At 38.1% G+C, this 144,179-nt stretch overlaps 2 protein-coding genes across 5 annotated transcripts; one reads left to right on the plus strand and one right to left on the minus strand.

Moving 5' to 3' along the window:
* The first annotated feature begins 14,524 nt into the window (after positions 1-14,524).
* On the plus strand, positions 14,525-73,868 carry TMPRSS15 (transmembrane serine protease 15). The gene is given in 27 exon segments (XM_063393421.1): positions 14,525-14,669; positions 24,303-24,433; positions 24,915-24,982; positions 25,672-25,704; positions 27,949-28,091; positions 29,757-29,805; positions 32,414-32,508; positions 34,372-34,491; positions 40,477-40,585; positions 43,113-43,222; positions 44,104-44,241; positions 45,293-45,442; positions 47,663-47,765; positions 48,219-48,369; positions 49,531-49,672; positions 53,405-53,494; positions 54,756-54,881; positions 55,377-55,508; positions 57,887-57,997; positions 60,916-61,048; positions 64,777-64,872; positions 68,135-68,184; positions 68,628-68,802; positions 70,453-70,634; positions 70,869-70,964; positions 71,862-72,001; positions 73,698-73,868. Coding segments are annotated over 27 exon segments (3,189 nt in total).
* A 3,776-nt stretch (positions 73,869-77,644) lies between these two features.
* Positions 77,645-103,707, minus strand: CHODL (chondrolectin). 4 transcript variants are annotated; one of them, XM_063393464.1, is made up of 8 exons: positions 103,521-103,707; positions 88,648-88,960; positions 87,812-87,969; positions 84,035-84,082; positions 83,581-83,664; positions 82,162-82,264; positions 79,680-79,758; positions 77,645-78,143 (listed from the first exon to the last, which is right to left on the minus strand). In XM_063393464.1, the coding sequence occupies exons 1-8, from the start codon at positions 103,609-103,611 to the stop codon at positions 78,141-78,143; spliced, it is 879 nt and encodes a 292-aa protein (XP_063249534.1). In that variant the 5' UTR covers positions 103,612-103,707; the 3' UTR covers positions 77,645-78,140. The 4 variants fall into 4 exon arrangements, with proteins under 4 accessions (XP_063249534.1, XP_063249533.1, XP_063249536.1 ...); XM_063393463.1 differs by lacking the exon at positions 79,680-79,758; XM_063393466.1 differs by lacking the exons at positions 79,680-79,758; positions 103,521-103,707 and adding an exon at positions 95,011-95,269.
* Between the last annotated feature and the right edge of the window lie 40,472 nt (positions 103,708-144,179).

A 144,179-nucleotide genomic window follows, 5' to 3' on the forward strand; every position in this document is an offset into this window, starting at 1 on the left:
AGTTGATGCATCAGCCTCCTTGATGTTTCCCATTGGGCAGTAGGAAATGACCAGGCAAAAGGCCAAGTCTGCATGAGATCAACACAGAGACAAAAAAGAAAAAAACCAAACAACATCAAAAACCAAACAACAACAACAAAAAAACCACCCTGGCACATCAAAAGCCAGTGTTGTTTTTTTTTTTCCCTCAACTTTTCATTTAGCTCGAATTTTTTATTGACTCACAAATAGGAAAGACTGACTTTTTCCAAAACTCCCTTTTTTTAAGAATTGAAAGCTTTTAAGAATTGAAAGCTTCAAGACCTGAAAGCTTCAGTTCTCAGCTTAAAAGCCCTCTTTAAAATTCTAGAAAAAAAATCTATAATTAATTTAGTCACTTTGCCTGCCTTACTGTCTAAGGTCAAGGAAGCAGCAAATGACTCAGGGTGTTGGCAGGGCTGGCAGCCTCTGGTTCCATATGTAGCCCACTGAACTGAGCTTGAATATAGGTTCTGAATTTGTCTCCCTTATCCATGCTGCCTAACCTATGTATCTCCTCATCAGCACCACAACCCCCTGGATCACCTGCCTGGGTTTGCTTTGATGTATTTAGGCAGCATAAAGAGGCCACATGCCATGTTCTGTGAGCAGTTCAGTGGAGTGAAGGGTCAATACTCTCTGACCCCTCTTCTGTCATGTCTGGCGTAGCTGAACCAGCTCAAGGAGCACAGTTTTAATCTGATCTAGCCCAGTAGCAAAAAAACCCTCTTCTTTAGAGAACCCAGAATCTGCTAAGAAAACATAAAAGATTGTGTGACCCAGAGAAATCTGCTAGGGGTACAGATCTATGGGCTTTGCATAAATGTGCACTTAGCCAATGGAAGGATGTCATACAGCTGGAAACAAGCTATTTCCCACTCACATTGACATAGTCTAATATTCTATTACACATTATCAGAGAATCACAATGGCCTGGGTTGGAAGGGCTCTTCCAGATCATCTGTCCCCTGCAGTGGACAGAGACACTTTCCACTAATTCAGAAACTTTCAGAAGTTCTTGAAAAAGTTCTCTTGTTGTACCAGAAGCTTAAAATCTGTGTACATTAACCACTCCTTGTGAAGGAGGACTTTTAGAAAGATATATTTTAAGGTATCTGAAAATAAACTTCTGTGCAGCAAGTCCCAAACTTATCACTACTGGTGTTTTGTTCAGTGAGCCCAGTGGATATGCTACAGTCAAATTTCTATTTCAAATTTGTAATGCTGACTTCAATGCACAGTGGAACATGACTGTGAATATTAAACAGAAGGGATGGCCAGTCTAAATCCTGTAGCACAAAGCAGAAATCCCAGCGGTTCATGCAGTAGTATAAAACCTGATCAATGAGAACTTAAAACTTGTTTTCTAACAGGGAAAAAGAAAACTATGTTTTATTTGTGAGTTAAAATAGGAACGCTGTGCAGAAAATAAAATTCAACAATAAACACGGTGGCTGCCTCCTGATATTGAATATATTGTTTCCAAAAGGGTGGCAGATCAAGCAAGGAGTGTGATTTTTAACAGTATTGGTCTGACTGTGAGTTTTGTTAATGCAGGGATTCATACTTTCTTGTACTTTTCAGAATTGAGCTGTTAAGAGTTTCCTTCCCAGGAGGTTAAGCTTCCCTATTACCTAAATAGTGATAAGTATTGGAAAAATCAACGTCACTTCTTCTTTTTTTCCTCTCTTAGTGCCACCAGCTATCCTCATTTAGTGTCACGAGCTGTCACCAATGTGCAAGTTTCATATCATGTAGACGTAGACGTAGTGGTTATCATATCTACTTAATTAATATTTATTTACTCATTAAATTGCATCATTAGATTAAATAATATTCTTTTTATCATACTGTTCCCAGTTGAGGTGGAGATAATTTTCTTCATAGCAGCCTGTATAATAATGTGTTTTGTAATCATGTCTGAAACTCTCTCATACTTTGGCTGTGGCTGAGCGGTGCCAAGGTTTTCTCTGTTTCCCATTCTGACTCCCACAGTGAGCAGGGTGGGGCTTGGCAAGCTATTAGGTTGGGAAAAAGGTCAGAGGGATATTTCATGCCATTTAACATCATGCTTAGCAATGAAAAACAGTGTAAACCCTTGTAGCTAATCTTGTCAGGGAAGTTTCGTTGAACCTTGGGAATTCCTCGCTATGGTTTGGAAGTCGCGGTGTCAATGCAAGACCGATGGCACCTCTGTAGGAGTCACGGGGTGTGTGTTTGTCCCTGTCCAGCTGTGCTGCAGGTACAGCTTCAATGTCAACAAAGTCACATTCAGGAAGGGAAATTTACAGCATCCTTTCCCAGATCCCTGCAACCAGGCTCCAGCGTTGCGGGCAAAGGCAGCGCTCTGACACGTTTGGTAGACAGATTTCTGTACAAAATTTCAGAGGTGAACGTGTTTCTCATTCTTCAGCAAGTCAGAATAAAATCATAGAATGTTAAAGGCTTGGAAGGGACCTTAGAGATCATCTTGTTCCCAACCCCTGCCAGAGGTGGGGACACTTTCCACTAGACCAGGTTGCTCAGAGCCCCATCCAACCTGGCCTTGGACACTTCTAGGGATGGGGCAGCCACAGCTTCTCTGGGAAACCTGTTCTAGGGCCTCAACATTTTCACAAGGAGGAATTTTGTCCTAATATCTAACCTAAATTTCTTCTCCTTTAATTTGTGCCCATTATCCTGTCACTACAGATCCTGATGAGATGTTCCTCCTCAACCTCCCAGTATATACTCACAGTGTCTTCCAACAGCTTAAATAGTGTTAACAGATATTTTCTTCATTGTCACATGCAAAATCTCACAATACTGTAGAGAAGATTAAACAATGAGATTAAGAAAGAAAAAAAGTAATAATAAATGCCTGAATTACTCATAGTTGACAGAATTTTTTTTCCACATGCCATAGATTAGTCTATGCATTGTGTTGTTGTCAAAATTCATTGTCTTCTCTCTCTCTCTTTTTTTTTTTGTTTTGTTTTGTTTTGTTTTGTTTTGTTTTACTTTTTCTAATATTTCTAGTATTTTTTTACCTGAATTGTATTTTTTTCTAGTTTTCTGGCATAACCTTCCAACATGTTCCCTCTCTAAGTTTCATCTTACCAAATCTAAACCTCATTTTGGACAGATTGTCTCCTAATTCTCTGTATTTTTATTTTTTTCTCTCATGATTGAGGATTTTAGTTATTAGAAATGAGGTGAAAATTCAGCTTTTTTCCTTTATTTGACAAATGGATTGTCTCAATTTCTGTAACTTCTAAATGACAAAGTATGGTTTTCTTTGTTGACTTTTCTGAGGGTGGTATAAATGCTATTAACTACCTCATCTGTTTCAAAGTGTCATGATTTTCATGTGTTTAGGGAGATGGTTTAAAAATATTTTTAAACAAAAATATCTCTAAATACTTTAATTTGTTTCACATAATTCCTGGCCAATAGAGAACATATGAAAATATACAACAGGAAGAAATTATAATTCCATTATCCTTTTACTTCTCAAGTGTTTAGACTTTGTATAATATTATTCTTTGAACAGTTGTCCTATTACACCATTTAATAAGCATTTTACCAGCCCACTTCCCCCTGAAAAGTTACCCTTTTTCTTTGTATTTGGCTGTTCATGTGTTCACGTGTTCACGTGTCACTGCAGTGAAAATCTTTCTTGTGAGAGATTATGCTTTTTCAGCCTCCACATAATCTTTTTTTTTTTTTTTTAATGCTGCAAAAATGCATGTGGCGACACAGTTTGACTTTATTATTTATGACCACCTTTTTCTCTTGGATAAACTTGATCTCAAAGATAAAATCTCGAAGATAATCAGCAAGAACAAGTATTTCTGGGGGACACAAGGAAAATGCAGAAATTTGTGACTCTAAGCTCATGGAAGAAAGTCGGATGTGCTGCAGTGCTACAATGTAGGAAAAGATTTTACTTAAGAAATAAGAAAAACACAAACACATTGAAATAAGCCTAAATTGTCATGTCTGTTCTTTTAGAAGCAGTCATCTATCATCATTATTCTTTCTTACTTCTGGAAAAGGAATAGAGGCTTAATATTTGTTATAAAATATGTGGGAATTATTCAGCATTTACAGAATCTGCATGTTATATCTGTGTTGCTCTCTCAACTTAGATCTATAAAAACTTGTTAGAATTAAAAGTCCTTATTCTTCCAGAGCAGAGACTTTCAGGCCAGTTTATGGCAGACTGTGCCAAAAGTTTTTGTCCCCAAGACAATAAGTAAACTGTAAATATATATGGATTTTTTTCAGTTGGTAGTAACAGGAAAATCTTGCAATACAATTGTACACTAAAAATGATTCCTAAAATTATATTTTCAACTCAATATAATCTTGCAATTTTAAATTCAAGTTTAGTCTTTTGTGACTGAAACAGTTTAATTTTCCATTTATAATTTGAAGAATTGACAGAGGTATGAGTGTGGGAACTGCAGCCATTTTTAGCAATAGACTTTCCAACTTGGTTCCACATCTGTAATCTTTCATCAATTCTATATGTAAATGAAAAAAAACACAAACCAAAGCTCTCAAATCCATCTGCTGGGCTTGTACTTAACAAGACATATTTTTAAACATAAATTGATTCAGAATGTGTTGTTTCTGCAAAGCTGGGAGAAAATCAGGGGATTTATGGACAATATAATATTTGCAGGGTTTTGACTTTTCTATTGAAATAATTGATAAATGTGTTAGCTGGAAATGCTAAAACTCTTGTGCAATTGTATAGTTATAGATGAATAGAAGCTAAAAGGTAGATATATTTCAAAGCTTTAAAATACTTTTTGTAGAATTGCACCGAATAATCCTGTTCCCATTGCCTGACCCTTCCTTCCTACAAGGGAAAAAAATATGTGAAATCTGAAATACTGGTCACTTCTATAAGGGTTTTGTAAGTCCTGTTTTTGGCATCATTGCATTTGATCTATTTCTAATAATTTTTATGCTTTTTCCATGTTTCAGACTGACTTAAAAGAGCAAAGCTTTGGGGTTTTTTTTCTGTTTGTTTGTTTCTTTTCCTCCAAAGCATATGAAACCTGTCAGAGTTAATTTACATTGGGATGTAAATCCTTCCACGCAGACTAGTCCTGTGTCTCAGTTGCCCAGTTATCATTGGTTTTTCAGAGGCAATTCCAATTTTTAAATGAAGAAAAATTGAGGCTGAAGACTTGTAATAGCTATAAAATTTCAAATACCATTGTTAGTATTTCCTACATGCCGCTGTGTTTGAATCAGGTATTTTTTCCCGATTTAGATAGGCACTAAAATAAAGAAGTTGTTGATAGATTCAACAACTGAGGGTTATGAAACATTTTTCCATTCAGTGTCTTGGGAACATTTAAACAGTTTTGAAATAAAAAGTGTTATCTTTGTCATACTTGCAATGGGTAATGAGGAACAACTTCAACACAATGGCCAAAATTTGAAGTGCTGTTCAAATAGATGAGCCCAGTTACTTCAGCCTCTGCAAAAATAATTACATGCTTAGTTGCTTTCAAAATCCAACAGCATTTTCCTCATCCTTCTGTGTTACATGTTGTTAAAATAATTATTGTGTTAAAAATAAAAATAAGAAACTGACTGTATATAATTTTGTTTATTTATCATCTTGTCAAACATCCAGTGTGAAAAGTTAATTTAGTGCAAGAAGTGGACTATCACAGAGGTCTGACCTGCATATCTCTCCACATGTGTCTAAGGGATATAAATTACCTTTAGTTCAGTAGTTATTTTGAGAGTCCTGTATGAGCAGAGAACAAGAAAATAAGAGTGACCAAATCATTTAGTGCTCTAGCTTGAGACCTGTGTTACCTGGTTTGGGGAATCATTAAAGATAAAGTACAGTAGTTTCCTTGTCATACCTTTTCTCCAAACCCCACACGTAATTGTTGTCTTGCTGTTATGTTAGGTGTAAAGTGAGATTTTTCAAAGGATTCTGCCCTAATATAAATCTTTTTCAAGCCAGGCTCAGCTCCTACTGAAAGCTGCATTAAAAATTTCAAAAGGAAAGGAGGAAGGCTGAGGCTGAATGTTTTTGGAAGGGCGTGTAGATAATTTTTAACATCAAAAAGATGTCATGCTGCCAATATGCTTTGGAATATGTGTATTTAGAGAGTAAGCTTATGCTTACACTTGACACACTGAGCACTAGGTAAATGCTTATCAGTTCTCTTTTACAGCTTCTCTGGCCTCAGCTTTCACCTCATTTTCTGTGCTATTTGGGAGTGAACTGCAAGGAGTTCAGATTTGCTTCTTCCTATCTTCTCCCTTTATTTGAGTAATCTGGTGCTGACCCACCTATCTGATTTTCCTTTGCTCTGCCTGTCGTGGACAACAAAAAAGTAACCACATGAGGTGGCAACAAAAGGTATAATAATGGAGAAATTTGAGGTTTTTTTCCTTGTGGTCTGCCCTTCAGAATCCCAGGCAGTTAAGAATGTTACATCTGTAACACAAATACACAGGAGAACAAATGTTTCATAAAACCAGACTGGATTTAACATACAGATTTCCAGAATCATTCCAAAGGGTCATAGACAAGCTATCTTTGTATTATTGATTATATAAGTTATCAACAGATATAATTATTGCTCCTTAGGCATTTCTTACTTCTCCTGTTATGGAGATATCTATGGTTAGGGTTTTCAAGGTCATAATAAAAAAGATCAGTTTAAATACGAGTTGGCCTAAAAGAGATGGGTATTTAGCAAGAGCACCTGGGAATTTTAAAGTACTTAAATTTCAGATGCTATTCACATTTTTAATTGTTAAAATTTAATGACCTTTTGAGTACCTGCAGCAAGCTGATCTGTAGAACAAGGCATAGCAAAGCCTATCAAGATCTGCAGTCAAGAGTGTTCATTGAACAGTTGAAATAACACTCATGAAATACAGATCTTAATGTTTTAATTATTATTTCAATATGAAATTTCCCATTTTCAGATTTTTGAGACAAAAATCACTGAATATTCATCAAGAATAACAATTTTCTAAGTACAATGGACAAACTCGGGAAAGATTGCTGGAAACTACACAACAGATGAAGATGCATTTTAATGTCAGCAAAATTTTCCCCAGATTTTTCTCCAGATTTTGCAGAGGTTATGGATATATTGAAATGGTTTACAGAGGACAGAAAGAGGCTAAACTGCTCCTGTCTCAGTCCTTGTTTCAGACTATTCCCTCTTCCATGTTTTTGTGGTCCTTTAACCTGAAACAAATATGAAGATTTTCTTTCAAACTTCTTTGGAAACAAATTTACACTGACAAAGCCCGGTGATGTATAGCACAGAAAAACCAGTTTGCATTTATTCTATCATTCTGAACAAAAGGTAAGAATGAAAGAGAACAACCATTCCCTTGCCACTTGAATTTTCTTTTCAATGCTCCCATATTAGCCTACAAGGCACAAATCTTTATGACACAGCAATGTTCCTGTGATTTGTTTTATTTATATAAACTATTACACTGTGGTAAATTTACTGCTGTTTTCAGTGACTGCTCCACACTGACTTTTACATCCATTAATCAGAGAATTCAGAGAAGCAATAATGTTGCCATTTCCTCTTGACCTTTGTCTTTTACCTGCCTATTTGGCCATGCAGTGTTATCAGCAGAGTTAAGACTCTAATTCTTTCCTGTGTGTGCCATATCTGTTCCTGATTCATCTCATTTACTTGCCACAGAGAACTTTGCATTGACATGTTTTATCCATTGCTCAGATAGTTCATGATGTTTTCTGTTTTCTTTTTGATTGCTGTCTTCACCTTGTTCCTGTGATCATTATCCCCTAATAATAACTGGAAATATAAGTATGTGCATGTAGTGGATTAAACTCAGGTAAACAATTAAATGTGCTCTATTAATTTATTTTTTGAATGCAAGACATCATGTTATTCTCATTTTATCTGGTTTTAATTTACTAAAAATTAGAAATTTATTATAAAATATTTATTTATTGTGTTTAGTCAATGCAGAAGGATTTGATTGCCTCCAGAACCAAATTCTTACTCTCGCTAAAGTCTCTAAAGTTAGGTGAAAACCTTCCTTTATTCTCAATGCCTGTTGCTGGCTCTGTGATCACTTCTGCTGAAGTCAACTGGATTTATCATAGATTTTTGTTCTGGATACTTTTAATTTGCCACACTTTTTATAATGTACTCAAATATATTTCTCTGAGCTTGGCTTAAAACAAGATTCTTTGATACTTTGAACTGCTGGGAAAAGGAAGTTGAGCTGCAGGTAACCAGTCAGTCAGGATACGGACTGACTCAGAAAAGAACCTCAGTGCTCTCCTGTGAGATCTTCCTAGATGTGCTTAAACACGGAGAGCTTTTAGTTTGCTTTAAAAAGGCTTCCTCCACACTGAGGGAAAGATAATAGATTCCATTTTTTCTTTCTGTGCAATTTTTGTTTTCCCCAAGACAGTCTGAAGAACCACTGCTAATGACAGCAGTGCATTTTTAATTACTTTCCTGATATAGATCTGTTAACATGAAGACAGATTACTCACCAGAAATTTATTTAGATCTTTTAATTAAATAGTTCAGCTTAATCCATATTTCTGAACACTTTTCAAGGGATCTATGAAGTCTTCAAGGGATTTATGCTTTTTTCCTTCCTTTTTGTAATGGTCTTACTTGAAGTCAGAATTTAAACTATGAATGCACAAAACAACACAGATATTTGCTTGTGTGATAGGAATCTAAAACTCCTCAGAACCCTTTGTCGGTTTCAATACGATCTTCCATTCAAAGCAAACGTATTGGTTACTTAATGCATTACTATATTATCCATTACCATAGTATTTTTCACATTACACGTCCCCTCTGTTTTGCAGTTAACCCTAGAAACATGTTAGGTGTGCATGTGAAAGTTCTTGGGCAATGTCTCAGAGCAAACATTCAGATGGCTCCATGAGAAGACCTTCCCTCAACAGTAAATCTTCCAATGGGATGAGGCCACCAGACATCCACTCAGAGATTTCAATAATTGCTAGCTCAATATACACTTAGACCCAGGATTTGGGGAAAGTTGAGGGAACATTTAGGGACCGAAGGCAGATATCAGGCCCAATTCCCTTCTTTATCTTCCCACCTTTGACATACCACAGCCAAAGGCAGACCTAAATAACCTAGACCTAGGGACACTTGTACCACGGCCTTGAAAGCAGGTTGGGGTTCTTTCAGTTTGGTTTTGGAGGGCTTGGGATGGTCAATTGGTTAGATTTTTAATTATCATTAACAGTATGACTTCAGGGGGAAATGGAGACACTGTTCCTTCATGCCTTTCTCTTGATTAAAATACAGGTATTCTCAAATTTGTTCAACACTTTTGTGCTCTATAGCACAGTTTGCTTACTATCTCTAATCTGATTTAAAGAGAATAACATTGCTCATTTCTGACACCTTTAATACTGCATGCACTTTTAAAATTTTGTGAGCGTCTCTAAGAAGCTCAGGATAAGAAACAGCATTCCAGAAAACAGAAGATTCAACAAGTCCTCCAAGTTGGGCTATTCTGGAAACAGATGAAAAGAGGGTGAATGCACACTATGCACTCCTCTGCTACCATGACTCCTCTGCTGAGTTATGTCATGCTGGGTCAAACATGCATGAGAAGATCTTTGAGGAGAGAATAACACATGTATATCATGTGACTTCTAGTCAGGCAGCATTTAATAATGAAATACACAAAGAATTAAATATTTTCAACTAGAAATTCTGATAACCTGTTTAGTAAATGAGGTCCATGTTTTTCCTTTCATATGAAGTTTCACAGTCGGATGAACACTACCATAGATATTTTTCATCCTTCTTTTTTTTTTTGTTTGCTTGTTTGTTTTTGTTTTGTTGTTTGTTCGTTTGTTTTTAAATATGGTGTTACTCCAATCCAGCTCTGGGGTCCCCAGCATAGGAGGAACATGGACCTGTTGGAGCACATCCAAAGAGGGGCCACCAAGTTGATCAGAGGGCTGGAGCACCTGTCCTACAAGGAAAGGCTGAGAGAATTGGGGTTGTTCAGCCTGGAAAACAGAAGGCTTTGGGGTGACCTGACTGCAGCCTTCCAGTACCTGAAGGGAGCCAACAGAAAAGATGGAGAAAGACTATTTGGAAGCATCTGGAGTGACAGAAAAAGGAGGAATCGCTTCACACTGAAAGATGGTAGGTTTAGATTAGCTATTAGGAAGAAATTCTTTACTTTGAGGGGGGTAAGGCACTAACAGGTGTTGAATGGGGCTCTGAGCAATCTCATCTAGTGGAAGGTGACCCTATCCATGGCAGGAAGGTTGGAATGAGATGATCTTTAAATTCCCTTTCAACCCAGGCCATTCTATGATTCTACAATTACTGAGAAGTTGTTCTTCCATATGATCTCCATTTTAAACTTCTCCTTTTGCTGCAGAGATGAAAATAGCTCATAGTCCATTTCTGCACTTTCACAGCAGATCTTTTGCTTTTGCTTTTGCTTTCTATCTCTCTCTCTGGCAGTCTGCACAGAGAAAGGGACAAAGCACTTTAGACATCTGAAAAGAGCTGCCATAAGAAGCTGATTTTCATTTCACTTTGATAGGGCAGGGCAAGTCTGTGGGGGTGACAAAATGTTTTCCCACAGAGAGCTAGTTATAAGTGCAATGTCAGGCTTTAAGTATGTTTGTGATAGTCTTGGAATTATCTGAGCACAACATCCCCTCTCCTCCTATGTCAACAGTCTTTTCACCCTGTGCTGGAGACTGATCCAACAAGGAAATAAAAGCAGCCCAATAAGGCCACAAAACCTGTGGAGCTGCAGATATGGATGCAGTATAAATTACCTAAATTGTGAATCTGCTAGATTTCTGGCAAGTCAATGGCCTGTTTCTTTAAAAATTACCTAACCTGATATTTCACTCGTATTTGTTATATTTACAGTAATAAGTATAAAAACCTCAATTATCAATATTAAATAAGTTGTCATCTTTCTCTGGGTTTTATCACATAAATAGAGTATTTGCCTTTATATAAAGTATTTAAAAATCATATTGTATTATTTTATCATATAGTTAACAAATAGTGTCATTAAACTAGAGTTTAGAAAATAACATGCAACTGATTTTCTTAGTTTCAACTGAGTAATCTCATTTTTTATTTTTAATTTTGTATTTTTTCCTTAGGTGATTAATTTCTTTGCTGCAGCGTGTCCATGACTTGTGAATATTCACAACTTGCAGTAGGTGGTAATAATCTGTTAGTAACAGTGGTTAATGCTTTCTTTTTTGCTGAATGGTTTATACCATTTCATCAGTTTAGTCATGTAGCAAACCAACTAAATCAAATTTTCAAGAGTCCTATCAAACCACAGAGGAAATTAAAGTGAAAAGCAAATTTTAGAATTATGTAAAAAAAAAAAAAAAATTAAAAAATGCAACTAAGACTGCAGAAGAATGAACAAGAAAAGTAATCAAATGAGGAATAAAAGTAGAAGCAAGTGAAGTCAATGTCTAGAGGGCAGTTTGCAGTCACAGGATGTACTCATCATTAAGAGGCATAGAAATGGGCTGGAATAAACTTCATAATGTTCAACCAAGGTCAACGAGTCCAAAGTCCAGCATCTGGGGTGAAATAACCCAATGTCCCAGCAGTGACTGAGGCTGTCAAGATGATAGGGGTGTCTAATTGCTGCCCTCAGATATCTAAGGGATGACTGCAGAGAAGGCAAATGGACTCTTCTCAGAATTGCAAAGGGAAAGCCCAAGAGGCAACAAACACAAATTTCAGCAGTTGATAGTCCAATGAGACACAGAGGAAGAAAATCACTGTGCAGGGACTCAATGCATAGTGTTTATCAAGTCTCCCACCTTGGAGGTATTCAGATCTTACTGGGCACAGCCTGATCTAACTTCAGTTAACCCTGTCTTGAGCAGGAGGTGGGACCAGATGCCTGTCATAGGTCTCTTCCAGCACAAACCATTCTGTTTCTGCAATTCCTGACTGATGGCAAGCAAGCACTGGTGCACTGATGAGTTCAGCTCCCCTCGTGTTGAAGGCTTATAAAATGAAAATGTGGAAACATGGGTCCTTATACTGTTTTATAACTAGCTCCTACTAGTACAGACTATAATATTTTGCAAAAAAATTAATGCAAGAACTCACTTTTAATTACTATTGACTCAGTGTTCAAGGCTTGCCTATTAATTATTGCTACCACGGCATTATTGCTAGATAAAACTCTTTAGCAAATGACTTCATTTGTAGGAGTCACAGCTCCAACTTGAGACTACCCATGCTAAATTGTGTCTTCGGCCAGACTGTAATCAATCTGTGTGAACTGTGAGTGGCCACAGTTTTTACTCCTCTGGGTTAATCTCTTCACCATTAGAGCATAAATTCAGAATTTAAAATGCAGTGGCATCTTTGGGTAATAGTGTTTGTCATTTATTAGTGATATATAGTGTCAATGATACAAATAGTGAAATTAGACAAAATATGACAGAGGCATCCAAAGTCCACCTGCACAAAATTCTTCGGATTTGTGATAAAAAATATTTGATTAGGAATAAGACAGGACTAAATTAGTGTTGTTTCAGACAGCATGGACAACTGCAATGACTTAACCTTGCCTGGCTGCCAGGTGCCCACTCAGATGATTTCGCAGTGCCCTCCTGGACAGAACAGGACAGAAATCATTTATAACCACCCCCAAGTGGTGCAGGGAAATGGGGACTGAGGGCTTGTGGTCAGTCCATAATAGCTCTCTGTCACTCCCTCCTGTTCACATTCTTACCCTGCTCCCTGTAATGGCACAACTCTGCTAGGTGTGGGAAAACCCAATACGTGTAGCTGAGCAAAGTGAATTATTTAGAGGCATCGTCAGTTGGTGTGATAGAGTCAGTATTCAGAAAGATGTAGAAAATTAAACCCCTTGAAATGAAGGATATTAAAACTATTGCTGAGAAAGCACAAAAAGTTACAAAGAACCTCCTCTGCCACAGTTCAGCAGTGCTCAGCACTACAAATATGATGTGGTCATAAGTATACATCTCTATCTACACACATTTGTATTCATATTTGTGTGTGTCTGTGATACACAATATCTACAAAAGCAATTCCTGCTCTATCCAGCATGATGACCCAGAGATCTCATCCATTTGCAAGATACAGACTCAGTTTGCTTTAGCTCTGTAGGGGCAGTATGATTAAGCTGCACTGAAGTTTGGTTTAAAAACTTTAAGTAAATAATTGTTTAATTTTAGTAAAGTGAAATATTACTATATTGCTTTCATTATGGTATGATATTGCACTAAATGGAGGATCCTATTGTCAGGCCAAGTCGTTGATTGTGGTTTAGTCCAATTATATCCAATCAGTTGTATGGCAATCCTTTCAAATACCACAGCTCTCAAAGACTGGACAGACAACACTATGTCATCCAAGAGTCTCATTTCAAGACTTTCTCATTTCTTCCCAATTTATATTATCTCCATTTCTGTCAATTAACAGATTAGATAGAGCTTCTCTCTTCCAAAGATTGACTCAGAATTTTCCCTTTCCTTTGACAGGCAGGAATATGGCTGGTGTGCTCAGATTCTCCACAAGGAAGAGTGTCATACCACAAATCTGGGTTTGGCATTCTGATTGAGAGTCAAAAAGAGTAACTCCCAGGGCACAAAACATAGAATCAGCATGACTTTACTTTTCTGAAGCTCCAAAATTTTGACAGATTAAATTTATAACCAAATTTATAAGCAAGTTTTACTGGTTGCTACACTGCCTGTTTAATTTACTCTTGCTCTACTAAGGCTGCAGCTCTGGCCATCCACAGTGCTTTAACTTTATCAAGGACTTGTATCCCATGGCACATTTATGCCTGGAAAGAAAATACAAAACAAGCATACATTTCATAATGTCTTCCCTGATTAGTTCTCCACTTCTGTGGCCAAAGAGCCATGCCTCACACAGATTAAATTTGTGCTGCTGAATTACTGTTCAGTGCTGAACACGTTTCTGAGCTATAGCACATTACGAAACAATTCATTCCCCAGAACTTCCTTTATAAATAAAATTACTTTAAAGGAAATTTTTAAGCAGAACGAGGAAAGATACAGCTTTCAGTGTTGTCCTTGTGATTGCCCCTTGTGAGGAATTAACAAAAGAGATTGTATAAGAAATGAATTTCGCATTAATATTTTATATGGTCATTTAAAAATATCAAATTACAAGAAAAAAGTGCAAATCCAGTGACTAACCTTGCATTCTGTGGGTTTGCTTGTTCTGCATGTGAGACATAATCTTCAGTGCTTCCCCTCTGAATGGATTTCTTTTCTCCTTATTTGCATATCCTGTGCATGATTATGACTGTTCAGAAATGTTGTAAAAACCTATGTCAGTGAAGTTTTATGGTGTAATTAATTTACAAGCATCTCCTATAAATATCTGTTCAGGTGGATTATTGCCCTCCTTTTCAGGCTGTGTCTTTTGTCAGTCCTTAATTCACAAAAGTTTTTGAGATAGAAATGAAGCAGAAAAACCCATCTGATAAGAAATATATTCCTCTTAATAGCTATGAGATTTTATTTGCTTCTCTGCATGCAATTTTTGTGTGTGTTTGTGTTGGACTGATTGTGCTTTCTTGGTTGGCAATCCAGGAGCTGGAACGAGGTAAGTAACCAACCTTTAGCTACAGACCTTTAGGAATTCCTTTGACTTTGAAGACAGTGCTCTTACAATCGTAATTGTATTTTTTATTTCATGCTATGCTTTTGATGCTGGGGGCAAGGGAAGTGGTGTTTTAGGGTTTATGTGTTCTTCTCCCCTGGAAATTCTTGTGAACAAAATAGGGAAAAAAACCCAAGCACTGAAATCATGCTCTGAAAAGATATATAAAATAATTTTCATGGTTAGGCTTTGGGAAAGGTCCCTGAGATGCAATCCAGCTATAAAGCTTTGGTTATCCCACCATATTAATCAACCAGTAAGTGCAATATAGAAAACGATGAAATTTTGCCTTTTTCTCCATGCCTGAGGTTTAAGTCAGAAGACAAATAATCCACTGAAAGACTAAAAGACTAATAATTTCCTAGAGTTTGTGGGGCTCATCTCTTGCAATCTATTAAATTTTTTATTAAAAATATATTTTTAATTCATTTATTGGTGTGAGAGAGCTCCTACATTAGACAGTCAGCTGACAGCCCATGTAAAGCTCAGGTAAATTCAGTCTTATTCTTTATTCAGTGCTTGGAATGTGATGGAAGAAGTTATTGATACTCAAAGCAAACTAAATTAAAATAACAATGTTTCTGAATTTCAAATGGAATTAAAATTTTGGTTAAGAAATCTTGTGGATATAAGTTAACTGGGAAGGACATACCTGGAGGACTGCATTCAGTTCAGGGCTCCAAAAATGTAGGGATATGGAGCTACTGGAAAGAGTCTCAAAGTGATTTTTGTTGTTGAAGAAATATTCTGCTCCATTGATGACTTTGCTGCTTTCATTAACCAAAAATCCATACTATTTCATTCTTTAAGACTAAATTTTCATGAAAACTAAACTTTCAGTGAATCTTATGTTAAAAAAATAAAAAACAAACACCAAAACCATTTTGTCAGAATATCATCTTTGTTCCTTCAGTTGCTATTGTTTTTATTTCCAGATTTTAAAAACTCTACCACCTACCAACCTTCTTATCTTCTTACCAGAATCTTATCACACCCCTGTAAAATAAAAAGGTGTATTATTGAATCTAGAGACAGACTTTAACTTACAAAAAACTTTGGTTTTAGATGATAAAGAGGCAAAAATTTATCCATGTACAAATATTATTATAAAATATTTTTAATCATAGTTGATAATTAAAGAAGGCTTTTGCTATTTAGAAATATTTTTAAACAGGTTTGCAGTTGTTTTAAAGACAAGCCTTTAGAGAAGCTCACAGCAGTCTGCTTTTACTAGTTGATATTAAATTGGTGTCATTATGCTGTGCCTTCCATCATAAATTGTTCATTGTGGTATTTGTTGCTTATCTGCTGTTATGATTGGGTTATTAAAATTATTAGAAATGTCTCTGCCCACACGAAGGTGCAAATGAGACCATATGCCAAAGTCAATAGCATAGGTTTTATTTAACAGTAAACAAGGGAGAGAAAAAAAAAGGGAATAAACAGGAAAGAGGGGATTAGGAGGGCAGAGTAAGGTGAAAACAGATTAAGTAGAAAATACCCATATTTAGTGGATCCCGATGGCATCATGTTGATCTTCTCCTTGGTGGTGAGGGTTTCTTGAAAACACAGAATCTAATATATGCTTGAGCCAGGTGGGAATGCCCAGGCTCCTGTTAGGAGGTGTCTTCAGGGAGGAGAGGGCTTTGGTGGTCAAAGATTCTTTATGCAGTTTTGCCATAATGGGCAAAACTCCTTCACAACAATGTTTAAGCCATGAACAACAACATTTCAGTATCTGACATCTGCTTTTGTCTTAAAACTTGCTTTGATATTATTGTCTTCAAACTGTTATAAACGCTAGGACAAATTTATTGCCAAATTCAATAGTTTGGTTTATTAACATCTAAATCACAAAATTTAGAATCAAATTATAACAATTTTAAACAATAAAAACAAAACAATACGAACCCCACGAACAGCAAACTTACTTGACTGAAGTTCTCCCGGGAAAAGTAGAGCCAAGGGTGACCCCAGAGACACAGGACCTGGCAGCCTTGTCTCTAGCTGGGTTCACAAACTTGCCCACTTAAAGACCCAACTTAAATACACTTAGTTTCCCCCTCGGCAACTTTCCTCCCATTGTTTCTCTAATCATCGACCATTAACTTTATTTACATTAATTCCCGAAAGGGTCCCCGGGCACATTCAAATGCTAATGTCCAGAGTTAGTCCTTGCTTTGAGTAACTGTCGTAGAGGTGTGTGATGACCGGTGTAAGTCCTCGCTGGCACGTCTTTGCTGGCACGTAGCGTTTGACCTGTTGCGAGTCCCAATGAGTTGAGCTGCACGTAGGCAGGGGCAAGTCGTTCTCACCTTCCATTTTTGGAACCCGGAAGATCAGGGAGGTGCTTTACAGAAATTCATACAATATATATCACAGTTCCCAATCTATAATTATTTATAAAACATGAATTAAATAACCATATTTCCCACAACTCCCCCATTTCTTTTCTTTTGTCAATAATTTTAATTCATGTTTTGTATTTAACTTAATTGTTTTCTTCTCTCGAGTTTCCCGTTCTTTGGAGAAACACTTGACCAGCGATTTTTGAACCATGTTTGCCTTTTCTGCTTTTCTTCTATCTTTCTAATTCCCATGTCCCTGACTGCCTTTGAGTGCCAGCTAGTTACTTGTGTCTTAACAGGGGTAACTTTTTGGAGGAGCCTTATGTCACACTCCCTAGAGTGATCCGCAGAGGCTTCTCTCTGTCTGGCTCAGCGTCTGTCGGGTTGCAACTGAACAACGGGGAAGTTTCTTCGCGACAGCAGGGGCTCTCTGCTCGGACCCTCGGGGTGGTTCGGACGGCACACCTCCTTTTTTAAAAATTCTCCACTGAGATTACTTTACTTGCTCTGCTACTCACGGCACTACATTAGTTCGACGGCACTCCGTGGCTAACACTTGGGCCTTTAGATCTAATTTTCCCTTTAACCCCTTTTCGTATATTGAATACCACCCGGGATAATTTGGTTCTATCAATCTTAAACGTGTGGCACAGTTTAAGAATCGCATAGTCAGAGTCTGTTTTTCTTCAGAACACCTGGGGCATAACTCTAGCGGCCCCCCCACCCCCACTTGCAGTGCACTACTCAAATTTCAAGACAATAATTGTATTTGAAATGGATATATGGATTGCAGGGGGGCATCTAGGTTCAGAGCAGCGCATGGATATTTCTTCTGCCATTTGTTTCTGATATCTTGGGGTTGGAGTTCTTTCTCTTTAAATTTTTGGAGCTCCGGATTTACCCTTCCTGATGTTCTAACACTTTCTTTCTGGTTACCCTTCCCTCTCTCAGTCCTCCTTGTCGGGTGGTTATTAAGTTTCCTTTGAGGCTCCTCTAGGCTGCAGCTTAATGTTTCCAGGGTGTTGGCATCTTCGGTGCAGCCGGACCCTCAGATCTCCGGGGGAAGAGATGACTTTCCATTCGGGGTTTTCCTTCGGGGCTGTTAGTTTCTTAACCCTGGAGGCGTGTGTCTAGCTTCTTTCAGCTGTTCGGATGGTTGTATCTGTAGTTAAAAGGACAAGAAAGGGTCCCTCCTAATGAGGGGTTAATGACACCGCTTTCTAAGCTCTGATCAGTACTTTACCTCCTGGTTGTATCTCATGAATATACATCGAAATCTTGCAACTTCTTCAGATTGAATTTACTTAATACAAAATTCTAAACTAGCCTAATACTACAAGAATATTGTATAAAGAGAATCTCTGTCATGTCTACTATTCAGAAAATCTGAATATTAGAACAAGTTATCTAATAGTACATTCACACCTTTACTATAAAAACAATTTTGTCCCTGGATCACTATGATTTTTACTTCACTATCTACTCAATGTACCATACTATCCAGAATTTTTCTCCTTTTTTGTACTGTTACAGGAAAAATCAGAAAGAAAATTTTACTTCTTATTAAACATACAAACAATTTTTTTTACATCCTACCAATACTTCTGACAGTGTCCACTGGATATATAGCGAGCAAACAATAAACACTAAGACTACTCTAAATCCCATAGTATTAACACAGGTTTTAGCTTTTTAAAGAAAAATTCAGTTTAAAAAATCATAGATGAGCACAAACAATTTGGGCTTATTTCAAGAATCAAACTCAGCACATTCAGAGTGATTTGGCATACAAACAAACATTTATAAAACCTAGTATCTTACAATGCTCGGTGACAACAGCAGTTTCTAGGACAATCAGCTGTTAAGGTTACACACATCTTCACTCAGTTTCTACAGCTTCAGTGTAATGAGTCTGCACTGCTGCTAATTAACTGAACTACAAATTTATATTCCAGACCCCTACTCAGCACATTCTCAGATACACACAGCCAAAAGAAGGACGCAACTTGAGTGAGACAATGAGACTACCTTGTCTTTATTTTCGATGTGCACCCTGCCATGGCTATTCTTACTCAGCTTCCAAGAAGCATCTGCCTTCACAACTGCTTCTCACTTTTGCTTCAGCCACCCCTAATGATCAGCAAAATTAACACAATTCTAGAAGCACTATCGGACTTTTCAGCTCTGCTGTTAGCTTGATGGCGACACTTCTTATTTTGGTTTGTAATTCTACTGCCTCGTAGCAATTGTGACTACACTCCTCAGATCCTCCCCAGGACCGAAACTGGGCGGGGTTTCAAGCAGCAGCAGTACGGAGTTCTAACTCCGGGGAATTTACCAGAATTGCCTTATATTTCAATAGCCGGGATTCAGTAAGCCATTTAAAACATACTCCACCGGTTTCCTGGCTCCTGCCCACTCCTGTGTAAGAACTCTATACGCCGTGTGATTGCTAACATCTACGAAAAGCTGGAACTCCCGGTTAATATACCGGGGCAGTTCCCATCAACTACTCGTGCAGATCTGTCTACAAACTATTTCTCACAGACAGGATCAGCTGCAGACCCCTATTTCAGCGTGGCAAGATACAATCTTGCAGCAGTAGCTGAAGTGACTTCTTCCTTTCATCAGAGAGCTAATTCAAACAGTCAGTGAGTAGTACAACTTAATAAAGGATAACTTTAAGCAAAATTTGTACAAATTAAGAGAAAAACTTAAGACTTTACCTATAATCTTGGGGGAGTATTTTAACAAGACAGAAAAAAACAAAGCACACTAAATAGAAGAAACTATTACAAAGAGCAGAACTTACTCTGTAATAAACCATACATTACTTAAATTCGGAACTTAAAACCCAGAAGTTTTCCAAAGCCAGGAGTCACTGTAAACATCAGGCCTCGGTAATCAGACAGCTTTATCTAGTACAATTATCAGAACATTAACACTACTGCTTTTTACTTCAGTCCAAAAAAACTTCACAAACTTAGCCTTTCTTAACAAACAAACTCGAGATAACTTGTGCCTAATTCTTAAAGTAAAGCTCCTGTATTTGCTATACATTCTTGCGTATTATTAAACTTAAATACACAAGCAAACACTGACTAAACTTAACACCGGTGACAAAATGCTGCCTCTCATACATCACTTACTCTCTACTAGAAAAACACAGGCACTAGGGCAACCTCAAGGTTCACATCCTCTAAATTGAGGAGCAAGTAAGAAGACATAATATCAAAGGGACAACACAAACTATCTAAAATTAAGAATCTCGGTTCTTAACTAGATAAAATACATACAGAATAGGAACTGCAAAGAATAAAGAAAAATCTTGTAACTACTAACACAGAGAATTATACCACTTTCCTAACTTAATACTAGAATCTTGACTCTAATTACTATTCTAACACTATTTCGACAGAAAGATTTAGTTTCTTGCCTCTCAACAGCTGCTTTAATTTGGACTTCACCGGCCACATGCTTCAACCTTTTGAAAGAAAAACTGAAACACACAAAACCCTTGCAGTACACTGTCTGCCAACACAAATGCTATATTCTTGCTCAAGCTGACAATCCGAATTTAAAATGTAGCAATTGTTTCAAACATAGACGAGCTACATCTACCATACTATCAACTTTTTGATTTGCACAAAATCTTCACATACAGTAGACAGACAACTAAAAGGAAGATATATTTTCAGCTTTTTAAGAACAAACACCTAGGTATTTCTTACGCATAAGTATAGCTCTCATTCTTGGTCTCTTCTCTCAATACTTTTATCTATTTTTGCTTCTTATTTCGCCTTACAGGGCGGTTTTCTGCCCCGGGCAGCCTTGTCTAATCACTTTAAAACTGCCGCTTTCCTTCGTCTCCCGGCAACTATGGACTGACTCGCCCTGCCGCTTGCGGGAAGGGGCGGGTTTCGTTCTATTCTCACGTTAGTGAAAAGAAAAAGAAAAAAAAACAACTCCGCCGATCTCGTCCAGGAGAAAAAAAACTCTTAAAGCAAAATACACAACTCTAGGGAGTCTCTAAAATGTATTCAGCTTGAAGTAAAAGATCTACTACTACTAAGGAAAAGAGTAGGCAAGATTCTTTTTAATCCCTTTTCTATCTTTTTCTCCTTTTGCAGACTCACGTGAATTTTCGCATTTTTAATTTGCACGCTTCCTAACACTACTAGTTATTCTCTAATGCATTCTAATTCACCTTTGGTAATTTCTGTTTTGCTCTACTGTCAAATTTCTTACGGGAATGCTTCTTTTCCCCCATTTTTCCTCCCGGGCTATTCTTGTTCTCACACCAACTGTCTTACCCCGAATCTCTCTCGGGCTCTTCAAGATCTCCTTCGGGGGTCCTGGTTTTAGCCAGGGCTCTAACTGGTATATACCTGTCTGGTTTATTCTTCCACCCTTCGTTTTCTTTACCCTTCTTCTCTTTTTCTCTATATTTTAGCGTCGGTGGCCGAGGTGCGGGGTCAGGACCAGAAACGGGGGCAGGATTCCCTCTCGGGAATCTCCTTGAACGGGAGGGAGGTTTCTGGAGTGGCCGCTGAGCTCGGGGCTCCGCATGGGTCTCGGATGGCAGTGTTAACTCTGCCCCTGAGAAGGCCGGGGAGGAGGAAGTGGTAGGGGTAGGGGCTGGCAGGACGGGGGCCACCGAGCCGTGAGAGAAGTTTATCTTGTAGTCCAGTTTATTCTGTGTTTCTCTTTCCTCAGAACACAGCTTTACTCGTACCTCATACCATAACAGAACATATGCCAATTCCTCAAATTCTCTCCTTTTCTTCTTCGCTACATGTTTTCACAGAGCTTTCCACGCCCATTCGTCAAAAGTACTAAACACAGGCCATATAATATTAGGTCTTATCTCTTTTCCTCCCCAAACATTCATACACAAATAAATCATCTGATCTTTAGATGCTCCTCTCCTAATTGGGCATTCTTGCCAACCTTGCAACAACTTTCTTAATGGACTTTTCTGAGGAATTTCAAGATTAGCCCTCGCTGAGGTTTCCTTTAAAGAATCTTCCCGATCTCTGCTGAGATCTGATCTCATACTCTCCGTGGCACAGAAGTTATGGGATACCAAAAATTAAATCCCGAGTTTCCGAACTCGATGCCGTTAACTTAATGATCTAGCGGATGACCGTTCCGTGGATGTTCGGTTAACGGCGGGGCTCTGTAACTGCCACCGAAAAAATTAAGCGACTCCCCTGGTCGCGGTCAAGAAGGCTTACTCGTCTCTGAACTCAAAAAGGGACGTCCTCTTTCCTTCAGGACCCCTGGTGACTTCTCCCACCCCGTCGGGTAGCACTCACACACGAAGCGAAATATCACACGTTCTAATCGCTTCCCCGTCGGTCGGCCGTGTCCCTCGCGGGAGCAGCGGAAACGCGACCTTAAGGTCTGCTCTCGCTTCGTGATAAATCACGTCTCATTCACACACACACTTACACACACATACACGTTCTCAAGCACTTGGTCACTTCTACTCAACTACGCTATACTTACGGTCTTTTTCCTGCGTGGATTCTTCGTGCACTTAGATTTTTACGAGTGAAACAATACCGCGGTTCCAGGGGAAAACCCCTGCTGAGTTCCCGAGCCCCCCCAAGCTAGCTTGTCTTAATGCCTAATCCTTTTGCTGTTGTGGGTTCTGGGTTCGTAAAGCCAGTTCGTTCTTCCGGACTTACCCGCTCTGCCAGGCCGCTTTTTACGGCGGGGCGCCCCCCGGTCAGAAGCAGGGATCTGTAGAATATTTAAAACTGGCCCCACGTTGGGCGCCAAAATTGTTATAAACGCCAGGACAAATTTATTGCCAAATTCAATAGTTTGGTTTATTAACATCCAAATCACAAAATTTAGAATCAAATTATAACAATTTCAAACAATAAAAACAAAACAATACGAACCCCACGAACAGCAAACTTACTTGACCGAAGTTCTCCCGGGAAAAGTAGAGCCAAGGGTGACCCCAGAGACACAGGACCTGGCAGCCTTGTCTCTAGCTGGGTTCACAAACTTGCCCACTTAAAGACCCAACTTAAATACACTTAGTTTCCCCCTCGGCAACTTTCCTCCCATTGTTTCTCTAATCATCGACCATTAACTTTATTTACATTAATTCCCGAAAGGGTCCCCGGGCACATTCAAATGCTAATGTCCAGAGTTAGTCCTTGCTTTGAGTAACTGTCGTAGAGGTGTGTGATGACCGGTGTAAGTCCTCGCTGGCACGTCTTTGCTGGCACGTAGCGTTTGACCTGTTGCGAGTCCCAATGAGTTGAGCTGCACGTAGGCAGGGGCAAGTCGTTCTCACCTTCCATTTTTGGAACCCGGAAGATCAGGGAGGTGCTTTACAGAAATTCATACAATATATATCACAGTTCCCAATCTATAATTATTTATAAAACATGAATTAAATAACCATATTTCCCACAAAACACAACCTAAAATACCACCAGTACTGCAACTGTGGTATTTTAGGTTGTGGTAAAGCAAAGCACATTTTCTGTCAATCAACTTTAATTCAGATATTTACTGAGAATTTCAGGTGTGTTACCCAATGAAGAAATATGTTTTTAATGTATAAGGAGTTGCTTTATGTATACCTCATGTCCTGCAGTGTATTAAAATCAAGACTAAATTTGCAGCAATGACCAGTTGTCCAACTTCTTTATAAATTCTCCCAAAATTTCATATATGTATTGGTGAGAAGGGTCAGGTCCAAAACAGTTTAACTACTCTGACACTGGATGTTTCCAGTGTTGTCATCAAAACTAGCTTACACATATAAAAAAGGGCACAGCACAAATATAGAAGGTGTGAGGGAGTAATTAATAATATTTTTATCCAGAACATGCAAAATACTCATAATTCACTTTTTGCCTTCCCATGTATCTCTGTCCCTTGTGTTAGACATAGCTGGGCATATCATTGTATCTTTTATGCACTCACAGTTCTGCTGGAAAACAACATCTAAAACAAAATCGAAAGTAATGAGAACTAAGGGCAAATAGTATTCATAAAAATATGATTACAGTTATAACTATTGTAAACATCAAAAAAGTCTGTTTTTTCTTTAAACTCAACACTAGGCAGAACATGTCTGATTGCAAAACAATTTAAAAACCCTAGAAGTTATTATATTGATCTGTGTGAAATAAAATCTAATGTAATATTTTTCATTTACTTCTATATAATAAAAACATCTTTATTTTTAATTATCTAGCTGAAGCAGATGTGAATACTCATGGCTATATGGGAATATTTAAAATAGTCTCTGGCACATCTTTCACTCCAACATTACAAAACAGTTCATCAGCTGATTTCAAAGTCCTTGCCTTTGATGTTGAAAAATTGGTAAGAACCTATCAGCTTATGGTTAATTCAAGGGTATTTGTAGGTACATTAATTCCCTAACATTAACTGTTGTTAGAAAAAGTTATTTAGTACTAAATTCATGATCATAGTGTGAGAATGTGTGTATTTTAATTGCTGTATTGTTTCAAGATTTCTCTTTTTCATATGGATACAAAATACCTTTCAAGAAAGTGATCTGAAATGCAGCTTATGATTAATTCAAGAGTATTTGTAGGTACATTAATTCCCTAACATTAACTGTTGTTAAGGGTTTTTTCTTTCTAAAAAATAGATATTTCATGTCCTAAGCCTAGTCAGAACTCAATATATTCCTTATTTGAGAAAATCAGTGAATCAGAAAAGAAATACTTTGCTTATGTAGTTTAGAAAAAGTTATTTTGTACTAAATCCACGATCATAATGTGAGAATGTGTGTATTTTTAATTACTGTATTGTTTCAAGATTTCTCTTTTTCATATAGATACAAAGTATCTTTCAAGAAAGTAATCTGAAATACGAATTTGAGAGATGTGAAATTTCCCAGTTCAAGTAGGTACAGGTTAATTTAACTTTGAAAATAAATGTCAGAAGTCTTCACTTAGATATTTCTCTTAGAAGAAGATAATTTCTCTTACCTTGATTTTCAAGACTTCCTTGGGAATTTCTTATCTTGTGCCTTTCACATCTTCCATCTTCCAAGTGCTGCTGTGCTCAGTTTGACCCCAGTGTCTTTCCTTGGGCAAATTTCCTTCTCAAGCTGATGTGACCAAACCAGCAAGGCTGAGCCCCAAGACCCACTCACAAAAATTCTATATTTTAAAGAACTGCTGGAGTATTTTTTGCCAAGGTGCTGTTTGCAGGGTTGCTGATCCTTTTGCCATCTGGAAGAAAATTCAGGTTAGAGATCTCCTGGCATAAGCCTGGAGGCTCAGGTACCCATCTGTTTATCCTCATTTTCAGTGTCCTGGGGTGTTGGTTGTCCTACTGAAGGCCAGCTGGCAAAAATGTCCAGGTTACACCAGCAGGTCTGTGGTGTTCATTACTTATGAAGGAATATTCTTAATATGGTCTTAATAAAGTCCTGATTCAGCAAAATACGTGTAACACTATCGCTTATTATTAAACAGTTCCAGGATGTGCATCCATTCTGTCCAAAAGATTATAATCCCAATAGGAACCCTGCAGTGTTGCCTGTGGTTTTCTATTTATTTTTTTTATTGTTGTTTTTTGTTTTACAGGAAATCTGAAGATGAGCATGACAGATTGACTGGGTAATCGTTTATAAAAAAATTACTTAAAATATGGGAAAGAGACAATGATGTTGCTAATGTGAACAATTCTTCTGTGGACTGTGAATAGATTATAAACAAAACAAAACAAAAAACCCAAACATTTTTAAAATTTGGATAAGGCCCTCTAAACAGGATGAAGCTTCAAGAGATATCTTTTCTCTAAAAACTGCCTTTAGCATTAGATGAAAAAAAAATACAGTCCCTGAAACTGTCAATTTAGAAAGAAAAATGGAAGTGTAAGAAAAGTAAGAAACTATCTGGAAAGGAGAAGATATAGGTTTGTGCTGAGTTTGCTTGTGTAAAACTGCTTGAACTGAAGTCAGATCCCATGTCATTACTAGAAACTCAAGAAAATCAAGTCTAATGACACACTGTGATAGCAAGAACAACACAGAGGACAAAAGATTAAGACTCTATCTGAACCCTGAGAAATTATTGGCCTAATTGGCTGTCTCACAGGTTATCCCTGAAAATTAAAGTACACAATACATGAAAACAGATCAATAGTTCTGTGCTAGCACATGTTCTTGTGATATCAATGTAAATACATAAAGTTGATGAGTATGCAGAGGAGTTTAGTTTATTTGAATAATTGCCCTTGGAAAAAAAAAAAACAACAAACAAACAACAAGGTATTGGGATATTTGCTGACCATGAATATCAATAAGTAATGGGAAGCAGATTTGAATTGAAGCAATCTTTTGATTGGAATAGTGTGGACATAACCCTAATTAGCTAGAAAGTGGAGTATGATCACTTTATGAAGGATTATATAATGTTAAGGCAATGGAGTACACAGGAGCAGGAATAGGCCACTTCCAAAGTGCTGTCATTGTGAAGGTAGATCCAGTCAGGAAATTTGGTTTCTGCACAAAGAAAGGGATATTTATCATCAAAAATTGGGCATTAAAGATGGAGACATCTCTGAGCAGTTTGCTCAAGACTGTCTTTGTCAATGCTGGTTTTTTTAGTTTTCTCACCTGGCCAATTTAGATGCCTTTTTTAGGAGAGTTATGACAAAGAACAGCTTGTCTTTTTCTGTCAGCCACAATGGGAATCTAGATATCTGCACTGTAAATAACTATGCTGGGCAAAACTCATTCCACTCCTGTATCTTGACACAACAATCACAGAAATCACAGAAAGTCTGATGTTTCTGAATGCTGGATCTGGCTTTCAATACATCAGTCAGCATTTGTCTTCACTTCTGCTTTGAATAACTTTGTCTCAGACATTACTTTCTCTCCATTTAAAAAGTCTTTACCCCTTCAGGCAGTCTGCTTGGTATTTCACCCTTGAAACGCTGCTGCTGCTGAGTCACAAGGACAGCAATAAAAGCTTTTGTTTGCTCAGCATGGCCCAGAGGTTATCAGAAATATGCAAGAAGGAGAGTTTTTCTACATATTGCAAACTACAAACACTGCTCAGCAAAACGAAAGGATAATCACTCCTTACAAAGAGCACCACTGAGTCAGTTGCAAATGGGTGGTTTAAGGATAAAAAAAGTTTACACCTGAATTTAAATAAAAGGAGAAAACCTTTATCTTTGGCAAGTCTCATACTTCAACATTATCCTACTCTAGCTACAAACATAAAACTTCATAATAGTGTCTAGAGAAGATGGGAGAGAACAGACAGAAAACACTCTGGATAAAAATCATAGAAGTTAAATGCAGTTTAACCACAATTTCTAAACAGCTCTAATTTCAGCCATCACTGTTTCCTTGTGAGAATCCAGGCAGTCACACAGCAGATCTGCAAAAATGCAGAATCCACAGAGGGTATTTGCTTTATAGAAATGGTCACTTTGTATTATATGTTGCCACATTAAAGTATTATACAATTTTCATAATACCTCAGGGTTAAGTGTCAACATTTTAGGGCTAAAAATAACAGACCTGTTGACCAACAGTAAAGCTGCTTCTTTGGTTTTCCTCAAGTTCAGGTCCATTATAGCAATTGAAATGAATGTTGTCTTTTTCTTCCCCAACAGTACAAGTAAGAGTAGCTAAAAATATAGAACAGTCTCTACAAGGTTCAAACTGACCTGATGATTAAGAAATGTTTTCTGATGTCATCTTTGCCAACCAATATTTAAAAAACAATTTGCCTTTTCCAGTGGACCCAGTGTTAGAATGAAACATTGTTGAGATGATAAGTATTACAGCAGATTTATTTCATCCACTTGAATAACTAATTAATTTCTCTGTTTTGTGTTGCTAGTGTGGTTGTGATCCTCACTCTTTATTTTACCCAGACGGTAACAGCTGAGAAAGTAAAAAATGAGCTGGTTTTGGGTGTCATTGCAAATAACCCTGATCCTACCAAGACTTTGAAAATTGATGTGAACAGCATACAAATCACAGGTAATGTCAGTAATTTTTCTGTTTGAGGTTTTTGAGGGGGTTTTGATTCTACAAATCCTTTAGAACTACAGGTAGCACGAATAAAAGCTTTGGCTCCCAAACAGCAACTGGATTGTTACTTTTTCTCTTGGATGCCCTCCTCCCCCATTGCATAACTTTCAGTAGCAGCTGAAAGAACAATTTACAATCTTTTCTACTGAAAGTATGAGCCAGCATTTTGTACATTCCCTGAGGAGGGAGTAAAGGGCAAAGCAGAGATTTCCCAGTGAAAACCACTCAGTTTCAAAAGCATAATATTTGTAATTCTTTAGCCCTCTAATTAAAGCAATTAAGCCTCAACTGTGTTGTTTCATAAGTAAATACAGTTGCAATTTTGTTCTGCTAAAGAATAAGGAAAGGGCTCAGACTTGCAGTGAGTAGAGGCTCATTTACTGAAAATGTGTCAGGAAGAAAATCAAACTGCTTTGAGAGAAGTGCACCCAGGGACCTGGCTCCATATTCCTGTAGAGCTCCAGATTTCTGCAGGTAAATAAAAGTGGGGGAAAAAAGAAACAGGACTTTAAGGAGTAGGTAATTACTAGAAAGCTTATCAAAGCCTAAATGGAAACCCTTCAAGATCAGTGGGAATCCCTTTTTTACCTGAATAAAGCTTCAAAACAGCCCTTCACTGAGGATGAGGTTAAAAAACAATCTGAATTCTTTGAAGTAGAAGTCAGTTAGCTGACATTTGAAAACCTGCTGGAGTTACTATTAAGTAGAAACTGAGGAGTGGGAATCTGGTGTGCCATGTCTCTTACTCAACACTAAAAGCTGCATTATTTGCTAAGTATTTCAAGTATTCAATGGCTAAATTCAGGGTCTGGGCGTATTTGGTCCTCTTTATTAGTTGTTTATTCCAAATTACCGCACAACACTGTGGAAATTTATTGCTCATTATACTTCAAAAGTGCCACCAAAAAAATAATGAAAAGCCTCTTAAAAGGTTCATCCATTGGTGAACTTTGAAGTAGACAAACTTCTGCTGTGGATCATTAAAATGCCTCTTTTCACATGAGATATCACCTGTCCATTCCACCAGCAGTGCTTCAATAAAATAGTTGAAACTAGTTAACAATCACAATCATATGTGGCACTTGTGCATTGTGTCTATTAATACGTTTTGCCAGAGACATTCCTGTTTCAGAGAGGGAGAGAGCTGCCACACAGGTGTGACTTGCTTGAAACGAGTTTTTAAGCAAGCAACTAAAAGTAACTCTTTTTCTTGTAAACTATCCCAGATTAATTTTAACTCATTCATCTCCTCTAAATACTGCTCTCTAAGGCAGCTCTGAAAATCTCTATAGACAAAAAGCCTCAAGAGAGAGATTACCCAGGTGAAGACATTCTGTATGCAATACAATCAATAGGGATTGAGGACTGAAAGGAACTGCAGTGGCTTTGAAACCTCATAACCTCAACTCATTTTTGGGATCTTTCCTCCTTGGGAAGCTCATGGAGTTAGAGAAAGGATTGGGAAGAGGATGAGGCAAAAGGAGGGAAGCAGGATACTGACAGTGATTCAATGGGAAATAGTCACAGCTGATTTCTTTTAAATCTTTGTTTCTGTCATCTAAAACTGGACACTGTGCTATAAAAGAAGCTTATAATGAACTTGCTTTCTTCCAGTAGCTGCTGAAAATCCTACTACAACGATGCCTTTAACCTCGTCAGGTCAGTATCTTTCACAAAACAGGCACTAGTTTTTATTACCAATACAAGATGAAGGAAAATAAGATTTGCTGTTCAGCTCACACAGCTTAGTAAAGCTGCCTTGGCTGTAGCTGGGGTTTGACTGCCAGGGTCCATTCAGGGATAATTAGCTGCTTTCACCATTTCTGACTATTTGAGAAAGCAGTGAGTGATCTAAGCCTGTACAAAATCTGTAGGTGCTTAATAAGGGTATCAAACCAAAAGCTGAGTCTCAATTAACCAGCTGAGCTGCAAGCTGAAGTTTCTGCTGATTTAGGGAGGTAGATCAGGCTAGGGAGTCCTGCTCTCATGTTGTGGTTATTGATTTACTAAGCAATGTTGACAGATAGATTTTCCTTCCACTATCCCTGGAAGTTTTACAATGATAAGACATGAAAAAGGCAAAACTCTTTGATCTCACAAACCTGCCAAAAGTCAGCCAGAGAGATAAACAATACAGCACTTTATAGCACTAGGTGCTGGTAGTCACAACTGCATGCAAATTGTCACACATAAACTCTCCAGGGCAGGGTACCACACCAGAAACTAAACAATTGCCCCTATAAATATGGGAGACCAGTATTTATTGATATTCTAATTACAGCCATAGTAATGAAAGAGTTATTGTTAGTCTGGTTACAGGTCTACTAATGTGTACAGTCCAAAGTGTGCAAGTACTATAGACTATTCCCAAAGATACAGCTTAAACTGCTGGCATTCAGTTTTGTCCCCTATCTGTCCCTTCCTCTGGCATGCTATCTTAATGCTCCCCTTGTCCTAAGGTTAGTGTTGTTAATCATCCTCCAGCAAAAATCTGGAGCTCGAGGGAGGTTCCTAAGGAAAGGGGAAGGGAGTTGGTAATTGTCAGCACCCGAGGCTGGAATGGCAACCATATTCCTGCTGTGATTTTTTTCTCCCTTGGCCTTGGGTCTGCTTGAGGCCATTTTTGTATTTTTGTTAGTATTTTCTACTTCCTTGTTCTTTCTGTTTCAGTCCAAATGTCACGATATACCCATGTACCACACCGGGCACATTTACACCTGCTGGGTGCAGGATTATGATTCTACTGACCCTAAAAACATCCTTTACCTGTTACTTTAGTGAGATTTTCTAGTCGTGCTTATATCACTGCTGCTTCTGTCGCTGTCCTGTGTTTTTCTTTGGGGATTTTGCTGTCAACATGTGCATGCCCTTTTGGGAATGTCTGCAGCAACCACAACTTTTCAACAGCCTTCAAGATGTAGCTCCCTGATAATTGTTCTCTTAGAACAGTTTGCTCCTGCATGCATCTATGTTTTAGGTCTTGGAACATTTAATTCCTTCTAAATTGGTTATCCAGTAGTAAAAGTATATGTATATATAACAACAGACATGTTGGTGTGTGTATGTGTGTATATATATATATATATATATATATATATATATATATATAAGGTGTATGGGGGTGTATAACTCTTTGAAAACCTGTGATGGTAGGAATTAGGCTTTTTTCCTCTGCTGTAAGTCCATCTATTCCTTGCTCTTCTCCCTCTCTCTGCCAAAGAAACCGTGTCCTTAAATTTGCTGACAGAATGCACTATAACCAGAATGATCTAGTTTAGCTTAATAGTTTGTAAATAAGCATGTTTTGATTAAAAATTGGTGGGAAATCCTCCTGCAAGTTTGTGCACTAGGTCTGGGAAAGCAGGAATATCTAACAAAAGTGAGTTGGTGATGGCCAGTGGTCAGCAGCTTCTGACCATAAAACTTACAGATGACAAACTCTAGAGAAAGCTTTACTGCCTCTCCCACTTGACTCCTTCAGGCCCTTCATCTTATACACTGAGGTACAGGATCCAGTACCTGCAGTGACATGGGCATTTTATTTCAGATGAAGACATCATCATCCTACTCACATATTTGAGTCTTAATTTAGAAAGTAAAAATAGTAAACAAGGATGCTAAAGCAGATTCAAAGAGGAAAAGAAAAAAGACTGGGAGCTGGAAATGCCAGCTGCATCCTCAGTGAAGTGGAACTTCTTTTGGAGCAATCGTAAATGCACATTCCATTTTTCCAGAATGTTTTGCAGTTTACAATCATTAATGCAATTCTACTTATTTATCTGGGCATTTGTTCATGTGTAAATATTTACACACAGGTATGTATACATACACCTGTATGTAAATAGGCAAATACTGGATAGGTTTGAGGCTCCTAATTGATTTGTAGAGCAATGTTATTTGTCAGAAAATGTACATTTACCTTTTAGTTCTAATGCTGAAATTGTCATAACTTTTCTTGTTTCAGCAGATCCTACAACTTTAATTACAAGTTCCCCAACACCAACTTCAGGTCAGAACTTTTACAGGGGAAGACAAGAAAGCATAGCTCCTATTTTAGTGGGGGCAAGGTGGAAGGAGGAAATAAACCTTTTGAAGCTATTGAAACACTTGGGTTTCACATAATTTTTTCTTATGCTTATTGTGACACTGAGCTTCTGGACCAAGCCACTCAATCGGGCACTATTGTATAATCACCTGAAGTGTGGGAAGCAAATAATGCAGATATAAAAGCAGATTAACCGCTGCTTAAGTCTGCCCAAGCAACCACAGAGGTTCTCCCAGAGAGCAAGAAGCAGAGTTCTAACCTTGGGCTGGGTTTGTCCAGGTTCAGGACTACTCACCACAAGCAAGTCCTCAACAGCAGTGGGTGAGTAACTCTGTGTGTGGAGGAGCAGGGAGGTTACACTGAATAATCTGAGAAGGAAAAATTTCACTGCTCATGTACAGCTTCTCCCCACAGCACTCAATCCTTGTATTTCATTCCTGAAAATCCAGGATTTGCAGGTTTGCCTTAGACCAAGGAGACCTCTTTAAAGTGAAGGAACTTCTAAGAGTGTGCATGCTACAAAAATGTGTTGGTGCATGTGTTATGCATTTTGATGCACACATTCACACTAATACTGGCTGCTCTTCTTTTTTTATATACATTATTTCTTTAATTTGTGATAAAAATAAAATAAGCAAACTTATAGCAAAGTATGACTTCCAATGGACAGAAAGCTGAAGATGTTTGAATCTTTGAAAACATTCTCCAGCCTTCTTACATGGTGAAATATATATGATATCTACAAGAAATCTAATGTGTTCAATCTTATGTGTTTACTGCCCTTATTTAATTGAATATAGCACTTACAGCACAATTTAGGGTAATTTGCCATTTAAAAGAGAAGTCAGAAGGTTTTAGTAGGAAAAGTTGATTTCTTTCAGTCCAGGAGGTGGCAGTGCTGTTTAGTTTTCCGAGTTGAATAGAGAATTGATCATGTTGTATGTAAACAATGATTTCTTGCCTGCTGGGCTTGTGCAAAATCTCTTCCTGGGTTATTGGCTGGAATTTTTGCTCTGGGTCTAGAATGCACAATTTTGTCTCTGCTCATCTGTGGAAATTCATTCACTGGCCCTATGTCACCTTCTACACTTGACTGGAGTATGTTTGTATATTTTAATTTCCAGTTGGATGCAAAATGGAAAATCCTTTGGCTTTGTAAATTTGCATTGCAAACACTGAGAGTTTTTTGTAAAGCGCTTTGAAATGCTACAATACATCCCTACCAATGTCAGTCTGGGACACATAACACAAAACCATGCTTAATCTGATTACAGAACTAACAACTTAATGAAAAAAAAATGAAAAAGATGAAATTTTACAGAATTATTTTTCCTACTTGCATCAGAAATGTTGACCTTTTTCTGTAAGGATTCATTGAAGTACAGACAGGGAACTGTGTGAATAATTATATAGAATTTAAAGCAATTTTAAAAACTTTGATGTTAGTACTTCTCCAAAGACTGTTTCAGCTACATGTTCCTGTTCACTTTAATAGGACCTACTTGAATTCTACAGATGTCTAAGACCAAAACCCTCTGAAGACTAAAAGATTTTGTTTGCAGTAGATGAATATTTATGCTCTAGGAAAAGACTATTAGTAAGACCTACAATTTCAAGGATCTGTCCATGTATTCTTCTAACAGAAAATTTGCTCTTAAATTATACATTTAATTTGTAAATCTGAAAAGAATATGTTTTTTGATAATCCTGGTCTTTCAGAGTCTAGTCTTAAAGTCTTTTTTTTAGGATATGCTGGTTCAGATTCCTTAGCATCATGAGGTGCAACAGTGTGAAATTAAATTGTATTTCCCTAAACCCAGAGATTTTTCACTGGTTTTTTTTAATCAAAGTACAGTTTTCTCACATTATATGAGCATAAGAAATTGGAAAATGTCATTTATTACATTGCATAAAGTAGTTTATTTGTGTAAAGGGGGAAAAATGAATTCACAGCCTTATTTCAAGTTTAGTTTCAAAAAATATTTCACTCTGAGGACTTTCTCCATTCTGTGCCAAATTTATCTTTTTAGTATGTGATATTTCATTCCAGGCTTCTAAAAATGGGTTTTGTAAAGCACAATAGAGTGGTTGATTTGATTTGTGTTAAAGCAACCAGTCAATTTTCCTTTGTAGTGAGGCTGCATTACTGCTGTGCTGTTATTGCTCTCATCTTTATTATTCCAGCTGAGTGTTTGCCACCTGCTGAACTCTGTGCTGATGGTGTAACCTGCATTAGCCAAGATTTCTTTTGTGATGGAGTCCTGAACTGCCCAGATGGTTCAGATGAATCTGAAAAAAGATGTGGTAAGAATGTAAACTGTAAATCAGTCTTTTTAGTCACGCTTAACACTGTCAGTAGTTTGTAAATAGTTTATGGGCAATAAACTGCACAATGAAGTCCAAATAAATTCTACTAAAAATAATAATAAGAGTGATTTTTATAATCTTTGTCTTGCAAAAGGAAACAATGTTCTGTAAAATTCTCACTAATGAAGAGTATACTGAATAAATAATGAAATATTAGAGCTTTTCTGTTTTAATATAAAGTTATAGAATTTGTTGCTAACTATAGAAATATAAATAACATAAATACTGTGTAAATCACACAATAATCTAGAAATTTAATAAGAAGATTTGCATCAGTGATACCAAACAATGTTCAGAGCAGATGGCCTCCCCAGGTCTCATTCAGCCTCAGCCTGTCTGTGATTTTATGAAACTCTGGACCTGAAACCCCACTGGAGTTTAGGATAAAAGGTTTTTATCCTGCAGTGCCAGTCAGTTTGTTTGCCTTTGTTTTACATTCTAGTAGTGTGTCCATTTCTGGGCCCCTCACCACAAGAAGGACATTGAGGGGCTCGAGAGGGTCCAGAGAAAGGCAACAGAATTGGAGAACAAGCCTTGTGAGGAGCTGGGAGCTCAGTATGGAGAAAAGGAGGCTCAGGGGGAAACTTCTCACTGTGCAAGTCCCTGACGGGGGGTAGAGCCAGTGCAGGTGGGGCTCTTTTCCCAGGGAACAAGGGACAGGACAAGAGGAAATGGCCTCAAGCTGTACCAGGAGATATTCAGGCTGGACAGCAGGAAGGATTTCCTCTCAGAAATGCTTGTCCAGCATTGGAATGGGCTGCCCAGGGAGGAGATGTGGTCACCATCCTTGGAGGTGTTCGAGAAACGAGTGAACACAGTCTGGTTGACAAGGTGGGGATCCAGCAAAGGCTGAATTCAGTGACCTTGGAGGCCTTTACTAACCAAAGTGATTCTACTTTATGATTCCATCTGATTTCCTGGTTTCCCCAAGAAAAGTTTTGTACCAAGGGGTTTGATTACAGTGCTCCTTACCGAGCTGGTCTGCAGTTCTGCAGGGGAGGCATGCAGCTGAACATTTTGGGGAAAACCTCCATCAAAATTCTTTAGTAGTATATCGTCTGAAGCACATCAAAATGTCTACCTATCGTAACAGCTGCATTTAGCTAGATCATAACAATTATTGGCTCTGAGTTGGTCCTTCTACAGCTGAGGAAATCAGAAGGTCCTAAGGTTCAGCTAGAGCTTAGTTTCATGGAAAGCATTAAGTAATATAACTTTTATTTTTGATACAGTTATCTTATTGGTATATTTGGGGTTTTCTGGGTGGGTGTTTTTTTGTTGTTGTTGTGTTTTGTTGTTTGTTGGGTTTTTTTAGGTATTGCTAAATAAGGAAAATGTAGCCCTTTATAGTCATAAAGTAATATTATACATCTCATAAAATGAATGATTTTTCCTTGCCATCATAGAATCACAGAATGACCTGGGTTGGAAGAGACCTTAAAGACCATCTTGTTCCTACCCCCTAGGGACACCTAGGGACACCTTCCACTAGACCAGGCTGCTCAGCCTGGCCTTGACCACTTCCAGGGGTGGGACATCCATACAGTCTCTGAGCAACCTCTTCCAGAAGTTTTTCCTAATCTCTGATCTAAACCTATTCTCTGTCAGTTTGAATTCATTTCCTCCTGTCCTGTCACTCCAGGCCCTTGTAAATAGACCATCTCCATCTCTCTTGTAGGGTCCCTTCAGATAAAAGACAAAATTTTGTCACCCCAAACCCTTCTTTTCTCCAAGGTGAATAATCCCAATTCTCTCAGCCTTTCCCCATAGCAGAAGAGCTCCATCCCTCTGATCAATTTGGTGGCCTCCTCTGGGCTCACTCCATCAGGTCAACATCCTAATTAGGTCTGAATTTACAAGTTTAATCCACATTTTATTGAAGCTATTACATTCATACCTGTTATATATGAAAGAATTTAATTGATATCATATATTGGTAGATACAAAAATAAGCTCAAATAGTTGAAGTCAAAGCTGTGTAGACATGTCTCAGCTGTGCCTTGGAGGTCACACAGTGGTTTAAGTTATGAATTGTGCTTGAGTAGAGCTTTTCACTGAGGCATAGACTCTTATGCACATGGCTTTTGGATGGGATTTGCACATCTCCCCCAAATCTCTACCAAATATAATTTGTGAATGTTTTCCCCTTTGTAACTGAGGATGCTGTTCTTAGTTTCAGCACAACTGAGCTGAAAATCTCAGGAATGTGCATACTTAATAAAAGTAGTAAATAAAATAAATAAGTACAAATAATAACTATAATAATAAAAGCAAAAAAAAATTGAATATGAATAAGAGTAAAAATAGACAGGGTCTTAGGGAAAACAGCTGTAGTTGCAGTCCAGAGAGCTGGATGATTTGGCCCTGTTCATCTTCACTGCTGCCTGGTATTTCCAGGCAATTAGGTCAGTAACCACTAGTACACCAGTTTTGCCTCCTAACCTTATAGAAGTACAGCTCTGGCTGGAGGACAAATTGTTGATCCATGTTTCTTATATTGCATTTTCAGTCTTTTCTATCCAAACCCTCAGATTTTTCTCTAATTTTGTGTATTTAAGTTTCTTAGCAGATTTTATGAAACCAGTAGAATGAGGGGGAGGAAGCTAGATGCAGCTCTGGGATACCTGCCAGTTTTCCTACCTCTTTAATGTTTCACTTTTGTCCTATTCATAGAGAAACTTAATATGATCATATGAAAGCTAAAATTGTTTAGATTTTCAGTTCTTCAGAGTTTCACAGTGAGATTTATGAACAATTCATAATTCATGCTACAAGTTCTCCTGCATACAAAACTGTTGCTCTCCTCTAAAAAACTTGGTTTGTTTTTCATCTTGATTGTTATTCCCTCTAGTACTTCTGATTTCATAATGTCAATGGTTTAAAAATATAGGATTAAAAAGTGATTTTAATCTTCTCTTTCCTGCGTTAAAGAGAATTCAGTAAAATCTCAGATTCTCAGAAGAGATTCAGGCAACAGAACACCCTTTTTTTTTTGTTTATTTTATTGATTAAAATTATCTTGAAATGTTTCTTTCTGGCTCTGCAATGCAGTGCAGTAACAAAAGGCTTCAAGAAAGTGCAGCTAGCAATTTCAGTGAAAGGGTCTCTAGAGAAATGTGAAGTCTGAACAGCAGCTACTAATACTGACAGGCATTGCTGTAAAGCAGCCATGTAGCACGTAGGGGTACAGAAAGGGAGACTGGAGGCTGATCCCAGGAGGGGTTTCTGCAGACTCTTTGCAGCTATTGTATGTCTATACTATCATTTTGTGATTACTCACCTCCCAGCATCACCACAGCACTGAGAGACATTAATCAGAAAGTAGTGAACTGGCCTTTGGCAGGGAAAGGTCCTGTCAAGTGAAATACGTGGGCTTGATTTGAACAGTTTGGGGAGCTTCACCCTCCAGTTCAAGGCTAACAGGATAAAACCCTCATAATGCCCCATGTATAGAACATTAGTATACAGAACATTAGTAAACAGAAGTGGACAGAAAGATGCGTATTGGGGAAAGAGTGGAAGTGGTTCCTACAATGGATATCTTCTGTCCCCTTAGGAGAACAACTGCAGCTTTTCTTTGGGCTCCAGGAAGAGGCAAAATTGCAATGACTTCCATGCCCCTGCCCATCTTTGATCACAGCTGCTTTCTCCCTGCAGGGAGGAAGCACCAGGAGGTTCTCTAGGGAAACAGGACTAGTCCCTGCTCTCTTCCTGCTCATTTCTGACACAAAGCTCTGACTATTGCTAGTCTGTGGATGACCTACCCAAGGACTTTTTCCAGAGTTGTGCTGTCCTGTTTGAATTTACTCATTGTCTCTTCAGAGATAAGGAAAAAAAAGCTAAAAGAGAATAAGAAGATAAGAACAATCATAATAATGGGGGGCTGGAGCATCTCTCACGTGAGGAAAGGCTGAGGGAGCTGGGGCTGTTCAGCCTCGAGAAGAGACAGCTGAGAGGGGCCCTCATCAGTGTCTGCCAGTGCCTGCAGGGAGGGGCAGAGCAGGGACCAGGCTCTGCTCGGTGCTGCCCGGCAGTGGGACAAGAGGGAACGGCAGGAATTGATGCACAGGAAGCTCCAGCTGAACATGAGGAAGAACTTCTTCACTGTACAGTGACCAAACACTGGAACAGATCACCCAGAGAGGCTGTGGAGCATCCCTCACTGGAGATATTCCAGGACTATCTGTGGTTCTGTGCTCTGGGATGACCCTGCTTGTGCAGGGAGGTTGGACCAGATGACCCACTGTGGTCCCTTCCAGCCTGACCCACTCTGTGATTCCAACAGAAATGAATGAGAAAACGCTTATTGATTTTATTAGATCAGTATGCTTATCCTTTTTTTATTTTTGTCCATACTATAAGATTCCTTTTGGATCAGATTATGTCTTACTTGTTAACAGTGCCACTTTTTCGTAATCTTCACTGATAACAAGCTGTGTGCTTTTCTTCTTCTCACACTGATTTTCTTCTTCTCATTGGTAAGGACAGGAAATATGTGAATTAAAGTGGAGATAAAAAGTACTTCTATATTAATACCCAGCTCTAATGCTAACATAGAATAATAATTATCATTCATAGACCTTTTGCCTCTATGTACTTAAAATCTTATGTGTTCTGTTTTCCTCTCGAAGATTACAAAAGGGAATATTTTTCTATTTCAGCTCATGCATTAGGCATGTTGGCAAAGTTCATTTTGCACAGTCTTTATTTATGGTTTACAGCTGCCTGACACAAAGCTTGATTTTTATTTTGTGTTTGCTACAGTGATAGGCAGAAAGAATTTAAAAAATGAACACACAAGGATCCAAATTTATTCTTTTGAATATAATTTCCCAGAGGACGGCTGTGTTCAATAAAATTCCCATTTTATTTTCAATATGATTGGTTATTCATAATTTGGACCATCATTATAGGTATGATTTAATTTCTGAAATTACTTAAAAGCCCTGTCTAATTTCTTATCATCGGCCTCAAATTGATGAAATTGTCCTTACCTCTCCAGATAATAATGTGTAGTACAAATTTTATCCTTATGTGAAAGCCCTATGATACTTTTGAACAACTGAAGAGATAACACCATTAGGCAGATTCCTAACATAATGTTCAAGAGATGCAGCAAAACCTACAGCAGTTCTTCAGTGTCTACTGAAACAAAAAAACTCTACATGAATTATCATTTCCAGTCTTGCTGAGGCTTAAAACAACTTCCTCCCCCCTGCCCCCTTTTTTTTTTTAAGTGAAGAACTTTCATAGAATGGAATACTAACACCAAGGAAACAAAACTAATGAAAGCCTTTGGAAAAAGTAGATGATGATAAATGACATTTACCTCAGCAGAATGAATTCAACAGCTGGCAGGAAACTTGGGAAATCCACTTATCTCTTTGAGTACTCAATAATATATAAGGCGAGGAACTAGGAAGCTCATAAAAGTAGAGATAACAATAGTCAACTGTAGCTCCTTTTCCTTTTATTCACGTGATATCAAATTGTCTCTGATAGTACAAACACAGTTTCCTGATCTAAAGTGGTTGTAGATAAGAACTGGTAAGGCAAGATCCTGTTTCCTTATAAAAGAATAGAGTAAAATGAAAGTAAGAATTGGATTAGCTAAATCCAGTAGCTGGTTTTGAATTATTTGGATTGGATTAGAATCGTTTGGATTAGTTGGATTGTGTCTAATTTAGAAGTTAATTTTCTCTACTGCTTTTCTTCTCATATAGTACTTTGAGGTCAAACAGTGATGAGAATTGGAAATGGGAATATGTTGATAGTGTATTTTACTTTGTCTTGCTATTGTTGCTTACAAAGCAGTTCCAAGGTAATCCATGCAAAACCAATATCCGGGGTCACCCACATTTTGGCTCTGATTCTGTTTTTCAAGTGTCATTCTGACAAATGTTCTTCATTATATCTTTACAGCTGCTGTTTGTGATGGAAAATTCATGTTGACTGGTTCCTCTGGGTTTTTTCACTCTATGAATTATCCAAACCCATATAATGAAAACACTGTTTGTCAATGGATAATAGTGTAAGTCATTTTCCAATAATTTTGTACCTAACATTTTTTCTGATTATGAGGTGATCTTGTTTCCTGCACAATAGTCTTATGCCATTTGCTTTTATTCCCAAATGCCCCAGCACGGAAAATATATCAAACCATTTTCTCCTTTGTATTTATGTAACTTTTATTTAAAAACCTTTATGCATAAGCTCCATAACTATATCAATAATTTTTCCACTTACAAAAGTTTTGAGGTACAATTTTGAGACATCTTGAATGTTATATAGATCCAGAGGAACATAAGTGTAAATTCAGAATAAATCATATAACTCAAAATAATTGCAAGATTCTTTTCAAAGGATTTTATTAAATAGTCTTCAGTAATAGCTTTATAGTTTAAGATGTAACTCTTATTTAAAAGAGAGACTTTTCAAGAATTCCCTTGTCACTTAGGTGTAAAGGTTTAATCTGTGAGTTAAGAGTACCTGTGTATCTATGTAATTTAGGAATATGTTTTAGAATTGTATATTTAGCATTTTATATAATAGCAGCAAATACCTTTTAAGCCTTAGGCACAAGAAGGGGATTTTTTTTTTTAATCAAGGATATATACCTACAGACAGGGATAACTCTTTGGTTTTGACTCTCTAAGTCTAGTTCTTTGGCCAGGGAGAAAAAAGATAGCCACACTACATGATAAATCTCACCCAAAATACATATCTAAAAAAATCAGATGATCACAAGTTAGACGTCCTAAAAATCCCTCCTATTACTGCCAATTCAGAAGTTACTGCTTTGAAAGGCAGTAATTCTTATTATGATTTTGTAATAATGGCTGTTCTTTGATTCTGAGAAGAATGAATTTGGCAGAAGATTTCAAAGGAGGTTAAGAAATTGCCTTTAAAATTGGAAAAGGTTTGGGTTTCTCATTCCAAAGGCTACTTTGAAAGAGATAGGCTTTGATTTTGTTCAGAACTTTCATCTTTATCTTGAAATCCTAGTTTTTCTTCTGTTTAATACATTTTTTCTTCCCATCTTCAGTGGTACTGCTCACCAGTAATTACTGGAAACACCTGGCTTTAAAATACAGGTGTGTCCCAGGAAAAGAACAAGATTTTTTTTCCTTCAGAATACTCCAGCCTTGTTCCTCATTTCATGGCAGTGCAGATTCTCAGTAAATAAACATGGCCCAAGTGCCCTCCTTCCTTCTGAACTGTTAATGTTGCTCCAAGTGCTGCTACAGCTACAAGAAGCATAGTCTTGGGTAGATATCTAAATGTATGTAGCCAATAAAAACTTCTTTTTGGAAAGACTCATGAGCAATTGCAAATGATATGGTAGAGTTCTGCAGATGTGTGTAATTGCAGATTACAAATCTACTAATTTTTATTATCCCTATAAAAACATGTTAAAAGTCAACCTATAATACATCCAAGACTGGATTTTTCTTGTGCCTGTCTTTGTCTAGATATATTTCCCCATTACCTTTAGGAAGAGCTTTTACATTTTAATGCCATTTAACTCCAAATGAAGATCCAATCTCGTCTCCTTCTAAAAGATCAATATGCTCAATATTTCCCTGAAAGTGTAGCTGCTTGAACCTTTCAGCTATAAGTTTTACTCTTTTCTAACCAAGGCTATTTCTTCCCTCTAGAGAAATATAAAACAACAACAACAATAACAAAGTTTAAAAGGCAAAATGTCTAAGTATTTACTTCACACTTCTCTACTAATCATTACTGATAAGCACCATCAGATTGCTATTGAAAGCCTATTTTCGTAGAGTCTCTCAATTCCAAAAAAATTTCACATAGAGGTAGCTAAGCTGATAGTGGTAGTAATGTTTTAGAAATTGGACTACCATATGTGTCTAGTGGAAAGGAAATGGGAGAACAAAATAAATATAGATTACTCATAGAGCATAACGGTAGCTATATAAGGCCAAAAATTTTTACACTTTACTTCAAGTGACTTCTGTCATTAAAATTTGTATGTGATCGTTTGAATTTATAATAATTTCCCAAAGAGTGAGTTTGAGATCATCAGATCTTCATGAAAATCCTGTTTTTGTCATAAGAGACAGTGTTTTGGATTTTCAGGAGAGAGATTTTGATATCTTGCTGTTCATACTGATATTTTGATTCTGTTCCTCTGGCTTTGGGAAGTCTACCTGAGCAATGAGGTATCTATGAGTAACACGTATGAAAAAGTGATTACAATTCAATGAGATGCAGAGGACAACAAAACCCAGTCAAAACCATCTAAAAAACTGCTTCTAGGACTGATTATCACATTCTAGAGTTGAGAACACACAGTTTCTAGAATACACTTAATTTCAGTGCATAAGGGTGTACGCACACTATTACCAAAGTTTTATGCCAAATTCCTTTGGTAATTTTACAAGCTAAGAGTTAGACATCTTGATTAATAATCTTAATTAATATAATTTCATGTTGCTTCTGAACTTATTCAAGCCCTCAATGACTTCAATGACTTTACGGAAGTCAAAGAACAGATTTTCATTCTTGAGTTTACATTTCTCTTCTTGCCTTAGAGTGCCTCAAGGGTTGTCCATTAAACTGAACTTCACTTCTTTTGAAACCCAACCATATGCAGACATACTGAATATTTTTGAAGGATTAGGACAAAACAAGGTTTTAAGAGGTAAGTTTATTTCTCAGCTAATAATACTTTTCCATTAATAAAATCTAAGTAGTAAAATAAGCATTTTGAGATATCAAAAGCTTTATATGTATGTTTAAGAGGAAGACTGGATCTGCATAAATCTACTGTGTTAGACAATTAATCTCAGTATACCTGCCTGCCCCTTAAAATAAAATAGATATAAAATCCTTATACAGTATGAAACATCTACCTGTTTTTCAAAACCTTATTTGAAAGACCTTGACAACTTCAACATCCTCATGGTATTATGGGGTCCATGTTTCATTGGAAATACATTGTCAGAAGTTCCTGTAATATCATACACAGTATCACAAAATGAAAGCATCTAAACTGAACTGGTGGGAGAAGTGCCACAAAACTTCCTGAAAATCTTTACAAGTATGGCATTGTTTTCCTCACATCTTGAAATACTGATGATATCTCTCTGTCAGTATTCTGCTCTGGAAACTGGGATTTTCAGTACTCATTTTTCACAAGATTCAGTCTATACAGCTGAATTCCATGAGAGGTGGAAAACATTCTGAAGATAAACTATAGGAAGATAGGGCAGAAAGATACATTATTATTTATCCTTATTTTTGGAAATAGGTAGAGCATGGGAATGGGAAATGGTAAAACACTAGCTGGTATCCATTTTGATGGATATGAGAGATGGAATATGCAGAATATTTATATTTCAGCCAAAGAGCTAAATACTTCAAGGGTCTGAAGTTATTGTAGCAGAATCACAGTACAACAGGAAAACCATTTCTAGAGACTCAGTAAACTGATCCACTGTGGTTTTGTGACAAAACTGGAAATTTTAATGTGAATGTGATTATTTTCTTTCTGACAATATTATTTTTTTTATATGTTTTCAGCTTCTCTGTCAGGGACCAATCTTGAAACAATTTACATTTTTTCTCATGAGGCTACAGCTCAGTTTATGTCTGATTATTCAGAGAATTATAATGGCTTTAATGCAACTTACACTGCATTTAATGCAAGTCAACTAAACAGTAAGTGTTCTCTGTGTGTGTGTGTGTTTGTTTTTTTGTTTCTTTTTTATCCCAAAATTTTGGTGAATCTACATTTTCAGTTTGAGAAAATGGAGGTGGAAAAGGAAGCAGCATTTTCTGTCCTCAGTCCAATACCTAGATCCATTTTGAATAATGTGACACTATTTTAAAGATCAAATAAATTATTTCTGTGAGGTCATTACAAGTTTACAGGCCTGTATCTAGCAGCAGGGTGATGTCTGACAAAACTCATCCGTGTAAATAAAACTGTGTCCACACCTCCTTCAGATTCCTCTCAGGCAGTTTGTTCACTAATCAACACTATGAAATCATTGACCACAATTTCTTTATTAAAAAAACCCATTCAAAACAACACTTAGAAATAACATTCAGGAAAACACCTGCTTCAGTAAACAGGCCTTAGGAAGTCTGGATGAGGTAAATGTGACAACAAAATGCAGCAATATGACTCTGCTTTGGTAATTGGGGAAGTGAAGGCTTCTTTAGCTGCTAAATTTGGAGCAGGAGGTGAACAGGGAATGTGGCTGGGATGGAAGATGCTGCAGGAAGCTTCCAGAAGCCAAGCAACTTCTTGTCCTGTGGAAGCCCTGCCTGAGCTGCATTTCAAGGCACCATGGACAGACACCGAAATCTCATGAGCACAAAAGGGATGAGTGTAGGAAAGAGGGAGAAAATGAGAAGCCAGAAAGGGGCATCCCAGGGACACGGGGCACAGCACTCTGCTCTAAGGGTGAGCCCTTTCTGCTAGAGCAATCCAGGCCTTGGCAAAGAAAAGCCGAAAAAGAAGGATCAGAAATGAAGGTTGAGTGTCTAGGGCTACCCTTCAAAAATAGTCTTTTGTTAACAAGTACAAACAACCCATTTATTTGAGTAATTTTGATGCATTGCAAAAAGAGGAAATTAAGTCACTGTGGACTGGTTTACAAACATATTTTAAAATTTACATTATTCATCATTCCTTCCTGTGTAATTTTGAGAAAATACTTACCATCTCTGTCATCTTTTATTTACTAGAAGTTCTTATTCACAGATTATGAGAAAATCAATTGCACTTTTGAAGACGGCATTTGTTTCTGGATACAAGATTTAGATGATGATTCAGACTGGGACAGAGTTCAGGGTCCTACATTTCCCTTCATGAGTGGTCCTGAATTTGATCACACATTTGGCAACTTGTCAGGTAAGATCAAAAAAGTGGCTTGAAGATTAAAGAGAAAACTTGATTTAGCTTATATCACTGCGTTATGGATTCTTCATAGTGGTCTTACTAGGATATCATATTATTCTGCCATAAAAATGTCAGGGCTACCAGTTTTACACCACTGATTGCCATCTTGTGGAAATAGCCAAAACTAAAAGAAAAAAATAAAAGAATAAGTAAAATTATTTAAGTGGGAGGTACTAAAAATTTCAATGCTATTGTTACTCCAAAGTGCCTTATCTGAGAAAGGAAATTTTATTGGTCAAAAATGTTATAGGTTAAAAACTATGTTTAACTTGAAGGGAAAAAAATATATAATTGTATTATTCGGCAAATCACTTCTGTTTCAACCCTCTCTGACATCTTCATCGTTGTCACAAAACAATTTTGATTTAAATAAAGTTGACCTGCAGTTTATAGGGGGCATCTGTGTTCCCAGTTACTGCACAGCAAACACACCAACTGTGCCAAAAACACCAACATTCCAATAACTGTTATAGTTGAATAACTTAATTGGAAGAGTGGTCATATCAAAAGTGGAATTTATTTAAAGAGACAATACTGATAGGAATCAGATTTTGAGTGTCTCATGAATCCTTATACCAGAATTAGACTCCATGAGTTTTTTTCTCCTTCAGCAATAAAGCCAAACAATCACTTCTTCAGCTGATTTGCCAGTCCAGCTAAAACCAGATAAAATATAAATTGGATTTTGCAATGGTTATATGTATTCTGTGCAAGACTTATATAAAACTTACTCAGTGACAAATAAGTGGAAGAATTATAAATTATTCTGAAAGAATCCCGAGAAAAGAAAAATAGTATTCTGCACTTTATCTGATAGAAATTATTCACCCCTCTCTGAGTAAATGCACATTTTCTAAACAATCTTCATAATGCTGTTTTGTTTTCCCACTTGGCTCCTAGAATGCAAATCAGATGAAAGAATGTAAAAATGGTTTAATAAAACAGTTGACAGTGCTTTCTCTCTCTCAAAAACATTTATCTAATTTAGGTGCTCTCTGTTTCCGTGTGCTAAGTCCAAGTTGCATATGTAATGTTCCTCTGTGTAATGTTACTATAGTGTTGCATATTTAAATTTCCATGATCTGTATTTTGAGTAAATTGAATTAATAATATAGCTACAACATTCAGTGAAGCTTTTTTTTTTCTGCTCTTGAAAAGTAAATACCTTAATACACATTCAAAAGTTAAATCTGAATGCTCAGAGAATTGATGAAACACAGATAGACAACTGTCCCTTTGACTATGTGAATAACTTTTTTCTTTAAGTTAGACACACACTGTGTATATTTTAGTGTGTGCTCTCTAAGTTAATGGAGGAATTTAAAGGCCTGGTTCAAATTTCAGATTAATTTTCAGGAATTTTAGCCTATGACATGAGAAAACAAGGCAATCTGGAAGTATAAATAACAGAATACAATGTATATAATGTAATTAATATAATTATATTCATTTGAAAATTCTATTAATATAATACTTGCATATATATGTATTAGATAGAAGAAAATATGAGATTACACCCATGATTTGAATAAGGAAAGAATTTTATTTAAAATGCCTAAGTTTGCATTTCTTATGACAAATCCCTCAATGCTTCTCTGTCCTGGCCTCATATGGCAACAAGAGGTCCAAATTCCCAGCTGCAACAAATTATCTCAGAGAAAGCTACAGCACAATTCCAAAAATAAAAGGGGGTTTGTTTGTTTATAATGTTTCACCTTGCTATAAAATATTCACATAGTCATTCTGCCACCCTCTCAACACACAATCCATATTTCCCATTGTCACATGGATACAAATTGTGAAAATATTGGGAAATTCTTCTGCAAAATCACAAGCAATATCAAACAGGAAGACATTTTTATAAACCCAGGAGAATTGCTGCCTTCCCTGAATTTAAGGCAGGATTCCTGCTGACTTGAAAAGGACTCGTTTCCCAGTGCTTATCTAGTTCTGAGGAGTATCCAAGAGGCTTAAAAGCTCAATTTAATTTATCATTGACTGATAAATATATCTTGGGATAATCACTCACATTTACTCTCTCAGAAATCTTCCAAATCATGCAACACTATCTGTGCTTGACATTATTTTAAATGTAAAAACTCTAATTCAGTGGGAAAAAAAGTAAAAAGAAAGTTCTTCTGTCCTGGCTAAAGTGTGATCATTATCTTGCAGGATTTTATATTTCAACGCCCATTGGACTTGGATTAATGGAAGAGCGAGTCCGAATTCTGAGTTTGCCTTTGGTCCCTTCAGATACGTATTGCCTAAGCTTTTGGTATGGTTACATAATTTCTAAACCTGTATTTTGTTTAAGAATATACCCAAAGAGCTTTATTTCACATAAAATATTGATCCCACTCAACATGCCAGCAACGCCAGCCTGGTTCTGTTTGGATTTCCACAATCAATCTCAGCTCCAGGCATCAAGTTCAACTCCTTCATAGCTCTGACTTTTGCAGTTAGCTATAATGTATTTTCTTTTTCACCCTGTATCCAATATTCATTTCTATACAAAAATGGTATAAGCAATCCCTGAAACGTGCTTTGTCATGAAGCTTAACTAGACCTCTACTATTCCAGGTGTAACTTAAACATACAATTAATATTATTTTCACGCTTGCTTCAAATTAATCCTAATTTCATAAAACATTATAAAATAAAAAAGTGACTTTTTTTTCAAGGAATTGGACTTTGTTCTAACCATACCAAAATGCTTTTCCCCCCATAGGTATTTCATGTATGCAGATAATGTTTACCTTTTGAGAGTTAGCATAAGTGATGAGCATGGCCAGGAAAAGATCATTTTCAACAAAGAAGGAAACTATGGAAACAACTGGAATTATGGACAAGTAACTTTAAACGAAACATCTGATTTCAAGGTTTGTTGAGCTGGTTTTTCTTTTTCCTTTTTTCATTTATTTTAGCTAAACTGATATCAGAGTTTTCTGTGAAATGAACCTAAAATTCCACTGTTCGAAAGATAATTCTTAGTATCATTTAACAATTCATCATGCCATCAAGTAGATATTAGCATGCAGAAGATTGGAAGCCCCATTTCAATTCTCACAGCCCCTTTTCTTACTCTGGAATTTAAAGTATTAATATTTCAGGAAACAGAAAACCTGATCATTGTCAAGGAACAATGAATATTATCATGAGAGGTTTCCACAAAACAAAAGCATTCAAAGCCTATAAAAATCTGCTGTGGAATATAAAATCTCAGTAGTGAGGGCAAAGTGAAGCACTTAGCCATGAGAAGATGTAAATTTAAATTGCTTCAGATTGTGAATCAGTGTTTTCACTAATTACTTACAGAATAATCCACTGAAACTGTGTTGCAGGTGGAACTAGTTTTGACACCACATGATTAACAACTGACTTCTCTGTAAACAAAAGGAGGAGATTTATTCCAGATGATTATTTCAGCACCTCTCTTTTGAAAACAATTTATTTTTATAGCTATTTGGGATGGTTTGCCCTGCTACTATAGTTTTGATTTATTTCTGGCAAGCACTGCTAGAAAGATGCATTTAACATCTGAGGAAATAAATGCATCTGTGGCCTGGCTGCTTCAGACTTTCAGGAAATATGTAACCACATATGATCTCAAGAAGATTGCTATGCCAGCTGTATTTCACCAGAACTAATTCCTAGTTTGCAGAATTACTTTAAATATGTGGGTATTATCAATAAAGAACAAATGAGATTAATTTCAGTTTTTGTTCCATTCATTCAGGGGAAGTTTGGGCTGATGAGCAATGAAAAATTGTTTATAAAATTACATGTATAAAGGTATTGAATATTTTTAAATCATGTTCATCATTTAAATGAAGAAGCCACTACATTCCCTGGAATGATCCACTCAGTTTGCATAGTGCTGTTTCCTTTTGTGAGGAATTCTGTCTCATCCCTATTGTTTCCCCTGAGTATAGCAGCAGTGGATTACAGTGGAAATAAGAACATTCAAGGAAAGACAGAATGGTACAGCATAGCAAGCTGAAAACGGTTCATTAAATTATAATTTTTTTTCCTGAATTCAGGTTATTTTTGATGCCTTTAAAAGGCGTGGTCCTAGTGATATTGCCGTGGATGACATTGGCCTGACGAAGGGAAAGTGTAACGAAGAGAATTATGTGGAGCCAACTGTGAGGCCAACTGTTGCTACCACGCCTTTAGTCCCTAGTAAGTAAGCACTAAATAAATCACTGTTGATTTCCTGTTGCTGTGTTTGTGTTTGAGTGGGTCAGAATTTTCAGTGTCAGTTTTATAAAAACATCTTGTCAGCTTTATGAAGTTATCTTCAGGATGACACACTAAGATTGAGTTCCATGCCTCTCCAGGTTGTACAGCTTGATCCAGACCCTTCCAGCTGCAGAGTATTTTAGAGGAATGCACAGAGGTTTAAGCTTCCTCAAAACATTCCAGCTTGACAGAGTTAAGCAGGAAAATCTCACAGAAAAAACAGAGAAAATACCTGTAACCATCCTAATAAATCTGGATAACTTACATAAACGTGAGAAGAAAGATTGTGTGTGATGTTAAACAAGTCCAAGCACATTCAAAGCAAAAACCAATATAAATATAAATAGAGCTTATGGAAAAATCATTAAAATATCTGATGGGGCTTGCTTTGTAATTTACTCTGAAAGTGGATGAAATTTTGGAAAGAAAAATTTCTACAAAAGGCCTATTTAGACATGGCTTCAAATTATTAAATCAAACACTGGGCATGTTCCAGGACTGCCTCTTATTAGATTTACTGTGCCTTTCAAAGCACAGCTGGTTTCTCTCTTGACGACATATGGTAAATAAAAGGATCTAAAATTAAAATTGTAGTAAGACTGTTTGCATTGCATTCATGTTGAAACACTGTGTACTAATATTATCATTCTCTCAAATCTGTCACCTCCAAATCCACTGCATCAGGACAGGTAAGAAAAAATCTTCTAAATGTAAGAGTGCAAGGCAGCTTTAGAGCTCCATCATGAGACACGGGGAGGTAAAGTCTAACAAGGTGTGTCTGTCAGAAAAATTAAATTTTAATAGCAGTAGTAATTTCAGTCATAGTTTCTCAAAATGAGTTTTGAAATTCAATAGCAGCTTTTATTAAAGTAATTTTGTGGAGAGATGCAGATGTCTGCCCCCTCCAGCTAACCTTTGGGTGCTGTGGGTAAACACAACTCACAGGTTAGAACCACTACAATGATTAGTGGTAGAATAGCCCTGTGGTAAATAGTAGCTGAGTGCTTCTGAAAAACACCAAAGGAATATCAAACGATAGATCTTTACTCAATGCATGGTCATAAAATTTTAGCATTCAGAAAAGAGACATGACAATATGGCTTATGAATTCTTATGAAAGAGATTAAAGAGATCCATGATACAAAAGGACAGTCTAAGCTGTTGCTGGGGAAAAAATAACTTGTTTTCTTAATTTTGTTGGGACATGTTTCCACATGTTATCTGTAACCCGATGAAAAGAAAGTGAATGTTATCAATCATCCTCAAGGAAGGATGAAATTACTTTGATGAATGTGTACGAGCTTACTAACACTAATGATTTCACTACAAATGTCACATCCATAAACCAGACATAAAAGAATTTGAGCTGAGTCAATTTCTTTTTCTAGAATTAGAGCTTTAGTTCAAGTCACTGGCATCATTCACAGTGCCACAAAAGCTCCTTGAAACATAAAAAAGGATATTTTTGATGGTGGCATGGGAAAGGCGGATTTGCTTTTGTCTTTTGCACAAGACTGTCACCTTACACTTTCATCTAAAACAAGGATTGCTTTCATCTTCATGTTAATTTATAATCAAACAACAGTGAGGAAAAGACAGTGTACATTCCTCACTTAAGATATCTATGTCAATGCAAACTGAAGTTTTGGCCAAAGCACAGAGATATAGGTCATATATAATTTCTAAACTGTTGAGAAAATCATCTGCTGTGCTCAACCAAGATTGTTGGTAGTGATTACTATTTGGTTCTCTAATGAGTAACAACTGTATGAATAACTCCATGTGAATAAATGTTTAAAGATCACTGGAAATTTTTAAAACACTATTTAAAAACATGAGTGATTTCAATTTCTTCTCTCATTTTTCCATGCTAGAATGAGATCACTGCTAATGTGCCTTACATGTAGTCAACACCACATCAGATTTCACATGCAGTAATATTCCATTTTAAAAAACCCAGTGTAATCTTTATCTGTTGTTTATGGTATTTATAGAAAGCAATCCTCCTCGTGAGGCATATGGCTGAAACAAAATATACTTAATAGTCCGGAAGAGATCGGTAACAGTTCCTTTTCTTTTACAAGAGTTCAGCTTTTCTTGCCAGGATTTGTTCAGTGAAACAGAAAATTCTAGAGCATGGTTCTTGTGGGGAAGTTCAGGTTTTTTTCTTGGTTTTGGGAGGGTTTAGGTTTTTTTGAGCTTTCTCCCAGTGGGATTCAATGGTCAGACTTGGTAGGACTTGTAGATTATGCAGTCCCCAACCAAGAGGACCAGAGTGTGACATGCTGCCACACACCATGGCATGCAAATTTGAGCTATAAGGGGTGGGGAGGAGAGCATTAAAGTTCAGCCAAAGTCTGAGAGTTAAAAAAACCCCTAATTTTAATTCAAGGAATAAAACATCAAAAATACCAGAATAAAGAAAGTAAAGCTGTTTTGCCTTAACTATTATTTCCTGAAGCAAGTGGAGAAGCAGTGTTCATTTTTGAATGGAGTAATTGTGAGCAACATAAGTGGGAAAACACCAAATTCATTCTCATGGTTAATTCAGTCATTCTGGTGGCTAAAATGAAAGTAAATAATATTTCTCAATATTAAATAAAGTTTTTGAACATGAAGGTCACATATTTGGGGTGTAAACCACCATCAAAATTATATATTGAAACAGAATATTGAATACATAAGGTATAGTTAGCTGTGTCCATGTTGTGAGTGCATGTATATGTGTGCACACATATCTACAATATTTGCTTTTACAGAAATTTTATTAATTTTTACCTGTAAATACAAATACATCTTTATGACAAAGGCATTTCCTACTAGAAGAGTTGTTTTAAGGAAAAAGCAAATGACTGTTTTAACCACTGACAAGGTTTAGCTGAAAAAGGTTTTGGGGTCCTGAAGAAAACAAAGTAACAGTATAAGGGATTTGTGGTTTGGTTTTGTGTGGGGTTTTTTTTGTTTGTTTGGTTTTGTTGTTGGTTTTTTTGGTTGTTGTTGTTGGGTTTTTTGTTTTTTGTTTTTTGTTTTTGTTGTTGGTTTTTTGTTGGTGTTGTTGGGGTTTTTTGGGGTTTTTTTGTTTTTCTTTTTCTTTTTTTTTTTTTGTAGTTGTTTTTTGGTTGTTTTGTTTTGTTTTGTTTTTTAAGTTTACTTGTTAGATGACAAAAAGAGCTTTAGATTTGAGTATCTCTGCTGATGATGCAAGAATAATTTCTCCATGGGAAGGGTGGCCAGGCGCTGGAAGGGGATACCCAGGGAGGTGGGGGAGTCACTGTCCCTGGAGGTGTTCAGGGAACAGCTGGACGTGGCACTCAGTGTAGGATCTGGTTGACAAGATTGACCAGGTCCTGTTGATTAGTCAAAGGCTGGACTCAATGATCCCAGAGGTCTTTTCCAGCCTTAATGATTCTGTGAGCTAAGATTGATCAGATAACAAGCAAAGAGTATGAATTGGTTATATTTGGGGGCCTCTCTTATCCTTGATATTTCCTAGTTTTTTTACTACTGTACTAGTAAATGAGAAAGATGACTGTATCACATTCTTGTCTTCATATATCTGTCATGGGTACAGTGTGCAGAGCAATAATAATGAAAATTACTTTTACAAATTATCATTAAAAAATGAAGACAGCAGGTTAATCATGTTCTTGAAATGTTTTTTTTTTTTTTCAGCTGACTGTGGAGGGCCGTTTGAACTCTGGGAGCCAAACAGTACATTCAGCTCTGCAAACTTTCCAAACAATTACCCTAACTTAGCTTTTTGTAAGTAATTCCTTTCCAAATCTTCAGGAGAAGTTCAATCATATAAAAATAGAGATACTAAATCTGCTTTCCAACTCAGATGCTGTCAAACAAAACAACAACAAAAAGAGATCTAAGGTATATAGAGTGGGATCTTTTAACTGCATTCTGTATGGTACTGAGAGGAAGCTAAGGAAACAAGTGCCAGCTGATTAAAAAGGGATGAAGAGAACCTGAATCCAATGGAATGGGTCCAGGCAGGTCAATTCCATCCTGCCCATTATGTCAAATGTCTTTATGTCAATGCAGCACCACATAAGGTGATGAAAGTCTCCATTTTACCATAACTGGTGCATTTGCCAGGTTAATATCATCACTTCTGCTGTTAAATAGCTCAGGTTTTCTAGAGGCAAAGAATATGTGCATGAATTTTGTAAAGAATCCTCTCTTTATTGAATATTTTTGACATAGTTAGAGAAGACATTGTTATTTCACTGATGTTACTTGATTTAGATTAGAGAGCTGGCAGAAGTGAATGCTTCAAGGTGGTCCACTGTGTCTTGTTGATGGATAAAACAAGGAAGAGAGCTTTATCATTGCCTCTAAGTGAAATTTTAATTATTTATTTCTTCAATTCCTTCAATCCTGGGGAATTATGCTGGGATGGTAATCATAAGAGTTGCCATTTTATGTTTCTGTTCTGCTTGAGATACAGCTCTCATTTCCAGAATTCATTCCACAAGTTCCCAAATGAGATTCCTTCTAGTGAGAAAATACTTTTCACTTCATGATTTCTTTTTTCTTTTACTTTCTTTACAACATTTCCATAGTATCCACACTTAGATTAAATATGAGAAAGTATAGGCTAAACAGAAGCAAAGAACTATTTTAACTTGGAAGACAGGCTTCTGTGACTGATGATAAAAATTATTTTACTATCAAATGAGACTTAAGTGACAAGACTATTTGTCACATTGTCACAGTCAGAAAAGAATGAGCTTTACCACTTTGGGGAAACTCACAGCTGACATGAATGATTAAAAACACGTGTATAAGTTGCAGATCTCTAAAATTAGTTTTCAAAAATGATTTAAGAATGAGAAACTATAGAATTTTGGATCTTGGCAGCTTATAAATACAAGATTTAAACTTCTTAATTTCTTGGGTTATTATTAAGAATTTAAGAATTATTTTCTTTTCTCCCCCAAAACACTTCAGCATGAAAATAGCACAGTAAATGTCACTACTGAAAAGGTAATTTGTGTGTGTTACTATTTTCCAGGTGTGTGGTACTTGAATGCTGAAAATGGAAAAAACATCCAACTTCATTTTCAGGTTTTTGATCTGGAAAGTTTTCATGATGTGGTTGAAGTCAGAGATGGCAGAGGACCAGATTCCTTACTTTTGGGCAAGTAGCAGCAGTGGGTACTAAAATGAATGTAATCATTTAATCATTATCATTTTACTAAAATGAATGTAATTTTGCTGGAGCAAACTGATGGATATAATACCAAGGAAATTAAATTCCTCTCATTTCTTTTGCATTTTTAGGGCCTCAGAAATTCAGAGTAAAAATTGAGAAAGCATATTCTGTGTGACATCAGGTTTCCAAAACATTTGCACACACTCAGCTCTCCGTGCAATCCATGTGAAATTAACTTCTCAGTAAATCAGACTGTTTACACGTGTGGGCAAACAGATGGATAATCTCTTAGCTGAGCCTCCTTGTTCTGTGCTCATCAGTCAAATCTGGTGTGGGGTCTGACATGGCAGTGTGACAGCACTTAGGTTTGGGGGAGCAGCTCCATCCCTGTGGTGGCAGTATTTGCTTTTGAACCCAGAACATTTTGAAATGCATGTGAACAGAATAGGTTGAATGTGCTCATGTTTTCCTGGTGAATAGCTGTCTACACAGAGAAAGGCCCACTGCCAGATGTCTTCTCTACCACAAACCAGATGACAGTGATCCTCCGGACAGACAAGTCTACCACAAGGAAGGGATTTCTTGCAAATTTTACTACTGGCTACCACCTAAGTAAGCATCTGAACCTTTGTATTTAAGAGGTTATACCACTGGCCAAATATATTTCAGAAAACATGGAGAGGGCAAAGTGAGAAAAATGTAAATGTTAAAAAGGCTGGTTGCTCCTCTGTATTTTATATTTCCTGGCATGAAAATGATGGGTTTGCTTCTTAGTGTAATTGGGCAATGTCTAGATCATGTGCAACTCTGTGAGGTTATATGGAAAACTTACTTAGTATTTTGACCAAAATATCTTCAGATGTTAAGAAGGCAAACACTAACTATTCCCTATAAAAACCTGAGGAAAACAACATCACTTTGTAAATAATCTCAGGGTGCCATTAAAGTGTGTTTAAATGCACTTATAAAATATTTACTATTGATAACATGCACTAGAAAACTGTATGTGGTAACTCTGATCAATATTTGCAATACGGTTCTTCTTGATTCTTTAAAAATGTCTTTGGTGTGTGAATAACCTGAGAAAAACTAATCTCTTAAATATTTGGACAGCAGTGTTTTTGCTTCCAGCCAGATCCCTTCTGAAAGGCTCTTGATTTTCTTGGGGACTGCAATTAGAATTGTCACTCATAATTCAGCAATCAACTCTCCAAAATATGCATAATGAAGCATAATGCAAATTACATGGAACAGTAATATGCTTAGCAGGACAAATCATTATACTTAATCTAGGCCATATCTTGACTGAATTAATTAGGGGCTTTGTATTTATGGAAGTCTGACAGGAGAAAAACAAAGAAAAAAAGCAATATGTATTGAGAAATGTGTGAAGTACCCTTCACTTACCTGAACAGAAAGTCAAGGATTTAGGCTATTTTTCTTACTTTAATTCTCAGGAATGGTAAATTTCTCCCAGCTTGTTTAACCAGTGACAGATTTTTAATGGATTCACAGTAGTAATAATAATATTATTTAATATATATCTATATATATAAATCTTCACCTTTGGTCTATGTTTGTAAAATTAACTCTGTTTAATCCCAGTGTACAAGACTGAGATGTTAGTTCATATGTTAATAAGAAAATTGTAGTGCTTCTTGTTCTGCCTTCTCTATCACATTTGTTCGGTCCAACACCTCTCTGCCTTTTTGCTTTAGCTGTTTCAGCATCTTTGCTGGCCCAGCCTTGCCCATATTTTGTAAAGTGAAAATTAAGCTTAGCAAGGCAGAATTCTCAGAGTGGCCATTGCCAATTCTGGTTAAATATCTTTAAAAAGTTCCATTTGCAAAATGATTATGCTTATTCATGGTCTTTGCAGCCAAAGGACAGAGACTAATACCATTAGCATGCAGGCCTAAGGATAAAAGGATTGTCAGTAAAGAAATTAACTTTAGAAGAAAATCAGATTTTTCTTTGTATCTTATTTTTTCTATGAAATACCCTATTTTTTTAAGTAAGAATTATTTGAACAGAAATATTTTTTGGCAGTATGCAATGTAATAAAAAACACTGTCAATTAAGAACTAAGTTCTTTGGAATATATGTCATTAGTTATGGACATTAAATGTATGAAAATCTGGTTCAAGCCTTTTATAAACCATATTCTTCTGCTTCCATTTGATACAGGCCATGCTGATAGATGAATGAATCATTTTAGAGGAATATTAAAAATTCAGAAGTAAATCAATTATCTTGCTTTAAATAAGACTTCTAGATAATTAAATATTTCTGTCAGTAAGTCCAGGAAGGTAAAAGAAACAATTTTTTTATAGAATTTGAGCTTATGACTGTATATTTCCTGTAATATAAATGAAGCCATTAAAAATACACTTTGGCCACAGAAAGAATTATAACTTTAAATTTACTCTCTCCCACATTTGCTTTTATTTTATTAATTTATTTTATAACTGATTCTGAAGTAGCTTAATCCTACTTTTATGAATGCTTTCCTCATTCAGTCCATTTACTTTTGTGTCTTCCACCTTTCCTAACAAACAGGTTTCAGAAGGAGACTCTCAACTCTCATTGCCTCTTTGCTCATATGTTTGACTTGACAGAGTTTAAGGTCTCTAAAATTTGTGAGAACATTTCTTGAACATTTGAAAATTTAAATCATTAGTCACTTTAGACAGGATTTGACTCTTCACTCTCATGTTTATCAGTTGCAATGGAAGAACACTACTAACAGAGCAACTCTAACTAGAGCAGAAGTTGCAAGGCAGAGTACCACAGATTTTATTTTTAATTAGCTTCTATTTATCTGAAAATTATCTTTATTTTGAAAGAGAGATAGATAGAAATAGGAAGAAAAGGAAATTAAAGGTTCTTCATACTATCTGCATAGTTTTCTTCAGATGAACTGTAAGATCTCCTGTGAACATCAACCTTCCTCACAACTACAGATTAATTTTCCTCTCATTTCCCTTCAGGGGCTTGCACAGTTGATGAGCATCAGTGTGGTAGTGGAAAATGCATCCCATTGCACAACCTGTGTGACAACGTACCTCAGTGTGAAGATGGCTCTGACGAAGCAAAATGCAGTAAGCTTTCCTTCAGAAACAGAAATCATAGAATAATTTAGGTTGGGAAAGACTGTTAAGATCACTGAATCCATCCATTAATCCAGCACTACCAAGTTCAGAGACAAACCATGTCCCCCAGTGCTCCATCTACATGTCTCCTAAATCCTGCAGCGATGGTGACTCCACCACTTGGCAGGGCAGCCTGTCCCAAAGCCTGACAGCTCTTCTGGTGAAGAATTTTTCCCTAGTATCCAACCTAAGCCATGCCTATCTGGCAGGAATTGCCCAGGAAAAAAGCCACAGCTGATGTAGAATATTGCAGATGCATGCAGGCCATGCCAGTTTGCACAGCAGCATCTCATTGAGTTTGTCAGGGGTGGGAAAACAGTCACTTTTCTGAGACAGTGTATGGAATCTGGTGAAGAACTCTGGAAAAGGTAGGAAGCTCCTCTGTGCTCAAAAATAGAGTTGTTTATAATGGCCTCAAAATTAAATGAAAACTCAACGTATGCTTTTCTTCTGTATTCATTCTATATTTCCAAATTCTCCTGGGTTTTGCTGTAACTAATTTGAGTGTCACAGCAGTAAAAATTCTGCAGTGCAGGGTAGAGAGTAAACTTGTTCTTGGTGGAAATTCCCAAATAGTTTTGTGGGTGTGAAGCCAAACTCTAACAAGTGGCACCCACCCTCCAACCCGTCTGGACTCCATTGGGGGAATGGATGGCACAGCTTCAAAAGCAGCATCCACTGTTCACTGCTATTCCTCACCCCTTTGGTGAAGTAGTTCTTTCCAAAATGCATTAATATACAGTATATATAATACTGTATATTAATTCATTTCACATAGCAGGGAAACAAGATTCTCTAAAACAATAATTTGAATGTAAGACTAATGCTAAAATCATGTTTGGCCTAGCACAGCAGTTAAGCTGCTCATCCTTACAATCTTTGGAGAACTAACAGAAGATTTAAAAGTGGTCTTTATGCTTAGCAAAATCCCTTTGTTTTAAAGAGCTCTATTAGGGATCCAATATGTTTTTAGGTGTGTGCTGACAGTCCATTGATTTCAACATGTTTATATGCATATATATAAAAATATACATAGCATATGGAAATACACACAGATAGTTAGGTAGATGATAGATAGTTAGATAGACAGATAGATAGATAGATAGTTAGACAGACAGATAGATAGATAGATAGATAAATTGATAGATAGATAGATAGATGGATGTCTGAAGACAGATTCACTCCTCAAATTAGTGCCATTGGTATTTCGTTGCAAACATATCCTTCTCTTAAGATGTGTAAAATAAAATTCACTTCAGTTTCTTCTTAAGCAAAGAAAACTTGATTTTTTTTCCAGTCATTGCTGAAGAAGATCTGAATAAGGTAACCATCACCTACATTAACAGAACGTACATTTTCCCAAAGATTTATTTTGCCACTGATTGTCTATTACTTCATAACAAATTACCTCACATGAAAAGCCTGGGAGGTTTGTTTCTAAAATCCCATTTAAACCGAACTTTGGCTAAATCAATCTACGTCTTAAAACAAAATGAAAATTCAATTAGAAACTCTCACATTGAGTCTTTCCAGTGTCCAAAAGCCTTGCTCATTTTCCAGAAACCAATTTCAATGTCTTATCAGAAGTGGCAATTTGAAATAGAAAAACTGTCTTTTCAGGTCCCCCAACTTCTGAAACTTCCAGGAACTGCAAAGAAATGCCAAAATTCTAAAATATATGATATCTGAATTAAGCAGTTGTTGGATCCTCAGTGACTTTATTATTCCTTACCAGTAATGTATTTGGAGGAGAACATGGATCTGATAAGCAGAAAGAAAAAGGAGTTACAGTTCAAGTTCTCTCAAGAAGAGAGGTGTCAAAAGTGATTTGGAGAAATCTTGCAGTGCATACAATTCCAATATGTTTAAGAAACTCAAAAATTTTATTTAATTTAATCTAATATTTACCATTATTATCACGATATATCACCTCTTTCATTCATGCAGTCCAGGTGTCACAGAGGCATTTCTAAAAATCTAAATTTTTTTATTTACTATTGTGGGTATTCTTTGTGAAAGCGTTTTGGTGGAAAAAGGTTTTCTGCACAAGATTTTTTTTATAAAATATTTTGGTAATAAGTAAATGTCAGTGCATTGCATGCTTTCATCTACTTCACAATGGCAATACTTGCCACCTGCCTGAAATTAAGCTGTAGATGCTAAGACATAAGAGACTCTATTGAAATTATTTTATATAAATTTAATATTATATAATAAAATTCTCAATTTATACACAAGTATACATGAGATTCTGTTGGCATTAGAGTCCAACTTCCTTAGTCACTATGCCAATAGCAGTAAGTTAATGAGCTTCTGAATTTTTGTCCTGAATAATTTCTTTTGGGAAAAGTTTTTATAGAAAGACTGGTTTTCAATGAGCTTTTAATTATTGAGAATGTTTTAATTAAAACTCCAATGAAAACGCAGCAATTGGAACTGGAAATCTACTTTTTTTTGTCGACACTCATTTAAACCATATTTCCAGTCAGTGTTACTGAGTATCATGGAGCTAAAGCTTCATTCATTATTTGGAAATAAAATAATGCTGACTGAGAAAAAAAATGCATTGTTTAGAGTTGATGGAAAATGTGCTGGTTTTTGTCTATTTCTGACACATTTGCAAAATACAAGATATGAAACTCTCCTGTGGCAGAAATGTAGGAAATAACAATAGCATTGCCCTCCTGTGGGAACACAACCTCCTGGAGATGCTGGGTTTACTACCTCCGTAATGTGTTTTAACTTTTCTTGCCTTGTTCTTCATTGGCAGTAATAAATCTCTTTATATTACATTTTTGTTTGCTTGGGGTCAGGGAGAAAGTGGCTTGCCACCTACTTAAAAAGCTTCTGCCCATTTTGTTTTCCAGTGAGATTACTCAATGGCTCTCTGAGCACCCAAGGGCTGGTACAGGCCAGGATTGGGAAGACGTGGCATCTGGCATGTGCAGATGATTGGAGTGGAGAGATTTCAGACAGTGTTTGCCAGCTGTTGGGGTTGGGGTGAGTGATAAATATTCATTGTCCTTTGTAACTTGCTTGCAGATTTGTTGAGTGTATGTTGGCACTTTTTACTGGTGTACTCTTCAAAAAAATGGCAGATGTATCTGTCTCTGGCAGGCGGAGTGCTTGGTGTGCCAACAAATTTGAAAGTGTGGCAAACGCTGTCTTGATGGTATTCAGTACAGGATTGATAACTCTGAGCATGGCCATGAGGATACATACTGGAGAACACTGGGGGAGTGTTGTGGATGCATCACTCTTTTATCACTTTGTCACCGTTTACAGCTTCACTTTCATAAGGAGGGCTCAAGAGTAAAGCTTGGAGCCAGCAGCAGCCTTGGCTGCTCTGCTTTCCTAGAGCTGCTGTTCATTCCAAGTAGAGATAAGCACTTGGATATTCTGCTGCTGGGCTCCCAACATGTTTCGTTCCCATCATTAGATATGAGCTGCTGGGAGAGGAGATGGAATTTCCCTTGAGATGGACTTAGAGCAGGGATGGAGTAGGGAAGTATATGACAGAAAAACAGATTTGGCTTTAGTCAGTGTTCAGAAGTATTTCCAGGGGAAACATGGGGATTGTTGAGTGCAGGGTGTTGCATTTTTCAATTGATTAGGCCATCAATTTATGGCCTAAATTTTACCCTTAAATCATGTTCTACTCCACTGCCATCCACTGAATAATAATTAGTTTTCTTGCAGTGCTGAGACTTTTAGGGTATGTCACTCACCCACTTAATAATCAGACTAAATTCTAAGCCTGCAATTCATTATTTTTGTCTCTGACCAAAGAAAGATGCCTACAAATCCCCTTCTGATAAATTAATTGCAGCTATCACAGAGTTAGAATTACTTAGAAAAATACACAAGTGTTATTTCAGAAATGCTTTTAATTGGATTAATGTCTGCTGGTGGGTTTTTTATTTTTCCTTTGGGTAAGTACTGAGTTTACATAAATGTCGGGTAGCTACATGCACAAATCCTGACTGTAATTTATGTATGCATACATGTAAGAACATACAAACTGTGTTTAAATGTGCTTCTGATCAAATATCTTGTTCTTTAGAGTGGCCAGTGGCCTTCTGCTTCTGGTTCTTTCTGCCCCTGCCCTGCCTCCTTTCCCTTCTGGACAGAAGTAGTTTTGTAGTCTATGGATTTAATTGACACATTTGATAGGCAACAAACTTAGCCTTCCATGATATTCTACCTTTTAAAAATTACTTAATGCTTTGTGCCCATAACATTCTGTGGCAATATCTTTCAGGTTGTCTCTATAAACTACTCAGGTGCACTTGCTAAAAGAGTTCCTATTAAGCTTCCTATTTTTTTCTTATTAATTCCATTTCTAGTTTTATTACATATTCTCACTGTCAAGAAAAATATTTTTAAACCTAACTTGTATGATATTTTTGTACCTGGGTGCTACTGCAGTTATAGCATAGGACAAAATTCTCATATGTATGTATCTATATTTATGTATTGATATATGAATAGATGCATATATATATATGTAATTCCTGTGAACATCACACTTCTGTTTTCCTTGAATCCCCCTGTAGCATTAATAAGAGTCACCATATTTGTTACTAAATGGATGTTTGCAATAACAGCTCCTGAGTAGGCTTTAGCTCATGCTTCTACACTGAATTGCAACCTAGAATCATGCTTTATTAGAAAGACAGGCTAAAGTTCATCCAGGAAAATTTAATTTTACTATTAATTGCTTATAAATTTGCTAGTCTCACTTGCTGTTTAATTTATGAAGAGGACTGAGCTGATAGGAGTCCTGGATCATATTTATGTACCTGGGCTAGAAAGTGTAATGTTCCTCACAGGTTCTAATAAATCTCACGTGTGAATCCCTTTGCCTCCATTTTTCAAATATGTGGCTGTTGCATTTGTGATTTGCACCAAATAAGAAGCCAGCCTGGGGACATGCATATCAGGCATCTGCAAAATATACCTTAGGCAAATAGTTTACAAATCTTCTTAATGAGTCTGGGATGCAAGATGAACAAATTGATGCTCTGGGGAAACCTGAAAATAATCCTTTGCTCAGCTTGCAGTGTTAGCTCTGTGCATCTGGCAGCACTGCTGAAATCTGTTGTCAGCATCTTATTTCCTGGAACCAAGAAAATCACACACTGAGCTTTTTGCCATTCCACTGGGCAGATGCAAAACAACCCTGTTTCCCTGGGACCAGAGCCAGCTGGGTCTTTGCTGAATTGTACCCAGGAATGGGGGTAGACCTGGCAATTTTGTCACATCTAAAAGTCCAACAAGAGTGAGAGTTTAGGCTTTCCTCTGAAACCCCTCATTCTATTTTCTTCATGAACTTGCAGCACTCTTCAGAAGGAAATTAGTTCCTGCGAGTTCTTTGCTGGTCTCAGCAAAGTTCTTCATCATAGAATTTGACTCTGCCTACCTAGCCTGGCACTTTACTGCTCTCTCAGACTGTCTAAAAGGCACTTCCAGGCTGAGAAATGCAGCAGAAGTGACTTTTCCAGCAGCTGGACCACCCAACTCTCCTGGTGGCACTGCAGGGTTGTTGAACACCTCTTTACTTCATACACAGCAGATTTGCAGGCAGATTCCAGACTTCAACCTTCCCAGGAGAGTGAGATTTACTGCATTTGAAGAGAAGACACAATGCAAGTGCTCCCTGTGTATCAAACCTGCAGGTGCTCCTTGTGTATTAAATAAATGGTTCTCTTCTTGCTCTGAGATGTGTAAGGCTAAAGGGCCAGATGGAAGGATGTCACCCCCCAAAAAATTGTGCAGTCTAACCACAGCTATCTTTTTTCCCCATGCTTCATCAAGGGAAAGCAAATATGTTTCACAGATATGTGTTCCAAAGTGGTCATATGAAGTATCACAAAGTACATGATGCAGAATGGATTATAGAGTAAATCTGGATATGGGTTCTAAATGTCAAAACAATTTGTCTCACTAATAGTACACAGAATTCTTAGCTCAAAAGGCCATTGCTAACCAAAAAAAAAAAAAAAAAAAAAAAAAAAAAAAAAAAAAAAAAATCAAAGAATAGACTAATTGATGCCTGTAAAATGACTACATGACCTTTGAAGGTCCCATCCAACCCAAACTGTTCTGTAAATCTGTGACTATATGAATACAGCCCACTCCTGCTCAATAGCAAACATGAACATTATTGAGTTATTCCACAGCTACTCTGATTTCAACAGATCTATGAGGTGCAAGTTAACTTCTTTTTTACTCCATTAGATTCTTCATGATACAAAATATAATTTCATTTCTTTCCTAGACAGTATAGTATAAATGTAACTGCACCCCTCAAAAAAGCAAGACTGTGACACCCCAAGGTTCAGCTTTTACTGCCCTGTTTGGCATTCTAAGTTCTAGCTCCGTACATTTAAGAACTGGTGTCTCAAACCTTGCACTGTGGCACTGAAAAGCCAAAATAAATATTTACTGCCATCAAAAGAATTAAAGTCTCTTTCAGTATTAGGGTAGCATTAGAAATCTTACAATAAGATGTAAGACTGGAAGTAAGTAACTCACATTTTAATCTGAACGAGTTTCAATCCCAAAAATTTCTTGCTAAAGAGTCATTATTTGAGGAGAAGAAAAAGAAAACAAACAAGCAAAAAAAAGCTGGTATTTATTCTATCAGCATAATCATCTCCCAAATATTGCTCCACTGGTGGAACAGGGCATGTATCTAAAAATATGCATGTGTCTTTTTGTCCCAGGGATGCAAATATGTCATCAGCAGTATTATTCACTGGAGATGGCCCATTTGTCACCATCACCAAAGGAGGTAACCACAGCCTGATTTTTACAAAAAGGTGGGTACAGTGAGTTTTCTTCCTCATACAAACGATGTCTTTAAGTATGGTGGTGATTATTTATGCAGTAATATGTAGCTCAAATCCTAATTGAAGTCTCTATCCATTTACTGTGGGAATGATATGTTCTTTTAGCAAAATATTTATCCAGAAATCTCTAAATTATGAGTACATAATATAGTAGAATTAAGACTACCTATATATAACACAGAAGAATTAAGATGGAGTGACATTCACCCGTAGTTACAGAAGGTTCTCTGTAATCAGCAGAGAAAAATAAGCACTCCCAAATGTGATCCATCAAAGCATCTCTTGAAATATGAGTCACACTCTATAGTCCTTTGACTTTATTGAAATAGATATAGATCGCATATTGATGTTGATATAGACTGTGGACATACTGAGGATTGCTAATTTAAGCCATCCACAGACAGATATCTATATTCAAGCAAACTATCCCCACTCAAAAAATGACTTCTGGATTTGTCTCCATGTTTACAAGTGAGTCATTAGATTATGTGATCCTCAGAATAGATTTGGTTCTATTCCAACCTTTCTCAGTCCAAATAATAGCTGAAGTGATTCTGAAGATGCTACAAAAGGGTATTTTCTTGTAGATTCAATGAAAATGTGATATTAGCACAGGATTGCATCCTCAGGAAATGGTGAGATTTACAATGCAACTCCCAAGGAGAAAAGCTTGCCATCATCAATTTAAAGAATTGTAATTACTTCAATTACTGTTTTCTGCTTATAAGAGGGTTTACTGCATAATTTTTTTCTGGATTTCTACCAGAACACTGAGCCAGAAAATTACTGTCTAATTGCTAAAATGCTGAAACCATGTTGAGGACAGCAAGGGTCCATGTTCTTTCAGTTTCCCTTTACAAACATACCACATAGTAATAAAGCAAGAGACACTTCTTAATTTTCTGTGGTCTATTATTTTGTCTACAGGAAAAATATTATAAGTTACATTTTATGTTCTAGTTATACTCTGTTAACCCCAAACATTTATCATTGGCATGGGAGGTGAAACTAATGGAATAGTTATCTTAAACTAATGGAATATCATTGGAGGCTATTTTTCCTTTTTTCTTGAGTGAGTGTCTAAACCAGAGCAGTAATGATTTAAAGATGTCTTCTGTCAATACCTATTAAATACTAAAAGTGATTAAAGCAGGAGGAAATGGAATAAATTCATTTATCTTAGTTGTATTTCTGTTGCAGAAATATGTGTCTTCTCCCATGTTTCATCTGGAGAGCTGATAGGAATCATTTTGCAGGGCGACACTATTGCAGATTCACACTTGGTTTTTGTACATATAATGAATGCTAGAAAGATCACACAGATTAGATAATTTAAGCAACTGAATTCATTAACTGGTAATCTAATTAGAAAATGTATTTCTCACATTGTCTTTGATTTTCATTCAAGTGCATCCACCACTGAAACAAAGGAGGGCACATATATTAGGGCTTGAAAGCTGCAGTGACAGAGACAGCAAAAGCATTCTCTGGTGCCCTTAGGTAATGTAATTTTTGGCAGGATAGCTTTGTAAGAGCCTCAGAGCCTGCCTTTTAGATCTATGTGAGCAGATTCCACAGGGACCAATTGTTTTTGCCAGCTCTAAGTGAAGATCATGCTCACAGATATCCTAACTACTCCAGATTTCTGCCTGGCGTGCTGCTTGACAGCTGACACTGAGAGGAGGGTGTGCAGCACATGTCTCTGCTGCTTTTTGGCCACTCCTGTGCTGACCAAGAGGCAGCTGAGGACTCTTGGCCTGAAGTGCAGGCAAGGAAGTGCTTTTCCTACTAGCAGCTAGCTTCACAAAGAAGAAAAAAAGAGGCAAATGAAGTAATTTCTACTAAACCACCTAGTAGATACTTGTGGTGGGACAGGCAACTCTCTTTACTCTGAAAATGTAAAATTATAGGGGCAAATCTGACATTTTGGTTGTTAGTTGGGCAGTTCATGCATTTACCTATGAGAAGGCATAGGATCAGATAAAAACCCTAATATGCAGCAGCACTGACCCCCCTTTGAAAGCCTATGAAGGCATTGTGAATAAGAGTATTTAGCTGCTATGAAGTTTATGCAGAAGATGGTGTTGGTTTCCTGTGGGTTTATGCATTTCTGGTTGTCCTTCATGTTTATCTGGTTACAAAGGGACACCCTTATGAAGTCAATACAGATTTGAATATAAATCACAGAGATTGGTTCCCACCTTTTAAATTACAGCTTTAAAATTAGGTACCTACCTTGAAATGGAAAATGACAATGTGGGCCTATTCAGGGCCAGAGGAATATCTCATTTGCATCCCACTATAGTGAAGGTTTAACTGGAGAGGTGGTGGGTGGTTACTGCTCAAACTTAATTTCTTGTACCACTGTGCTATTGGGAAATTTCTGGGTCACATCTCCCTCACAGCAGGTATCAAATTTTAGAGCAAACACAGTGAGGGTTGCATCTTTCCCTATCATGTTTAAAGCATCCTTCACCTATTCTATTTAAAAATGGATTGTGGAAATGCTCACTGCAAACAAACTATTGGCAGTTTGTTTCCAGTTTCTATCTTCCTCTCATTCATATTTCTGTGTGTATCAGATTTGAATTGCTAGCACACACACTGTCCCAAGTGCTTCAGATTCATTACAGACTATGAACAGAATATTAAAACCTCTGGGTATCAGAAATGCTTGAGCAGTTTTGATCTGTGGTCTTGTGCTCTTCAGGCTCTGGCTTTATATCTTTGCTAAATAATTTCTAACCTAGCATATGCAACTATGTAATTTACAGTAACATTATTTTCTTAGTAAAATGATACAGGGATATAAAACTAACCTCTTAAATTCTTTGGCCACACTGATCTCTAGTGGTAAGCTATTGAAAACATCTCAAAAGGTAGGAAAAAATACCATAGGCAGCTGTAATTTTATTGCAAATCTGTCACGGACAGATGACTCATTTCCCTGAAACACAAGAAAAGTCTACTTTTATTTCCATAATATAAATAAATTAAGTGCCCAGTGAAGGGGAATATGTACATTTAAAATAGTATAACATATAATGTATATTTATAATTACAATATAATTTAAACTTGTAGCATTAGTTATTACACTTAACAGGCTGATACTGCTAAAAGAATGTACTCATATATATGATTGTATAAATTTCTCTCTGTATGTATATATATTTGACAGTCAGAGTTATCTGGTGTGCAGATACTTGTGAATTAATTGCACTTTCATTCTAGAGAGCACTGTTTGGACAGCCTGGTGATTCATCTGCAATGTAACATTCAAAGTAAGTACACAGGACTATTTCACAGAGAGATCAAATTGTTCAGACCACAAAGCCTAATGTTTATAGCTTGAATGGAGAGGTTAGGGAATGGGCTATAAATGCCATACCCATAATGATATAAACACAGGAAAATTTAGTCTTCACTCGATTTCAGTGTTAAGGGTACACTAGAGATGGATCTGTAGTGAAAATATATATAAAATAAATGTATAAAAATTCCAGAAGGTCTGAGGAAAGAAAACATCTAAATCCAAGTTAGGCAGTTGCATCTTGATTTCAGCTATAAAAACCCAAACTTTTTTCTACAGTATTTTTGAATAGCAGTTTAGATTCTACAAAGCCTTTTTTTTTTTCCCCAAGAAAATTGACAGGTCTAATAAAATATGTTACATCCCTTTATTTATTTACTTTTTTAAACTTGATTCTATTTTGCTTTATCATAGCTTGTGGAAAACACCTGGTAACTGAGAATGGTGGAACAAGGATTGTGGGTGGAAGTGATGCCAGAAGAGAGGCTTGGCCTTGGATAGTTTCGCTGCATTTTAATTTCCAGCCCGTGTGTGGAGCTTCCCTGGTCAGCGATGAGTGGCTGGTGACAGCAGCACACTGTGTATATGGGTAATGCTCTTTGATGGGCAAGTTCACTGGGAAAGCATCTGATCATGAACAAACTGTGACACTGATGTGAAAAATTAACAACAAACTCCTGGTTTAATTACCGTGTTTTCAACCACTTGTAGGCTCAGCTGAACATTCCTTTACTTCCTGGGAAATCCTCAGGCCTTACTTCAACGTAAGAGGATTGTGGAAACCAAGCAGCATTTCCTGAACAATAAGGAATTGCACTTTAAATGCATGGTGTTAATACTGAGCATAGGTACTTAATCCATAATTATTGTTTATAATTATAAATGGAAATTATAAACAATAATTTATTATAAAAATTAGGTGAACTAGGTGAACCTGATTATAAACTAGGTGAATCCCTACCAGTGGTATGAAAGGTGACATCATATCTCATAAATTAAACCCAGCGCTCCTCCTGTATGTTATCATGGATTGATCAAGATTTACAGTGCATCACTGGAATGAATCTTGATTCAAGTGCATTGATTAGTCAATACTGGATGTCCTCTTGATGGTGTTATTTGTACCATTCAAAGAAGAGATGTATACTGAAATATTTTCTAGGGTTTGCTTTCATAATATCTACAGTAAAAACAAGTGTTGTAAAAGACATACAGAAACTGGAATGGCAAAAAAATAAAAAATGAAAATTCAAAATTAGAGTACAGTTCTCACTACAAATAGCTAAATAATAAGGCAATGGAGACTGCCAAAATCCTAATGCTGCCTCATGGCACGAAAGAAACTACATTCCACACAAAAACACTAAAATGAAAAGGATTAAGCCCTCTTGGTTTCCACACAATAAATCCTCAGTTGTCTTGATACTTCCTTTTCACTCAAATCACCTTTCTATTTTCAACTAAATCTAATTTTATCATCTTGCCTTTTCTAGAATTTTCCTAAATTGAAGCTTGCAGTTTCACACCTTCTGAACATTTAACTTGAACACCCCTGGTTTAGAACAAAAGAACCTCTTGATGTCAATCCCAAAGATGAGCAGAAACCAATTCAGTCCAACAATCAGGCTGCAAATGTACTTTTTAAACCATAAAGTGATTGATTAAAAACCAGAAAATATTTAAGTTCTCTGATGAATGCAGGCTCAAACCAGCATGTGTAGATTAGGAAAAAAAATGCAGATTGTGCCATATTTTGCCTTAGTGTATCTTTTTTCATTGAGATTAAAAACTGAGACTAGTTTTCCAAGTCTATGAGCTGCAGCAGTTCCAATAACATCTCAGATCTCTTATTCTTTAGACATTCCATTACAATCTTCTCACTGGGACCAATATTAATTGCCTACTGGGCAGTCAGCAGTATTCTTCATCGTGTTTAAAAAGCCATGGTAATTTAGTTAATGTATTTTCCTCCTCTGCACCACCGTCTGATTAATTCATTTTAAATAATGAATTATAAGCTCACCATAAAAAAATCAGCAATGCCTATCTGCAGCGTGGGTGTTTAACACAGCGATTCTCACAGAATTCTAAGCACATCTACTCTGCTCTGTTTATCTGACAAAACAGGCAAATGTTGTGGAGTACCACGAGGCTAAAAATCAGCATTTCATCTGGTAACGTGTAGCTCAAAACTTCCATCAATAGTTCCTAATTGCGAATACTCTCCTTGCACTCCTAGGAGACAATTAAAGCCGTCGCGCTGGCAAGCGGTTCTTGGCTTGTACCTTCAGTCAGATCTGGCACAGCCTCCTGCAGTGGTTCAAAACATCGACAGAATAATCATAAATCCTCACTACATGAAGCAAACAAAAGACAGTGATATTGCTCTGATGCACCTTCAACACAAAGTGCAGTACACAGGTGAGGTTCTGTTTTCCCAAAAGACCCATTTATTCCCATTTATTTCCATTTATTCCCACTTATTCCTTATGCAAAACATATGCAAAGCATATGAGGGTGGTGGGGAGTCTGCCAGTATCTCCTGGATATCTTGGCCAAAAGGTGGGTTTGAGTTAAAAAGTTTTCTAGTGTGACTTCATAAAAATCTGAATACAGGGAACAGGCTGAAATTGATTGCTTGTTTCTCATTCACAGATTACATACGGCCTATCTGCCTACCAGAAAAAAAACAACAGTTTTTACCAGGAATCAACTGCTCCATTGCTGGCTGGGGATATATTAATAATGAAGGTGGGTCATCTGCTAGGAAAATTCTGACAGGCGTGTAGCTGTGAGGGAAAGCTTGTTGCTGTTCCACAGGAGTTAAGGTCAAATAGTTTAGAGAGTTACTTCTCCATATGGAAATTTAGAAACTATCTTATAACACTATTCCTTCTCTGAAGCAAAATTATAGTTATAACATATTTATTAGAAGCAAGCATGCATATCTAAGTTCATTAGGCTACGAAGAAAGCTTATTACATCCACTTAGGAGTTATGATGACTACTCTTCTCAACATGAAATATGTACATCTTGGTTCCAGATATTGGGTGGAGGAAGAGGAAGATTAGTCTTTCTGACAATGTGCAAATGATTTTCCCTAGAAGTCAAGAAAACTGACTGCAGTGTGAAATGTATGTTCTGCTTGTATGTCACATGCTCCAGATTTGGAGTCTCTCTGCAATAATAAACATGCCATTTCACTTCCACAGTTGAATACATTGACTTCTACATTAAATTGCATTTAAATTTTTGGGTAAGAATTAATTAAAAAAAATTAAAAATAAATAACCAAAGTTACACAGTGAATAGTGAGGAAATACTGGACAACCCACGTTCCTAAGCCTTTAATTATCTTTTAGATAGCCCCACTGCGAGTTCATAGTCATTGATTTTAATAATCTTGATTTAATTATAACCAAATTCAGTCCCATTACACAAATGAAAGACAGAATCCAGTTAACAAGCCCTGTTTAATCAGTGGCTGTGTTAGAGGGGCATAAGCCTGGATAGTACAGCAGTAAGGCAGGGATTCCTGCTGCTCGGGAGCGTGCCGAGCATGCTGGAACAGGAACAAAACCAGCAGCGTTCCCAGCGGGGTGCACACATTTAATGCTGCAGGTAAATGTTCTTTGTATTTTCATCAGGTCTCATTTCAAATGCATTGCAAGAAGCAGAGGTCCCTCTCCTTTCCAATGAGAAATGCCAGGAATGGATGCCAAAATACAATATTACAGAGAATATGCTCTGTGCAGGATATGACATGGGAGGAATAGATTCCTGCCAGGTAAGTAGAAGCAACTCATTTCCACTGCTGGCATAAAACTCATCTAGTTACTGAATAAAATGCTCCCCGATCCTCCACTCACGCAAAGCAGAACAATCCCTGTCTATTAATGTAATTTCTGCTCATGATACTTTGCCCATTTAATAATTTTTCAGGATACAAGTTTAAAATATATATATTTTTTTGGTTTCATCTTGGCATAAACAATCATGGAGGGAGATAAATATGAGGACTGGAAATTTTCTGCACTTGGCTTTGAATAATTCCTGCAGAGTAATTCCATGGAGTAAAGAGGCACTTGCTTAGGGAAATGCAGATAACAGAGAAATAAATACCAAATAGAATGAAGCCTTAGAAATCCTTCATTAAGGGAAGGAGAGAGAGCAAAGCTGCTTTTCCCCAAAATCTGTAGACTGGAGACCTTTCCTGAGCAGACACCAGTATTTCAAAGAGGCTGCCTTTCTGCACTGATATATTTTCCTGTGGGTTTAATTTTTGTCCATGCCAGCTCTCTTTATAACTCACTGCTTCTCTTTGAGGATGTACTCAGAGGTGGCTGCCACATGGTTTTTCTTCCAGCAATACAGAGTCTGAGGCATGGAGACTGGCTGGCTTCCCTCTAGCCTGATGAGGAGCACTCTCACAAAGTTTTTCATATTGCCTTGCCCTCCCAACCTAAGCCTTCACCACGTCCCCTGACTGCCCAGTTCAGTCTAGAGCAAGGACTATGTTCAAGCCTAATGTCCTTTCCTCTCATGGCTTTCCTTTCCCTTTTTCCTACTGAACCTTTTACTGAACAAAAGCATAAGCACACACAAACACAAAAACCCCAAAAAACCCACAGAAAAACTCACACAAAAAAACTCAGTGTAGCACCACAGGCTGATAGAGAGTACAAGTGACCAGCACTGTGATCAATGACCAGTCAGCCATGAGCAAAGATGAACAACTGAGTCCTGATAACACATCCCCCTTTAGGCTGCTGTCACAGCCTTTAACGTTCTGGCATGCAGAAGTATTTTAATGGCTGAGTCCTTGCAGAATTCTCTGGTAAGGATCCATTCACAGGGCCTAGGGAAGACACAATTAATACTGGTTCAACTAACTTGATAGACAATGAAAAAGAGTAATTGTTTTCTTTCTCATCAAAACAAGATATCCATGGCTGACTCATTCCCACTCAAGCTAAATCAAATTCAGTCTCTATTACAATGCCACATCTGCTAAACTATTGAAAAGAAGGTGAGAGAAAAGGGCACCTCTTCTGGCAATCTTGTTATTTTATTCTCTAAATTTGGAACTGCGGAAACTCTGAAAATAGAACTAGTGTTTTGGCTGGATATATTCAACTGAAAAAAAATCCTCCACATTTACCCAGGCTTCATGAAATACAAAGGGCTGAACATAAAAGGAATAAGATTTTTTAAAAAAAATCCCTTTAAGTTCAGTCTTCTATTAGAAGACTAAGGTCAGCCTAAGCTCACATAATTTAAAAATAAAGAAGAAAAGAAACTGATCCTTTCAAGTTTTTTTTTTTTCCACATGGAAATACCTATCTCGATCTCACTTCCTGGTGCTCAGGAAATACAAGGGTAGAGCATCTGTGATTTAAGAGACAAAATGAACAAACATCATAAACAGGCTCTGTTTGAGACTTGACACTGTTCACTTTTAACTTCTGAATTTGTTATTGCAGGGGGATTCAGGCGGCCCTCTGACATTTGAAGATGGGGACAAGTGGTTTTTGGTTGGTGTGGTATCCTTTGGAGACGGGTGTGCACTTCCCCAACAACCAGGAGTGTATGTTCGAGTCACCATGTTTGTGGACTGGATCAAAAGCATCATCTATTAGCTTGATAACTTTTAATTATAGAAATGAAATTTAGATGTTGAAAGTAAGACATTGCATAACGATATAAACTAGGCTGCCATTTCAATCTCACAGAGGAACTGAATAAACTCGTAAATCTTGGTGAGGAAAACATTGATAACTTCTGTTTGTTAGTAAGACCCATTTCCAAGTGAGCACAATATTTCAAATGAGATGCTGTGGTTTTGTTAATAAATAGTTTTGTATTTTACTTTTTATTTTATCTAGGAGCTTAGGAAGGCATTCTTTGAACATCAGTGCATTAACTGCACAGTGGAAGACTTTACAAAGCACAGGAAATAAAAAAAAATATTGCAAACTGTAAATGTAGTGGAAAAGAATCAAAATTATTAATACCAGGTGAAATATTATCTTTTTTATGTTTAGGTTTTTATATTGTGCTTTTCAATGTGCAATTTCATCATAATGCAGAGTCAACTCTTCCCAGCAATCTCTCTGCATACCAAAACAGAAGTGTATGTTCTCTCTTTAAACTGGGCTCATGGGAGTTCCTCTGCCTTGCCTATTACAACAGGCTCTGGAATTTATGGATTGTGCAGAAAGGCTGACCATGGATCATGCTGCTTTCTAATGAATAAACTGAATGTCAGCCAAAAGTTCTCTCTAGTGTAATGTGTTTGGAATTAATAGAGTTAAAAAAAGGATTGAATGGAGCTTTTTAGTTTTCTTTCTAGGCAAGTGTTTGGCAATTATTCAAACAATTATAGAGATGTGCTTGTCCACACCCAACCACAGACTCACAATACCACAACTTCTTCTCATAAAAAGTGATGTTTTTAAAAACATTTGACAATAATGAGTACCAGCTCTCCCTCATGAATAATAGTGTTCCTATATTATGCTTTTTCTGTACTGGTGATTTTTAATACATATTTTGTGCTTTATAAAAAAAAGAAGTGTTATACTAGCAGGGTAACCCATTACAGCATTCTAAAGGGGAAAAGAATATGAAAACTGAAATAAGGGGGTTATCTTGAGCTCTTTTATAAATAGGTTTCTATTAAAATATAATTACTTATTTGTTCAAGCGCCTTAAAGTCTATGGTGTCTTAGTGTAACATGATTCACTTCCTCATTTCTGTTGTCAGACCAGTGCAGGACTTTAATGTATTTATCATTCCACAGCACCAGAACTACAAAGTGCACTCTCACTGTGTAGCTACACCTACACACAGGTGTATGATTGGTGTACTCACCTGGATTTGGTTCCTGCAACCCTAAATGCAGGTATGAAATGCTTGCAAATAGAGGTTGGCAGTCACTGATTAAAACAAACAAACAAACAAACAAACCCCATCCCAAACTGCTTTCAGGTCTTTGTAAGTATTAGAGAACTAGGTCCAGACCAAAATCTGTAGCTTTATCGAGAGGTCTGTGATCACAAAGAACATAGATAAACATAATTATGACAGAGGGGCGGTAAGAAGGTGTTTTAGACAGTCTCTTATATGAAAGACATATTTTTTTAACATCAAAGTATTAAAGTTGCAAATTTTATCTTTCATAGAAGACCATTGTTTCTCCTGTCACTCTGAAAAGTAGAGAATTTTGCTATCTGTATAAATTGATATAGGTGAAGCAATTACATTAAAATGCTTAAGTAAAATATGACCTGATTTTTACATTATTTACCATATATCACTATTGTACATTGTGTTTCGGTCTGTTAATGAAATACAAAAGCCAACTGAAAGCAGATCCAGTCACTAGAAAATGTGCTTTCCCAGGAATACAGTAAGATATTTTTATTTGTGTGCATTTTCTTGCTTCTCAAAATGCAAAATATAAATGTATTTTGAGATATACATTGATAAACCACCTCATCAGACTGAAAAAGTTCTATTATAAAACCTGGCATAAAAGGATATAGCATAGAAACTATTTTAATTTAAAAAGCCATTTTATTTCAACTAATTATGTCTAGATAAAACTAACATAACCTTAGTCAATCACATTCTAGCCTTTGATGAACATCCACTGTTTCAGCTGTCTGCAAATTAACCTGTGCAGAAACCAGTCAATACAGTCTTAAAACACTTGGGCAGAACAAGATGCTTTGAAACAGAGGATGGATATGGTGATAAATATGGAAGTGTTTTGTCCCAACAGCCAATATTTCTTATTTCTACACAAAACCTGAGCCACGACAGAAGCACTGGTGCCGCTTCCCCATCTGCCTTCACACAGAGTTTGAGACAGGTCTGCACAAATGCCTGCCCAGCCATCACTTTCACAGTGTAAAAAACACTCCTGAAGGTATCTTCATTCTCCTAATTGCTGCTCCAAAATCACTTCTGCTGCCATTAACCATGATACTGATAGTGACAACTTTACATGTCCTTTGGAAGTATGAAGAAACAGTCAGTCCTCAAGTTAAAGGGAGTTAATCCTTCAAGACCATAAAAATGAGCCGAGTTCCTTCTAACACAACTCTTCCCAAGAAAGAGGTCTTTCTTTCCCTCAGCTGAGTTAATCAATATTTACATCAGTAGTAAAAGAATTCTAGTCTTGGTGATCGTGTAGGATCATAGTATTTTCTCACTGTAAAGGAAACTGAAGTAGGGGATTGAACAAAGAAAGAAATCCTACTGACTGGAAAAACTACATAATATTTTAAATAGGAATAACAATATTTAACCTGAACTACAGAAGTTTCCTTGAAAAGGAAGCTAAACCAGTGCATAACAGCAGCTTTAAGACACTTCCAAAAGTGCTTCAGCAACTAATTAGTATTAATGGCAATGATCTTTCGAATACTTCTTCTGTAGTCAGAAAAACTGAGACACATTTGTGTCAGAAATGATGTGGTGCACATCAGGCAGCACAGTGCAGGCAACCCTTCAGTTCTGCTTTGGTCACTCTCTCCCCAACATCCACCCAGTGGTAGTTATGAATCTGTGTTAAAGCCAGCAAGGCTGGACTCAGGCTCTTGAACCCTTGCTGCAATGGCAGTAAAATCCCTTAACTTTGTGCTCTGACACCAGACTGTCACCAACAAATCAGCCACAGTGCTCCTGTCACCACCCTGGACTGCTCCTAATGACTGGCACAACCATTCCTAAGGCACAGAAAGCTCTTAAGCAACCAAAGAGAATGGACATTAATGATGTTAATCATAACTCTAGAAGACAGCTTTAAATGCATCACAGTTACCTCTAAATCTATCCACCAATTAATATAATTAATGTGTTTCTAGATAATAGCCTGAGTAATGTTGGAATCAATCTATGAGAGCCACTTCCAAGAAAAAGCCTTTGTCTTCTTTTTGCTCCAACATATTATTCCTAAGAAACTATTAGCAATATTTAAATGACTTTTAATGTCTTTCTTATGTAGACTTACTGAAGCAGTGATTTTACTCTTAAACTCTTGCCCACTGTGAATTTTTTCCATCAGAAAAATATTTTACTCAAGTAACAACAGATAGCTGTCTTCAAAGGCCACGCCATTAATGAGGTATCACTTTCCAAGTTATTTATGTTGACGTTGGGCCAATGTGACAAAAAGTTACAGTCATTCCCTGGAAAAATGAATTCATTCTATGACAGCAAAGGATTTGGATGAATCCTTGAATTTTCGCATATCAGGTTTGATGTCATAACATGGTGGCTGTTTCTCTCAGCAACTGTGTTAGTATTTAATAAAATAATGTTTGTTCCCAAGGTTCAAAAACTGTGTTAAGTGTGCAAATAAATACTAAACAAATTTTTTGTATCAAACTTTTATGCAAAGATAAATAATTGTTACACTGTAAAACTGTCAGTTCCATTTACTGTACATTGACTACAATACAATGCGTGGGAGACTAAAAGAAACAGAGGAGGTTTGTTTAACTACAAACAGTCTTAAAACTGACATACATTGTGGATATTTCCCCATAAAAACTTCAAATGCTCTGTTCATTTCATTGCTCACAACTAGCTAACTTACATCTCTTAGCAAAATAAACACATACCCTTTATTTAGCATGGCATATTTTGTTACTGAATTAATAAACAAACATTATATAAAAATGATCTGAACATTTGCCTCAAGGGGGAGCTTACAGTTCATTCTTGTAGGTCCTTTGCATTTTCAAGCCATTCCAAGCTAATGTTCTTTGACGACATTATAATACAGCCTCACTGCAAAATGTTATTTTTGCTTTGTTTTCAGTCAGTAAATCATTATACCTCCATGCTACTGTCCTTCCTAGGCGTCTTTGAAATCCATAGTGTGGACTGGTTTGGACTGGTTTTTGTTCTTCCTTTACTGAAAAATAAAAATATAAACTATTTTCAGTGCATGTGTGCCTTTGCAGTCCTGATTCAGCTCTGTGATCAGACCTGAGCGCTCCATCCCCGGATCTCAAGGCCACACTTGGTGCTTTCACAGTGTGGGCTCCCCATCCACAGTGGCACTGTTATCAAAAATACCAGACCACCCTGCTTAGCAGTGCTGCTCCCAGGAACTGCACTGAGTTGGCCTGTTATAAAAAATCGCTTTTATTTTATTTTTTTCCAGTTCCCATCCAACCACACCTCTCGTACAGAGTAGTCTTTTCAGAGAAGGACTCAGCTTGACCACGGCTGGTGGGAGCTGAGCACTTCCCTTGTCTGGGGGGGACCAGAGCACACACAGCCCCCTAAATCCATGCCCAAGGTGCAGCCCACCCACCCCAGTGGGTACCACAGCCCTGCCCACCCTGGGCTCACTGCACACCCCTGCACCAGCAAGCCTCTTCCCTTCAGGGCTTGACCGACATCTAATGAATGATGGCACATGAATCAGACTCCTGGCAATGAATGACTGGTAGAAAGCTTCCTTAGGGCTGGTTTTCAGTCAAAACTGTCAATAGTAGGTTTCGTGCCTGGCATTTTTTCAATTAAAAAAAAAAAAAAAAGATAAAACTGGTTCCAGAAAGTACTTGCTCTGAAGTGTTGGCTCTGATTTTTCCAGGGAGCCCTGAGGCACCCTGAAAGTTTATGGCAGTCTTTCACATGGCTACAGCTGCCACAATACACCATCTCCCCTCACTTAGATTGGCAGATGACAGTGCACTGCAGACTGTCTGCAGAAATAGGAGCCACTTCAGGAGCCACTGCAGCTGCATTTCAACAAAAATGTTTCAGTCTCTGGGTAGAGTATTTCACACCGATATTTTTTTTCCCCCAATTAAGTAAAAACCAGAGGAAGAGAAATAGCCCTATATAACTCTGTAAGGTGGAAAGCTAGGAGTCCCAACAGCCCTATACATTCAGTTTTACTCCTTTCCTGGTGCGTAAATGCAAGCAAGTCTGAGTTGATTTAAAATGTGCTTCGAGGGTGCTGAATGCTACAGTAGTTTTCAATCCCTCCAGACTTACCTCTGAAGTCCTACCAAGTAATGCATTATGTACCTGAGCCCATTGGAGTAATAGAAAAGACTCCCTTTGGCTTCAGTGGACTTTAGATCAGGCCACAATGCTATAAACAAAGCAACTGCAATGAATCAAGTAGTTCCAGTGCTTCCTTCTTAAAGAAATGAAGTCACTACTACCTTCTGGATTAATCCAGCAAGAGCAGGCATAAATTAATGATGAAAGGCTTTGAATGGAGAGCCCTTGCCACACAGCAGAAACAATTTCTAAATACCTTGGGATCAGAACTCGAGCTGTATCAAATGAGCTTATCTTCAGCAAACCTACGCTGATTATCACAGCTGGCTCAGGAAACAGATTTTAGTGACAAACGTAAGATGCAATAAATATCTTGAGCATATTTGGTGTTTTGACCATCAAATGCAATCATAGAAACTGAGAAATATACCAGGTTGGAATTTAAACTTTCTGCAAGGCATTCAGATGATAATGGAGATGGGTCTTTGAAGCAGTTTCTCCTTGCTTCCCTGGAAGAAATGAAAGGGAGAGCATCTAAGCATGAATGAGCTGATCATTTCTGCTAGCTACAGGGACGAGGTGTTGCTTTGCCTCATTACTACCCTTCAAGAGCCCAATGCCAGGCAAAATTAGTCATGACCTTTCAAGCTAGGCATGTCCTGGTTGGCCATGGGTTGTGGCTTTCAGAGGAAAGGTCACCATGCTGTGGAAGCCTAAAAAAGAATGAGAAGTCAGGTTCATGTGGAAAGTTGGGGGTCCCTCCTTCCCCAGCAGGGCAGAATCCCTTTCCTAAAGCTCTACAGTGTCCAGATGATAAGTTCAAACTACTGTCTCTTTTTTGATTTGGTTTTTGCTGAAAACTGCATATTTGTGATGAAGTAAAATGGTTTGCAAGGCAGGTCGTAAGTGGAAATTGAAAATAGATAGGAAAAAAAATAATAAAGTTTTGTTTCAACACATAAAATAATTCAATTTTGGTGATAATTTTTTGACCTAAATGATTTTTAAAAATGGTTTCATTTCTTTAATTAAAAGTTTTGATGCAACTTAAAATGGACTTTCTGGGAACACAAAAAAATCAACTAAACAATAAAAAAAGAGAACCCTGTTTTGCATCAAAACCATTTTGTGATTGATTTTTGTATCATTTCATCTATCAAACTAATGAGCTAACAGAAAAAAGGGCAATCTTCCAAGGTGAATTTCCAATATCTGTGTCATGCAATTTTGAAGTCTTAGAAGTTCAGATGAGTTACTTCTGGATGAACTGCTATAGCATCACAGGCCTGATCAAAGCCCACTGAAGTCAACACCACTGTTTCCATTGATTTCAGTGGGCCATGAATCCCTCATTGTTTCCCCAGGACCATTTAAAGGCTGAAACTTCTCTCAGAAGAGAAAGAGCTGCCAGGAAAGGCACTAAGATGTACCACACTTACCAAGAAATCCAGGGCCACTGTAATAAGGGTTCCAGAATTCAATTACTATGTAATTGCTAGTGTTATATATATTATTTTTCTACTCTTTTCTGCTTTGAGCTTCCAACCTCCTGCAGCCCCAGTGGTGAGGTTTATACACAACATTTCACAGGCTTGTATTTGCCTGTCACAAGACAGGTTGGAAAGTGCACATTTCTTTTTCTTTATAGAAAATGCAAAAAATACAAACACTATCAACTTTGTTATGCAGACCAAATAACTTCTGTTCTTTATGGCTATTTGTTTCAATGAGGCATGGTACCAGGGAGTACTGCAAATATCACTGTGCACTCACTCATACAGACAAACAGTCTTCACATTTGGAATGTTTTCTCACCTGAAATAAGTTACTGCAGCTGTTGGCAGGAAATAAAGTTAATAAAAACCATAAGAAAAAAATAAAGGCTAAAAATGAGGATTTTTTTAAAAATTTCTTAAAACAGTGGTATATTCCTTTTAGTTATTCCTGCTCTTCAAGAGGGACAACAACTTATGAATCCACTTATTACCCTTGATATTTTACGAAAATAGCACTTATCCATAAAACATATTTCAGTTTAGACTCTTCTGGATTACATTAACTTGAAAACACTTCCTGAACTAAAGGATGAAAATGATATTTGAAAGTTTCAGAAATACTAGTTCAGAAAAAAAAAACCCAAAAATTATAGGCTGCTATATCTTTCTGTACCTGTAGCATATTTTGAGAAAAATTAAAAGTCTAAAGGATTTTCAAGCATGAAGCAAAGTATTTTGTATTTCAAAGGCTGAAATATTTCCTTTTTGCATAACAATACACCTGCTTGATACCACAGCTATGAACACATATCTATTTACTTTATGCATCCTCTTTAGCACGTACATGATGTACAAAGGATGTCACACTGGCGTGTGGCTCAAAGGAAGCTTTTGATTTCATTCTCAATTTCTGTGCTCCAGTGGTCCATCTGTTGCTTGTATGGATGTGCAGTGGAGCAGGATTAAGCAGCTGCTGGCCCTTAGGTGTGTCCTTGGGACACCTTTTTATTTTGGGTTAGCAAGTGAGTCCTTGGGCTCATCCTGTATCTGTGAGGGACCCCTCTCCTAATTCCCACAGCCCAGGTACCTTACAGTGCTAACCACAATGACAGAGGGAGGTAAAAGGGCTGACAACAGCTCTGCCTATCAAGTGGTGTGCAAAGAGACTTTCTTCAGAAACAGGTGGAGTCCCAACAGCTACTCTGAGACCTGGAATTACCTCAGCATGTTGGGAAAAAGCCTGAAGGTGAATGTTCAGCTGTAACAGCTGTAAACTACTTGCATTTTAATAGATGAAAAGGCCCTTATCTGCATATTTGAGGACAGATGTAAGCAGTCTTTCAGTAGGAATAGCTTGCCAATGGAAATATGAATTCTGCATTACAAAACCACTATGGATGAGTGAGTGTATTTTACCTTTTATGAAGCATCTGGAAACAGCAAGTCCCAAAAGCCACCAGTATCAACAGCAGTAGTGGTATAGTGGGTATTACAACATAAATTAAATTCGGAATTATACCTACGAGACAAAAGTTCTCATTAATGTCTCCCGTGCTGAAATGCTTTTAATCGTGTGAGGAGAAGTCTGGAGTAAAATAACAGGAATACATTACCTTAACACAAAAGAAGACATATATTCCTTCTATAGGAAGAGCTCCAAAGAGAACTCAGCAGTATCAAGAATAAAGCATATAACTTGAGTTAGGTCATAAACATATCTTAAGGCCTTCAATCCTGATATTTTCCAATTTTGTAATTGAAAATTCAAGTATTTTCATGGAGTACACTTCACAGCCTGATTTTTTTGTATGGGGATTCCCTGCCCATGCAGGACCAGAGGAGGAATAAGCCTGGCTCTCATCTGTCCTTTCCTCTTAAAAGACACATGTAGCCTCTCCTTGTCTAAAGAGGAGAGCTAAAGGTGCTTCTCTGCAGGTCCCTGCACAAAAGGAGCTGGAAATGGTACGAGCAGAGACTCTATTTCCTGTCTGCAGTAGAGGATGAGGTCTGCAACTTCCAGAAGGGTATTGTTTCCCAGTAGCTATATGCTCATGTTTTATACTAGTACTTAATGCACAATTTGTGGAGATTTTCTTACCCATTGTCCTATTTCGAACATATTTTTCATGTGCAAGAATAAATGTGAATATCCAGATTGTGTTTGAGTTTTAGAGTCTTAGAACAGTTTGTATGAAATGGTATTATTGATTTCAAACCACAGTTCATCAATATAATAATTCCTCTGGAGTTACAATTAATGGAAACACCAGTTAGGAACCTGGCCCAAGTCCAGAGAACCAGTGGGCAAACAAAGCACCCAATTTCCATAATCCCATGGTGCAATCCTGTAAAATCCAGAGCTGCTCCTCAGACATGTTCAGGTCCTTGAACTAAAGCTCTGCCACAACTCTTCCTGAGCCTTGGGACTCCATTCAGAAGATTAAATTCTGAATGAAGCAGCCAGGGGCTTTGCAGAACCTGAGCAGTGGGTATCCATTTCTCAAATATCAAGTGTCTTCTCTACTGGGAATCTCAGCAAAGCACTGAACTCCACTTAGCATGTGGAAAAAATGGGAACATCTTCCCAAAACACAGGATATTTGGAGGAGCTACGGACACAGTCTTTATTCTAAGTTTGGTGAGACAAGGAAACAATTTGTTTTCACAGTAACTAAGAGAACTAAGACTCTTGAGATGTTATTCAAACATAGGTATTTTCAGGGCACTTCCCAGGGAAACAGACTGTTTCTTCCTATTGACAAAAATGGAAACTGAAATATTTAATTCCACTGTTAATATTTTTAGCAGAACATTACATTCATATGAACACATTACCTGTTTCAGTAGCAATAATATGATACTGGTCTTCTGGTTTGCTTGTGTCATAAGGATTTCCTGCTGGCACTGTTGGAAAAATATCTGAAAAGGAGATCAGACATTTTAGGAAAGTAGTAAAAAATATGGCCATTATGTTGTTAAATAAATTAATAGTAATTACATTTTAATTTGTATTGGGAAAATTAACACTTTCACGGTACATTAAACATATATGTAAACAGGATTTTAATCACAAAATTGGAATTATATCTGGAAGAAGAATAACAAGCAGTGTTATTCTGAACAACAGCCACATATTTGTAGCTGTTGCTCTCTGAAGAATTAATTTTTCCTGTGTTCCAGTTCTTAACTGTGCCTGTTAAACTCGAGTAATTTTGGAGGCTCTTGTATTCTATCCTTATAATTATGTATTTACCAGTGCAATGGAATTTAAGGTGTCAAAATTTCTTACCGTATTCTGGCTCTGCTCTGTCTCCTAATTCTTTTTCTAAGACATTATCTGTTAAATCAATATTTGAAATTGATTGTTGAAGAATGAAAAATGTGTGCAATAAAACAGACGTTTCCATTTTTTTCATGCAGTATCACAGAAATAGATACATTCCCCAAAACAATAATTGCTTAATTCTTCAGCATTCACCTTCTTACCAAAGACTCTTTTCAAACTAGTGTCAAATCACCTCTAGTTCACACCTTTTGCTCCTTAGAAGAAGGCTATAGTTTAGTCTAACTTCAGTTCTTGGTGACCTGTGATTTAATGGCTAATGGTTAAAGGCTAAGCCTCTGAACACCCTAATTCTTGTGCAGAATAAAGTGGCCAACACATCCAAAGCTTCATTTGTGCAGACAATTGTAAAAGAACACAAGTTCTCTCTATCATAAGGTTATACTAACTTAGTGGTGTTATGAGACTACAGTTCTGAGCGTCTTGATAAATACAAACTGCTGGGAGAAATCAAAACAGTGATAAACCCTACTAAATAAAGGCAATTATTTCACCTACCCTGGTGAAAAATAGCTACATTTTACCTTATGTAAAGAAAGATGCCAAGATACCTCAAAGAACTGAGCTGCTGTCTCTTGACAGCAGAAGAGGAGATGAGTTTTTAATTTGATTGCATAATCAACCCCACAGGAGCTGGACAGGAACTAAATGTGGTTGCAATTACCAACCTGTAATTAAATTTAGGATTGCTGAATGATCAATATGATCCAAAGCCAGACTGAACATTGCAACAGTAAATGTTGTCAAGGGAGGGCTTGGAAAAATAAAAGTGTCTACCAGAAATGTAGCTGCTGCTTGAGCAAGGCTGCCTAATGAGCACTGTCCTGGACTCACTGATGATACAATTAGATGCAACTTCATCAAAGTCACCTGCAACCTGCTTTGGCCTGCGGCTGGTATCACACACCCCACACCGAGTACAGACAGGAGAGTTGTGAAAAACAACATAACAAACTGAAATCCAATGTGCATGTGGCACTTCAGTACTCCTGGTGAAATGGATGTATTTTGCATTGCCAAGAGGTGACATTGAAGCCTCTGCAGTGATTTGAGGGGGGGAAGGTCGTTTGTTAGTCTCACTTGGTTTGAGATTACAAATGTAATTTTCCTACAAACATTGTGTTACTTTCTTCAGGCAGTGAAAGAAATGCCATATATCTATTTATATACATTTTTGCATCTACTCCTTTCCCCCATGTGACAGAGAAATAAATTTCTGGAGAATAGTCTGTTTTGCTAAAGAGCACAATTCCCACAGTTTGAAAAATAAATAGCTACAATTCAGTAGTTCTGTATTTGGGTGCATAACAATGTTGATACTAACAATAATTTACCTATACATTGTTTGCCTTATATACCTCATTATAAACTAATAACCCATTTCTACCTAGAGAAAGAAATAAAAATGTATTTTCATTGTTACTGTTATCACTTTTTTTCCCAACAATCCAAAATACCTAGCATTTTCTCAGATGGTAAAAACCATAAAAAAAACAATTCTTTACCACATCTCAACAAGAATGGTAAGTAGTTCACTATTACAGAATAATTATCTAATTTAAATTTGTTTGCTTTTAAAGCTACAAAATACACCCGAAACCAAACCTTTTTATGAAAGTCTGCAATTTCTGACATAATGTTGGGTTTTTCACAGCATAAAACAGTTTTATTTTGTTTTATTATTTCAAAATAATTTGAACAATTCTAAAAGGGATAAAACTGTCACATTTCCCTAAAGAGCCTCTGATGATTACTGATCATCATAAAGTAGCGATATCCACTAACAATTTCAGAAGCAGGAACAGATTTAGGGGGTGATAGTATACCAAAACATGCTGGCATATCAACTCTGCCAAATATTTAATATTTGCTTGCAATATTAATTGCAATTATTATCCTCCTTAAGAGGCCAGAAAGTGGAAAAGTTATGCATCCACCAAAACCAGAGGAACAAAATGGATCTCTCAGACAGACAGATTTCTACAGAGAGTGATTATTTTTGATCATCAGCATAGACAAAGAAGGTAGGAAACTGCAGAATTATATAGGTGAAGCAGCTGCTAAGATTATGATTTCATAGTATCATAGGATAGTTTAGCTTGGAAGGGACCTTAAATAATAACTTATCTGAACTCCTTGCTATGGGCAAGAACACCTTCCACTAGACCAGGCTGCTCAGAGTCCCACCCACTCTGGCCTTGAACACTTCCAGGGCTGGGGCATCCAAACCTTGTCTGAGGAACCTGTATCAGGGCCTCAACATCCTCATAGTAAAGAATTTCTTCCTAATCTCTAACCTAAGCCTACCATCTGTCAGTTTGAAGCCATTCCCCTTGTCCTGTCACTCCAGGCTCTGGTAAATAGTCTCTCTCCCATCTTTCCTGTGGGCTCCCTTCAGGTGCTGGAAGGTCACAATTAGGTCACACCAAAGCCTTCTCTTTTCCAGACTGAACCATTCCAGTTCTCCCAGCCTTTCCTCCCAGCAGAGCTGCTCCATCCCTCTGATCCCCTTGGTGCCTCCTCTGGCCTGGCTCCAGCAGGTCCCTGTCCTTGCTGTGCTGGCCCCCAGAGCTGGATGCAGCCCTGCAGGTGGGGTCTCAGCAGAGGGGCAGAGGGGCAGAATCCCCTCCCTGCCCTGCTGCCCACGGGGCTTTGGCTGAGCCCAGCACACGGGGGGTTCTGGGCTCCCAGCGCACACGGCCGGGGCAGCTCCAGCCTCTCATCCACAGCACTCCTAAGTCCTTCTCCCAGGGCTGCCCTGGCTCTGCTCATCCCCAGCCTGGGTTGGTACCAGGGGCTGCCCTGACCCAGTGCAGCACCTTGGACTTGGTCTGTTAAACCCATGGGCCACCACTTGAGTTTTTATTAATTAATAAATGAAATAAATCCATAATTTCAGACGCATTCTGGCTTTTAGCTTAATTCTGAAAAACAAACCCATCAAAAATTATTCGAAAACATTTTCATGATCCTGCTGAAAAACACATTTTCATTTACTTTAAGTACCGCCAAGAATAGAAAATGTTACAGGCTGAAACTGGAAACTTTACTTTTCACGTCCTTTCTGGTTTTGCACCACATTTCTAGTTTATAGTTCACTTTTCCTCTATTGACATATACAGAACTTATGTCATGTCTGAAAGCACAGCCAAATTGCCTAAGATCTGTTTTTTCTGTCACCATCTCAACTAGCATGCATCTGCTTTTCATATCTCTAAGTCTACATGCATGAATGCAGAAATTTTTCCTGCTGTTCTGGACTTCATTCTTCAAGCCATAACTTTTGGAAACAACCACCACACGTACATTGGTATAAAATGGCAGGGTTGCAACTACAAGGACAGTGCAATATTTTTTACTGGAGAACCAAGAGATGTCTTGGTCATCCTACCCAGAAAGTAGAAAACGTACACTTAAAATTCTTTGTGAACTGAGGGAATTAATTAAATCAAAAAAGAAAAAAAAAACCCTGGGTATGCATGATACGGAAGCTAACTTTGAAAACATTCTTATTAGATATAAACAGGTTTATTTAAAGGTATTAAAATTTATTTTAATAATTGTTATTGACATATTATATCCCGTTAATGCCAGCTCAGGCACACACCAAAGGAACCAGGACAGCAGGCCAAAAGATATTTGAAGATTCCCCCACAAACCAAGATCCAATTGTTTTTCTAAGACCATGTCCCACCCTTGAAATATAACTTCAGTTTTACCTACCTGGGGTGTATTTGCAGATAAAATTGTGCTTCATGTTGCATCTATCATCATTCCATTGATAGAGGTATGGCCCTCCCAGCCCAGGGTTTGCAGTTGGCTGATGATACATCACCACACAGGCTTCACTTCCACAGGAAGGCTCATCTGTGTACCAATTCCTAGGTTTTTGAAGATAAGATTCATCAGGATGACAAAGAAGAGAGTTTACATCAGTGAAGAAATCTCAACCCAACACTCCCAGCATCTTCAAAGACATCCTGCATTTCCCACAACCCTTCTGTAAAAGGAGTTTAAGGCCCAAGCTGTACACCTCTGAATCTTAAAAAAATTCTGATCAAAGCACCTCTGCAGAAATAACACCCTACTGCTCTGCTTTCCTTGCTATTAGACTCTTATCTGTCCCCTTGTCTCGAGTTCTGTGAGTTGCTGCTACTCTGGCCTTTGGCTTTATCAGGAAATTAAAGGGTAGAAACAGAACCATTTACGCTAAGCATCTCACAGTAATTTACTTGGTGGCTGTCTCTCTGATCTGAGATGGTCAGAGACTTGCAGAATTTACCTGCCTGCTTTCAGGCCATGCCCAAAAGACTTCATGTGTGGCAGAACAACCTCCAAACGCCATGCAGAGGGAAACTCTGCCAGTGGGAGCAAAGAAACTTGTAGGCTGAAGCCACACAACGCCATCCTGTCATAGCTTCAAATTCAAACCCCTGATTGCCAGGAGAAGTCAAGGAGGGGGTGCTACAAACTTCCTGCCTTCAGGCAAGGCTTGGCACTCACTGCAGGCTCCATTCCTTTCCACAAAACCCCCTCAATAAACCATTCCACCCACGCACCTGAACGGGGACGTACTGCCATCAGCCCACTGGTAGAGGTCGGGGCAAGCACTGGAGGTGGCCAGCCCATCGCCACTCCTCCACAGCCCAATCCAGAAGTCACCGTCAGAAACCCCAGAGCCTGATCTGGTGAGGTTTTGCAGCATGTTCTCTATTAGCTGCTGCTCAGCTTCACTCTCCAAGCTCAGCAGAGCGCCGCCGTCGATCTCACAGGCCTGGCGCGCCTCCTGGAAGCCCACGCGTCTGGACAAGTCCTGGAAATAGGCTAGCTTGTAACACGCGTGCTTGAAGGCACCATAGCACACCTTCTGGCCTGAAAAACAAAAATGGGACTGTTCAGAGGGCAGTGATGAACAGCAAAGCTGCAAGAAAAGATACAGCACATCATGCACGTGCTGGTGGAGGACGGGAGATTTTTGTCTGAGAGAATTCATGGTGGTAACCCTGGCACCACTGAAACCCTTTGCTCTAATTTAAATTTCAGAAGCACACAGTTCATGAGAATCCAGGCCATCTTGTAATGGCCAGTGAAACTCTCCAAAACACTGAAGATTCCCAGTAGGTTCTAGGAAAATATTCTCTCCTTTAATGACTGTACCATCAGGCCTCTTTGTTATAGCCACGATCTGTTTGGAGAATATTTCCATGACTATTTTCGTACTAATGCACCAACTTCACTTTTATTTTGTAATTAGAGTGATTCAATTAAAAAAAAAGTTTCAAACCCACATGTTTAGTGGCGAGAAGCCCTCAGTTAACCTTGAGAGGCTGTATATGAGATGAACTCACAGCAACTCTTCACTACAATGTGCCCAAGTACAACCTGTAAAGGTCCACAGCAGGAGGGAGTCTGCTCCTTACAGTTCTTTGAAAAAATATATGTCTCTTTCCTAAAAAGGGAAAGTAATTATCATTTTCAACTACTAAGGCTCTCTAGAGTTTATTCAAGTTATACAAGATGAGGAATTAACACATTCCCTTATCAGCCACAACTGAACACCAGTATGTTTATTTAGGGACAGGAGAAGACTTCTAAATATAACCATCTCTTAAAAAAACAAACAAAAAACCACAAACAAACAAACCTACCCAAAAAACCAACACATCAAAATCAAGTTTTTCCAGTATAGAAATTTATCACTGGAGAAAAGTAGAAAAATTTATTTTTATAAGTAAGAATGACTGAAGGATACCAAAGTAACAAACACTACCAGGCATTATCTAGACTGTTTAAAAATCAACAAAAGTCATTATTTTACTGGAAAATTTGACAATCACACAACATGCTGAGCTGGAAGGGATCATTGAGGACCATGGAGTCCAATTTGCAGCTCTGTGCAAAACAGTCCAAGAGTCACACGACGTGCCTGAGAGTGTTGTCCAAAAGCTTCTTGAACTCTGTCAGGCTTGGTGCTGTGACCACTCCCCTGGGAGCCTGTTCCAGTGCCCAGCCACTCTCTGGGTGAAGAACATTTTCCTGACATGCAGCCTAAACCTCTTCTGACACAGTCACAGTTTGGTGCCATTCCCTCAGGTCCTGTCACTGATCACCAGAGAGAAGAGATCAAGAGATCAGTGTCTGCCTCTCCACTTCCCCTTGTGAGGGGGGATGTTGAAGACCAAAATGAGGTCTCCCCTCAGTCTCTTCTCAAGGCTGAACAGACCAAGTGACCTCAGCCAGTCCCCACAGGGCTTCCCCTCCAGACCTTTCACCATCCTCACAGCACTCCTTTGGGCACTCTTTCAGGGCTTTATATCCATCTTATATTGAGGCACCCAAAACTGCTCACAGCACTTGAGGTAAAGCCACATCGGCACAAAATACAGTGGTTTGCATTTGAAAATCTTGTATTTAGTCTTACTTTTAAGCAAACCCAGATACATGACTCACATAAATAACATTTGATCGAGATTTATCTTGCTTCACCCTAAATTAAAAAAAAAAAAAAATTGTAGTTTGTGATTGGGAAACACCAACATGCTCACATAACTTCAACTATATTTAAGTTTTCCTAGGCAATGGTTTTCTATACACAAAGAGTAAATGTACGAGTAAATAAATGACCTTAAAACCTACAAAAAAGTTTATTCTTTTTGCATAAGAATTGCTTTGTTTCTGTATTTAATAAGTAGGATACTTCCAATAGCAGACAGCACAAGGGCTGAGATTAAGACCTGTATTTGCACAGAGCATAGTTTCAAGTATTTACAGAGAATACATAGATTTTATCAAAGATGCATTAATATAGGAATGGAAACACAGGATGAGCTCTTGACTTTTAGCTAAATCTTAAAGTAACTCCTATTTTTTGGGACAACTTCTGTCATAGAAAGCTAAATTATAGGGGCAGCAGGGATAGACTGTGCTTAACTTTCTAAGGCTTCCAACAATTCTTCTAATCTTTCTTGAAAAAAACAAACAACAAACTCTGCAACCTTCACTTTATAATACCCCATTAAAGTCCATCTGGAAAAGACAATCAGGAAAAAAAGCATCTTTTTAATCTCATTCTTACCCTGGCAGACAGACTTCTGAAAATTTAGTGGTTTATCAGTAATTAATCTATCAAAATAACACAGGAACAAAACAATCAAAAAAAAGGACAAGCTTGTGCCACAGATATGGAAAAAGCCAGGCTCCAAGATCAGGCAGAGACTGATAATTTTGATGTTCTCTGATAACATCCTAGCAACACAATGTATGCCCCAATTTCTTTCCTGACATTTCCCTTCATTCATATAGGTTAAGAGCCTTGCTCCCAATAAATGTAGCAAGGGCCATAGTCCCAGCTGGGCAGTGGGGCTGAAGAAGCAAGGGACAGACCCTTAAACAGTTATAAAATAATGGGTTTCTTCCTGGACTTCTTTGAACAAAAGAACGACTATTATCAAAGTAACAAAGTGATAAGTCTAAATGCTGTGAAGTGGGAAGTACAAAAATAAAAGCTGCAGGTGAAATCCCAGCTCACTCCCTTCCTCTACAATGCTGACATTCTAATTTTGCTAACATGATCAATTCTCCCCAGGAGCTCTGTCTCACTGACAGGACAGAGTGCACGGGGAAGGAGGAGTTGATCAACATTTCGACCCTCACTGCTGGGTGGGTGACAATGGCTTATTGCCAGAGTACACGTGTGTATAGAACAGCACAAACATCCAAAGCCTAGCACTGAATCATGCAGGGCACGAACCACTTCCAAGGAAAAGCAGCCACAACATTTCCCTGTAGCTGAAGATTGCATTCAAAGCATTAATTCAAGATGTGCATGAAAATTTAGGAAGAATGCTTTGTCCATTGTCTTGTTCTTTTTATTTTCCCAGCCAATCTTTGAAATAAACTCTTCCATGACTCCTTTCCATCTGTGCATGTACTCCTCCTTGACACTAAGCAGTAAGTTATGAGCAAATTCAAGAGTCAAAGTATCCTGGCCACAATTTCAGTCATGCAGGAATGTTCAACCAATTGCAATGATCAGGCTGACCACTATGGGTCATAATTTCTGTGCTGTTCCCCCCTCATGGGAAAATATCTACCTTTGCCTCCAGAACACACAATCCACTCCCCATCCCTGCATGTTTCTCAGGTGGCTGAAGTGCTGCCCTCACTCTCTGTTCTCATGCACTGCCTTTGTTCTTCTGTGACTCTCCCAAAATCTGAGCCAAACTTTCGAGCAGAACACGAGCAGATCCCTGCTGGCTCCCTGAGCTTTCTCAGGATGCTCATCTGCCAGTCAAGCTGCTGCAGGGAGACTCAAGTGGAATCACAGAACCTTTCAGGCTGGCAAAGACCCTGAGGACCATGGAGTCATGGCAAGTGCTGTTCCTGACCTGCTCCTAGGCTTGTACCCATAAACTGTGCTGCACCCTTGTCCAATACAGAAATCCAGGCTCGGCTCCATCACCCAAGGAAAGCAGGTGGGACTGCATGGAGCAGCAAGGAGGATGACAAGCATTTGTGATGCACAATGGCAGAGAGCTACTGCAGCCCCTAAACTGTGCACTCAAAACAGGGAGCCCTCTTGGAGCCATCAGAATACAGATGTGGAGACCCAATTCCTACCCAAGGGCTTCTCTGAAAGGGTTTGCAAGTTAAAATCTTGAAGCTTTGTGAAAGACATTTTCTTTCCTCCCTTAAACTGACCTGAATAGTTTTTAAGGACAGCATTGTTATTATAGACATTTGGGCAGTAACTCTAGTAACTCTAGTAACTCTAAAATCAAGTTTTACAAAGTGAAAGAATTGAACAAATGAAAATTTGCCTGAAATCCAACTCCTAAATTACTGCTCTTTCATTTACTGCTCTCTCTACCTGTGGCAAGAGAAATAATTTCCTCCTTACAGGCTGATCATTTCTGATAAAATACACCTCCAGAAACCATCAGAGAAAACAGCAAGAAACAAAGAAATAATTGGCATTAAGACCCATAGACCCAAGCAGTGTGAATGAAGTGTGTGAGGCAGAGCAGTAATCTTTCTAGAGGAAGCTGTGAATTTCTCTTGTTCTAGTTAATTTAATCCCTGTGTAGGCAGTGACCTACTCTGAATATTTTCTTTCTTCTTTTGAAGCAGACTTTGAACCAGTTCCACTATGGCAAATGAATGTGTTAATGGAAATCTGCAGTTGTGCCTTAATAGCTGGCAAACCAGTTGACATTTTAGTGCTCTTCTCGGAACACACTGAGATGCCAGGTTTTAAAGCCTCATTTTTTCTCTCACTACTAATTTCTGAACTACAAAGCAGAAATAATTTACCACTGAAAAATGACAGAAGGGGCCACCTTGTACAGGAGACAAGATAAGTATGGAAATACCAACTATGTGCTATTTTACCTTATTCTAACAGCAGATTCCACAGTTAGTTCTAAAGCAACATTTTGCTATTTCAGCCATTCAAATTCAGTTCCAATTCTTCTTTCACAATTGAATAGAAACTAGATTTGCAAGCAAGAGTATTGGAATGAATCATGTTAAGACACTATGCAATGTGAATCTTTTTTTTCTTTGTCTCATTATCCCATTAGCTGATGAAAGCAAGTGAACAGTATTTGCTCCAGAAAGTGCTAGCTACCATTTCCATCCATATGGGTCAGTTCTCATCTTTGGGTGTTTAGACATCAGCCTCAGAACAAAGACATTTTGAAACTAAATTACTCATCAAAATATTTCTGCAGATAATTTTACATGGGGAAAAAAAATCCCTTTCAAGAAAAAAATAAATAAGCAAATTGCAAGCTGTTATTTCAGTCATTTGCATCTCCATTATATTTTAACAATCATGCTTCATTAAACAAGTAATAGGTTCCTTGATTTCTATCAAGACAGAAGTTACAGCAAAGTGTCATTTAGGAGTAAAATTGGTGCTAAAATACCCAGGTCAAAGACTCCTCTCCCTAAGAGCATCAGCATTATTACTAAACTAAACCCCCACAGGGTGCCCATGAGGGGCACCAATGTCATTCTGGGTGACACACCTCGCTTAGCTGGAGTCTTTGAAGACGTCAGGTAGAAGATAAGCTCCCTGCTGATAAATCCCATTCCTCTTCCTCTTGAGCCCTACAACTGACCTGCAATCCAGGGTTTGATACCATTAGCATCCATCTAGATTAGGTCACCCACTGCACGTGCACAGCATATGTGAAGAGAGACAAAAATGAATGCACAAAGCCTGATGTACTAAACTCCATTACATTTTTGTATTTTGACTTTTTTGTTTTCTTTCCAGGACAATGGATTCAGCAGAAAACACAGAAGGGCACTTGCTAAAAAGCAATGTGAAATATTTAACATTAGCGAGAACAGCACGAGCCTGATGGAGACCTCTGAAAACAAAGTGACAAATAAAAACACAAAGACTTAAGTGATAATGAAATAGCAAACCAGAAACATATGGTAATTTACCAAAATATTCTCTGCATGTGTTATGAAGACTAGTCTTGGTCGTGATCTTGCATGAGCACAGTGATCTCAGCATGCAGGACACAACACAATTTGTTTTCACCTGTCCCCATGTCACAGGGCCCTCCACACCAAGTCCCAGTGATGCACTCCAGAATGTGGCCAGCAAGAGACTAAGTGGTAATAAATTTTCCTAATCACATTTTGTTTCAAAGCTGATGCATCTTGTCAGATAGTCTTTATATTATCCAGTCAGGCTTTGACTGGGTCCACTGCTGGTCATATTTTGCTATATTATGTTACTGCTGTTAATGTTTTACTGCATCATATTTGCGTCCATCTACCAAATATAACTTTTTTTATGATTCATATTACTTTAAAAAAAAAAAAAACTGTGATAACTGTTGCTGTGAATTTTCTTGGTTTGCTGAGCGTTCATATTAAAGGAGAAATGTGCAGTTTCTCACCAGTTATCACCATGGAGGCCGAACTAGGAAAAACAGGCTGGAGACACAGATCTGGGTGCAACAACAGCAGCAGGGCAGAAGCCCTCCCTTAGTTTATTTTTCCATTATATATCTGTGGCAAGGTGACCATGGATTGGAGAAGGGTATCGCCACCTCTCCATCACATTGGTCCAGGAGGCTGTCATTCAACCTCCCCTTCTCTTGGAGAAAGAATTCATAACATTGCCAATATTTACAAAACATGGTCCTGTGTTTACAATTCACCAGCGTGAGAAACTGCACATTTCTCCTTTAATATGAACGCTCAGCAAACCAGGAAAATTCATGGCAATAGATAACATTTCATAATTACAGTCTGTCTGCATTTATGATAAAAGCAAATTGCCATCTTCTCTCCCAAAGTTTGTAACACTGAAGACACATCACTCTCTAGCTGAGTCAGTGCTCACACCACTGATGTTTCTCAGCTCACAGTCCCGAGCAGTTAAAGGAATTCCATGTGCTCATAAATTTGACATTCAAATAAAACTGCTGTAGAGATCACAAACCAGCCTGTACTTGTACTGATATCTTCATAGCTATCTCTTCCATACCTTAGCAGCTACTTTTTCCTCCAATCCTTCTACCAACCAAACCTTCTGAGAGAAGATAAAGTCATTACTGATTTATTCTGGATTAGGGATTATGCCTAAATTATCATCACACATTTTTTTCTTAAGTGATTTCCCAGGGTGAAAAATTTTCAAAGGTCCCAGGTCACTTTTAGTGGCTTATCTATAAAACCCCGAGGGCCACGTTTTCCTACTCAGTAGCTGTGCTTCAGCAGACAGTTTTGTATGCATCATATCACAGTCAGGAGCATGAGGACAATGTCTAAGGTGGCTAAACGGAGGCTGCCCCAACCTCTCGTGCAAAACTCATCTATCAGCCATTCTTAAAAAATTCCTTGTAATGGAGTATCTTTCTTGCTAAATTCTTGGGCAAGTAGAAGTTATAGATGCATTTATAGACAGCAAGTCTAAAATGATAAATAGGAATTTTTTTTTTGTTCTCTCTCAATTACAGGTCAGACAATGTAACTTTAGCCATTAATCATCCCATATCTTGTGAATTAACAAAGATGATGCAAGAGGACCTCATATACCAGGCAAACAGTTGTCTCTAGCATTAATGCAACTTTTGCAAAGAGAAAAAAAACCACAGGGATGATGAAGTTTTAAGTAAAATTAAATTACTGTATTATACTATTTATGTAGAGATTTAGTACAGTTATGCAGAATATGAAGCTACACAAGATGCATTTGTCCATGGAAAGTGATTTTCAGTACATTTACTGCTGAAAATTGGGTTTCACCTGTATGTTAGCCTTTACTAGTTCAGCTATTGTGTTTCTAAGCACTTTTGGGGACAGGGAGTGGAGTTATTTCTGAATGACAACTGTCCTCAATACAGACCCATAATAACCTTTAAAAAAATCAAGCAATCAAAAAGGAGACAGTGCAAAGGAGCACCTGGCAATGCTCATTTACATATTAAATGTTACTCATTCCTAACACCTGGATTTTGCCATCAGCTGAATACAAGTGCAATTAAAACTGGATCTGAGAGCTTCCCTGCACAGCACAGCAGCATTGCTGGTCACAAAAATGGGTAGTTAAGAGAACACATATGACAAGCATTGATCTAAGCAGGTTATTTTTGGGGAGGTTTGTCAAAGCCTCTGTGTGCTCAGAACCTGCACTGTTCTAGGTTTTGGGAGGAGGCAAGAGGAATCCTTGTCCTGCAAAATGTTCTCCATTGCGTTGAATAAATTGCTGGGAGAATTTGTCTTTTCCACAGTAGATGAAAAGTTTGCCTGGATTTTCAAACTACCTGATGTGGTGCTCCAGGCTTGTTCTTCATGTACTGGGAACTGGAACAGCAGCCTGCATGGAAGCTGCCAGCCTCACACAGCAATGGCAGGCCTATTCATTCATTTCCAAAGAAAACAACACATTTATTTCTTATACTTAGCTTCTCAACCCTGATGCATAAAGAAGGAATCTCAGGCCATTGATAACAGAGCTGTAAAGAAGTAGCTTGATGTTTAAATCTCATTAGAAGCTAATCAACACTTCACCCTCCTTAACTACCACTGCAGGAAAAACTATGATTACAATTATGTGAATTAATACAGGCTAAGTGTCTTCAACTGGAAAATTAATATCCATTTTTATAAAAATATTTTAGTCATCGATTCAAGTCATAACTCAGCACCAAAAAAAAAAAAAATCTATAAAGTATTTCCCAAAAAGTATTTTCCCCCCCAGGTCAAACTATTAAAGCCCTGACAGATTTCTTTTCTTCTAAGTGAAACATACCTTCATTTTGGCATCAGCTCTGGTTTCAGCTATCTAACACATCATAAATTTAAAGCATGAGACCCATTTAGCTTTTCCTGTAATAACTATTTTACTTTCTTCTGATCATGTGAACTTTACAGGTGTACATCACAGGTCTGTCCATGGCAGTCAGCCCCTTCCTTCCCTAAGGGGCCAGCTCACAGCTGCACTGTCCTGGGGATTCACAAAAAGTGCCAACATAGCTGCTAAAATAAACCCCTAAAGCTGCCAATTGCCTTCTCTTTTTTAAGGAAGAACTTGGATACAATCAGGCAAATTATAACACTCAAGTGTCAACAGCATTTATTTGAACTTATTCAAAACAAGAGGAAATACAGTGTGCTGGAAAGATCTACACATCTTCAAGTCTGCTCTGGGATCCTTAAAGGGATCTTTAAGGTCCCCTCCAACCCAAACAATTCTGTGATTCAAATTAATTCCATTCATTAATAGTTTTCTGTGTAGCCATGAAGCCCAGAGTAGAATTCACAGAAACTTTAAAAACAGACATACTATGGCAGCTAAGAAGTTGTTAACTTGCTGTGGAATAGACATAACAGACAAAAATTGCAGTCTGAATGTCTTGAGTATGTGTGCCAGCCTAGGGGAGCAGGGAATAGTTTTATTCTCCTATCCCAAACCAGCAGACATTTTCATAAGTACCCAGTTTTACCATCAGTAGGTTCCCTCAACAGGTTTTCTCCTAGGCATAAATGTAAGCCCTTTTGACAGTTTCTGGTGATGGCTTATTCCTTATTTTTGCCTCTAGAAGGAAATAGTTTGTAACTCTTTGGTCATAGAATCACAGAGTATCACTCAGTTGGAAGAGACCCCCAAGGATCATCAAGTCCACCTCCTGGCCATGAGCAGCACCATCCCCAAGAACCCCACCATTTGCCCAAGAGGGTTGGCCAACCCTTCCTGAGCTCTGTCAGGCTTGGTGCAGTGACCACGTTCCTGGGGAGCCTGCTCCTGTGCTCAAACACCTTCTGGGAGAGAAACTTTTCCTTGACAGTCAACACGAATCTCCCCAGTCAACAGATCCACCCTACGTTAATTAAATGAAGAAAAAAAAGGAGGAGAGAGAAAATACACTCTTTCTCGATTATTTTTCATAGCAAGCATCATCCATTCTCAGTAATATTCAGTGGAATTTGAATGTCTTTTTTTCCAAGTAGGTGTATTTTCATGAATTTGTTACCAAAGTATTTGCAATAGATTTAGGTAACATATATATATGGGCACAATTTATACTAATTTCCTCAGTTTAAGAGCTTCCTAGGGTGTAACACCTTTTAAGTATTTCAGTACAGGAGTGTAGAGTTCTTTCTTTTTGCAGCAGTTCCACAATTAAAAGAGAAAACAAGCAAAGCCTTGCTCATTCACCTGCTCTTAAGAAAGTGGGAAAAGCCAATCCACATGGAATCTTAAAACTGGTGACAGTTCACTTCAGGCAAAAATTGAGGGCAAGTTTGAGGGGAGGAGAAATCTGTTTCAATATCATAAAGGATAATTTACACTAAAAGAAAATTCAGAGGTAAAGTATCACTGGTTAATTCACATTACATGTAGTCCTTGAGATACAGTGTGGGATTCATCTCATCAAACTTTAGGTCTTCCTAATAACCTGTCCATATCTAAACTGGCTCACTGACCTCACTGTGTAGACAACTGAACAAAAACACAGACAGCAGTATCTGTTAGCACAGGTCTGCAGTATATTCAAACCCCAAATTTAAATGAATCCCACTCTTAAAATACCAACTTTTTCCTTCCCTTCTTATAACGTGAGCCTAGCTGGACACTGCAGCTACATTCAGATTTTAGTTAGAGCCATGCCAACTTTTTAGTTAGCACTCATTATTTCTGAAGACTGCTGGGAACTGAAGGTCTCAGTGTTTGTCAGTGGTGGGAGCAGGGACTGCTTCAACAAGAGACTCAACTTCCCACTACTGAGTGACTGGTAAGAGTATGGGATTAGAGTGCAGCAATTACTATCAAAGGATTATTTCATCTTACCTACTGTGCATTAGCATGTTCCATCTTTTCTGAGCCATCAGAGGTTTGCAAAGAGAAAGCCATTACAGGAATTAGTTTCAGGAAAATAATGCTGTACAGAACCCTTTATGAACCAAAGCATGTTCCCTTTCTTATAACAGAGAAGTTTGATCTATATAGGATCAGACCTGAACCACACAGAGTTAAAATCAAGGTACAGAACACAAGTTCAACCAGGGGAGAGACCAGCCTTCTCTCTCTGGGAGCAACAAAAGCCATGTGAAAGCAAGCAGATTGTCCATACCATTCCACATGGTTTTCACCATGGCTCCCTCCATGGTAGGTGTTTCCTCTTGGGCTCTTTAGCCAAGTGGAATATTGGGATTTGACAATCATGAGTCTGAGCTTTGCAATGCCTTTCTATTTTTGAACAAAATGCTGAGAGCAAAAAATTGTATTCCTAGAAAAGCAGCATGCTGGTCTGAGACTCCTCACTAGGATTTTCTATGTCTCTTTCCCTATCCCTGAGCAGAACTGCAGCCTGGCCAACCTGCACAACCCTCACCCATAGGAAAGGGGGTTGACAGAGGGGGATCACTTCTAATACAGAAGTCTGGCTCTTGAAACTGAATTAAGTTCTTGGATACTTCTACCCTGCTAAAGGAGGACTCCTCCACCACCAAAGGTGTCATCAAAACTGGGTTCTCATTCCACAGGGTATTGTGGAATTTCTTGGTTTGTGGCAAGGTGTGTTTAGCAGAAACATGTATTATATCCAAAAGCATCACTCATTCCACTCTAAGAGCCAAGCTCATTGATTTGCCCCTGAGAACACAGTGCTCAGTACAGCTGGATAAGGAGAGGAAATAATAAAGGAGTCCATGGGAATTCAATGCCCAGCTTCTCCTGCACTTCTCCAAGTCTCAGCTTTAGTGATTACTGAGACCTTCAACTGAGCAAAAGCATCTTGTACTATCTGGGCATGCCTAACCAAGAAAAGCATTTCTAGTAGGGAACTAAAGCTGGACATTTCAACACACCTGTTGTCCATTTAGATGAGATGGCAGTGTTTTTATCAGGTTATATCTTTTCAAAATCTGAACTGCAAGTGTATCTTGAAATTTACAGTTCATACACCATTAAAAAAAACCCCACAACTTTACAGTAGAGGGCTTCATCTAGAGAAAACACTTATACTTTGACCAAAAAAATCACGGTGCAATAAGCAGGCCAAGAAAATTAAATTAAATTACACATCTTTTGAGAGAGGGTTTGGTATCTCTAGTCAATCCAGTACCCATGAAGACACTGCTTCAATTCTCATACTTTGCAGTACTTTATGTAGAACTCAAATATGATCATAAGCCATGTCAATAAACATATCCACTTCCTTAAAGGCATCTGAAGCAACAAAGTCTATAGTTTAGGGGCAACTCTGGTAGTTTCCTGATCCACCAAGTATTTTTCTTCATTTACTGTTTTATACATCCAAGTACTTTTGCACCAAAGTAGATACATACTGCTTTAAAATACTACATCACTATTTAATCTGCTATTGATGCACAGCAATAGGAAAGAGCAAAACTTTAAAAGCCATAGAAATACAGCTAGACAAAGAGCAGTCATTAAGCTATAATATCTATGATTAATACATAGGCTGTTAAATGATTAGTAATAAGATTAGCTTGCATCTCTCCTGCCCAATAGATACTTAAAGTAATTGCATCTTTGCAAACTGCATTATCATCACTCCATGTTCTTTATGATGTCATGGGACAGCAAGGCAGACTCAGCACTTTCTCCTGAGCCTGCTTTGGGTTTTTTTCCTATAGGAATCAATTCTCTGGCAACACTGGATAGCTTGATATGGAGGCTGTGAGCACTGCTCACAAAACATCTGTCTAGCTATATTAAAAATTAAAAAGCATTTTGCATCACTGTTGAAAACTTCCCAAATTAAAGATGACAAAGAAATAACAGCAAAATGTGAATTGTTTGAAGCCAACAGTAGTTTTAATTGTACCCTAGGAAAGCTAACAGATTTGGAAAAAGTAACAGAAAGCCTTTACTTTAAAAAATGGCATTTCAAAAAGGCAGGTCTTTCCTTCTCTGTCCTCTTGACACTGTGACCAAAATGGTAGCAAATTTGCAATTATTGCTAGATCAGCTGCAAACTTACTGCAGTCAGTGGGACTCTTTCCACAAGGACCAACCAGTACTCAAGCAGTCTCACAAACACCTTAGGCGAGTGACAGGAGCTATATATTTCTTTGGAATGAGAGCAGTGAAATTTCCTACTATGCCAAATTATTAATCACGACAGAAGCATAAATAAACAGGGTGGTTTTTTTTAGGAATAGGTCAGTTTAAGACACAGATTTATGATTTCAAACATAAGTGTGCTTAAGTCCAAACTGCTGGTTCTTATACGAGAGAGGTGAGCTAGATGGGAGTCAGGTGACAGCACACACTGCCCAATTATTCAGTGGTACTATTTCCTGCCTGAAATAATGTCAGCTACTGCTAGTACTACACCCACCCATGTGCATGTGCCAGAATACGGGTGTGGTCCTTGAGAGAAAGAAAGGGGGGATAAAGTTCTTCCAGTACATAAGAATTTCTGCAATAAGAATAAACAAATAAATGTGGTTGTTTTTTGTGTAGGAAGCCTTTATCTAATGAATACAAGTTCAACAAATAAACTAATAGTACATGAATGCTTCTTTCTGTAAGTGGCTTCAAACCCTGTCTCCTGTATTCTACCAGACAAGTATTATCAGCATACTACAGTGATGTGAGGCTTGTCATGTGCTTTAAGATGATTCAGGGAAATACAGGGCAGAGTCTGTGTCCTCTCAAAGCCCCCAAAGCCTTACGTGCATCTAGGAGCAGTTTGACAAGGCAGTACACACACGTGGCTTTGACAGCTGGACCGCAGTTTCCTACCACTCAGTGAAACACAGAAGCTGCAGCTGGAAGGTTAAGGGGCTGGGTTTCCTCAGCCACACACGGATTCCTGCACTGAGACTGCCAAACGCATCTCGTAGATAATTAATCTTCACTATTCCTCAAAAATAACAGAGTTATATAGCAGTCATATAAATTGTACCACCCAGAGCTTTGATGTATCATATAAACCACTATAATTCGCAGTATAACAGAGGCAGATGAAATATTTCAGGTTACTGTTGAGGCAAACAAGCTTTTTCAAAGTGTTGGAAGTACCGCTACTTAGCTATTGCTTCCTGAAGATGCTTTTTCACCAAAAGCCCAACAGCCCATCTCAGCTGTAACATCAGAACACGCTTCAAACCCAGCATGATGAAAATAGTGCAGAGCAACCCTCCCTCAGCAACTAACAGAGTTATCTGAATTCAGCAATCGAATGCTTGCAACAAAATATTAACCCACAAAAAGTTTTGTGGATATGCTACTATTGCAGCCTCTGAAACGATAGTATACAAATAATTTGCATTGTTCTGGAGACAGTTTGTAAAGAGCCGTGTTCTTCCCCACTTACACCCACACGCAACTTGTTAACAAGCAGAGCGGAGCGTGTAAATCTGTTTCCAGGCAAATGCATGGATGTGTAAGCGCATCCAACACACCGCCGAGAGCTTTAGTCTGGAGGGTCTGAAGCAAAGTAAGCCTAAAAGGGTCTTTTCATTAAATTTAGCAGCTTCTGAGCATATGCACCTGTATACTGCAAACACACAGCGGGAGTCTACAGCTCTTAAATTAAACCTAAGCTCCGATGTTAGGTACAGATTTCTAAAGCATTGCCTTCCGTTCGGTTTTGGAGAGCACCCACACACAACAGAACTATTGATGCCGCACGCTCTCAAAAGTTTGCCCTCTCCTTCCAACAACATCGCACACAAAGGAACATCCCTGCCCCGCCGCCAACCAAACTCGGCACAGGCGCTCCTCGGGAGGACGCTCGGTGTTTCCAGGCGCTCCGAACGCGGCCGGACAGGGCTCCGGGCTGCCGCAGGAGCCGCACGGCCCCGGAGCCGCTCCCGGCGCTGCCGCGGACGCGCGGGAGGCTCGGCCCGGTCCGGGTCCGGGTCCGGGTCCGGGTCCGGGTCCGAGTCCCTGTCAGTCCCGGTCCGCCCCGCTCCGCGCACTCACCGCTGAGGACGCGCCCGGCCAGCGCCCCGGGCCCGCACAGCAGCGCGGCCGCCAGCACGGCCGCCAGCCCCAGCCCTCCTGCGGCCCCCATGGCGCTGCCCCGCTGGCTCCGACAGGCGCTCAGGGCAGGGCGATGCCGGCCGGCGAGCGAGGGACTCACACCCGGCTCCACGGCTGCCCTCCGCCACCTCCCGCATCCCCCCGCCCTGCCTTTATCTGCTCCCCCGGCGAGGGACCGCCCCCGCACCGCCCCCAGCCCCAGCGCCTGCAGCAGCCCCTGCCCCAAACCTGTGCCAGCCCCTCTCCCAGCCACAGCCCCTGCCCTAAACCTGTGCCAGCCCCTGCCCCAAACCTGTGCCAGCCCCTGCCCCAGCGCCTGCAGCAGCCCCTGCCCCAAACCTGTGCCAGCCCCTGCCCCAAACCTTCCCAGCCCCTGCCCCAAACCTTCCCAGCCCCTCTCCCGGCCGCAGCCCCAGCCTGCCCTGCCCCATCCCCTGCCCCATCCCCTGCTCCGGAGAAATACCGGTACGGGTGCCCGGTGTGCGGGCGCTCCCCGCTCCTGGTTAGAAGCCTCGCTGCCAGGTCATTTAGGGTTAGTCACTGTCCCAGTGGCTTTGAGTGTGATCCAAACCCAGGTCTGTCGGGGTTTCATATTTGTGAAGAGCTTTGTAGAACTTCCTGGTCCGTGTCTTCCCTTAGAAGAATAGAAATGTCCTGTTGCCAGCTGGAAAATGTAGGAATATATATATATACAGATATATATACCTGGAAAGCACATATACACACTAAACAATAAGTATATATTCTGAAAAGTCCCCTTTTCTCACTGCTTCAGAAGATACTGTAGTTAAGTCCACAAGGCTGTCACTCTGAAAATGCACTCTGGTAATTCTCTGGATCTCTTCAAAGGACCACTTTCAAGACTTGCTTGTTTGTTAGAGTCACAAAGCTGAGGTTTTATCTACAAATACAGTTCATACATTTCTGTGATTACTTGGATGCTTCGTGTACTATGCTTTTAAATGGGATAGATCACTGCAGATGTGCTTAAGGGACATCTTGGATGCAAATTACTAGATGGTTTGCCAGTTAATTTCATCTTTCTCAGAACTCAAAGATCATACATGGCATCTTGTTAAGTCATTTTCCCTTTGGATATTTACAGACAGGTTTACAAGTCAATACATCTCAGATTATTATGGATTTTAAAACATTTGATGGATTCCTAGCTGCCTTAAAGCTACCTGGGATCAGTTTTTTACTAAAAAAAACCCAAACCCTTGAGGTTAATAAGTAGCATTGGAAAATTTTGTCAAGCAGTGTTGTGTTTTGCTACCAACTATTTCGATTTAGTAGCAGAGTTATTTGTTTGTTTGGTTGATACAGGTTTTTTCTGAGTGAATTTATTCATACAGGCAATACCTAATTTTTCTGTGCATCTATCAGTAAGTTGGGCTGTGATCATACTGAACAATACTGTCTGAAATGGAGAAGTTACCTTGAATCTCCATGGCATCTGAGGTTCAACCTTTCATTCATGTAAAGCTGATGGTATGCAGAGAGATAAGAGCACCATCCAGACCTAGGATGAATACGATGAGAATTTGAAAACATTTTTGGTGATCCATATGTTTTTAACCTTCTCCTATGCTGCTAATATGAGCAGTTCAAGTTTCTTCAAGTAATCTTGGATTTCAAGAGATGTCCAGCCAAAGGAGGTTTGGAAAATTTAGAAAGGTGTTACTAGTTTTCTGGAGTGTATAGTCTCCTACTGTCTCAGAAATGTGGTATGGACAATAAGGGACAAACCCCTCTGAATTGATGGGAATCATATCTTGAATGCCACCCATAGATACTGAAAAGATCTGCTTTTTCTTGCACCTTTGTAAATTTTCTTAGCTTGCCAGCCCCTAAAGTAGTTTTGAAATACAAAAGCTGTGTATTTGCACAGCTAAAGAAAGCTCCAGGCATCCACACCACCTCTTTTACAAAGAAATTAGCAGGATGCAAGGGAAACACAATAAATTCTGTCTTTAGTAAATTATGCATCACCTTTCTGACATGCTTTGTGCTGGTTTATTAGCCAAAATTATATATGCAGTGACAGCATTATGAAATGACTGGGCAACCTAGAATTTTAGCAAATACAGTAATTGCATTCCAACTCTGAAGCCTAACAATACATTTATTAAGATTCTGGTACCCAAAATATGAATAACATCCAGTGCATAAAAATTTTATAGATATTTTAGCTAAATCCTAGCAACTTGTATGACCATAAAATTACTCTTTGAAGGAGGACTGTGTTTTCTCTGGCATCATTCATTTGCCATGTTCCAAAGTTTTATTTCCTCATCTGGAGAATAAGAAGTTGGAAAGAGAACAGTTTAGCTGAACCTAAAACTTTCAAAGTGTTGCTATCTTCAAATCAGGTCTGGGTACTTCTCTAAGGTAACTTTTCTTCTGAGTGAACTTATTTAATAAATCAAACAAAAAATAGGTAAAACTGAGCAGTGTTGTTCCAAAAAGTAGGTAAATAATTTTTTGAATAAATATGATCATTAAATGCTTCTCGTTGCTTTATGAACCTTTGAAATACCAGATTTGGGCAATTTAAAAAGATGACTACTATTCAGTATCACTAATCAATTTTCAAATAAACCTAGAAGAGGTAAAAAGTACATTAAGTTGGAATAGTTGCTCTTCGCAGCAACTTAAAAGTTCCTCTACTTTGTGATTCCCCAAAGTGTAGTGCTCTGTACTCTGCTTTTGTGAAATACTGTTTAAAATCTGAGTTACAGCTGTTTTCTGAGTTCATTTCTCATCAATGAATATTTTCTTTTTAGTTTTCTCACTGTAAAATCCTTCTGTCATTTGCCCATGAGCTTAGTCTTTGAAGCTGCCCTGGGTGCACAACTGAAAGTAGGAGGAGAAAGCACATGGGTAATTTATTAGATAACTTTGCTAGAACTCCATCAATTTGATATCTCATTGGCTTACAGAAACGGTTTAAGCTACTTAGCTTCTTCTGCCAAGTTTCTTGGGGCTATAATGGCATTATATTTTTAATGGGTTTTTTATTCTGTAGTTATGGAAAAGAATTCAGTACCGCTGTTAAAAACGTTCGAGAAAACATAAAATTTACCAAAGGAGAGAAGGGGACGGCAAAAATTTTAAGCTTCCTTCACCCCTTTTAACATTAACCTAGGTTAACCATCCACCCATAAATTTAATGCAGGATAAAATAAAATAAAATAAAATAAAATAAAATAAAATAAAATAAAATAAAATAAAATAAAATAAAATAAAATAAAATAAAATAAAATAAAATAAAATGGAACAGGAGAGGAGAATGGAAGTGTACCATTATTTGATATTCAAGGGTCTTAAAAATGTATGTCCACCCTGCACAATAGGCTTAGAAATTCCCAAACTACCTGTGAATTAGTGGTTTTCACAGCTGGGCCAGTGGTCCCCCAGTTCCCATGGCAGTGTTCCCACCCCAGCCTGTCCAGCTCCCCAGGCTGCCAACTGAGCAGCACCTCGGGGGTTTCTGCAGAGTGCTGCATTGCACAGCACAAAATGCCACTGTGCCTCTACGTGCAATGCAGCAGCACTGACAGCTACAACAAGTGCTGCCAAGGAGGACCAAAGTAATTGAATTTCCTTCTATTATAATCCATTTAGATGTAACATATAGCAGAAGTAGCTTAAAAAAAAATAAAGAACTAAACAGTTTAGATAAACAGGATTTCTTAAAGGCCACAAGACTTTTTTTTTTAATATATCAGCACAAAAATTTTAAGTTCACAAATTTATTTAATATTCCTAAACTGTGATATCTTGCATCTACTACAATAACATGCTTCCCCTCACCCCTCCCCCTTCAAGTCCCATTAAATCTAGTTCCTCAGCAAAATCTCCATGGCTAGAGAACCAACTTATTAATATCTCTTGGGCTTGGATCAGAATAATCAGTAATGGAACTCTGCATGTTAATTAAGCCTGATCCTCAAACCAGCAGAAATTCTAAGTCAGCAGCAGTTCTGTCCCAAACCGAGATAATAAACTGAGTTTCAAACTGCCCAAACGAACATTTTGACAACTTTAAAGCTTTATTATGAAAACATATTCAAGGCAGTGTGCTCTTCGAAAATACTGGAATTCACTGGAATTCACAGCTGAGCCAAATTTCTAGCCCTTTCTTTCTCTGTCTTCTCAGTGGAAGCAACAAGTGTGTAGCCATATTCTCTTAAGGCATATGCCCAATTTCAAAGTCCAGCTGGTCTCTACTGGAGGAGGTTAAGTCATATCTTTGGATAGAACTTAGGCATGTGCATATCTTTCCTTGATATGCCTTTACTTGATCTGAATCTCAAGTCCTGCTTATTGATGTTTGTCAAATCCACACAGCAAGTTTGTGAGAGTAAAATTATTAAGACTAATATTCCTCTTTCACTATGTTAACCTGTTTTCCCTGCATACTAGAGGTGATGACAGGACCTGGTTTGGCTTCTGGGGTCTCTATGTATTACAGCTACTAACAGTATTTACGTAAGCCTTGTACCCTGCAGGAAAGATGCTCTGCACATTTCCCTCTTGCTGCAACCCTTGTGATTGTTTAATGTGATTTTTGTGCTTGTTTTCTCCTAAAAACTTTCTCTCTTTCTTAAAATACGACTACCAGGCCAACATACCCATTCTTTCCTTCCCAACTGCTTTCAGGCATTTGAAAAGAAAATGTGATTTAAAGGAGATGTGGTGGCCAATAAAGATTGATGACTCAGGTCTGCTCAGCAATAGAGATTACCTGACAGTCTCAGAGTCTTTCCTTTCCATGTGGAATTGAGCTGTGGGTTGTGTTTTGCTGTTTCTTCTTTCCCCTGGAGGTATTTGTACCCACCAACAGAAAAGGTGCAAGGCTGTGGAGACAAAAGGAGTGTCATGCATTGTTTTGGGGTGTGTAGTGATGTTTTCTTTCTAGCACTTCATTGCAAAGCTTCTCTCTTTCCCTTGGCTCTACCAATGCTTGTTCTGTTCCTCTACTCCTCACCCTGTTATCCCAGTTAGGTAATTCTGAAGGAGTTTCTGCAAGAGTCCTTAAATGTTACCCTGTCTGAACCTCCCTCCTTCAGCAGCTGGTCTCCTGAACTCTGCAGATGCTGATAAAACTGCAGCTCATTCTTTCTTCTCCATCCTGTAACTCTCATAATGCCATGGAAGCAACTCTGCAGTGCTGTTTAGTCCTGGTCTCCTAAACAGCAAGGTGCTATTAAGTCCTGATGCTGAGACAGGGGATCTACCATCAGATGAAGAAGTGAGAGTACTCAGGCAGCTGTGGAGTGGGAGGGATGTTTTCTCTCTCTTCTTCTCTGGAAAGGACTTAGTATTTCTTAAGTAAAACAAGGAGTCCTGCTTGTTGCTCTGTCTTTGCTTTTGTCAATGTCTGAACTTTTTAACAAAATAAGCTGAAATCAGCATTCGATTAGCAGAGAAAATAAGAACTTTTTTTTCACAACTTGTCCTGTTTTCTAATATTTTCTGACCAAATTTTGCAATTTGTATGCAAAAACTCTCACCTTATTTTGTGTTATGAGTTTGTGGTGCATGTGTTCCTCTCTCTTCCAAGCAGGAGAAGGGGCAATATTGATGCTGGCAACGTTACCCCAGGTCTTCTTCACAGAAGGAGCTGCTTGGGTCTATTCCTCCCAGTCGAGGTAGGTCAGCTCACATCTCTTAGCCAGCCTGACTGATGGGTTTTCCCATCAGAAAGAGAGTATGTTGTGTGTTGTGCCAAAGCAGACCAAACTGTGCTCGATGTCCAGCTGGACACACCCACAGGGCAGTGAACATGTGTGACTTCTGACCCCTCTGCTGCCTGAGCTGTGTGGACTGTGAGCTGATGGAGTCAGGACCAGCTGAGGCAGAAATAAAAGAGCAAAGCAAAAGAGAAACCAGAAACCCACAGGAGCAAGATTATCTCAAGTGGCTCCAGAGGCAGTTCTGCTTGGATGTCAACAGCTGAGGATTCAAGTTTTTCCTGCTGTCCTTCTGGTCCACTCTTGCCAGCCAGAACCATTTAAAAAACCTCGAGGAGAAATATGTTTCATGGAAAAAAAATCCTTGTCCTTTTTAAAGAGCAACACCTAAATTCCACGCAGGAGGCCTGACACAAGAAAGGCAGCTTACATTAGCACTATGTAGTCAGTGCTTGTGTGACCTTCCAGCCTGGCAAGGCCTGTCTCCCTGGGGCTGAAGCAGAAGTAAGAAATCCCTGCATCTCTGACCTGCATTTCCTTGCTGGCCTTGAAAATGCTCATAGCTTGAAATTTTTATGTTGCCTCCCAACTCATGACATCATCATGTGCAGATCTGATCAACTTCTGGTGTCTGCAGACACCAGATCTGATCAAGTGCTGTCACTTAAGCTCAGATTTCCAGAAAGAGCTCCATTTAGGCCTGGGAGAGGACAATCTGGATGATGCTCTGGTGTATAACTTCTTCAACCCAAATTTGATGGGAGAGAGGCCAAGATCAGAGACCCTGTAGGTGTCCACTGTGTAACAGCAGGCTAAAGCCTCAGAACACTGAAGGATAACCATGGACTTCACATCCAGTGGCTTAGCTCTTTAATTCCTCTCTTTGAGAAGGAATCATCCTAATTCTTAAGCTTCATTGCTGAAGAGTCATGGTTAGGTGCTGCTGCCCTTGCTGCCGTGGTCTTCTTTCCCATACACAACGCGTTTCTTGCACAGAGCAGTCCTTCACAGTTCTGGCTTTGTTTTAACCACAAGTCCTGCAAGTCAGAGGCTCCCCAAAGCTGCCCCTCGCTGGAGTCATGGGAGGTGATGAGCAGGTTGCTGCCTTGCTCTTTCTGGCTCATCTGCTGCTGACTGGGCCCCAGGGCAGCTGCGTGCCAGCCTTTCTGTCTGAGTAATGTCTCAGACTTGTGTACACTTGGGATTTTTGTGTATTGAAGCAGTTTAAAAGTGAAAGTTTTCTGTAGTGAAGATGGGTAGCTTGTATGAATACAGCTTGAGAAAGAAGAAGAGGATGGGGTGGAGAAAAACTAGAGTCTAGCTGCTACCTAGATGCAAGTTAGGCAAAACCTACACGCGGGGACTTGTTAGATCAAGCACATGAAACCTTTAAAAGTCCAATTATGGAAAATGCTCAGCATAGTAAGATTATTGCATTTCATTCATACCCTACATTGCCTTGTTTACTAGCCTTTTAGCATCTCATTTAAAAGACTAGAGAGTATGGCTCATTATTAACATGAGCTAGTTCTCTGACTGGAAGCAAGTGAGCTGTGATGCTGAAGCTCTGGAAGAAACTGTCCCAAATGTCATATTGCCATTCTAATCTACCATGTAACACTAAACCAGTGACCTCCATGGATTTGTTGTCTTGAACAAATGGTGGGATTTTCCAGATGCAACACTACTTACACCTCAGGGGATTGCTCCATCGTAGATCTGCCTTCAACAGGGAGAACTACCATGGCCCCACCACTCTGAGTATTTTAGGTGGTGGTAATGGTGGCAGTGACTCCTCGCTGTTTCAGGACTCTAATTCCTGGAGAGCTGGGCTTAATTCAGTTGCAGATATCAATTGTTGCTAATTCAGCTCTGCAGCAACAAGGTGGCTGATTCAGCAGGAAGGAGAATTCATTTTCTTGTAGACACATACTGGTCTCTGTTTTCATGAGCTAAGCTATTTGTGATCCTCCCTACCTTGCAGAAGCAGGAGTGCCAGTTATAACTACTGTTCTTGCATTCCCAATGAGATTTAATCAATGTTAGGGATGCCAGGAACTCTGAAGGCTTAGCTTTAGTTCTTCTGTCCAAAACTGAGCTTTGGCAACTGACACCATCTGAACATGCTACTGCTCCTTAATTGTTCTCTTTTCCCCCTTTCCATCACTTTATCCCTGTAACTTCTTGAAGTGCACTTGGGGAAAGGGGATGTTAATCCATATAAAATACCTTGCATCAGCTAGTTGAATGGATAATATGCATAAAATAATAATTTTTAAAAAATCATCCTCTCTAGAAAGTTTAATCAGTGGAATTTGCCTTCTCCTTACAGAGAAGTAGTCGTGAGACTACATTGTTGAATTAAAGCTTCCATTCTTTCAAAGGTTGAAGATTTTGTTCAAGGAAAAAAACTTGATGAAATCTGAGTCACAGAAAGAAATCTAGCAATTAAAGACATAAAAATTCCTGTATGAGAGTTGGATCAATGAAAGCCTGGAAAAGAGTATATGGCTTTATAGCAGAGGAGAAGATTCTGTTCCTTTAGAACATTTGACAAACCCTATTTTTATTGCAAGAGGATATACTGCCCAGGATACTGCTTCCAAAACAGACATCTGAGGGACTTTGTCCTACATAAACCTAAATAAAAACAAACACTGGCACTTCAAGGGTGCTGGCTGCACTTGGTACAACAAAAGCTCTATGTAATAAACTTGTGCAATACATTCTCTGACTTTAAATACATGGCATACCTTAAGGATATCTGCTCATTAAAATGATTCTTGTCATACACTGTATTGCACAAACTGACCCATGGCTTTATTAGTTTCCAAACTTGGAATGCCTTCAGCTCTCCAGAGTTGAACATCAAATGACAGGTAGTGTCTATGAGGGGATAGGATGGAAATTGCTTCATGTCCTCTTGGAGGAAATTTGCTGCAGAAAACTGATTACAATGTTTGTTATTTCTTTTGGAGTCACCAGGCCATTCTTCTGTATCTGGTGTAGACCCCTGCCTTCAGTTTTGCAAATGAGCTGTAGAGCAACTCAGCTATTAGGGAATGGATGTAGTGAAACGGCTGATTTAGTATTGCCAACAAAGCTTCCACCATATGGACAGTACCACAGGTGAGAAAATTAGGGATTACTCTTAACTCTTTTGGATCATCTTCCCAAGTGAAGGCCAGTGTCTCTGATTATGTTTGGATTCTCTTTATCAAAACACTGCCAACAAGGACTTCTGTGAGGTAAATATACTGCTTAACTAAAAATGAAAGCTAGTTATTTTCACACATTGGCAAAATTAAATCAAATAAGTAATTACAGTAAAATAAAAGAATAAAGGCTAAAAGATACTATGGAGTCAGCCTTGGTGTCTATCAGCTTAGCTTTGGAAGCATCGGAGTAGAACTGCTCATGAGATTTTAAACTATACCTATGAGCAACAACAGAAAACCTTCTCATACACCTTTGAAAACTCACCTTACAGACAAAATATCTTTTGGAGTTGTTGATTAATTAGGACTACTTCAATAGTAGAAAAAGCTTGAAAATTATTTTTATTTATTTGTTATTATTTAATTATTTTTAACAGTTAGTTTCGGGGAGATGCAAATGTGTCAAGTATCAGAGAATATGCATTTATTATACAATATAATATTATATATATATAATATATATTATAGAAATCTATATATAGTTATATAGTAATTTGTTGGTGCATATTCTACATATGTATACATGTTAGAGTGTAATATTCCCTACAACTGAAATAGTGATGAGATCTATAAAATAATCAAGTGCTGTAAGCATGAATTTATCTGTCACAATGTAATGCAAAAACCTCCTAGTTCCTATGTTCTGTACAAGCTACTTCATCCATAAAACTGAAAAGAACACTGGTCATGCCATTTGGTGCATATATCCATCTTTTTGCTGGAATTTAAAGAGTTCTAGAGGCATATCTGATACAGTCAGGAATGTTAGATTGCCATATCTTCCTAGCTTAACTTTAGCCAAGTGATCAGGTTTAGGTGCTTGTGCCTTTTTTAAGTGTTTGGATTGTTTGATTGGGTTGACTTTGGGGTGTTGTTTGTTTGTTTGTTTTATTTGGTTTTTTTTTTTCTGGGGGAAAATAAAACTAAACAAGTAATTAAAAGATTAGGAGTGTGCCTGCTGGGGTCAGGGTGATGGCAGGAATGTGTCTTTGCACATATAAAAACACAACTGCTACTTTCTTATTCCTCCACTGAATTATTTTCCAAAAAATATTAATATCAGGCGATTTTCCTCTTCTTTCTTTGTAGATTCTCCTTTCCTCTCTTCCTGGATTTTTGCATGAGACCAGTCTCCTGTCTTGCACTCAAATTGAGCAATCCAACTCCCAACAGAACCATACTATTTTATCCTCTATTTTTCTTGCTTTCATGTTTAAATATTTGTTATTCTTCAAGTTAGAGGTAAATTTCCCGCTCATGGAGATAACTCCAGTACATCATGAACTCTCTCTAGATGAATCTTTTCCTTTGGATGCTGCTTTACCTCTGTTTTATCCCTCTTTATTGCCCTAACTTCCACTCCACCCAAGTTTGTTGCACGCAATTCCTCTCTGTAGAGAGCAGGGAGCAAAATTGATTAAATCATTAAATGCAAAACATCTTAGTGTTTGTGGCTGTTCCAGCTGCCTAATATGCAAAACCTGAGAGTGTTTTTTTAGTAAGATGGACTATGGAATTGCAGCCAAGTAGATGTATGGGGACTGTGATGGAATTAGTGGTCTTAGTTAACTATGGGTGCTGTTTTAATTCAGCTTGTGGTGCTGAATTAACTCAGGAAAGAATTGCTCTTGTCTAGTTGTTAAAAACATCAGAAAAAGGTATGAGATAAATTACATATACTGTAAGGTACTTTATTTCTAACAGTCTCCTAGCATGTTAAGGAAATTAATATAATCACAAGGTATCCTTGAGAATTTGAAACAGCTTTGCTGTACAAATATCTGAGTGGAAATTAATTTTTACTTTAACTCCTGGGTTTCTTGTCTCTCCTTAAGAGTTCTTCTTCAGTTTTCCATTCACATGAAATTGTTTTCCATCTCGAAACACAGAGGCTAGGAATGGGAGGTTCTTCTGGCTGTTATAGGAGATGCACTTACAGAAGTTTTGAGTATCTGAACACCTTAAATGTAGTTTTTTCTGATCTAGATGTTACAAGCAAAACCTGAAAAACCTCAAAGCATCCTATTCTCATCTCATGTGTGTCACAGACCTTGCCCTCCTTGCCTTGAGGCCCATGAGGTGCTTGCTACTGACTTGAATGACCCAAGACTTCGGAATCCTCTTTCCACAAATAATACAAATTCTGTATCTCTTTGGGGCTTTACTGATCTTGATCGACATGATGCCACAGAACTGCTCCCAAATATTTAAGATATGTTCCCAGGCTGCCATGACCTCATGGAGCTGTCTGTATCTGGGATGTTTGAGCCCACATGATGTGTTCTTCTGGAGAGGGGTGAATTCCATGGTAGTCAATGTGAATAAGGTCATGGACAAAATTCTGTTTAAAAAATAATACTTATAATTAAAAAGCATTGCTGATAAAAACTGGGCAAAAATTGTGGCCCCATTACTGCTTCCTAGAGTGTCCCTACACTGCCATCCCCCAGGGGTATGAAGGGAAAAGGACCAAAACAGTGAAACATGAGCAACGAGCTTAAGGAGAATAACCTCTATTTTAAAAGGCTCCAAAAGCTTCTCATTGACTTTTCAAACTAATTTGCAGACATCAGGAAACACAAGGATATTAAATTCCCTTTTGCACCTTCTTTACCTCTGAATAACCTGCAAAGTAACATTTCTGATGATTCAGTACTCCTCTGTTTAATATTTTTGGTCTGATCATGAAGAGCATAGAAAAATAACCGAAAGGGTCTGCTTCCATTTTCAGACCTTTACTAAACTAAATAATTTCACAGTTCCAGTACAAGCTGGCAAACATTACATAGGAAAATTTCTTAATTTTGGTTAAAATCTATTTGAGATACAAGTTTGAGGGGTTTCCCTTCTGTGTTATAAAAAAGAAAATTGATTTTATAGGGATAAATCTTCGTTGGAAGCATTAATCTGTGGAAGTGTAATGGTTGAAATCCTCCACAAAGTAAATCCAGAGGAAACTGTTATGCAGAAAATATCTAGTAAAACGATTTTTTTCCCTCATGATTCTAATTACGATGACTCTGGAAGCTGCTTGTCAAATTCTCATTTAAAAAACAACAAAAACTTAGTTTTTCTTCATATTTCTTCGTTCTGTGCTATTGACTGAAGTTGCCCTTTTCACAATGCTATTTTCCTACTAATACTTTCCACTTTATGGCAAACTAGGTATTCCACATTAGAGCTTTCTGCAGCTAGAGTCAAGGCTTCAGAGAATCCCAATGGGCATAAGGAGAAGTTTGATAAACTGTATTAAAAATAAAAAGAAAGAAAAAACAAGCATATTGTGATGGTGTGTTAAAATAACCCTTTGCAGTTTAGCATGCTTTCTTCAAGTGATAGACTTCTCACTCGGCTATGAGATCATCACACATGGTCCATATTCCATAATTTATATTTCATCAAGTTTTCAGATTTCAGATCTACTTGCTCATCCATGAAAATCAATATAACTTCTGTATCCATTTATTAAGCTGTGGTGGAAAGGACATGAATCATCAGTGGCTAACTTTACTTTGTTCAATATGATACAGCATTAACTTAATAGCCTCTGAAGATCACATTTAGCTCTATCCCAGCGCTGTGGCAACCACTTTTCCTTTAACAGTGATTTGTATGCCTTAGCCCATTCCAATGCTGTTAATGTGTTTCAGGCATTCAGAGCTACAGAGCTCTTCAGGTGTGCAGTATTCATGAATATTGCTGCAGATGCAAGGTGCAAAGCAAAAGGGGCAAAGGAATACAAATGTTGGTTTACTTCAATGCTTTATATTTTGACAGAGAAGATTATCATTCTCTAAATGATAATTTCACCTTGATGCCAAAAAATCCCCTTTGAATCATAGAATGTTTGGAAACGACCTTAAATAACACCTTGTTCCAACTCCCCTGCCATAAGCAGGGACACTTTTCACCAGACCAAGTTGCTCAGAGCTCCATCCAGCCTGGCTTGAACACTGACAGGGATGGAGCAGCCACAGCTTCTCTGGGCAACCTGTGCCAGGGCCTCACCACCCTCACAGTGAAGAATTCCTTCCTAATCTCTAATCCAAACCTCTTCTCTGTCAGTGTGAAGCCATTCCCCTTGCCCTGTCACTCTTGTGCATAGTCTCTCTCCATGTTTCCTGTGGGCTCCCTGCAGGTACCCAGGGCTGCAATCAGGTCCTCCCAGAGCCTGCTCATTTCCCCTTGGCTCTGCCTGTTCTCTGCAGCCAGGACACTAAGGAATCATCCATATACCATGGATTCCAATACCATGGATTCCAGAATCTTGTGGGGTTCAGAATTTCACAGTGTTTAAGTACCTCAGATGCCCTTTTGATTCACTGATACATTTGGGAAGCTCAGTGAGGCTGTTGTAATAAAAAGGACTTGAGTTGTCACTGGCTGACTTTTAGGGCTTAGAGGGATTAGACTGAGAGAAAACCCTTCAGCACTGACCTTGGCAATAAACTTAATGAAATTTTAAATTTCTAGTGCTAGTGAGTTCTTGATGAAAGCTTCCTGTGTTTGTGCAGTAACAAAATCTGAGGTTTTCCTCTTCTTTTGTGGTGGGACAGAGCAGGTAAAAGTGTAGTATCAAAAATAATCTGGACAAGATGGACATAAAGCCCAGTTTCACAGTCAGTAAGTGCAACTATCAAGTTACTTCTGTTATGAATGCTGAGAAATGTTTACCAAACAGAAACAATCTGCTAAAAAGACCTCCAGATACACTTTCACATGTCTTTTTATTAACTTTGGATTATTTGAGGCAAGAGAATTGGATCAAAACTGTCTCAAGGCCTTTGCAAAGGACTGTGTTGAAGACCCGGCTGTGCTGGGACTGGACACTGAGCACACCTGGCATGAGGTGTTGTGAAGCCAGTTAATGGTTAATGCTGGTGTTGTGAAGCCAGTAAATGGTTAATGCTGGTGTTGTGAAGCCCGTAAATGGTTAATGCTGGTGTTGTGAAGCCAGTTAATGGTTAATGCTGCTTCCCATTTCACTGCCCCCAGACCCCTCCTGCAGCTGTTGAACATGCTCTGCACTCACTGACATAACACTGATACTGCCAGCCAGGGGAGGAGAAATCAGATCTGATGAGGGAGAAGAACCTCACACAGGACCACACACAGCACCCTGGACACCTCCTCACCTGAGAGCTGTGCTGCCCATTTGCAATATGCATATATATCTGTCCCCACAACTGCTGGTAATGGTACCATGTGGATGGCAGCCTTGAAAATTGTATCATAATGAGTACTCTGCTTTTTAAAACATACTTCCTGAATAGTATTATGTGAACATTAATTAATTCTGGTAGGCTCAGAACAGGATTATGAAACTGCTGGCTAGTCTATCTAATCAATTTATTGCATCAAAACACCAAATAAAGAAACAGAAATAGGGAAAAAATATTCTGGCCACAGAATAGGTTTTCTTGTGCTGTGAACAAAAATATCAATTCCCTAGGGAGGAAGAGAATTATGCTGTAAGTCTGCTGTAGCATTCATGGTACCAGAGCTAATATAATAGTCATTACTCACGTCATCTTTGTGAAAGAAAGGAAGAGAACAAAGGTGAACTAAATGGTCATAAAAAGTACTGGAGTTAGGAAAGGTGCTTTTCTGGAACACAGACTTCTCTGCATGCTGTGCATTTAATTTTGACAATTTAAATAGATTTGATCAGAAAGCAGAATTTTCCTTCTGGAGGAATAGTCTAATTTTTTCTACCTGCAAATCTTAAAATGAAATGTAAATGAGAAGACTCAAGACCAATAATTGCAGTAAGAGCACAGAAAATGTATAAATACAGAGGTTTGTTTTCATTTCATATCTGATCAGTAATGTCTTACTTCTAGTTCATAATGAAAGCAAAGGATTTAACCTGAAACTGAATGCTGCAGTGGAGTCACCTACTAAGAAAATCAAAACAAGTGAAGTTTTTCCCCCCAGAATGACAATTTCTGAGCCTCTACTCTTGCCAGTGGCCAGTTTCAGGTGACAACAATATGACAAAGACTAAACACAAAGACAGCTGCAGGAAGGTGGGGAGGACAAATCTTGTATGAACCAAAATTACACTGGGATTGATAAATAGCATATGTAGCCCTTTTCTGGAAGCCTTTTAGCCTTAGGCTTGTTTCTAAGAGAACACAACCAGGAACTTAGGGGTTGAAATGAGGCTGAAGAAGGGGTCTCTGTGCTTCTCAGAGATCTGTGCTGCAGCTCTTCAGAAGCTTCCCAGGCAGAATGTCCCATTGCTGGTGCTGGGTCAGACTGTACTGCACGTACAGTGAAGGGTGCTCTGGAACTGCAGCACATGCTGAGGTCCCAAGGGCTTCTTACACATCATTGATGTGCTCAGCACAGAGATTTTGACCTTCTCTTCTCTTTACTGTTTTACATTTGCTCAGAGATACTGCCCAAAGCTCCTACTGCACTTCAACCCACTGTAATTGCTGATAATGGCCTGGGTTGGAAGGGACTTCAAAGATCACCTTGTTCCAATCCCCCTGCTGTGGATGGAGACAGCTTTCACCAGACTAGATTGCTCAGAGCCCCATCCAACCTGGCCTTGAGCTCCCCTGCCCCGGGGATGGGGCAGCCACAGCATCCCTGGGCAAACTGTGTCAGCACCTCGCCATCCTCACAGTAAAGATCTTTTCTTTCTTAATATTTAATCTAAACCTAATCCTTTTAAGTTTGAAAACGTTCCCCCTTGTCCTTTCCAATGATAAGAAAAGATGGTTTTGTCACTGTGGCCAAGCTTTGACATGGGCTCCACTTCTAGCTTTTTCAGCATCCTGAAATGTATCTAGCAGTATTTGAGATCCCAATCAGCAAAGTAAGGTTGATAGTACTGCTCCTATACCAGTTATCAGTGTTTTCTTTCAAAAGAAGCATCTGATTTGAGGCAGGCAGGATTTCCTTCTGGATCATCCTAGCAAAGGTGATAACAAAAACGATCAGAGCTTCTGGGCAGCTGAGCAGCACAAATAATAATGGTGAGCACAAATCATTCCAGCAAAGAGCTGATGAGTATCTGCTTGCACAGAGGACCTTCTTGTTTCTATTTTATCAGTAGTGTTTTATCTGTATTGTCTTTGCTAAGACATTGTGCTTCACTGTCATAGTCAAAGCAGACCATTAGAGCAGAATACTCTCTGTTGATAAATTTCTTCTGCAGATTAGTCAGCCTCATTTCTCCTCAAAGAGAAAAATGTCTCCTTCTGCCTTTTGGTTGGCTGGTAATTAGACTTCTAGAGCTGTGTCACTGGACATCATCAGGCACTTGGAAATCTTGACAACCTCTTCAGCTGGCAGATAAGACAGTAAAAACAGTTCTGTTTTTCTATTGTCTTCAATATTACAGAATATCAATATTTAATATTCATAAGTTAGCTGCTAAATATTTACACATTTAGTCACTGCAGTATCCAAACTCTTACCATAATGCTAACCAGAGAAAAGATTTTTTTTAATAACTATATTGTTTACTTACAGACTGTGTGCAGCATTTGCACCAATAAGCTCAATCTGAAAAAAAAGTCGGGTTCAGAAGACCTAGAAATAATAATGGCAGAAAATGCATTCAGTACTAAAAGAGGTGCTGTGTTAAACACACTAGAAAAAAACCTGATGGATGTGCACAAATCACAGTCAAACTACACAAAATTGGTGTAATTCTGAAATCGTCAGAAAAGGGACAGGGAAAAAGACTTCTGATTTTTTCTTTATCTGAGTGTTCCTGTTGCACGTCTAAACAGAGCAAGTGTTGCCAGGTACGTGGCTCCCTCTTTCTCTCCTGCTGTTGTGCCAATCCAAAAAGAGAATTATTTACATCTGGTTGTCAGTTCTTTTGCCATAACATATTTGCCTTTATATGTATAATCTCCCCATCTCTTACACCTTCTGTAAAATTGCACAGATTGAAGCCCTTATTAAGGACCAGACTAGTGCCAGTTTGAGCAGGGGTGAAATTAGGCCACCGGAGACCTCATTTCTACTGGAAAATGCATGAGCTGGGAAGAAAAAGTAGCTTGGCTTTCAGATTTAAGCATCCTCTGACAGAACTGCTAGTAATAAAATCCAAACAAAACACTGTTTTGCATGTGAACTGAGCAAATGTAATCTGAAAGTCACCGATTCACAGCGTACCCACAATCCTGAAATCAGCGTGGTGTGGCAGGGCCATATGGCCTGTCTGAGAGAAGCTATTTGCAGCACCCAAGTCTTGCACACCATTCCCCATCTTAAAGAAAACCCTAAGAGTTTGTGCTGGTTTTGGCTGGGGCAAATTTTCTCCTCTGAGGCTGGTGTGGGGCTGTGTTTTGGGTTTGTGCTGAACACAGAGAGGATAATGCAGAGATGTTTTTGTTATTGCTGAGCCTTGCACAGAGCCAAGGCCTTTTCTGCTTTTCATACTGCCATGCAGTTAACTTCACAAATATACATGTGTGCCTGTTCATCTGCCTATTTTATCAGTGCTTTCGTAATGCCCACTACAGATGGTATTTTGTTCCCATGGATGGCTTGATGGTTTTGTCAAAATTTTTGACAGAAGCCAGCCTGAAGGTTGTCTAGCCAACCACTCAGCCCACACACGGAGAGATAAGTCCACCAAATGGATGTCTTTGCTGTCTGGGTTTTGCAAATTCCCAGCAAAACATCTGAAAAAAAAAATAAAATAAAATGGAGTGAAACTTCGTGCCAATTGCATTAGGTAGTCAAAGGATCACTCCATTAAGGTAAGGTTCTGGCCAGAGCATGGATCATTCTGCCTTATGCTGAGCCATCCAGAAGGATAGGAGAAGACACACAGCTTCTATCCACAGTGGCAGTGGATATCCATTTTACTTCTCTAGCTCCCCTCCAGGTCATTATTTTATGGAATCATATAGTTTTAGTGAGTCTGGAGCCATTAGGATATAGAGGTCTTCATTATAGATTTTCGGTGGAAGCTCTACTAACAGCAAAGATTTTTTTTTTAATTATTTTTGAAGGAAAAATTGATAACATGTATTTTCTATTTAACTCAAAGGAGCAATTCTATAGGGATGAGGTTAAAACAGGCTAAGGCATCCTAAGATATTTAGACCTGACATTTATTAGAGCATAAAAGCACACTTTTATTGGTTCACTGCAGAATTTACAACTACAGTTAAGAATATTACCTTACAGTGTATTTCAAAGAATTCTATTTTCTGAAACATACTAGCTGCCTTAGCTGGTAAAAAGTTTTTCTGATATATGTACATTACTTTATTGACTTGCACTTTGCTCCATGATAAATTTATTCCTTTAAGTGACACTGAAAGTAATAAATATAAGACTTCAGATGAAAAACACTTTTATTGGCACACTGGAGAGGGAAAGTAAAAGCAGTGTATAAAAGCCTGGCACAAGCAGTCTGCATTTGTGAAATGAGGCCAAATTAATGAGGAAAACCAGTTAAAATGGAGCTTCAGCACTTTGTTCATTTTCCAATAGTTAAAAAAAAAGAAACACTGAAGGCCTGATAGTGATTTTTTTTTTTTTTGCAAGCAGTAGTATATTTTATTGTCTTACAGAAAAATGAGGGGTTTTCCCGATTCCAAAATATCCCACTGCACTCCTTGCCCCTGTTCCTTATTACTGTGGGTACTGCTCAGAAGTGGGCTATGGAGATGAAATTCACTGTCAGAGTTCATCATGCTGTGTAGAAGGGCTGGAAAAAAAATGCAACACATATCTGCTGCAGGTAGGTTAGTTCAGGTTACCAGCACAGAGGCAGAGGCCGGTCCTCTGTGCACAGTGAGAACATCAAGAGATTTTTTGCCCTCAGGAGGTGCCAGTTCTTTTCATATCCTGTAAGAAATGCACACACAATGCAGATAACTATTCATTAATAGCCAAAAAAAGGTGATAGCAGTTATAAAATCTTATTTCTGATGCTGGGAACCCCGAGGTGATGCTGAATGAGAAAGATCAATGGTCAGGGAACAACTCTCAGTGTAGAACCCAGCCACAGTGAGGTTCAGCAGCTCAAAGATCCCTGGAATTCTGACAGAGCCTTGGTCAAAATACAGATTTCTCAATCAGTGACAGCAGTCAGGACTGGAATATGCACTTAGGTTTGAAGAGTCCCTTGGACATGCACTTCAATATTCTCATTAATAAAGCTGCAGTTCCTGAACAGGTGTATTTTTGTATATTGTATTTTTGTATATTGTATATTTTGCATATTGCATATTTATTTGCAACAGTTATTACAGTAGAACAAGACAATATAGTGTATATTTACTCCAGATTAATGCACTTTGGCTGCAGGCACATCTACAAACTGTACCTGACTGTACAGATATTGATTAAATAGCAGTCACATGCCATCCACAGTACAGAGGCATTCCCCCAAATTAACCATGATGGGGATCAGAGTCCTGTGATATTGGTCCAGGCTAACCAGTGCAAGGGCAGTTTGAGCTTTCTTGGTGAGATCTGAAATAAAGGCAAGCTACTGTGCATAGACCTGAAGATTGCAGGTTTTTGGAAAACTGAATTGCCAATTATAGTTAATAAAATAATGATAATAATTATGTTGAAGTTTTCAGTTTCTAGCCACTAGTGATTTAGAATAATGAACCTCAAATCCCATTTTATCTGGGAATATCTATTTCAATGATACCTATATTATTTGTCAAATCTATGAAGTATCTTGAATTTTCTGTCTGAAACTTGACTGCTCTCTCCATACCTTGCACACTGTGCTTATTCAACTCCTGCCTTCCCTCACTGTTTAAGAAGTCTGCTGTGCAAGCCCCCTGAAGCCAGAAGAGGATACTGTGGTAGAGATCCACCAGCAGCCTGGAGAGGTCCATGACAGAGGAGAGATCCAGGCCATGAGGACCCCTCGTTGGAGCAGGAGGATGCACAAAAGAGGCTGTGACTCCATGGGAAGCCCACGCTGGAGCAGGTTTGGTGGCAGGACTTGTGACCCAGTGGGAAACCTAAACTGGAGCTCTTCATGAGGAACTGGAGCCCACGGGAAGGACTTTAGCTGGAGAAGTTCTCCCATGGGAGGGACTCAGCACTGGAGCAGGGAAAGAGTGTGAGGAATCCTCCCCCTGTGGAGGAAGCAGCAGCAGAGACAACCCATCATGAGCTGACCCCATTCCCCTTCATCCCATGCCACTGTGGGGGGAGGAGGTAGAGAAAATTGGGAGTGAAGCTGGGTCTGTGAAGAAGGCAGGGGTTGGGAGAAGGGTGCTTTTATAAGATTTGCTTTTATTTCTAATTACCCTACTCTGATTTGAATGGTAATAAATTAAATTGATTTCTCCAAGTCGAGTCTGTTTCGCCAATGATATTAATTAGTGAGTGATCGCTCCTTGTCTTTTATCTAGACCCCAAAATTTATTCTGTCCTTATTCTCTCTCCTGTGCAGTTGCTGAGGGGAAAAACAGAATGGCTTTGGTGGGTGCCTGGCAGCCAGCCAAGGTCCAGCCAACACAGAATCAGCCAGTGCAAGGTTTCAGATGGAAAACCAGCTTTTGGCTAGCCAATATGGATAGAGAAACAACTTCTAGAGACCAATGTGGACTCAATATTCCTGGCTTCTGAGGATGCCTGTTTGTGCCATCTCAGCCACAAAACAACTTGGATTCTCAAACCTGAGTGACTTTAATCAGAAATAGCTGAACAGCACAATTCGGACTGTCATAAAATATTCACAGAATAAAAATATCATTGTTTTCACTATTCTAACTCAGGATTAAAAGCTAATGAAATAACCAGTAAGAGAGAAATCTGCTATTTCAATGTTTCTCACTTAAACAAGCATTGTCCACTAATAAAAAATCTCTCTGCACTTCTGCTTCTGTTCTGCAGGTCATTCATCTTCCAGCAGCCAGGCATGTGACACTGTAGTGGTGGTCAAGAAGGGAGTGCAGACCTCCTGTGACTATACACTTTTGAAATCAAGTGCAAATGGTCCTGGTGTTTAACAAAATAATAAAAATAAGTGTATTCAAAACCTATATCCTTTCTTTAAGAAGATCAAACCAGATCAATTCAGTAACAGCACATGAATCTCTAATCTCTTTTAATATTTACTAGCAAAGGCATGAATTCATGCAGCTCTTTATCCTTAAGGGTGGGGGAGTTTTGTTAAATTGAGACTTCTCTGACAACCCAGAAGGGTGTCATCTTGGGTCATCTGAAATAAAGGTGTTTGCAGTGTTTTTCACTGAGAAACTTTGGCTGCATGAAATTATCAGTGTCTTTTTTTTGTTTGTTTCTACATGGTTAAAGCAGTTTCTAGGTGTCATATCAGTGTGTTTTCAAGCTCATTCAGGTATCTCTGCTACCATAAAACTTGTACTGTGCACACATTGTTGAACAGACCTAACAGAATCTAAGAATCCAGATTAAATAAATAGAAGAAATCATTTCTACACGTTCCAGCAACAAACCAATTGTATTTATTTCATTATTATAACATTTTTAATGGCCTTCAAAACTGCAAAGAACTGGCAGCATTGAACTGGGAGCACCCCTGTAGATGAGTCAATGTGATCTGGTGAGAATCTCATGTAACTCTTCCCCTAGCCCTGCAAATCAGCCTGATCTGCTCATTCACATTATATATTTGCAGTGATACAGTTAATGTTTTCTTTTTTTAACTAAAAGTAGTGGAGTGATGACAATTATCAATTGTTATCAGTGATGACAATTGACATCTTTTTATTAGTGGACAATGTTTATTTAAGTGAGAAACATTGAAATAGCAGACTTCTCTCTTACTGGTTATTTCATTAGCTTTTAATCCTGAGTTAGAATAGTGAAAACAATATTTTTATTCTGTGAATAAGATATGACAGTTTGAATTGTGCTGTTCAGCTATTTCTGATTAAAGTCACTCAGGTTTGAGAATCCAAGTTGTTTTGTGGCTGAGATGGCACAAACAGGAATCCTCAGAAGCATTCTCCTCTTATTGAGTCTTTTGTAAACTCCCTGTCTAGCCTAAACCACTCTTGATGCACCAATCAGCATCAGTGGGAGAGAAAAGGTCATTATTGCTGAGGTGGGGTAGCACTTTAACTGTACCTCTCCTTTAGAAGATCCTGGCTCATGGGAAGATCATAATCACAGAATGGCCTGGGTTGGAAGGAACATTAAAGATTTAGTTCCACCCCCCTGCCATGGTCAGGGATGCCTTCCTAGATCAAGTTGTTCAGAGCACTCTCACACCTGGAACACTTCTAAGGATGGGTCAACCCTCACAGCAAAAGATTTTTTTTTTCTAATATCCACTTCCTGTAGCCTCAAGTAACTAACTTTTTCAGATGGGAATACATTGATCAGGGAACCTTTTCAGTTTTAACACCTCGGAGCACACCTGTATTTCCATTATTCTTAATTGATTTTCCTCCCACTAATATGTCATTACTTGTGGTCTATCCCAAGATAAGTTCATAATTCTGATGGACATGTAATGCTGACTGCTATATATAGTTCTGAGAATAGGACATGCTGGAGAGTTGTAGCCAGAGTCAGCAGTTAACATCTCTGCAATGAGGAAGGCAGGAATTTACGTTTATGGAATTGGAATTAAGCTTTGCAGGTGCCAACCCATAGAAGTTCACTGAAACTTCATGGCCAACAGCCACAGAAATGAAATATCTGCTGAATAGGGTGTTAAATTAGCAGGGCTGCTGAAGCAGGCTTGCTGATACAACGTTGTCACATTTTAGTGTCAGAACTGTTTTGTGCATGTTTCTGAGGAAAAAAAAAAAGATTAATTTCACATGACAGATCTCTTGTTCAGAGAGAGCAGGGCGATTAAGCTGTTAATACAGTTTTCTATTATTCCTATACAAGTATTCAAAAAGTATTTCTTTAAATACTGCTCGACGTTGTGTGGCAAAGGTTGAGGCACCTGTGCAGCAGTGAATGAAGGCTATCTAAATATGAATGACTAATTATCAGGGAACAGGAAAACACTAGTTTTCTTTCACGACTGAGATGGCTTCATCCTATTCAGAATAATCTGTTGGGAAAATAATTAGCATAAAGAAGATGGAGTTTTGATAAATAACTTTGATGTTCATAATTATAGTAATTTTTTGTATAATTTCTTTCCTTTATGCTCACATTTTATTTCAGTTTTTTTTCTTTCAGTCGTAAAAGCTGATATTAAATTTTAAAGCAAACCTATCTCCCTGTAGACAGACTCCTTAGGAAAGACTCTTATCTTTTTATGATAACAGTGGACTTAGCACGAATTTGCTGTTGGGATTTCTTTCCTTTTTTCTGAATTTGTCTTCCCTACTGTAATAAATCACACAGATTAATGTGTCAGAAAGGATGTAGAGTTATTAAATTTAACAAGGCATTAAAGGAAACCTTTTTCAGTTTGTTTGTATAATATTTTTTAACTTTATTCAAGAGAAAAATTCAGCCCCTGAAGTGTCGAGCAGGGTGGAAATAGTTGGGTAATTGTGCCATTTGAACAATTTCCTAACTTATCTCCGGGTTCTGAAGGAGTAGTGACTGTCAGAGGGCTCTGAAGGTCGCCAGCTTGAATGGTGCCTGTTGTTGTTCTTAGTGGTGTAAAAAGATTCTTATTCTGTCCTAGCTTTCTTTAAGGCTCTATCAAACATCTCAGTGCGCTGAGAAATATAATTTCCTACACAACATTTCTTTACACAAAAAGGAAAAAAAAATCGCTTTAGACATTAGTAATGCTTTTCAGATCTATTTAAAGATGACTGTACAGAAAAATTGCTACATCTTCCCTCTCATTCGCTCTCTAAGGAATTAACTACTGGGTACTCCAAGTAGCTAATTTGGTATTAAATTGCTCATATTGTTCTTCCTATCATAGATTAGTACTGAACAGTTATTTCTCTCCTTTTTCATTTATTCCAGTGTTTGTGTGCACATGTTTTTTAGGTGGAATGCTTGAAATTTGGGGTGCTTGGTTTCTGATACCCTGCTTAAAAACACCATGTTATTTTAAAGGATATTTTAATGCTTTTTTGTACACAAACACTGTTATTTAAAAAAAGTCTGCCATAAATAGTTTCTCGCCATCATCCTGGTCAGTCCCCTTCAGGTGTTGGATGGCCACAATTAGGTCACTCCAAAGCCTTCTCTTTTCCAGGCTGAAAAATCCCAATTGTCTCAGCCATTCCTCATGGAAGAGGTGCTCGATAAAATACCATTTGCCTTGACTTTATCAAAGCTTTTGACACTTTTCTCCACCATACTTTTGTGTTCAAATCACAATTTTACAGCCCAGAGGGTGGTCCAAAAACTGACTTATGGTTCAGCTGAGTGATGCAGTTATTCCTACCCTAACCATAGGCCATTAACAAGTGGAATATTGATGAGGGTTATCCTGTGTGTTTGATCTGTGCTTGACACCTGAGGACAGGTAGACAATGAAGCAGGTTGTCCAGAGAAAGTTCCCAGACCCCATCCCCGAGGTTCTCAAGACCTCCCTGGACAAAGCTGTGAGCCACCTTGTAGCTGACCCTGCTTTGAGTAGAAGGATGAATAACAGACCTCCAGAGGTCCTTTCCAAACTGTGAACTTAAACATGGAGTTTGAGATGCTAAGTTACAGGAAATCACCGGTTGAATGATCTGTTAATAGGTCAATTCCTCTAAATTCTCCTTTTCTGTGATCTTGATTTGGTTTTACTGACTTCAAGTAGCATATTTCTCTAGAATATGGCAGAAATAACAGAAAGGATAGAAAGACGTGGCAAATTCATTGATACAGTCTCAAAAAATTGATTTTATTCCAATTCTTTTTTTTTCTGATTACTTAGTGCTTTGGACATCACGGATTAAGGAAAAAGAAATGTATTTGTCTCCTTGAAGCCAGATTCCTTAACTCCGTACAGTTTGTCTTCTAGAAACACACACACATCTTCCTGCACATCAGGGTAAAAGGAATTGCTGCTAATCGCCATAACCAGAAGCCTATGGTAAAAATCAATATCATTAAAATAAAATTGATATCCTTAATAATCAAACACTTTTTTTAAAATTTATTTTGATTCCATTTAAGTCCAGTTGCTACTAGTAGTATGCAGTGCTTTCTTAGGGACTTGCTACCACCCGTTCTCTCTTCCCACTCTGCTGACTTCTCAGTAATTTTTGGGGTCCTTTAAAATAGGAATATTCCTCAATTTCTATAAAAAATGCAGTTTTAACTGCTGCTTGAGGTATACTTGCTCAGAATAATTTTCCTGAACATTGAGTTCCAGTTTGGTATTTTTGATGTGTTTGAGACCTCTGTACAAGAATGCTTTGATAGCACAGCTGTTTCCTAGTAGTTCCAGATTCTGGACCATGGGGATAAAGTGAAAAATCTGGAGAATATCATCAAGGAAGTGGCTTTTATTTCAGGGTCTGTTTAGCAAGAGCTAATAGGAGGGGTCCACACATGTTTTCCTGAAAATTATTTCCCAGTTTTATTTGTGTTTGCAAGAGGGTGAAATAGGAAAATAACGCAGATTTTATCTGATTACAATTTGAGCAATGGCAATTGATGATTCAATGTTTTTTTGTTAAGAAAATTAGTGAGAAATCATGAGCCACAGTGTTGTGTAATTCAAAATGATGAAGTGATTTATTTGACACCAGAGCAAAAGAAATGCCATGAAAGGAGTGAAGATTAAAAATTCTTCTTGTTTTCATCAGTTGTGATGAAGAATATAAATGTATGATAAAATTACCTTAGGGCACAGTATAGACATATCCAAAGCATCCAATTAGTGAATCTGGCAATAATAATAAAGAAATAATGATGAGACAAAATGTTTGAAATGTTGGCTAAGTGATAGCATTGAGACAGTTAGAAACTGGTGAAGCGATTCAAGCCTTCACCAAAAGCTGTTTTACCAGATGAGAATCTGTTTTACTGCTGTCCTCAAGTTAATGTAATCCATTGCCTTCAACAACAGCATCAACAATTGCCACACAGCTGGGAGCAGAGTGCAGGCACACAGTGCTGTGCTTGTCAGTAAATCCACAGGCAAAAAAGGCACCTGCTGTGTCTCTGTTCATTCCATTTGTCAGATTCTTTACCATTTTTCAGTATCCTAGCACTTCATTCTCCTATGTAATTCCTACTTCTTCCCTTGTGTTATCTCCATATCCATGTGTCCATTTTTTTTCTTCTTCTCTCTGCATATAAGTCTCCAATTCACTTAGGACACTTACACAAACACTGCTTTAACACCTCATTTATCCGTTGTCCCGATTCTCATATTTTAACGTTTCTCCATCAAAATTACCTCTGTCATTCAATCCGTTCTCCTCATCTACATCCTGGCCATGGTGCTTGATTTTTACCAGTAATGGCTCAACATTTAAAATAAAAACATTGTTGTCCTTTTACCCACATTGTTCAATTTTATCAGTGCTTGGATTTTTGAGAATGTTTTTTGTACATGCTTTTCTAATATTATTGTGTATGCAATTTCTCTTAAATTACTTTGATACCCCAAGACACTCATGGTCTTCTGTCTGAAAGAAAAATGGAGAAATAATAAGGTTGAATAGCATAACTAGTTGTGGGGATTTTACCCTGGCTGGACATCAGGTGCCCACCAAAGCCACCCTACCACTGCCCTTTTCAGCTGGACAGCAGAGCAAAAATGCACAAAAGGCTTGTGGGTCAAGCTAAGAACAGGGAATGTCACTCACCAGTTACCAACAGGGGCAGAGCAGACTTAACTGGAGGAAAATAGTTTCATTTTTTATCAGTAAAATCACAGTAGGATGCTAAGGAGTAAATACAACTCCTAAAAACTCCTTCCAAGCAGCCCTCCACCCTTCCCAGGCTTAACTTTCTCCTGATTCTCCACCTCTTCCCCCTGCACAGCACAGGGGGACTGGGAATGGGGGCTGTGGTCAGTTCATCACGTGTTATCTCTGAAGTTCCTTCAAGTATTTTAGGGCTAGGTAGGAAAAAATTATATGCAAATTGCACAATTAAAAAAAAATAAAGCAACCTATGCAGCAAAGCAGAGACTGTAGTATTTCAAGTTTAGATTTATCATTCGGGTATTATTTGCTGGTACAAAACTCCAGCACATGATTCTGGAACAGATGTTTCTGGAATAAAGAGAGTGAGTTTAAAGCAAAGCACCAGAGGAGACATGAACACACATAGGCAGGAAAGGCACTGCTCCTGATGAGGAGGTTCTGAGGCGATTAAAAATCACGAATATTCTGCAATTATCCATGCTGAATTTCTGATGTATTAAGCCTCTACACAATGTAACCAATGCTTTAGTCTTACAGTGAGCCATTATTTGTTCAGATAGAAAAAGATAAGAGATTATTCTGCCCTGAGTATGAATGAAGATAATTTGTCATGCTAAAAGATCATTGATACTGGATCCTTAATATATCAGCTCTGAAAAAATGGGTGTGAATTACCAAAAAAAAACCAACAAAACACCTACTGTATCAGATCATTATGATAAAACTGAGAGAACTCTTCCCTTAAGAGCAGCAATATTTTTCAGTCTAAATAGCCTCCAAAAAGCCACTCCATTTTGCTGTGTTTATCTTAGATGACTGCCACAGCCTGAATGCCATACCTGCTTGGTTATTTGTGCTGGTGGATGTCTTTTCTGCTTCTCTCTCTGAGAGAACCTCAGAACACTTATATTTGAAACTTAGGGGGGTTCATTTAAGTAAATCCCTTTTCAATTATTATATATGTATGTTCTATTTGTTTCAAACCAGAGTAAGATATCCTATTCAAGTTGTATCATAAATCAAATTCATGGCTCTAACTTGAATCCACAAATCACATCAGCCAGGCAAACCTGGTGGTGTGAACTCCAAACTTGTGTTATACACTTTGCCTCAAAAAATCTGTTGAGACACTCTTGCAATGACTTGTCCCCAAACAGAAACAACAAAGGCACTCAGAGGTGCATTTCAGATTAGAATTTGACTCTACAGAGAATCATAACTATCATTCAAAGAAATCCTGGATACCATGTTGTCAGACTAAATGATCAACTCAAAACTCATGATTTATTGTTTGTCTCTCTTCCCTGATACAAAACAAGGAATCTATTGATTTTTTTGAAGCCAATTTTTATTGAGGTGCGAGGCATCACAATTGCTATTAACTATAATATTGTATGGGCACTGGAATAGTCAGTGCTATTAGTTATTGTGCAAGCAAATATCGACCAGCAATTTTGAACAATAAATATAATGATACGAGACATGAGTGTTTGTTCAGCATTTATTCTGACAATCCAACAACTGAAGAAAATCTCAGAGTTGGAATCTAGCTACCATTAAAAATTATGCAGTGGTTTCTATCCATCCAGGCTGTGATCCAAAGGTCTGATGACTTTAGCTTTAGAAGAAAATCAATGGTATGTAAATAGCTATTGAATTGTCCTAGACTAAGCAAAGCAGCTCAAAGATTTAAACAAAAGGAGATGTTTTAATTCAAAGAAAAAAGAATAGCTTGTTACTATTTGTAGTGTATGTATCAGGGGAGATTTTTTTGTTTTGTTAGGAAAAAGTAGTGGGATGCTGTGTGGCAGACACAGCTAACAATATAGCTACCAGGAACCTCGTGCGAGGAGCAGGAATATTTTATTTCTTATGTGTGAGAACACTTCTACAACAATGTCTCTGCCATGAGTTATTTTCAGGCATAAGTAATGCCCCTTTTCAGATTTTAATATTGGAATTAGAGAGATTGCTGCTGGAGACCTGCAGAAAAGTGAGAAATATTTGCTATCTATTTTGTGTAGGGCAGGATGTGGTGAAATGAAACAGAAGAGTAGCTGACCTCTTTATTGAAAACCAAATGATTTTTCTGTTAACATTAGCCTATACCACTAAAATATGAAAGATTTATTATCGAATTACTAGGAAACACAAGGAATACAATTAAGATCTGAATCTGTGGCTGCATGTTTTTAATTCTTCATCACAAGCAGGTCTTTCATAAATCACTCATCTTTTATGAAATACATTATGAGAATATGCGTAATGTTCATTTTCCCAAAGAAGGAATTAGAAGGAAGTCAATTATTTTGACAGAGTATATTATTTTATACAACTGTTTTCCATCAGTTTTGTCAGTTTGTCAGTACAGAATAGTCATACTCAGTGTAGCTGCCTTTTTTTTTTTTTTTTTTTTAATTAAGAATATTACATTGTCACCCAGGAAGTGTCTTACACTTGTCACTGCTGGGAGAGACAAATTTAGGAGAAGACATTCTGGAATGAGTCGTCTCCTCTAAAAGTGTTCCCACAATCTCTTTCTACCAATATGAAATGAATGCTAGTGCAAGAAATTGAAAACAACACCTAACAGTTTATTGACAAACAGAATGCCTACAAGGCATGGCAAAAAAAAAAAAACCTCTTAAAGGTAAATGCAAGGTATTAAACTGTCAGACCTTGCCCCCACACACAAAGTGGAACAAAACCGTAGAGAACCCGAAGACAGGCAGAAAATACATCTGATTTATGTCAGATGTTAATTGTTATATAATTGATAATTATAATTCTTAATCATATAACTATATTATTAATATGTATAATATATTTAATGTAACATCTAACATCTAATATCTAACAGATAACAGATAACATATAGCATAGATAATATACAGTATAGTGTATAGTGTATAGTGTATATTATATATTATATATTATATATTATATATTATATACTAATATATCATATATATTAGTACATAATATATATTATACTAATATATATGTTAATGTGTTATATAATATATAATCAATATGTATTCTGTATTATATATTGATTATATTCTTATATTATTAATAATAACTAATGTATTAATTAATAACAGTCATCACTAAAAATCAATTTGTTTTAAAAAAATTTCCACCAGAAAGTGCACAAGTAATTAACATTTCCCCTTATATGATGAATAGTTAAAGCAACCTTTTCTCTCTACTCAGTTAATTTGTACATTAGGACTCTTCAGACATAATTTGTTGCCTGTTCTCATTTCATGTGAACTGCAGCAAGCCATATTTCTGTTCAGCATCTCAAATACCTGACTTTCTCACTGACTCCAGGGCAATATCCTTGTTTTTTAATAACTCAACTCCCTTTATCAGGCAAGAATTACTCCCAAAGAGGAACTGTTGTTGTCTGGAAGTCATCTGGAAACTATTCAAATATCGTAAAGGTCAAATTAAATGACTGGCCTTATTTCCAGAGTGATATACTTAAACCATAAGATCCCTTCACAGCTGAAGCAATTATGAACCTTTTCTTACAGAGAGAGTGGATTTTTGATAAAGAATTATTGGGACAGTTTTCTAAACTCAGGTGAAAGCAGGCTGACAGAGTTGGGAAAATCTGGCCAGTGCAGACATGGATTCACTTACTTTGCCTTCTTGGTTTCAGTATTCATCACTCAAGCAGCCACAAATAAAAGCCAGACATCCAAATTGTGAAGGATTTCAGTGTTCACTTGATCTGGAAGCCTCCATTTTTTAAAAAAACAAAATTACTATTGTGTGTCTGAAACAATGGCGCACATGGAGTAGTACTAACTAGATGTAAAATATCAGACTGCAGGCACAGTCCTACTTGACCTCTAGTTAATACACATTGCCAAAATATTGTCTGAATTGTAATTGTTAAGTTTGAGTTTTCTAATTAACCTATCTTGTTCATAGTGATTGATGGAGGACTGTAAGATCTTTAAATTTTGACAAGTAAATCAAATATCTTTGCTACAGAATCCAATCCAGAATCTAAACCTATTAGCTTTTTAGGATATCTCGCCAGTAGGAAATTATTTAATCTATTTATTTTAATTCTTCTGCCTGTAGGACATCTCTCTATGTCTTGGAAATAACATTTGACAAGGACTTCAAGATTATATTGTTAAGATTATAATAATAATTAGATCCATTTGCAACATTTCCTAGTCATATTATAATATAACAGTACTGTGCAAGAACTATTCAGTGTTTGGAAGAAAGAGTCTAATTGTTGTCTTGTGGACAGTGCAGATTCTCAGGTGGTGTAAATCAACATTGCTTCCAAGAGCTAAATATCTTGGCTTCTATGCTTTAAATGTACTTTGTTCACAAGGTTATTTCAGAAGCATTGTGATGGTAATTTTTTTCCCTGGCAATTATAAGTTTTTCCATTTGCAGGTTTTCTTTCCTCAATCCCGTTTTCATTGCAATTGAAATGAAGGAGGGTTTTTTTTCACTTCATCTTTAGTTTGATGATTTGATAAATGATGCCTGGTTAGCATAAATTTTGCTGACAGGAGGAGAGGCTTTTTTAATTCTATGTTGTCCCAGGATAAATTGTATAAATCTTTCACAAGTAGTGGGAATTTTTAATTTCTTAGGTAAAGTAATAAGTATTAGACCTTATTTCCAGTTATTTCTGTATATATTGATGTGGGCACTGTGTTAAAATGTCCTGTCTGAGATCTGACTGGTAGGTTTTACTTTGTATTTATGCACTCAAAGTGAAATCTTCCACAAGAAGTAGTAATTCCTGTTCAGTAAACCACTGAACTTTGGTTCCCCGTGTCCCAGCTAAACTCACTGTCAAACTTCTCTCGCTCTAAATCTTTTACGTACAAAACTTTTTTGTTTGACAGATCTGTTATTAGCTGTTAGTCTCCTGTGCAAATATCATGTTTCTTGTCTCTCAGCTCCTAGGTCTTTGCAGCTTTTGCTCTGCTTACAATTCCCATTAGGTATTTTGTGTTGCAGGTACACCTGTTCTCTATATTCCTTCCTTCCTGAAGATCATTCATGTCTTTTTGCATTCTTTCTAAAGAGCCACCTGTTCTCCAAGGTGACGGGGTGGCTGTTTTGCTCCACTCCTCCATTCTGCACTGATTTGCTCATTTGCTTCACAGTACCTGAATTTCTCTGGCACATTCATTCCCTCCTCAGTCACGCTGATCTGCTCTTTGCTCAATCAGGTGAGTCTTTTCTCCTTTATGCAGGAAAAATCTTTAGTGATGAGCAATATTTGACCTAACATCAGAGGTCTTAAAGATCAACTTTCTTTTTTTTCCACAGGTGGTTTTAAATTAATCCTAATCCCACAGTAGGTTTTTACAGTATCAGGTTTTCAAGATTATGAACTGAGCCTACCCAACAAACAAGTTGTGATATTGACTGAAAAACAATATGTGGCATGATAGCCATACCAGTGTATTAATACTAATGAATTGTGTGGACTGCAGAAAATACAATTTCTTAAATATGGGAGGCAAGAACTGCTTCTGTATATTTGCCGTGGATAGGATCATTTACATGTTTTTTGCTCTAGCCAAGGTCTGAGCCTGGGAAGATGTGGTAAAGCCACAGGACTGTACCTGCTCAGTGGGATGGAGTGTGGGTATAATTCTGTCTTGTACAGTATAAATCCTGTTTGGGAAAGGGTGATTTTGACTCTGAAATCGATTTCCACATGAACAGCAGAATGTTTCAAACAGGGTTGGTGTTCTTTTTACATACTGAAACTCTGCACTAAACTATAGAGGGTAATGTCACTGTCAAGAGCAGGTTGCAAGAATATATTATAAATGAAAGTGTTAGCTGGGTTTGGCATAGTAGCCTTTATTCTTTCCAATGGAATAGCAATTACTTCATCCAGAACTGTGTAAGATATCAGTACTTGAAGACTGAATAGATGTTTGCTGCTCTTTTTGGCAGCACTAGAAGTAGAAATGGGGCCATTTTTGGAGAACTATCATATGCAGCACCATCATCCTCCCTGTGGATCAGACAAGAACCAAGATGTTAAGGTTGCTAAGGCACCCTTTCAAGCTGCTGGAATATTCTGGATAGCTTAACATGCCAAAGTAAACAACATCTGAAACAAAAATATAATGAACTCTAACTAGCCTCAAAGGACTTTTAAGTGCTTTTAATTTTCAGGCAGTTTCTTTCTACTGTTGGCTTCCATTGCTTGCTGCTCCAAATAAGGAATGGCCTTAGTTAATGACAAATGCTTTTCATTAACTAAGTTGTCTTGAGATAATCACCCTGGTTCTTTGACCTCTTACATGAAAGACAATTTCTGGCACCTTACCAAACCATGTATCATTTTGTACTTGCAAAATTTTAGTTATAGGACAAATAAATATAAGTTTGTCTTGTAAATTTAGACAAGCTGTAGGTCAAATCTGAGTTCCTCATCCTCAGCTGATAGAAAAACTGATGGACTGTTAGTCTCTTTTTCTGGTTTTCTCTTTTTGTTTTTTGTTGGTTTTGTTTTGGTTTGGTTTGGTTTGGTTTGATTTTTTGCCTGTGTGATTTGCAAGCTGTAAAAATCGTCACCATTTCAGTGTACACACTTGCTGTGCAGTTTTGTTCCTCGGTCACTTCAGAAGTTGACTGCCAATGCTTTTTTGTGCCTGGTCTTTTTGAAGTAGAAGCCAGGTCACTTTGCTGATTATTAGGGATAAGCAAGCCAAGCCAGACAGACAATATGAAATACAGTATTAATAATAAAGTTTATAAAAAGAATCATAGTAAATGTTATAAATTTGAACAAGTTTTCTAGGATTAAGCAGCCTTTCTAATGAGTGTATTGCAGGGTAAGACCATGGTGTAAGACCAGAACTGTTTCCTGATCATGTTTTTCTCTCATTTAATCCCTGACAGGTCATGGGAAAGGTGCTGCCTGGAGTGACTACTAACCTGACTCATTTTTATACACATTTTCTCAGCTTGTGGCTTGCTTGTAATGTCCCTAAGACTTCTAATATGTCTTTTGTTTTCTTTCTTCAGGGAAAAATACTGGAAATGTCATTCATCTACCCTTACAGATGCAAGAGTAAGGTTGTTGGATCCACAGAGCAAGATGATGATGTGTGTTTTGAGTCTCTTGAGATACTTGTCATGTTGAAATACACTTAACGAAACACCTCGCACTGAACAAGAGAAAAAGCAAGTTGCTGTCTTTGGACAGCAGATATGATTTGGATGAGGAACCTTTGCACTGTGTTCTCTGTCTCCCTTTTGCCCCTCACGTTGGCTGGGTTGGTGGGTGGGCAGTTAAGAGCAGGCCAAAACAGAAACTGTGATGCCATTTCCTACCATTTCTAGCTATTTCTAAGTCGTTTCCTAGAATTGCCTGAGCAGAGATCAATAAATCATCTTTAAAAATAAGCACAGATTTCTATTGGCTTTTCTGTCTAAGAAATTGCAGAGAAATGGAAAGGAAGCTTTAACAAACAAAAAGCATTGGAAACAAAGAACAGTGTAGTTTAGTTTGTTGGGGTTTTTCTACCCAGCTAGTGAAAGGAAGAGGGGAACTGTGCATTGGAAGACATCCAGAAGAAGGATGATTGATGTTTTCTGTAGGGCAGGTGTGTGATGGAGCCAGACAGCCTGGTTCCTGGATCATGCTTGTTCTTCCCATGACTATCCACCTAGCATTCCCTTTTAATGGAAACCTGAGTAGCGAGGTCTCCTTGCACTATAAATGACATTGCAGCTTTACAAGCACTTTTCCAGTTGCAGAGATCCAGGCAGTATCTGCATAATTACAGGCAGTGGCCCTGCTCCTCCACTGTTCTTTAACCTATGAATGCACTCTAAGAAGTTTTCACAAGTGTTCAGGTCAAAAAACATGGCCAGGGCATTTGTGTCCCACGTGGCATGAAAGATCAAGGTTCACTTCCTAGCAGCATGAAATACTTTCACTGAATGCAATTACTATTGCTGCATTCACAAAATCTTTGGTGATGGCAGATATTTTAGCTATTGCCACTCTATAATGATATGTAAGTATGCAATAGGGTATGTGATACCTACCATGCTTATAGATGGGCAAGAGATTACAGGAGTGGCATAAATGGCACCTGTGTCTCTGTCTGCACTTCCCATCCCTTCTTTGCTACAGATGTAAGGAGCTCTGCTTGAGTGCCCAAGCCGCTCTTCAGTTGACAAATTGCAAAGTGAATTAGCATGTCAACTAAAGCCTTGGGCACCTTTAACTCAAAGAAAGGTGTTCAAGTTTAAAATCTATCTCCTTCCTTCACACATTGTGGCTGAACATAGTGAGACAAGAGACAGAAAGGAAATTTTGTCTGTGCTTGACTTTAGGAGAGCCTTACCACTGAAGAGTTTTATCACAATATATTTTTAAATTATGTCCCAAAGCCTGTTTAACCTGCTAACTACAATTTTTAGTGAACCTGAGTAGCAACATCATTAACAGCACCTGATAACAACATTGCTATTGTAATAATGATGTTTATAAGAGGGGAAGCTGTTCTGGAGGGGATGCAGTAGAAGAGACAAAGGAAATATATATACAGATACAAAGGAAATCAGGACTCTCCACCAGAGATTGTGTGATCTCATGACAAGAATTGTCTGTCTGAGAATTTGGGAGTATAATTACTGTACCTTTTATTGAGGAATCTCAGATGTCACAGAGCTAGTATCTCCTGTGAGGGGGATAGAAGAGATTGTATCTTCCATTAATTGTGTCTAGTAAGGAAGCAATTGGTTTCATTAAAGCTACCAATAAAACAGGGCATGTCTGTTTCCCAAGCAAGGATATTCTAAGGCGCACTCTAATGAAACACCTTGCCTGTCCTTAGTTATGCACTGCAGATGGGCTATTGCTGTGGGAAAGAGCAGCATAAAGCAAAATATGATACTACAAACAAATGATGGGAAAAATAGTAATGGGAAATTGAACTTTTCATTCACCTTATGAGTAAAAGCATTTTTACACAATGGGACAACTGGTATTCTGCCAGAGTGAATTAGCAAATCACTATGGGTGGAACTTGAGAGAAAGAATAGGAAACTGCATGTTTTATTTGCATTTTGCCAAAGGTGATTAGAATAACATGTCCTATGCTAATGACTTAAACAGAAACAGAATATTTTAAAGAGTGAATTCTTGACTTTCTAACCGAATAGGTTCTATGAGCTCCAGCATAAAAATAATAAATACCCATATTGCTTACTTTTACACCATTTATTTCATATTTTCAGGGAATCTTCTCATGTATCAGCTATAAGAATTTCTGTATTCTGCTTTTCGTAAATGTTTCTTCTGATTCCCACAAGTCTCAGTTTCACTGTCTTTCAGCAGAGACGGGGACAACAATTCCACGCACTGAAAAGGAGGCTGGAAATTTGACAGAAACTAAAATGACAGGAGGTGGGATCATTTCCATCCTCCAGCAGAGCCAGAAGCAGTATAGCTGGATCAGTAGAGCAGTGATCCATAGGTGCTCAGTCCATCCAAGACCACAGCAATATGGCAGGATGCTTAGGGAAGCATGTGCCTCTGGACAGCATCTGTCTGCAAGAGAACATTACCCCTGTCCCATTTGGTATCAATTAATAGGTTTTCTGAACTCTTCTTTGCTCAATATAGATGTCTCTTTCTCAGCTTTTCAGCTTAGTAAAGCTGAATTTTAATTACACATTTAAACACATCTTTAGAAACCTTATGGTGCTCATATATGATGAGTTTGCTTGGCTTTATGCTTGACAACAGACAATAACTGAGTTTGGAAACCAAGGACTAGATTTTTAGTCTCACTGTACAGCTATAGAATCTTTGCTTTTTAGCAAAGGAAGCCGCAGGTGAAAATAGTATAGCTATATGTGGTGAATTAATCAAAAACTGTCCAAGCTTAACACTTTAAAGTAAAAGTATGGTTATTACAAAAAATCAGGTAGCAAAATGGCCAAAGCATGGAAGATCCATTTAGATTTCATGGAGTCTTGTGATCAACTCATTTCAAGGTATTTATTGATATTAATTTTCAGTCTTTATCTATTTTGATACATCAATTTTATTTATAATGTAAGTAGATTTTTTTACATATAAGCCATGACTTAATCAGAATATATTTTTGCAGTAGTCTAAGGCAATGCCATTATTTTTCAGATGTGTTTATTGCTGTGTTTCTGTTTGAGAGCAGAATGCAAGATAGTCATTCATTTTACCCTAGCAAAGAAAATTGAAGGAACCTTGCTTATTTAATTCCTCTCTGAGTGGCCAACAGAAATGACTTTCTCTGTATAAACAATTTCACAGCACAAGAAAAAGAGGCTTCATCTGCAACTTTTTACAAAAGTTCTCTGTGGATTGTTTTGCTGATAATTAATTGATTTGAAAAGCAGCCATGTAAGGTAAAGATGAGCTAGTACTCCTACAATTATAGTTTCTTCTTTTTGCCTGGCAGATATTTCTATTCATCTAGACTTTTTATCAACCCCTTTAAACCATCTAGACCATATGCTAATCTATTGCTTCTTCCCCCAAGCAAGGTCCTGCCTTTCTTCTTCTTTTAATCACACCTTCCTCATCCACAAGCCCATCACATCCAATTCTCGTCACATCCATTCAACTGCATGATGTAGCTCAGAGTGGCTTTCTACATAATGGGAATGGAATTTTTCTTAAAATTTCAGTAATCCTACTCAAACAATTCATGAGATTTAAATTATATCCCTGCATTTATCTTGAGTTTCATTTGTAATTTTGGAACAATAATGACTTAGCTTTTGCTAATCTCTGAATAAATAATAGATTCATTTTCAAATGGTAGTATTTTTATGTGGTAGCAACTCTTGTTTTAATATACAAGATGTATAATTTTGGATTAATAAAAAAGTAGCATTACTTTACTTTTGGTTCTTTTTTCATTGAAATCTCTCTAAAAATCCATGGAGGAACCCAAGTATCATTCATAATCCTGTTCTTTATGAGGGAATAAAAAGTCACTCTATTTTAACAATATATTAGTTGTACTTCTGTGATAAAATAGATTAAAAGCCATTATGCAGAAATGAAGGTCAAAATTCAAGGTGCATACATGTAGAATATTCATAAATCCATAAAAAAGGGGGTGATCTGTTAAAAATGAAGATGATGGAGGGACAAGCTGAGTCACAGAAAGATGAAAGAGTAGCCCACAGTTGCCTTACAGAGCAAAAGGAGAGCATCAAATGCAAAATTAGACAATATCCTGGCCTCTATTGAGTAGCTACTCCACTCATCTTTGCACTACACAATGGAGCTCTGAAAGAATTAAAGAGTATGCTAATGAAACTTCTGGTCAAAACCATCCTGAATTTAATTCCACTGTTTTTACCTTGTCAAAAGTACTCTACAATTTAGATTTCTCTGAATCTATGCATTGCTGGTGAATCAACTTGTTCCCACTAGACATCTTTTTTCAAAGAACAAAGTCAGCTTTAGTCTTTAACCTTACTAGGAGGTTGTTGTTGTTGTTGTTGTTTTCCTCTAAGACAGTAAAATGTATATGATTATTAGAAAAATCAGCAAAGTCAGGTGAGTGTAAGCTGAAAACTTAAGCTTGATTCCTGTGTCAGGAGCTGTCTTAAAGTTAGCTGTGATCAGCAGCTGAATAATTAGTGATCATCTGCATTACCAAAGCTGAATTACGGATACTAAAGCTACATCAAACTAATTTTTCAGAATCATATTGACTATCATTTTTCGGTAAAGGACTAAAGTGTATCAGGAATGAATCAGGGATGTCAAGGTAATGTTAATAGGACTAAACCAAAGCGTTTTTCAGATAAAAGGAAGTTCCATAAGATTGATCATAACCACAGGAAAAAGGAAGATCACATTATTTCAAAACAGAGGCGTTCAGGTCCACTCTGTGATTCCCCCAGTTGGACCATCCCATTCCAGGCACTTGCTCCACAGAGGGATAAGTTCAGGAGAATGCTCAGAATGTTCTGCAAAGTTAATTGCTTAGGGAAGCTTTGGTTTATTTACAAGTTGCAGGATAGAATAGCAAGAGGAGATGTCACAGCTCAGATGGCTCTCGAAGGGTACACAAGAAATTACTTTCCACATCATTTGTCTCTTACTGATGGGGCTGAAAGAATGTTCTCATTTAGTGCCCATATGGGATAAGGACTTGAGCAAATGTACAGCTTATTACCATTGCTTCACTGGCAGTTTTAGAAGCAGTTAGGAAAACTTCTGTCTTCAGATCAGTGTGTGACTTTGTCAAGGGCCAGGCTGTCCAGAGAGCTGAAGTGCCACACAAAGTGGACGTAGCTGAAGGAGATCCAAGAGGATTTGTTTTCCCCATATATCCTTGCTTCCAAGTCTCCATGCTCACTTAAATAGAGGCAGTACACTTCAGAATAGTTTAAAATTTTGAACTCCAGAACCTAAAAGAAAAAGCTGGTACGTCCCTGACAAGGTCATTTATGTGAGTTCATATAAAATGTGTGAACATTAACTCTTTCTCTACAGTCTTTCACTACACGCTCCACTTGCTTTATTTAAACTTTCTCTCAAAAACAAACAAACAAACAAACAAACAACAAAAAAACACAACAAAACAAAAAAACCAAAAAACCAAAAAACCAAAACCACACAGATTAAAAACCCCTTTCATGTACTGTGTACTATTGACAACAGCATGTAGAGACAGGACAAGGGGGAAGGGCTTCAAACTGAGTTTGAAGAGTTTAGGTTGAATACTAGGAAGAAACTCTTTACTGAGAGGTTCATGAGACACTGGGACAGGTTTCACAGAGAAGCTGTGGCTGCTCTACCCTTCGAATTATTCAAAACTTTTTGAAATTATTCAAAACTTCTTGGAATTATTCAAAACTTCTGACATGGGGCTTGTAGCAACCAGCTAACAGTCACAGCTCAAACATTTACTTGCTTAGGGAATGTATTTTGAAGCCATGGGAGTAATGTAGAAAAGAAAAACCAGCTCAGGAGGGTTAGGCTGCTACAGGGAAGGTAAGCTGTGTGCCTACGAGGGAAATACTAAGCCTCTACATTATCCTTGGTGGGTTCCTATCACCCCAACTGAACCTTAATGGGATAATCTGCCCATAAAGACAAAAAATGGGAAGGTTGAAGAACTGAAACAGAGTTCTCATGCAGCCACTGGACGTGTGTGTTATGACAGTAGCAGGTCACTGCTCGGTGTGCTGCCAGAGTGTCTTTTGGGGCAGAGGAACAAATCCACCCCTTGGCTGTGTCCCCGCTGCCCTTCTGTGCTGGGTGTTGTCCCACTGCAGCTTTTAAGGTCCACAGAGTGAACTGACTCTCAGACTTCTGTGCAATTACTGACTTAACAGGACGGGTTAGTTTTGATTCAGTGCTAAGGTTAGTTCAGTAGCTGCATTTATATGATGACCACCCAATGAAGTTGTCTGGGTGCACAACCAGGGAAAACAAGGTAAAAAATCCTCAAAATGGAGTTAAATTAAGATGATTTCACAGCTGAAGACAAGTTATTGTGAAACAACTAAGTTAACAGGCAATACCTGAGGGTTTTGAATCAAAATCATAACATCATTTAGATTGGAAAAGAAATCATTAACCCAGCACTGCCAAGTCCACCACTAAACCATTTCCCTCAGTGCCACATCTACTCATCTAAATACATCCATGGCTGGTGGCTCCACAAATTCCATGAGCAGTTCAAATGGCTGACAGCCCTTTCAATGAAGAAATTTTTTGCTAGCATCCAATCTCAGCCTTCCCTGGTGCAATTTCGGGCTGTTCCCTCTTGTGCTTGTTCCAGCCTCCTGTCTGGTATTGAAGAGAGTGAAAAGGTCTTTGAACCCCCTTTTCTCCAGCTAAAGAGCCTCAGCTCCCACAGCAGCTCCTCGCCAGACTTGTGCTCCAGACCCTTT

The sequence above is a fragment of the Prinia subflava genome, chromosome 3, assembly GCF_021018805.1.
Source record: "Prinia subflava isolate CZ2003 ecotype Zambia chromosome 3, Cam_Psub_1.2, whole genome shotgun sequence".
Taxonomy (NCBI): domain Eukaryota; kingdom Metazoa; phylum Chordata; class Aves; order Passeriformes; family Cisticolidae; genus Prinia; species Prinia subflava.

Excerpts from the sequence above, each read along its gene's own strand:
- CHODL (XM_063393463.1), bottom strand. The coding sequence starts at position 103,611 with ATGGGGGCCGCAGGAGGGCTGGGGCTGGCGGCCGTGCTGGCGGCCGCG. Across the intron at positions 88,961-103,520 it reads GGCCGGGCGCGTCCTCAGCG|GCCAGAAGGTGTGCTATGGT; the intron begins GTGAGTGCGCGG and ends TTTGTTTTTCAG. Across the intron at positions 83,665-84,034 it reads CAGAGCAGAGCCAGAATACG|ATATTTTTCCAACAGTGCCA; the intron begins GTAAGAAATTTT and ends TCTCCTTTTCAG.